Here is a 121,896-nt window from a genome sequence, read left to right as displayed (position 1 = left end):
ACTACGTTCGATTCTTAAACACTCAGCCTTTGAGTAGAAATATTTAGTGTTTTGAAGGAGACATCCTTTTGTTAGTGAGTCTCAGACCTACATATGCACCAGAAACCTGTGAAAAAAATGTTTTTGAATGCAATCGGGTAGCAAATGTGTTTCCAGTTTTCATGAGCTGATGCACTTTGGGTCCAAAAGTGAGAACTGCTACTTTAACACCTACTTATCGAATGCAGTTTATTTATTTTTTTTAATGGATGGTTATGCTTCCTACAGTGGTGTAGGATTTATATTCATCCCTGCTGAACCTAGCAGATTTGAGTACTTGCCCACAGTAAAAGCATGAAAGGCTCAAGAGGATTTTGATGCCCCTTATTTGATGTGATTTCTCCCCATCTCAATGCAGCACATTTTACACTAGACTAACATTTGTCCCCGTGCAACAAACTACTTATTGGAACCAGTCACTGGTTTCTGACTTATGTAGTGCAAACCGTGGACCAAGGTGAAGCTGTCCTTTCTCATGCTGTGACCTCTGCCTGTGCAAATGGACTGAAATGTGAGAAGCCAGCCTTGCCCGCCAGATTCTAGCTGAGTTGCTGTGTCCCATTTACCAGCAACCCGAATCCCTCACTTAATTTAGCTCATGCATAAATTCATGGAGTTGTGTTTTGCAGAAGGTCTGTGTTTCATGTAAAAGGCCACTGTTAAAGTCCCAGACTAACAGAATTGTCTTGGAAGTTTTAAAACCTTTAAAACCCCAGTTTTAAAACCTTCAACATCTTCTGGTGCAGGTTGCATGGTATGTCAAATATTCCCCCTTGCTCTTGCTCTCTGGCTGTTCAAAACTGAGTTCCTACTGGGACAGGCCCTTCAAGCTGCTGCTGAGTGCATTATTCTTTATGGCCTGTATTTTAACAAGTCACAAGGAGCTCAAAGTCCATTTGCAGTACGTGAAGAGCTGGTCTCTGTACCAAGAGGTGGCATCAGGTATAGCAGATAAGGTGTTCTGGCTTTAGGGTGAGACTGGTTTTATCACCAGAATGTTGAAAGGAAAGCTGTGAAGTTGCTTTGGCAATTCAGCTGTTTTTAATATGCTAACAACCACAGAAGCTCCATTATCTGCTACTTAGAACCTAATGACTCCAGAACATTTACACTGTCACGTAAGGTTGCTCTCCTTGCTCTTTTTTGAGCCCAGGTGAGAAGTTAAATTGTAGAGTGAACTGCTGCAGCTGAAGGGTTGTCAGGTGATCACTGCTATCCTTGCAGTTTAGCTCCTCATAGATGCTGTCCTGGACGGTCTGTATTGGGGCCCAAGGACACTGTCCTGAGATACATCCTTTCATGTTCTGCCTTCTAGCAGCCTAGGATTCTCTGAAATGGTGATTATTTTCATGTATGGGTAAGCACTGGTGTAGTATACAGGTCAGTATTGTCTGCTGTTGGTCACAGACTTAAATAATGGAAATGATACCTGCAAATTCAAATATATTTTAAAACAGTATCTGCTTCACAGCAAGAATTAACGGCCCTCTGGTGCTACATGGTGCATCTTTAACTGACTTTGAAGTGTTTGATGCAACATCTGAAGCATGTCTCAATATGTTATCCAGACATGTCCTTGCAGTTGAGGACTGTTTTTTTCAGACCAGCATAAATTCCTCTTTAGATAAGTGAATCTGGCTGCTGGAGGGAGGTGCATGTGTTGGAGGAATGTGTGGGAGGAGGTGCTGAACAGTATTAAAATGGAAAAGGGCAGTGTGTTACCCTCCTGTGGAGAACATGTCAAGCCAGAGCATGCTGTGAAGTAAATAGATCTTCTGTGGAAAAAACTGTGAAATCATCTCTTTATCTCTTAAATTCACAACCTATTGCATCCAATCTTTGTTTAAATGTAAAATATTATGAACTTTATCAGCAAATATACTCCTTTTGTATTTACAATACCTCTGCTTAACTGTTTCACTGTTGTTTTGTTTCTGCTCTTTTTTTTTTTTTTGCTTGCTTTGATTTATCACTCTGTTGTGCTAATCTCTGAGTCAGTTTTCTGCCTGGAAATTCATTTAGATTGCCATTTGCAAGGCAGTTTAAAAGAACAGTTACTTCGTGATGCAAGATACATAACTCCATTTTCTACAGATTAAAATTTTGCTTACAGTATCACATATAGTTTTTAAATCCCTATTGTATCAGAAAGTTTTCTAAACTTTGGTGGTTTTATTAGTAGTTGTGTGTGGCTTGTGTTCTCCATATGGGTAAAAAAATTTGTGTAGCCCAATCTTTTTTTGTTTTGGTTGGACTTGGATGTGTAGGAGTCAGGTGATTATGTATGGGTCTGTGCTGGGATTTATTTGGCATGAAAGACAAAACTAAAGCGTTCTTTCCATCTGGCATGGAAAACTGTAACGTGTGTGCTAAGTCTTAGCTCCCAAAGGGTTTCAGATTTTCATTCAGTCCTTTCTTCTGAGGAAGAGGAATGACTCCCACAGAGTTGTCACTGGTTTATCTCAGAGCTAGGGCGACATCCTAGTCCTGGCCTTTTGTGCCGTATAGTCAAGAAGTTCTCAAACTTACCAGGGTCAGGTGTGGGCATAAACACTCCAGCTGAATGACACAAAGTATGTGGTACAGAGTTTATGCTAGCTGTGGGGAAACATGCAAAAGTGAAATCTTTTGGAGCAAAATTAAGCCATGGGAAAAACCTGAATGATCTTGATGGCTTGTCATGGGGACACGGCATGCTGGGTATGGTAGTAGGAGTTTAAAAGCCAGTTTCATCATGTCCTTGAACAGTGGTCCTGGATGCATAGCTATCAGGTGAACACATTGAAGATAAAAGCTGAAGTCTTGAAATATTGGCATTTTTTACAGGAAACTGCTTGGTGACAGAACATATTAGCTGAATTGCTGTGGAGGAAGAGCTGTCTTATGTGGCATGGTGGTGCATGTGTGAATTTAGCTGCAACTGGAGTGTCATTACTCAGTTAGGTTTAAGGCTGAACCCTTGCATGATAAGAATTTTTTAAAAAAAGCCTGTTCAGGGAAATGAGTCAAACCAGACTGCAGATGTGTCTCCTTGTACTGCAGTCTATCAGATACCTTGTATTTTTTATGTACACCAACATCTTGGTTTATATAGTTCTACTGTTTAGCTCCCGTGGGCTTCTGCTGCATGTCCCAGTTAAAACTAGTACCAGTTACCTTTTGTTAAACCCTTACTGTTGTGTTTCTGTAACTGGCATGGCTGGTGTACCCTGACATGCTTGGGGCTTTGCTTCCATGCATTCATTTGAACTGGAAGAGGATTTAAATTGAGAAGGCAGAAACATATACCTGATGATGAATACCTGTTGCAAGATGCATACTTTCTTTTCAGGGTGCTTAACCAAAATATTGCTCGTGCGTTTCACCTTTGAAGCAAAAACTGAGGTAGCCTTTCATATTTCTAGTTGTTGGTAATTTCATTATTGTTTAGCAGCATGGCTTTACATCAGCAGTTTTAAGCATGTGATGATATATTGCCCAACATGTACAATGACTAATTAGTGCTTTTTTATTTCTCTTCTTTTAGGATGACTCAAATGCTGAAGCATTGAACTAGCTGAAATTTCTGCAGTATTTCTGATCTTTTAAAAAGGCCTAAAGGAAAGCCTAGGACTGGCACTACTGTTACATGCTTTAAGGTAAGTTGTAACTTCTTTTTCAAGGGGCAGCTGGAAGAGAATAGCCGTGGATGCATGGAGTGTCCCAACCCCAGGTGTTTCTTTGTAATAAACCATACTAATGCAAAGTCTTAGGCTGGACTGACTACGAGTATCTGTTAGTTAAATTCACTGACTTCAGTAAGGTAAAAATCAATACAGTAAAGGAACAACTTGGTTTCTTTTCCTGAATCACAGATTCTCCGCTCTTAAGTGCTTGTATACCTTTCTTTTGGAATGCTTTAGTCATCCATCTCTATGTTAATAAAGCTTTATTAGTAAAGAGATTTAGTCTTCAGTGCCTATTAGGTATCAGGCTGAAGCAAGTTCTTCACCAGGAAAATATAATGGGTAAGAAAATGAGGACTGTAGAAATTAAATGTACTTGTAGATAGAAAAGTGACCCTTCTGCTTTGACTAGAGCAGCTGCCACCATCATTTTCATTAGTTAATTACCCATATTTTGTACCCATCTCTTGGATTCAAAGCCCAGTTGTCCACCGTACTGTAGTGCTGCTACTTCCTTCTGTCTCCAAGTTGTAGAGAAGCAATGCCCACTGCACAGCATCACCTCCTCTTGCTGCAAAATCATTTTGGTGACCAGGCTGGGTGTAAGTGTGCTGACAGAACAGGGCTGTGCAGAAATGTTCCTGTACGAAGATACAAGTTGGGTTAGGAGCAACACTAAAGGGAGTGTGTGAATTACATCCGTAATAAACCAAATCCAGGTGGATAGTCCCCATGTAAACGTTCTCTTTGCTACTGGCTTTTGGACTACACTAGGTTTGAAGTGGCAGCAGGCTGCTGGAAGTGGCAGCAGGCTCCTGGTTTTTTTTCCTTTTATTAGTTGTCACTACCCACCTTATGTAGACTGCAGTATACTGCGAGTATAGGTGAGAGATATGACACACATAAAACTTCACTCCTGTTGAAGAGCAAAGATTTAGTTTTTTGGCCATTCCCACTATATAGGGAAGCTTACTGCAGATTAACTCTTGTCTCGTGCTTCTTCTGCTGCTTTAATGGAAGTGCAACCAAGCAGTGGGAGACAATTTGTTTAGATTTTGTGTGGAGTAAGTCTTGTGGTTACAGATGTGGCCTTGAATTGCTGACAGCTGTTGGGACAGGTAGAGGACTACTGGGTCTCGTGAGCCAAAAGATTCAGGGACACTAACTGTTCCTCCCAAACCATGAAATGCAGCAAGCGTGGTAAAGAAGATCTCCCTTTCTTCATTACTCACTGAACTTGCCATTTAAGTGAGTTGTGTGTGTGTATGTGCACACAACCAGACTCCGCTGACTGTCCTTTGGCTCTCGTGCAAAACTCAGTTCAGAGAGGGGGCACAGGGTGGTGCAATGCACCTGCGGCAAGCTGCTGTGACTGGGGAGCCTCTCTGCACTTCCACTGCAGACCTCATGCTAGCACTCTTCAAATCAGCCCTGGGCTTTTACTCCTAGGAGTGGTTCCTGGTTTCACAGACTGTCCCAGCCCCACCTCTTGCTCTGCAAGAGTTACACAGAACAGTGCAGGATGCTCTTCTTTACTCAGGTGTACCAGGGCTTCTGCTTTTCTGGAACTCCTTCTTTACACCAGGAAGAGCATTTGTGGGTGAATTTAGTCTTTTCTGGTGGCAAAGTGCTTTGTACAGGATTTGGGAGGAAAGCAGCCATGACTGGTTCTGGGCCCTGAGGCTAGGCTGTACCTGGCAGGGAGAAGAAATGCCTAGAAAAGGCTAAATAAGGAAACTTATCACTGGGGCTAGGCTTGTCCCAGTTTGTGTGTGGCTGTGTGCCAGGGCCATGACCTGGCTGTAGAAATGTGCCCCCTCAGCCAAGCATGGGCTTTTAAGCAAAGGTGACATGGATATGTGTATAGAGTGACTCTCGGGTTGCTCATGCAGGTTCCTAGACCTGACTGCCTGGTGTACTGCAGCAGGTGTCAGTAAATGTGTATTCACAGTCTGCATATCTGGTGGAGTGCATGGGTCTCTGTGCAGGGTATGAGATGAAGAAGATTGGAGGAGGTTATAACGAAACCCATGTAGACAGTGGAAGAGCATGAGTACAATAAGACTGGAAAACAGAGCAGACTTGTATCTGCTGTCTAGGAGGCAAAGCAGTGACAATTGCCAGCTACCTAGGCCCTCTGCAGAAAGCATGGAAGCACCATGTACAATTGCCAAGAATTGGACAGTAAAGGCAGCTCCTGTGTCAGCTCTTGTTACAAGGCTGTGACTACAGAGAAGAGCAGGATGAAGGGGTAAGTTTCTTAGGTGTTCTGAATTTAACTATATCCCATGTTGTATACATACATACATACCTTTTTTGCATGCCCTTACACTGAGTGGTGTAGCAAAGCGTTCCACTGTACATATGAGTAGTGCTGGGTTGTAACTTGGTGTTGCAAAGGAGAGGAGAATATAGGCATTAATGGCAATAGCTGTCCCTGAATAGAGGTACTGCAAATTAAACCTCAGTGTGCTGGGGCTATTAATTAGCAGGTCGTTGGAGAAGTAGACCAAATTTCTTTTAATAAAAATACAGTGTTTGAAGATTGTATGTCTATTATTGTATGTAGTATAGTAAAGCTTTGTTGTGCTCAAGGCATCCCATTTTACATTTATACAGACAACCACTACTTTGAAATACTAATGTGACCACCTCAGTACTTAGCATGTGAGTTGCAAAGCCAACATTCTACTGGAGCGATGTGCTCTGTGAAGAGGGCCTGAGAACATTTTGTGCATCTCTGAACTTCACTGAATGTGATCCCTGTGCAGGTAATTAAAGCAGTCCGCTTCTAATTGGAGTGCAGGCTTTCACAACATGAAATGAACAGCATGCTTATTAAAATTAATTTCTAGGTATAAAGTCAAGGTTTCTTCAGTGGGATTGTTCAAGCTTTCTTAAAGCTGTGTCCTGTAGCCTTGATTTAGCCGAGGATTTTACTCAGATATCATCAGAATTCAAAATAGTAGCTTTCTGATTTTCACAGCAGGAAATCAACCTATTAAACCCCAACCAACCCTCCAAAAAAAAAACCTTGCACTTCTGACAGATTAAATACAAATACCCAGCAGTTGCATTTCTTAGCTAAGTCTTAAAATTATGGGGTTTTAGATTTCTGTTCATCTTAAACTTTGAAGATTTTGTAAAAACAACATGACTAAATTCAGTATAACTTAATTTAGGGTAGTTTCTGCCTGTAGGACAGAGAAGACAGATTCAGCTTTCGCAAGGGTGAAGCAACTTCATCAAAGGCTGGGGGTTGATTGCCCTGGCACATAAATGTAGTGAGAAGATTTAGTAACTTCTGGCTCTTCACTTCCTGAATTTTCTGGGCTTGCTGAAGCGTTTAAATCAGACTTTTACGCAGTGAGTAATTGGCTTCAGAGGTAGAGGAGATAGTTGCATCTGCAAAGGGAGTCTGAGAAAGCACATCTATTGTAAGTGAGGTTAAACTTTGCTCTACCGTGTTACAACAATTAGCTAGAAAATTAAAGGTGTCTGCAAATCCACGTACTACTGATAGGTGTTGGGGGGGGTGTTCTCTCCATACCTGTGCAATAAAATCAGTCATGTGTTTTTTTGGGGTTTGTTTTTTTTTTATTTGGCCAGCTATTTCCACTTGACCAACTTATAATGGATGTGGCTTATGTCCTGTCTATTGAATCCTTCCTGCTTTTTGCTGTGATTGTCCTTAAATACACCACAAATTAATCAAGCTGCCCAGTCATGCTGCACTACATCCTCCACCTTTCCACATTGTATGAAAGTAGGTTTTCCATGTAGGGACATCATATTGTCATGCCAGTTAGCAGAGACACCTGAAGGGTCTAACTGCAGTGGTGCTCTGCTTATATACTTGCCAGTATTTTTTGAGGGAAGTAGAGCAGCACAACTGTAAAATAAACAGCAGCAGAAGTTTGCAGCATGACCCAAACGCACCTCCTGGTGGTGCTGCTGCCGATCACATTGTGGCTGGGGATACACCTGACTTCACACCTGAAGCCAAGCTAGTGAGATACCAGGTAGAGGACCGAGGTGGCACACCGGCCACCAGCAAAGCAGAATCTGGCTACAATTCAGATGAGCAGACCTGGTAGCTGCATCCTTTTGCTGGTTACCTGCTCATTTGGTCCAAGTTCCTTGATGCTTCCTTGTGTCTCAGGCATTCCAGTTCTGGGACTGCTCTGGGAGGAAGCAGTGGACTGGCCAAAAGCAGCCAGCTTGTGGCGTACCATCTCTTGGTTAATTTGGCTTGTGGAGGGACCCTACCTCTACCTTGTTTACTGGTCCCATAAATGTTGTTAAGGCAGTTTCATTACGAAACTCAGTTCTTTAACTTGGTGAGAGCCTTGAGCATGCTTTTCTGATTTGTGTGACTTGTGAAGGATTAAAAAATACTGCTATTAATTTTTGGAGCCACCCAAATGTAAACAAAACCGATAAAACTGTCTTTGGTTTTTTAGCAGTTTTGCTGTCACAATGTGACGTGTTCAGCATCTCTCTCAGGATTTTCTGAGACTGACAATCAATTTCAAGTAGGACAGGTAAATTTTATTGCTTTGTATTTTAATCTTAAATTCAGGAGTTAGAGTAGTTGCAGTATATGTAGATTTCCCCCCCCCCATTTTGCTATTTCTCTGCTTTTATGGCACAAGAGTAACTCGTCTCTCCTTCTGCAAATTTACTTTTACTTTTTCAAAGGAGATGGCTTTGTCCACTAGGAACTGTGGCTCAGCATGCTAATAAAACTCACTTTATGCCTTTAAAATATTTATTCAAAGTGGCCTGGCTGGCTTACAGTAGCTGTGTGGGTGGACTGTCCTTGAATTTTGTAGACTTAATTTAGTAGTACACAATACCCAGTGATGGAAAACAGCTATAAATTGTCTGTGCGCAGCCATGCATTATTGATAAAGGGTAGAATAAGCTCCACAATTTCTTTATTTGATGTTGTTAGTGCAACAGCTGGCTGATTTGTTAAGACTTTTTTTCCCCTATTGGCAGTAAAATATCTCTTCATTTTGAACTCTGAACTTCCTCCTGAATTTTGATTTGTGTGAGGGTGAAAGCTTGCTTTTTCTTCAGTGCTACTAAATCTAATGGAAATGTTTCCATGGCGTAGAAACTAACTTAATTTCTAGGAGGACTGAGCAAACAGTATTTTTTACTGTAGGCAGAAAACAGGAATTTTTAAATTGTCACAAATATTTAGAAATGGAAAATGGGCCATAGTGTCATTGTAGATTTTTAAAAAATCCTTTAATATACATAATTTAGCATATGCTTAGAGAAAATGCTTTACAGTGAGTTAGACATGCTTTGTAATTTCAGTGTTCCTTCAAAGTTTATGAAAAATCTCAACAGTCTTAAATTTGTCAAGCTTTTTTTTTCCTGTTGACACTTAGGATGACTAGAGAGTCTACTGAATATTATTTGCATTTAAAACTGTGCTGTAAACTAAACAGTTCTTTCCCTCTCGTTGAACCAAGGCACAATGAGCTGCTGAACACACTGAAAATTAATAAATAAATAAGGAAAATAAAACCCCAACCCTTATCAGCAAAAATAGTAAAGGCTTAGTATTCCTAACAGATGTCCAACACTGAAGGTTCAATTTAAGCTATAATATCTGGAATGGTAGCTTCCTACAGATTGTACATTCCCTTGTCTGTGTTAGAATAACAATTTGTTGCAAAAAGGTTATGTATTTGAATATGGAATTGTTTATTTTCCTGTTTTATATGTGTGCGTATACTTTGGTAGAAGCACTCCAAACTTCTACAGGTAATTTTTTCCTTCCTTTGTAAAAGTGTTAGGGTAGCAAAGAGTACAAATATAGTTGATCTTCACTAGCTGTATGAATGTTTATGGTTTTCTTTATTCCATGAAGAATTGCTGTTGATTAGTTTAGCTTTCCATATATTTATAGCGTTTTAAGTAAGAAGTCATTAAGTAATGAAGCAATTAAACCGGTTGGGTAGTTCTTCTGCCTCCCCATGGAAAGTAGCGGAGAAAGGACTAACATGATGGGCAGAGGCTTGCTGGAGATTTACATTGAAAATAACTCATTCTTCAAAATTTTTACATTTTCTGATGGAAATTGTGGGGTAAATCAAGTATAGTGGTTATGAATTATTAAAATGCTAAGTTATGAATTCTTACTGACCTTGTAAATCTCTAACTCCTTCACTGCTAGTATAAAATTTATCTTAAAGGGGTCTTGAGGCTGTGAGGATTTAAATGAAGGCTTCAGCATCTTGAAGCAGACTATTTTGATATCCAAGATCATGAATTTTGTGACTTGCTTGATGCATAGGCAGCTGTCATGGAAGGGGAACAAAATGTTTTCTGTAGGCTATGCGATAGGTGTATGATAATTCACTTGATTTCATCAAACTGGAAAATTTTCCTGTACTGTAAGTGTTTATGAAATTCAGGTGTAAGACAAGCATCTAAAAACTATGGGCTGGTTGGAGATGATACCTTTGATTTGATCTTAAAGAAAATACAAGCAAGTGGACTTTGAACATGCCTTCATTTTTGGTTTTGGAGAAAATGTCCATCTGTTTGTGATTTTGTACAGAAGGACAGATTAAGCCATAGTACTACAATTCTGGCTTTGTTACAACTTTCTTCTGTTCAGGTGGTCTTGGAGTCCAAGACTGTGTGTATATTTTTTTCTGAAACAAGTATATTGTAATAGTGAAACAGTTTTGAAAATTCTTTGTTTCTGGTGTTTGTTTAAAAGAGCAGCTTTCACTGGCATTGTTAGTGGCAACTGTAATAAGAAACTGTAAGATGAGGAAACATCATGAAGTACGGTAGGGATGCATTCTCCTGTTCTGCGTCCAGATATTCTCTGCAGAAATCTGACCTCTTAATTTACCCCCCTGGAAGTCAATCAGAAGTAGTCTAATGAACGCAAAAGTGCTTTAATACAATTAAATCTATGCAAGTCACCTGAGTGTTGCTTGCTGCTATCCCACATTTTTTACCCTTGAGAAAGCAATGGTGCAGGAGACCTTGAGAGTGGGATGTAAGAGACCGCTTTCAATGGATTGAACTCTGCAGGCTTAACATACATGGAGAGATGCAGCAAAATTTTTCTTATCCCCTGTAAGTATGGCTTTTAAAAATATGAGGAAAAAGCAATGGAATAAAATTAGTCTTTGTCATCCCATACAGCCAGTGCAAGTTTTGCAGAAATGCAAAAGGACTTGAAAGTAGCTGATTTTAAAAACCAAAAAATTTTTAGTTTTCCCAGGGGACGACAGAGAGACTTTTCCTAGGAGTCAATATCAATATCAATGCAAAGTGCAAGGGGAGCAGTGAGGCAAGGCAAAGTGACTTGTGAACAAAAGTTATCTGACAGCCTTCCATTTCTTTCCAGTTTCGTTTAAACTTTTTCAAAACGTAAGATGACACTGGTTGTTTTTTTCCAGTATAGGAATTAAGGTATATGGGGGACAAGGGGAGACCCTTCAACTATTTTTGACAGGTACTGCCTAAAATATTCTCTTCTTGAAAGCATAGGGCAGGAGTGTAAAATGTGTGTGGTCGCATCCATCCCTATCTGGATATAACGCTAAGTGCTTTGTCTATAACAAGTTGAAGCATGACCGGTTATAAGGGAAAGAAAACTCTTCTTTCTCTTCTCCCTTGGTACAAAAAGATACATAAAACTTGTTTGGGTGGTACAAACTTCAGCAGCCTCTTTCAGGTTTGATCAGTGCTGCAAAACCTGTCTCTTGTCACGCAGATCCTTTGTGCCCCCATTACCTTGCTGTTGAAATCTGCAGCACGTTGCCACACAGCCAGCTGAGGTCTTGGGCAGGAGTAGTGCTTATTGCAGAATGGAGTAGTTCATGCTGCCTGCAGTGCTATCGCCTCTTCTGCCAGCTAGGTTGCAAGACATGCTTATCCTGTGCAACACAGGTACGTCATTGTCGACAAAATCTTGTTTCTTCTCCTTTTTGTTTTTACAGAATAGTGCCTGCCACTAATTTGAAAGAGATGATGAGGATAATGAATTACATGCTGGTTTTAGCAAATTACCATTGATAATAATGCTGTTAACTGCTTTGAAGGGTTCTGCAGTGACAGAAACTGATTGTTAATGAGTCAATTTAATGGATTTACTAGATACCCAGCCCAAACTTTCAGCTGTAGAAGTAATGAATTTTCTGCAAAACTTGCTTTAAGTAGAGCTATGTCCTTGCCCAATGTCTGTAACCATGATAACTAATCATGTTTTGTCCTTCTAGAAGCCTCTATTGATTATCTTTCTATAATGAGGTTGGTGAGTCCTTTCTCTTTTGCAGAGGGCAGAACACTTTTAACCATCTTCTTCCAACAACCATTTTGGCTGGCAACGCTCCTGCAGTTTCCATGAAATGCAGTGTGCCAAGGTGTTCACCCACTTGCTATACATAGCACATATAGCCTCAGGATTCTTTCCTGTTCTCCTTCTCTTCCCCATTTCCTCCTGGTTTCTATGCTGTTCTTAATGAAGGTGCTCAGGCATTGTTGCATCAATTTTCCCAATATGCATCAGTGCAAATATAGCTAAGTTGTATGCAGTATAAGTAAATGTGGTTATGTAGCTAGAAATGGCATAAGAATTGCTGGATAGGTAGAAACTGAGCTATGTTTGGGAAAATGGTTGTGCCTCCAACTGACTACAAAATAATTGAATAAGCAGTTATGTGTTGCCTCACTGCAAGCTTAAGTATCTTAAACATGATCTGGTTTTTAGTGCTGAAGTTTGCTTTGAAATGGAAAATGGAGATAATAAAGTTTGGATCCAGCATGATCCTAAGCTGTTTTTCAAGGTTCCCCACCCTTCCTCCCTCTCATTTAACACAAGATCTTGTACACTTGGAATATTGTGCAATAAAAATTCAGAATTTTATTTATATTGTTTTCTGTTTTCTTGATTTTGTGCCCGACAAATTGTGTTCATGAAAGTTTTCTGTAGTGTGCCTGTAAGAAAGGCAATGCTGCAGAATAGCCTGGAGAACTCCATTATAAGGGAGCATCGTGAGTGATAGGGATTAATGTGTCTTAAACCCAATGAACTGTCCCCCACGTAGTTTTGAGGCAAGTACAACTTTTAGGGAGTCACCACTTTTGACATGGAGCCTGTGGTTTACTTTGGAAAGAAATCACAACTGAATTCAGCAGGTTTTGTTGCAGCTTCCTCTGCTTTCTTTGCCTTGGCCTCAAGTGTATTGATGTCTTCTGCTGCCTTACTTCCAGACAGTGGCAGCTGGTGTGGGACTGCAGCTGCCTCTTGAGATAAATCAGTAGGGTTAAGGGCGAAGATGCACACTATTGCTTCCCAAAGATCAGCATGAAGGTTCAGATGCTGGCAGTGTCACTGGTGTGTGAGACAGGTTTAAGCACAGGAGTTTTTCCAGCTGAACGTAGCTGTCAGTCCTCAGAGCGTCAACAGAAAATATGTCATTGACTTGCTGAAAGGCTAATAGCTACTGTGCTTGAAATATTTCTCTAAAATCTCAATGTAAAAGAGTTTCCATGCCAAATTCAAAAGGGTGGCAAGACATCTAATTTTAAATCTCAGAAAACGATGAGTTCTTGCTTGTTCTGGCGAAATTAAAAATTATAGGAAAGAAGGTCACCCCTCACTTGTGAGTACCATCTTAAACTCATTTCTCTGTCACATCGAGTCAACTTAACTTCACTGTGCTCCAAATTCTCTATTATAAAATGAAGCACCAACTTCCTTCTACTTTATAAGGGAAGAAAAAAAAACTTATTTCAGCAGGATTCTTGATGTCTTAAGGAGAAATAGAGAAGCCAGGAGGCTGCCCTTCAAAGTCATAATAATTGATGGGATTTCTGTTCAGGGTGGAGTTTGGCTGGTTTGGTGTAACTTTGCAACAGAAATATGCATCTCATTATTTTTTTGTCTATATGTAGTTAACTTTTGGCTGTGCATTTTAATGTGACTGTAAAATTCATTTAGCTGAAATCAGACTAAGCAGGTAAGCACAGATTTAAATGCATTGTAATGTATCTTGGTTAACTGGGCTTAGCTTTAAATTGAAAATGGATAGGAATAAAACTCAGTAATTTATGTAAAACTTAAAATTCGTTTTGGACAGAGCAAGCAATTTTTATGTTAAAAAGAATGGAGGGTTACTCAGGCATTGTACCTTTTGATAGGCATTCTGAAACAATTTTATGTATCAGTATTCACTTGATTGGACTGTGTTGGAAATCGGTTTTCTCTTTAGACACCTAGGACAAAAAGTGCTCAACTGCAAAAAATTTTGTAGGCCAAAGGAGTCTTACAAAAGAATTTGGGGATGTACATGGGCAATGAACAGTGATCTGAAGAACAGAGAGAGGAAAAGAAGTTTTCTTCTGCTAGTTCACTTTGCAGCCATGAGCATCTCTTCTGTAGCAGGTTTAGTCCTCAGAGGAGTATGTGCTTAACTCATACTAGCCCAACACTAGCTGTGGTGGTAACCTGCCTGCACAGCATTTTTTGAACGTGTGCATTTGACTTAATTTTGTAAACATTTGTGTATGTGCTTTAAAGATGCGTAATTATTTTTTTAAATTTTGAGATAGCTAAAATAATGAGCAACAAAAGCTCTAAAGCCCAGGTTTTGAAAGGAATATTTATAAGCATTATTTCAGCTGTAAAGAGCTTCAGAAGTTGACTTGCATGCTTCCTCTTGTGTTGGCGATTAACAGTTGCCTAATATAAGTACTACAAATTCTTCTGTTCTTGGGTAGAGTACTTCTGGAAAGGCTCTGTGAGAGTGATAATATTGATAATTCATTTATGTCAGATAAGAGCTGATGACAGCAGTTGTTATCTAGAGACTTATGAACTGTGATCTTGCATCTCCAGGTATGTATGCTCTTCCTGTAAGAGTAATGAATATACAGACAGGACCACATAAAAAAGGCAATGTGAGAGCCTTTAAAAAGAGAATATAGGTATGAAGAAAGGATGGATATGCAGGATATAACAGGACTTCAGAGAGGACTGCAAGCCACAATGCTGTTCCACTTGTGAAGACTTTTTTGGTACAGTGTTTGTTGTGATGGTGTGTAGATCATAGTGGAAAACCAGTCTTGTGGAACCATGGGACAGTTTTCTGTTTTTTCTTACAGGATTTGAAAGAGAAGATTGAACATACTGAATGTCTTTGCAGCAACTATCTTGTAAAAAAGCTGAGAAGAAAGAGACTAAATAGTCTGAAAGTTAAAAATATGTAGCGTTTTAATCCAAGTAAACCTGAAATACATCATACTTCATTAATCTCCCATTACAGTAATTTTTTGGGGAAAGAAATAAAGTTAAAAGTAGTTCCCAGTTGTGCAGTGTTACTCTGTGGCTAGGGATGACTTCCCCACTTCTCCCCACATTTTTGATGAAGTTCATTTAATGGTATTTTTCACACTTCTTGCTCTGTGGAACACTTCTTGGTCAAAGCAGGAGAAACAGAAATTTTTTACTGAGGAGGTATGCCGTTCACTAAGTTAGAAAACCTTACTAGCAGCAGGGAGGGTAAACCCTCAGATAGGGAACAACTGCCTCTGGACAGGCCAGGCAGGAATTGGGGAAAAAATGGTTTAAAATTATGAAAGCTGTTTGGTTTGTCAGTAGTTCATAAATGCCAAGTGTGTGTTATGAGAGTTTGTTTGTAGTAATGATGTGGTTGAAAATAGTTTATAGTAGGGAATGTGTTGATATCCAGTTAATCTGTACAGTCTACAGCTGTTTATATATTTGTAAACCTCAATAAATACAATGGTTGGACTAGAGAAATTAATAACTTTGGAAAAGAACAAAGCTTCATTGAGAACATTGGAATTTTGTAGTGGGTTTTATTTGTTGTTTTGTTGCAGATGGCTCCTGCCTCCTTGTGAGAGAAATTAATTGAAAACAAAAAAAGAGGGAATTTTTGAAGGAATTTTAGAAAGAGCAGATTGGAGTGGGGTGGGGCAGTGCACAGGAAAAGGAGTACCAAAAAGTCTTCTTTAGGGAAAATGGAGAAGACAGGGTGTGTGAGTGCATTCTGCATACAGCATGCTCCTTCAGCAGGTGGTTCTTCAGCTGGAAAATCTTCCCAGTCCAAGTCAAGGCTGGATAGTTGTGCCCTGGAGAGGCAAGGAGGGGAGGAGGAATGGCGTGGTTTGGAAAGTGAGCGCTCACTCAGCATGCTGTTCAGCAGAAAATTTCCCCGATGAAAGAGATTTCTACCATGTGAGTGAAGTTAATCAATTGAGTAGGAATCAGAGAGAACCTATGTTAAGGAATGGGCAGAAATGCATGGCACTGGTAATTTATCTTGACTCTTTTCTGCTTTGCTGTTCGCTGTGTGGTGTTCTGCACACAGAGGAATTCAGGGAAATTCTGCATGCTCGGTTTCAGTGTGCAATTGCAAAAAGCATTTTAATCCTTATGCAATGGAGAGTGGAATGTAAAATTACTCAGTTTCATTTTAGGAGACAGAAGTTGTCCATACTTAAGTCTGTAAATGTAGTTTCTTAGAGGGCAGACCTTCAGGCATGTACAAGATCATAGGATAATTTTATTTGTTCATTGTTGTAACCAATCAAAACTGTTTTCATCTGACTACTGGTTAATCTTGGGCACCTATGACCTTTTCTCCTGTGTGATCAGGAGGAGTTAGAATCCCTGCAGAGGTTTTTCATGTGCTTCTATCTGGTACACTAGTAGCTATTCATATACCCTAAATCTGATTGCTTTCCCTCATCTCTTGGGAAGCAAGGATTTATTTTGTTCTTGACTCTAACACTCAGTGCATATAGAAAAGTGCATGTTTAGAAAGAAAATAAACTTTTTGGCAGTGAACTATTGGTATACTTTTCTCGCTTATCTGTGTGAGTTTTTTTCCAAAGTGTCAAATTGTTGTGGAATTCAGGAGAGTTTTGGGGTCAGGGTTCCCAAAGTCACAAACCCTGAGGCAGCTCTGCAGGAGCAGGAACTTATCTTATGTCTGCCTTATAAAGGAGATGTTTATTTGGATGCTAGAACTTGTACTGGGGGTGGGTGTAGCGGGCAGTGTCCATGAGGTGGCTCTCTGTTATGGTACATACAAGACTACGTGAAACATAACTGTAAAAGACATTAGCTCTGTTTGTGTCCTGTCATGCAGTTAGAACAAACCAAGAGGCAATAAATTCAGACTTTCCTAAAAGCCAGGAGCCTTTGGTGTATCCTGAACAGCTCTGCAAGTTCTGCTCTATCTTGGCTTGCTTCCATTGTTTATAAACTGTTGTCTGTTGCAGGCTCTACAAGTGAGATTGTAAGATGATTTGAGATAGCATTATTGTCTATTACAAGCCACTGAAAAACTAATATACTGTCTTGTTATGAAAAACATCCTTTTCATAAGAAGCTAAAAAGGTAGCAAAAACACTGGCAGTTGTGACCTAATTTTGCCACTGCAAAATTAAAACTGCTTTCTTATTTGCTCTTTAAATTAAAATTAGGAACAGAAATGAGGAAGCCCCACTCAAAGCACCAGGTGATATTCATACCTTTGAAGGTGCAGACGGGCTGGAGCAACCATTGAGTGGACTAATCTGTCCCTTTCTGTTCCTTGGGCAATTAATCCTGCAGAATAACGATTACAGCTCAAACAGATGGTTATTACTACATGTGAAGTTACATGCTTTGTCTAACATGCAAAGCAAATACTGTTGAAGTTATATACCACAATGCTATGGGTACTGCTACAGGTGCAGCTGTTAAGATCTGTGGGAGAGGGGAGTAAGATTAAGGCTGTGTGATCGTCTCCCACTCCCCGGGGCTGCAGCATTATGGCACAGCCGTAGTCTTTATGTCTTACTGATACCTGCACAGATTGGATATTGGTGGTAGCTCAAGGAGAAGCATTGGAAATATTGACTTGCCTTGACTGTGTGTTGCAAGTGGGACAAACAAATCCTTTTTGGGGAGGTGGAGGGAGGAGCACAGGTTTCCTGCTGGCTATTTGCTGTCTTCTTGAGAGCTAACAGGCATGAGGAAAAGAGGATGGGAGATCTGGCCATCAAAGAGGGGCACCCTCTTTGTCTCTCTTTGGATTTGGCTTAAACTTTCCCCAGAGAGTACTGCTGCACTACCTCCCCATGTGCCAGCACACCAGCCCACCTGCCTGCATGTGAGCTGGGTCTAAATGGTCATAAACCCAGCACTACAGGGGAAAATCCCGATGTTTTCTAGTGGTTGATCTGTCTGATCAGCCTACAGTAAGGCACCCAGGGAGCAGCTGGCTCCTGGAAGAGTGGTGGGGCTAGAAAGACCTCTCCTTTTAGCAGCTGCTGATGTGATCAGCAGTAGTGTTGCAGGACTTCTAGTTTAAGGGCTACTGCTAGCCCCCTGCCAGCGGAATCTTTGCTGTCCACTCTGCTCTCCTGCTTTGTCCAAGGAGAGGAGATGGTGGTTTTCTGAGCACCTCATATGCCTGTGCAAAGGTCACACTGCTTGAAGGAAGGAGTCGCAGAGGAAACATGGGCTTTTTTCATCTTCAGCCCTTTGTATCAAATGTCTTTCTGAAGGAAAGTAGGGTTGCTAGCTTGGTTTCTGTAAGGGAGGAGATAAGCTTTAGAGAAACTGAGATCCTGAGAGTCACATGTCAGTGGCAAAGTAGACAAACTATACAAGGAATACTGTTATTTATTGTGGGGTTTGGTGCCTTACCAAGAGACAGTGTGCAGATAAACATAACTGATATTTTTATTTCAGTGATCTGGTATGCATGATTCTTCTGGGGCAGTACATACAGATGCATACTTTATTTAGCGCTACTAAAATGGCTTTAACTTCTGAAAGGCAGCTTGCGTACTCTGTCCTTATTTGATACGTTGCATGGGATATATGCAACTATAGTAAGAGTTTGCTCTACAGCTTCAGTCACTGCAGGTTAGTAATCGACAGCTGTTCCACTGGTGGGATACTCTTTTATTATGCGAATTCAGCGTTAATCCCAACAGTATTATATTCTATGCTTGACAGCTTTTCATAAATCTTAGTTACAAGCCTGTTAACTGCTGCATATAATGTATGAGGAAAACAGAACACTTTAGACACACAGTGATCATGGGAAAATTAGTCTAAACTCTGCCTTACAGAGGACAGAAAATTTGGCAGCGTTATTGTGCTTGGGCGAGTTGAAACTCATGGTTTCTGTGTTTACTGCAGACTGTCCTTAAAGAGAATTAACTTGGCACTGCTCTTTGAGGCTTTAGACAACAGAAGTGACAGACATTGGAGAAATCTCCTTATACCATTTTTTTCCCAGTATTAGGTTTTCCATATATTTGTGTTCAGGTTTTGAATAATGAGAAGATTAAAAGGTGCAAGCAGTGTCTCTGAGTGTGTATATTGGCTCCTTGACGAATTCTGGTGGTCTTTGTATTGTCTCCTGGTGTTTATGCATAAAAGCACAACTCACTTCCAAAACAGTAACAAGTGTTGAAACTTGTCTGTAGGGTTTTTAGAAGCACGGTTCACTTCATGCTGAAAGCATTAAAGACAGTGATACATAATGGGACAGTTCCCAGGACTTCTGAGCCATCCATATCAATCCTGCCAAAAACATTCTTGCTAGAGGTGAGAGGGAAGTGGGTGGACCTTGGCATTTATTTATGGACCACTAAGGCTTACCGCCTGGAACTAGAAGGAAGTCAGAGATACGCTCTGGTACTTGCCCTCAGCCCAGGAGCCGCCTGAGCAGGCTGAATCGCATGCCTGGAGTTACACAAAGCCCTCTCTGGCACGCGTGCAATGTAGCGGAGCTGGCGCTGTCATGTGGCTTTAGTACTTCTCCTAATTCCTGGTGCCTTCAGAGCTCCAGACAAAGCCATGCCTCTAATGAGCACAACTGCCATTCACTGGTAGGCACTTTGAATGCTTGCAGTGCAAGTCTGGAAACCCAGCGAGAGGAAGTATGGGTTTTACCACTGTGGAGTACTTTCTGTTAAGTGCTATCTTTATGAATATAGCAGTTCATGGTACCTCCAGAGGCCACACAGCCTCCTCTGGCGGCAGAGGAGCATTGCCTATGCAGTTGCACTCAGCAACATCCTCTCAATGAAGCACTTCCCCAGGGGTACTCCACACACCCTTCCTTCTGTCACACTAGTTTTTCCCACACCTCTTAGCCATGTCTGTTCTACAATGTGGAGTGTTTTTTGTCAGTCTCCCCAAAATGTGCTGAATGAGTTTAGGGAAGGAGTACAGTCCCCAAGAAAGATCAGTTCATGTACAGCCTCTATTAGCTGTCAGATGCACTGTAGGACTGCTGGAGTTTTTTGGCCGATGTGGAAATTGGATTATTCTTGAACTAGTCATATTGAATTGTTTTTTTAAAAAAGGTATTAATATTGCATAGTGTTAATACTGTACAAATAATTCTGCATTAGCTTCATTATCATATGCAATAGAATTAGTCTAAGAATTTGGAAGTGATTCATTGGGGTCTCCTGCTCTCTGTCTCTTAGAACAGAAACTACAAGGGGTGAGCTGGACAGAAAGGTGAGTATAGATGGGTTTCATAGGCTTGTACAACAAGTGCAGTTACTGAAGTCCAGATGTTTGCCCATGGCATTTGTGACAAGGGCACAACTGATATCAGGGTGAGAATCCCACAGTGCATGTCAAAGTCCACTGCCTGATGCCACTCTGCCTGCAGAATTGAACTGTAGGCAGCTGAGCAGCTGCCTCTGGAGGCCCCATGGGAAGTGAGCAGCCCTACATCCCCAAAGGGCTTGCAACAAGTCTCCAGGAAGAGTTGTCCCTGACAACTTTCATAGGTCAAAGGGCTGCAGTACCTCCCTAGCCCAGCCAGCTTTTGCTGTGGGGCCACAAGCGTTTCAGCAGATGGAAGCTGATGCAATCTGGAATTCATGTTTTCTCCTGGTAAACTTGCGTGAACAGTCTTTTAAGAAATAAGTGAAAGCCTTTTCTTTTTGAATGTTCAAATATTCTGGGTAGAAAACCACTCAAGAAGCTAGGCTTTTCTGTGGGGCTCTGCTCTTCCCTCGCTGAAAGACCTGGTGCATGTAGTAGGTAGCTCAACAGAAAATAAAGTGCTGCATGGAATAATCATCAAGATAGACAACTTAACGTGAGGAAGAAAAGCCAAGAATGAACAAAGCAACAACCTTCAGAGGTTCCCAGGAGTCTCTGTAACAGTTGTGAGGGTGAGCAGCCGCAGCAGTTTGGTAGCAGGCATCTGTTTTTCTAAAGAGCAAGGTTGCTTTGTTACTAAGCTATCAGGTAATATCTGTGTAAATCTGCATGAGTATGCCCTGAAGGATGTTCTCTCTCTCTGTTCAACAGGATGGCCTCCTTTGCAAACACTGTTTTTCATAACATGCTGTGTATATAAATAAATCATGCTAATGAGAAAGGTGAGCAGATTTTCCTCTCCACCTGAGAAGAACAAATTTTCAGCACAACACACTGTGGGTGGAAAAATGACCTTTATTTCCTAGTTGGTGCTAATCCCTAGATTTGCCAAGCTTCTGTCAAGAAACATGGATCTTATTAGGCATTCCTTACCAAACTGCCCTATTTGTAGATGAACAACACCCACTGAAACAACCCCCCAACAAGTTCTATCTGCGGGCACCCTCGTACAACCTGATGGAGAGCTAGTCAAATATTTCCATGCCTTTGAAATTTAGTTAGCAATTCTGGATAAGTTTTGGCATGTGCCTGTGGAGACAGGAAACAGAACTTGTGCCTCCTTTGAAATGTCATTCCAAATTGCTTCAAAATGCTACATGCTGATTTTAAAAAACAAAAAAAAAACCCCAAACCCATCCAACCAAACAAAAAAAACCCCAAGAAAACCAGAAACCCAGCTGTCTGGAAAGCTTTAAGTGCAAGCTCACCACACTATCCCTAAGGCTTTTTCTGGAGTGGTGGAGTTTAGCGTGCATTTGTCCATTAAAAGATGAGATTAAATGCTTAAAAATAATACACTAACTTCAAACCACTTCTGTTAATGCTGCTACTAGTGGAAGAAATGATCTGAAGTGGTTCTTTCCCTCTGTCATTTTATTGTCTTATTTATTCAGCTGTGGCTGTACTGGATCAGGTCAAGGTCCACAGGATTCAATGTGTTCTCTGGCAGTGACGAGATAAGAGTGACCTGGGAATATAACATAGGAACAGGGTAGGCATATAATGCATTCCCAGAATATACAACCAACCTCCAAAAATTTGTGTGCCAGAGCTTTCTAGGGCCACAGTTGATTTCTTTGTTTCAATAACCCTGAGTGGATTAATATATTGTATTTTTCTTTTATCAGGTTTTTAAATGTGTAGACTTCTAGCACAATGTCCTGTGGCAAGGATATTAAAGTTTCAATTTTCTTTCAGATATACCAGTAAAAAAAACAAATAATAATTAAAAAATACTGGGGTTTTTTTTATATTAAACATGTCAGGTGTATGTTGATGTTGCATAGAATTTCTTTCTCCTGCCGAATCTTGTGTTGATAGCTGAATGCTGGGAAAAATACCTGTTGTCCTTGCTGTTGGCAGAGGTTTGTTGTTAAACTGGCAAAAATATGATCATGGAACTTTTAAATGCATTTCTTTTGTCTTCCACTTTGAAATCTTCTAAGTATTCCTAGCCCTGAACAAGGAGGAGGGGAGCAGGAATCAAGCAGATCCTGTTCTGTTTGTGCATATATTAGTAGAGATGAGGTTTACATGCTTAACAAAGACTTGCTTCTTTTTTCATAACATTTGATAGTCATTGTTTTAGTGTGAGATAGGAGGAAACATTACTCTCTGCCAGTGAAATTCCTCTCCTTACTTGCTACTCAGGTTTGGTCTCTTAATTGCCATGATATCATCAGTGTCACTGCTCATCAGCTCTGCCTTCAGATGGTGAGACCTGAATTGCAATGTGGTGAGCTGGCCTTGGAGTTGCCAAGTCCTCCTCCCTTCCAGACTTTCTCTCCCTCCCTAGTTTTACGTCTCATCACCTTTACAACAGGACTTGTTGGCAGGCTAAAATGCCACTCAGGAGCATTGTTGGCCCAAGTGACTTAGTACTGTCCCTCTGGGTTATGACCAGGTGGCCACTGATGGGTTGCAGCTAGCCTAGACCCAGGAATGGCAGAGTGGAGCTGCGGATTAAGCTAATGCTTCCTAAATTCATGGTGCTAGCTGATATCTCTGACTTTAAGAGCAGCTGAAAGAGATGACTACTGTGGGCCCTGGAACTGGCAAAATAAGTGGGTGACTGCTTTTGGGAAGCTAATGCTGTCACCTTACTTACCATTGTGTCTTCCAGACTGGGCCATTGGGCTCCTCTCCCCTTAATTTTTTGCTAAGTTGCAAAAGGCGAGTCTTTTCTTTTTTTTCTTTTTTTTTTTTTTTAGATAAAGGCCTAACTCTAAGTAATGGATCTCCTCAGTTTTAGACAAAACTTTTCTGTTGCTGAAAGACAGCAGAAGGGTCAATAGAAGTTAGTGCTGCCTTGTCCACAAGTAGCAAGGTTTGGTCTGCTGGTCACAAAGATGACTGGATTTACCGAGCAGCTGTTTGTACTGTGGATCAGGTTACTATTCCCTGCAGTGACATCCACTCTCCTGAAGCAAATCTTTACTATTACCAAGAAAAAAAGCTTTGTAATTCCACTTGAAAGAAGGGTGCCAGACTGAAACTTGTTTGCTGATTTCCGATCTCTCCTCTCAGGGCCGTTCAGCAGTTTGGGTGAGCTAAATGGCACAGAAAGCAACTACTTTCCATGGTGTACAAGTGTACACAGGCTCCTGGGCTTTTTCCTTCAAAGATTTTTAGGCGCAACACAGGAAACCTCTAGTAATTCATCAAAACGTAGACTCTCCTTCAGGCTATGCTAGAAGTAAAGTATTTGTTCTTTTAAAAAGCTTTAGACTCCACACCTGTATGTTTGTTTTATGTTTGGTTTGGTTTGGGGTTTTTTGGGGGTTTTTTGTTGTTTTTTTGTTGTTTTTTTTTTTTTGTAAATTAGTGGAACCCATCTATTTTTAACAAAACCAAAGAGCTTTCTTACCCTTCTGGGATGCTGCTGAGTGAGCGAGCATCACTGGATCACTACTCTTGAAGTCTCCAGACCTGTAAGATGTAAGGGGAATTCATGCATAAGACTGGCTGTAAGGAGAGTAATCTTTTCCTAGCAGGAAAACTGCTCTGGTTCCTCTCACAGAGATGCTGAGCAAAGTAAGTGTGAGCATTCTGCCTAAAAGCTGCAGGCAGACAGGCTTAGTTGGACACCAGTCTTCTGGTATAATTTTGATGACTAAGCTGTGGCATAATAAACAGTAAAAAAGACAGTGAGCAGGTTGCTGATTTAAGGATTTTTTTCCGACTGTTACAGGTGTATTTTTTCAGATGCTTTACTGCAGGATAGTGTTAAAACTCCATGCACAAACATTCCTGCTTTTCATCTAGAAAAGGTAGATAGTTCCAGGTGTCGTGCACAGGCATTGTTATATCCAAAATGAAATGCAGACCTCATGGCATATTAACATCATGTAACTTGGGCCATTAATTGAAGGGATGGGTTTCATTATTTTACCTTTGAGTTGATGCAGGGGGAAGCAGGCAGACCCCTGCAGTGAGTAAAGTTATGGCATTTACCAGAAGTTTTGACTCCTGCTCTTGAAAGGAGCTCCATCTTCACTTTCTCTGGAAAGAAGCAGGCCTCCACTCTTCACCATGTGAGTGAGGTGGTAAATCTTAGAGCCGTGAAAATCCCTTAGTTAAGTAATAGCTCATAGTAAAGAGCTGTGCTGCTTTTTTATTGGCACTGGACAGTGACACTTGAAACAGCTGGACATGATACCTAGTTGGCAATATTGTTTTCTCACTTGTCCTTCCTGACTGAAAGAAGAACAAATAGCCAGTGTGGACATCTCAGGATCCTCTGATCCCCCAGCACCAAGCTGCACTGGCAGCGTGCAGGACACCAAGTAGCCAGCACTGTGTCCTGCAGCTCTGCCTTGCCAGGTAGTGAGGACAGAGGTCCTGCTCGTTGCCTTGACCACTCATTCCAGTCCCTCTGTCTCCTCACAAACCATTGTGGGAAGTAGCTGTGTAACCCTTATCCTGTGCGGCTTACTTCTGACAGCAACCACAGCCAGCGGTGCTTTGGCTTCAGACGTAGCATAATCATTACTGTTACATGCAAATAATAATTTTGTCGTAACATCTGCCACCCTCTTGGGGTGAGGCTGTGTGTTTTCCCCATAGGCTGACACTTGCTAGATGCATTTCATTAGGTTCCCAGACACACCCTGGTTTCTGTATAATTGGTGTGCTTATTAAAAAGGGAGCAGAAATTCTTCTTCTCTTCCCAATACATGATTTAATAGTGAGTTGTCATTGCTGCCTGTGAACAACTTTCTGCCCAACCTTCACCTCAGATCTTCGGGTATTGTGGTCTACAGTTATAAGACTAGGAGATACCTGTGTTGGCCATTGAAAAGAAAGGACAGTTTTTCAAGTCTTATTTCTGTTTAATGCAGTGCATGGGGGAAACACACTGACAACCTTCCCAGTTAATTAAAACTAACAATTTCTTTTCTTTTCTTTTCTTTTCTTTTCTTTTCTTTTCTTTTCTTTTCTTTTCTTTTCTTTTCTTTTCTTTTCTTTTCTTTTCTTTTCTTTTCTTTTCTTTTCTTTTCTTTTCTTTTCTTTTCTTTTCTTTTCTTTTCTTTTCACAGCTTTTTGCACTAGATGGCAGTATCAATAGTTCTATGGCAAAATTGTTTAATTTGCAAAAATCTTAAGAAAGATGGTAAACAGTATTCAGCATAAAAAGCACTCTGCAGTGATGACAAAAACACTTTTCATTGCTTGTCCACCCCGCTCCATGTTGAGGAGGAATGGGTATTCCAGGTCTGCAAAGCTTTGGTAGAAGTAGCTTGTTCTCAGAGTTGCAAATTATTACCTTTTTTTTTTTACCTGTACATTTCCTTTTCTTACCTCTCAGAAGAGCTAAAGTCCTGCAGGTCTGAGTATTCATTTTCTCACTTTTAAAGATGCACTGCTGCTGTACTGCATGCGTAACCCATGAGGATTCTGCTGAAGCAATAGGACAATTGCTAAATATTAAATATGCTAAAATTACTTGCTATGACTGGAGATACCTGGCCAAGGTTTTAGCAGTGGATAAATAAGTGTACCAAGCACATATATCTTGAAGGAACTATTGAAATTAAACCAGAGTGAAGAAAAATATGACCTCCTTCTCCATGTAAAAAATACTAATCCCAGTAGATAAATTTAATTAAACAAGATGCTTGACCTGTACTTGAGCATCAACTTGAGAGTAAAATCCTGGTGAATGTTGGCAATCTTTTATTGAAATTCGGTAACACTACTTTGCAATGAAAGAATTGAAGAGCAGACCTGAATTGAGATGTGATATCTAAGTTCCCTTCTGAGTAGATGGTCATAAACTTGTTAGACACCGGAAAAAGTGAAGATCCATGTCCTGAGCCGTTCATACCAAAGCATGTCTGTCTGTGAGATGAGGGAGTTTTCTCCTGAGCAAAACCTGCCTGCTAGGGGAGGGAAGGGACTCTCTTGGAAAGGAACCCAAGATAATCAATTGCCAATCCACCTGCATTTTTATTTTGAGGTAAGGAAAAAAAAAAAGAAAAAAGCCACTGTCAAGCATAACAAACTTTCTAATTATGCACAAGAGGTAGCTTGAGTAGAATAAGTACCATGCAGGCACTTCTGAGAAAATTGTAGATACTCAAAAATGTATTTTCACTGGGTATTTTGCGGTATGTCCTTTAGCTTTCATACATAATACAAATAAATTAAAATTAGGGATTTGAGACTGATTATCAGAAAGGTTTTAAGTCAGGTTAATTACACTGGTAGGAGAGAGAATTACAGAGCTTTAAAATGCAAATAGGCAGACAGCATCCAGATGCCTTATACTGAAGTGACAATCTTTTTATGACTTGTGCTAGCTGCATAAGATGAGAGTGTAAAAGGTAGAATAGAAAATTAAGGTAGGCGATCATCAAAAGGAATAGACTTTGACTCGCTGACTATGAAACCTGACATTTATCAAGCAAAAGCTAATTAATACAAGTAGTGCTATGTGTGTCTATATAAAAAAAAACCTTTCAAATAAAAATGCACCTTGGTTTTGTTTTTTTTTTTTTTTTAACAATACTAAAAACAAAGAAAGCCAGTTTGGGAAAAATAGTAATTTTTTTTAATAATATAATTGAAGTTTTGACCTGGTAAATCTATTTAATGCAAAAATGTTTGAATCCTTAAGGCCAGCTAAGTAGAAATGAAATTGTCAGAATGCTTAATTAAACAAGCTTAATTTCCCTATTTGCAGGGTCTGTGTTGTTGCTTGTCTTGTTCAGATGTCTGCTAGTAACACATTGGATTATTCGTTAATTTGACTATAATTAAGAGTTTACCCACAAATGTATGGCATTTAAATGAGAAGTTATTTCTCTGCTGCCCATTGCACTTTGCCTATTTTTTATTACATGTCTTAATACTGACTTTCTTAATGAGGCATAAATTGCGGAGTGATACTGACTGGATCAGATACTCAAATACAGATGAAAATAACGTTTCTTTCAAGTGAAGAGAGCAAATTGGGTGACATTAGCTGACATTCTCTAAGTGATGGAGAGGGGCACTACTGTGAAATGCTCTGGATTTCTGTGTCATGAGTGAAAAGTTATAAAATGTTGATGCTCTGTCACAGCTCTGTTCTTGTCGGTAGTGAGTTAAAGTATACCTGTGGGAAGACATGGCGAGCAAATTAAGAGCACAGACTTTACAAAGGATTTTCTTATGCAATTGCTCTGCTTTGACTGAGTAGCAAAGCTGGAGGGCTATGTAAAACAATTACCACTTGAACGTTAAACTCTTATCTTGCTACTCCAGGGAATTTTTGCGGTTGGAAAAAGGCCCTCTTGTTCCAAGTAGCAGATAACTGGAAACATAGACGGAGATTAGGCTTTTACCAGAGGAGCATGTCACATCTAAGCTCAACTTGTACGTTTGCAGTCTCAGTTAATGTTTCTAGCAGTTCTGTAGGCTGCTATGCAGAGAGTTGGTACCAGTAGTCCTTGGTACCAAACAGATACTAGGCCAGTTTCTCAGCCCTCTCCTTTAGCTCACCCCTTACATGTAACTCTGCCACGACTCACTCATTGTTCTCTATCATGCTGCTAATATAGCCAAGCTTCTAGCTACTTAACGTTATTTTGCTGAACTGTTAAACTAATTAACATGGTGGTTTAGTCAATGGTGCAATTCATTCAGCTGTCATCATGAGAGGAGACTGTGTTATTTCTTTTAAATGGCCAGGATTTTGCCTAATTAAATACAGAATAGAATAATTTCTAATCTTACAGTCTTGTTTTAAGATAGCTGACAAGTTTAGAGCCACAATATATTACGTGGTTGTATTATTGTACATTTATTTAAGTGTCTAAGCTGCCCTTCTGAAGTGAATAAGCTGTGACAGGTTTCATAGAAAAAGTTAGGAAAGGTATTCTGGGTAAAGAAAATGCAGTTGTGTTTGGCATAAACTGCACAGCATGTCCAAGTTTAAAAGAACTATGGAGAAAGGAGGCTTTAGTTTTTACCTCTCATGTTTTCTCTGCCTACCATGTATTGCTTAGTGTGTTTTACTTTTTCTCTTTCCTGTTTTGAGTGAAAAATAAAAAGTCCTCACACATATTTTCTGTTCTGTTTCATTTTCGTGCTTTTCTTCACCAGTACCTTGTACTCTATTTGTACTGCAACCATTATAACCTAGTATTACTGGAAAACTAGTCCCTTAGGGGAGTTTGTTAACAGTCATTGCTATTTGTTGCACATTGTGGTACTAAAGAAACAAACAGAAACCTCAACCCCTCCTCCCAGTTTGGAGTGGCAGATGACCTTAAAGGAGAGCTAGCAGTGCCAATGAAAAGGTTGTGGTCTACCAGAGATAAATAGAAATACATACATGCTATAATATAAAAATTAAAGAAAATTGGGTAATAACTGGGTTACATTATGCCATAACCACTGGGCTGAGCGTGCTTGAAGTCAAGTATACTTTTTGAGTAAGAGAGGAAGAATTTGTTGACGGGAACAATTGTTAAACGCCAGTGCTTTGACCAGGGGTGAAAGGAAGCTTGATTTGTGCAGCTGTCTCTCACTGGTACAATGTCTCCTGCAGAGGTGAAGCCTTTGTAGGAAAGGTTGGGTTATTCCAAAGAAAACTCTGCCCAGAGCTCTCAGCACAGATTTTTAGGAAATTGTCTTGATTTGATACTGATTGAACCTAGTTTCAGGTGAGAGAAGCATACAGTTCCCTGAAAGAGTAGCCACAATGCTAGGAAATGAGATTTCTGATCCTTTTACCTATCTGTTGATTATTCACTATTTTGTGATAAGGAAGACCGATGTTACCATCAATTTCTACACTGCCTTAGCCAGTTTGCCCCAAATAATCAAAATTGTGCTGAAACATTCCTATTTTCCAGGCGGATCAGAGAATACATACATGTGTTTATATCCTCTTTTTTTTTGTAAGTTTTGACACTTGGACTACTCAGTGGAAAATGTGGTCATGTCTTGCAAAATAACAGCAGCATCTGCAGCTGAATGGTTGGCCAGCAATGTGAATGCTTTGCCCAGAGAGGCTGACCAAGCTTAGGAAGGGAGTCACAAAGTTAGGGTTTATAACTTTGAGGACTTTTCCAGCTGAGAGATGGTTTTGCCTCACGTAATAAAGTTCAATCAGTGATTTTTTTTGGTGATAGTTTAAACATTTTCAGTGGGTTACACACTGAGGAACAGGTTCGTAGAAGGCCAGCCACACTGCTCTCGTGGGAGCTCTGATCCCAGCAAAGTGTGTGCACGATTGCTCTGAGCCTGGGCTTGACTTTCCTTGAATTGAATTGAAGCCTGGGCTTGAATTTCCTGAAACAGTTGCTTGTATGTTGGCATGGGTAACTGCCTGCACATTTGTACTGCTAATGCCTGGGAAAGCTGGTGTTTGTGCATCCTGTACTTACCTATTGTTAATATTCCCTATGACATTCTGTGACATAGGTGGGAATAATACCTTGTTGCATGCTGTTAGTTTCTTGTTAATCAGTTCCCAATACCTGCTGTCTTAAGCTAAAAGAAATGGTTTGGACGGAGGGCAAAATGGGATAACCCAGGCTTCAGTTTGGGGTCCTATGCAGAGCACGCACCATGCACGCTGCCTTCCTCAGGTGTGAGTGCTGCAGCCTGGTAGAAGAACTAAATTATTCAATTAGCAGTGTCTTCTTGTGGGTTTTTTTTTTTGCTGTTGTTTTAACTCTCTGAATGGGCCTGCTGTAGTATCTTACGATCTTGCAGAAGTGAAGGCAAGATAGTGCAGGCTAGTGACACTGCAGACCACCAGCACACTGAATGAGAGCGGCCATCTGGGAAGACTGAAAGAGGCTCTGGTCTTGGTGATGACCACTTGTAATGTCCCCTTGCCACCTCCTGTGAAAGTGCCTCTCCTAAAGCCAGGGGAGGCTGACAGATCTTGTAGATATTAGTGTTAAAATCCAGAGGCTTTTACAGGTGTAAAGGTGTAGCATGAGCATCTAGGCTGTTTCTAGCCTAATGCTCCTAAGATCACTTTCTGCATAGGATGCAACTGCTCTAGTGGATTCTTGCCTTTTGAAAAATCAGTGCCCTCATAATTCTTATAAATCTACACCATGTTTCTTAAGGAGTCTTTATATTCATGTCGAAAATGTTCCTGGCAAATACAGCATGTGTCTTGGATTGCAACACATCTCCCTTTTCTGTTTTACTTTGAACTGCACTGGTTGGGAGTATTAGGCAATCTAATGCAGCACCTGTAGTGCAGGGGCAGGAGCTACATTCTTGTCCACAGCAGAGGTATTTGCCTGATTACACCTGTAGAGACTCAGAAATTTTCTGAAGAAAATTTGCTAAAACTAGCACAAGTCTGCCACAAGTCAAAGTAATGCACTTTGATTTTGTAATATACAATAATAACCTTCATTTAATCAGCAGATCTGGTAAGGTCAGGAATAGGACTGATATGACATAAAGAATAAAAACAATAAATCAATAAATAATCTCATCTATGATTGAAGTTGGTATGAGAGAGTTGGCAGGAAATAATTAAAACACATTCACTGGGAGATTTGGTTATCTTTTATTCCTGTTACTTATTCCTCCCACTTCTAACTAGTGCAAATTTACTATAACTTGAGCTGATGCAAAACAGCTGGCCCTGAGGGATATTGAAGAGTCTGATATCTGTTCCTCCACTGCTCTGTGGAGGTGTACATTGCTGTGTCTACTGATAGATTTCGGCAGATTTGGGAAAAAAATAGGAACGTTCCACCTGATGGTGGTCAGAAACCACGTGGATTGGCACCAGACAGAAGGTGGAAAAAAATATTTTCCTTCCTACTGTCCTGCAAGCAGATTTTAAGTGTTTTGGCTCAAACGTTAAAAGTGAATTTTTATCGCCATTAATCAGTGTTTGGACACTGAAGAGGATGATTCTGTAACCTTTCTAATGAGCTCACTTTCTGGACTTAAGAAAGTTGATGGCCATTGGATGCCTGGATATAACTGTTTTGCTGTTGTGGAAACTATCTTTTTTTTGTTGTTTGTTTGATATATTCTAGTTTTATGTTAATCTGAAATGTTAGTCCGAGATGCTATTTTTCATTATGGTCAGCTTTTTCAAAGTTTGTTTTTACACTGACAAACTGTACAGATACCGCTCAGTGATTCCTTGCAGGATTGTAAATGCATTGTGGAAAGTGAGTCTGCTCCATTTTTGGAGACAGGACGGTGTTTGGTAGCCCTGACTGAATTTTGTTAAGATGAGCTCTATTCAGCACTCAGCTGTGCAGCAATTCACAGAATCACAGAATTGCTAAGGGCAGTGCTTCTCATCGCTGCAGAGGAAGGAGCTTAACTGCCTGTCTTCCTCACAGCGACTGACAACATGGATGAGCACAGTGGCTCATGGATCATGTTTTTCTACAGTATTTCACTCTGCAGTATGAAATGTACAAAACTAGTAATGTTTCTGAAGGAGTGTCCAAGTATCTTTGTGGTTTTTGTTGCCTCTCTGATTTTATCTTGTCCTTCCTTCAGAAACAGGCAAACTGGTTAACATATAATGTCTAATTAACAACAAAACTCAGACTGCAATATTTATTTTTACTGTAACTAAGGCCTTGAAAGTTGTTCACAGGGAGGAATTAATTACACCTTTAGACAAGTAGTTGCCTCTTTCCATCATGAGTCAACATTAACTCGCAGTATTTATCAACACTTTTTAATAAGATGAAATTTGTATTTACAGATAATATTCATATGCACAGAGTAGCTGTGATTCCTAGAGTTGGTTTTTTTTAAAAAAAAAACTGTGTTATCTTCATTGTTGCTTTTGAATGGTATTTTGTTATTGCAGCAATATAAATAACGTACTAATCTCACAGCTCCTGGGAGGAGCTGGCTGGTGTCTTCACATGTCAGAGAGCGCAGGAAGCAATTTCTGCTGATCTGTCCCACCTTGCCTCAGCACTCTGTGTGCTTCTGAGAACTAAATGTTCTCTCTTCTGCTGCTGTTCATTGCTGCAAGTCAATAAAACAAAGTCGAATTTCTTAAAGCTGGTGGGGGTTATTTTTGTCGTTTTGATTTGGGTTTTTTTAACCTTCAGTGCTTTTGCTTTCCCAGCAAAAGTAAATGTTATGCCTCTTAGAGTTTCGCCTTCCCACATTTTTGGCACTTTTGGGAAGGATTGTGTCTGTAGCTTTTTGGGATATATCAGCCACATGCCAAATGCTTTAGAAGGGGACGTGATACAGTGGCATTCACATGCACAGCTGTGTTTGTTTCAATATGAACTAAAAACTGCCCAACTCCAAAATACACTACCATAACTGAGCACCACCAGAGCAACTCTAGGTCACCATATATAGTCAGCGTTTGTGTGCATGTGCTGCAGCAAGGCCAGCTGCCTTGAACTTTCTCCAGAGAAGAGGTAAATGCCATGAGGAGCTGTGCGTTTGTGGGTGTTACTGAGCTCATGGAGAGATGATGGTGGGAAGCACCTTGAAAATATTGATGTATCTTTATTGCTCTTGTGTGAAAGATCACCTCCTACTTGAGACACAAGTGTCATTAGTTATGGAACAAGAAATGTTGCTTTTAAAACTAGTGCTAAGAAATTATTTTGACTGCTTTTTGTGCTAGTCTTCTCCCTGCAAAAGGACCTGGGAGCAGATGAGATCACAGAGAGGGATATTTTCATCGCTTGTGGCTTGGGGATTCCCTGCTGTAACTATCAGCAGTTCTCAGAGTATACTCTGAAAGTCCTCTGCTGCTTCTGAAAATCCTGCATGAACTGCCTAAGGCAAATAAGGTGCCAAATACCTTTGAAGATCTGCAGTCTGCTTTTTGTAGTTAAAGTGTCCACTGGTAAGTTAACCTTTCCTGTTTCTGTCACACTTATTCAAGAATGTATTCTGGTATCTGAGATATAATATAAGGTAGTGGCTGGTGACTTTGTGGGACTATGCAGCATGAAGCTCCAACATATTTTTCTAAAACAAAAAAAAAAAGCCAGCCACTACAAATCTCAGCAGCAATCACAGCCACCTAGATATTAGTCAAAGCACCTCTTGCTGTATGATTTGTGCACAGACAGACGAATACCAGAATTCTCTTAAAGCTAGCTGAGAGCTAGTTTTAGTTGAAAAAACAGAGAGATAAATACAAAGTTTAGAGGTTTTATGCTGTATCTACAGGATTTCAGTTAAGGAACAAAGTTTGCAATCATTCAGTTCTTTATTCACTATCAGCTGTCGGCATAGTTCACAGAGAAGAATGTGGTGTGACTTGACCCAGTGGTTTGCAAGATACCTAGTGCTCAGTGAGGCTTGACCAACAGTTTAGATCTGTCCATGTTTACCATTTGCTTTCCCAGTTTTGGTCGGAGTGGAGATGATGTAAACTTAGGAAGCTCCCTTAGGAGTTTTGTTAGTTAAACACCGTCTACCTTTCTTAAAATTGGTCCTTAAAGAGCATGCCTTACTTGACAGTTGCTGATGAAAATAGTGCTTGTCTCTGTGTCCTTAAAGGCTCATGTGCCTGAGCTATCATATGATTAATTTTAGCTATTCTTAGAATGGGACTAATGCTGGCTTTAAGAATTTTATTTTGATGTGTGACTTAGCTGGCTTTTCTCATTCTTGGTAATGTCCTATTTTCATAGCAATCAATGTTCAGTGCAATGGCAGCAAGTACGGAGCAGACCAAAATCTGTTTATGTCTTCAGGTAACTGAGGATAACTTTCATATATTTTGAGTTCTTTATTTCCAATTCTAAATGTGCTGTAAAATAATTAATATATAGCAAAAAATAAACACTTGGATTATAATATTCAGTTATGTATACTTTACTTCATAAATCAAAGCTTTAAAATAATTCACACACAGTTTTCAACATTTCAATTCTTAATATTTCTCTTCCACAAATTTTGTATTAGCATTGTTTGTCTGGTATGTCTTCTCTCTTCTCTTCATGTTTTTCTGGTGAAGCAGATACCCTTTTACTGTGTTGGAAAAGTTGTTATCCTGTGTAGAAGCTAGTAATTTATACTGGTAGAGGCAAACTGTAGCAGTTTCTGTACTCTATACTTCTGTAGTTTTTGAAAATAGGATAATGTTTTTCTAAAAAAAGTATTTCTGCAGATTAAATGATTGTAGAGAGCTTCCACCTTGGTGGCAGCCTTCCCCACTGGAAGAGGACTGCTTTTTTTGAGTAGGAAAGTGTAGAATATTTCTAAATACTGTGCAGTCTAATTTCTTTGCCTTTTATTTACTGCATTTCTTAATGGAACTATGTGATACATACCCTATGTATACAGATGTATATGAGATATGTAATGGCACTTAGAAATAGGGGATGGAATGTTTGCTTAAGGAAACTTTTACCTTTTCTCCTTTTGAAACTTCACTGCAAGCTAACATCAGCATGCTGGATCTGTTGCTCTGAGGAATGGGAGTGGGTGAAAATCAGGGCTGATTAGCCTCAGGTAAGATGCATGCATCCTTGGTGACAGAAATAGTGAAAATAAATGGCTCCTCCAAATAAGTAAGGTGGTGAGAAAAGAGCTTCAGATTATTTAAGAAGAAAGCCAGGGAGAGAGGTTCTGCTGTAAACCCCTTCTCCTATGAAAACATTTCTGAAGATTTAAAATCAGTTATATATTATCTCTGTCTCTAAAAAAGGGTATTTTTAGGCTTTCTAGGAAAATTACATTGGCTGAAAAAGAGACCCTTAAGTTCTTTTGTGACCTAGAAAACCAGAACCTAAATTTTAAAAACTTTCTTTTCATTTTTATCTGCCTGGGACATGCCTTACCCAAGTTGAGCTGCTTTGTTCTTGATTATGCATGGAGTGAGGGAAAAGAAGGACAGGTATAAGTAAGTTGTATGCTTTCTATTTTGCAGTTTTTCCAATGCAATTGGATCTACTTTTAAGTCTGTATTGGTTTGGTCACTGTGGCTGGGTGTTTCTCAGAAATCCATGGGGACTGAGACTGGGAACATCTTGAAATATCACTTAACTTCTTTGGGAAGCAGGATGTGGATAGGAATAATCCCCCAAAAAGTGCCCCTCTGCTGTCCTTGTTGGTATGGTTTGGGAGGGCATTGATAACACTGCAGCAGCTTATTTTTCTCTCCAGGTAACATAAGTAAACGTGAAAACCACTGTTTGGTTAGTAAGAACATCTGACTTAGTTTTAGTTTTTTATATTTGCCTTATAAAGTGCACTGAAGATGTATTAGTTCATTTGACAGTCCTGCTGCATTGCTCTTCAGAAGATTAAGTTCCTGGTTTGTCTTTTTCAAGAATTTGCTTAGTACACGGTCGTCTATTTGTGCCTGTCTGCTCCTGTGGTGACTCATAAAGATACATCTTATTTTGCTTTTTTTTTTTATTAATGTGCTGCTGTGCAATAATAAATCAACCAAAACAAATTTAAAGGTAACATATTTATGGATCTCTGTAGAAAGGTACAATTCTTGCAGCTTGTGTTTGGCTTGATTCACTGTCTCAGGGTTATAGGAAGGTGGTTTTCAGATCCATACATCATCTGGGGGAACTAAAAAATTTGATCCTAGCTTGATGTGTGCTGTAAGATATAGATGGCCCCTTGTTTGTGGAGCATATCAGCACAAGATGTGGTTTTGGATGACAGACAATTTGAGTAAGAGCTGAGTTTGTAGGGAAGAGTCATTGCTGTGAGTCTTGATGCTGAGCATGGCATGTAGCACTACACATGTCCCAAGAGCTAGATACCTGGTTGCTTATGAGTACTTCTCTGTGCCTCATGCCAGCAACCAGATGTAGGGCTTTAGATTAGGATTTGTAGGTGAGAGACATAATTCATCAAGTTTTAATGCCCAGCTCCCTAAGATGGAAAGTTCTTGTGTAGTTAATCAATCAGCACAATTCTGTGTGCACTGGCACTCTCAGAACTTGCCACCGTACTGCTGTTCAAAAAAGAAGGTGGGCATGAAGGGGCTGGAGAACAAGTCTTACAAGGAGTGGCTGAGGGAAATGGGGTTGTTCAGCCTTGAGAAGAGGAGGCTGAGGGGAGATCATATTCCTCTCTACAACTACCTGAAAGGAGGTTGTGGAGAGGAGGGTGCTGGCCTCTTCTCCCAAGTGACAGGGGACAGGACAAGAGGGAATGGCCTCAAGCTCCGCCAGGGGAGGGTCAGGCTGGACATTAGGAAAAAATATTTCATGGAAAAGGTCATTGGGCACTGGAACAGGCTGCCCAGGGAGGTGGTTGAGTCACCATCCCTGGAGGTGTTTAAAAGATGGGTAGATGAGATACTGAGGGGCATGTTTTAGTGATTGATAGGAATGGTGGAACTTGATGATCCAGTGGGTCCTTTCCAACCTAGCAATTCTGTGATTCTATGAGCATGAAATGGTGTTTGAAATAAGTAATACAAGAGTTCGCTCACCCTCCCACTAAGAGGGAGGAAGACAGGTTATATGAACTCTATGCTGACTTATAAATTACTTATAAATTCAATGACAAAGTCTCCGAGCATTAGGAACAGGTTGGTTTAATGTTGGTTTGACTTGCTGGCAGAGTGGAACACCCCCCTGTGAGGGACAAGGGCCTTGCCTCAACTTGTGGTACCCTCCTTTGGGTGGGTAAATTCTCTGCAGATGGCCACATGCAGCAAGATGTTTTGGTTGCATGCCAGGCAGAGGCAATATGACACTTGCAGAAAGCTGAGAAGTTCTTCTCTGTGAGCTTTTGAGCTGGAAGAGTATGGAGATACCCAGCTAGCCTGGCTCTCTGCACTCCAGTGCAGGTGCTGCCAGATGGTTTCTAGTTAGCTCATGCCAGCTCCAGGTCAAAATGTTAGTTGGGTTTGGTGATTCTTGGCATGCTCAGTAACAAGTGGCAATTTTATGTGTGGTGGGGTGGCTGGTAGCTTTGTTGCTGCCATGAGATCCTGTGTCCCTCCTGCCAGAGTGTGCAGGCTTGAAGTCTACAGGCTGTGGTGTGGAGATGGTGGCTTTGCAGGAAGGACCAGAGAAACTTGCTTATCCCTGGGATGGATTCATAAAGCCTCCTGGAGTTGGCCTGTGGCCAGGGGACAAGGCAAGAAAAATTGTACACACACACACTGGCTATTCCTGGGGGATGCTGTGTGATGGGGGACAGAGGGGAAGGCAGCCTGGAGGATGTCTCAAGTGTGTTCCTTACCCACACTGAAAATTTGTGTTTGTGGCTTCTATGGAAAAGTTGTCAGGGAGTGAGGTACTCATGCCTTTCCAAGGGGCCATAGCAACTTAAAGAGAAATGGTTCCATGTTAATACTGAGATTGTAGATGCAGCACAACATTTAGTGATGGATGTCAGTAGTCTGAGCTGTGGAGTCACATGGAGAACAGGACTTTACAGCGCTGTTGTGAGCTGTGGTAGAGGAAATGGAAGAGCAAATGTGACTGGGATTTGAGTCTTGGTTTTGGGCAGGAAGCAGCATTTAGGGCTAGATAAGGACAAAGCTAATTGGCTGGTGGAACTGTCTCATGTAAAGATACACCTTCAGCTGGGACCACCATGGAATAGCTGTATGGGCAAAGAAGGAAGTCTTTGAACTTAACAGCTGTATCCTAGCATCACGATTGCAATGCACACCACACTTAAGTCATAACAGATTTGTGGTTGTTCTATCTATAGCACCTCAGATCTAAAATCAGAAGAAGAGACAGACTGACATTTGTCTGTCTGCCTCTAAATGTGTTTCATGCCTGTTCCACTGTTTATGAAATGTCACTGAAAGCTAAATTCTTGGGCACTTCGTAAAAGAGTTATATTTGTCTATTTACCAGAGTTTGTGCCTTAAATCTTTGCAGCTCGTCATAGACGCGAAGTCTAAATGAGATCATATTGCATTTCATGAGTTGTTTATAAACATTCTTTATTGGTTTATTCATCTTAACTTTCAATTTTATCTACCTTTAAATTCACTTTTAATAAGCGAATTCAATATAAAGTATTGAGATCTGCAGATATGTTTTTATAACTGTTATTCAAATTTCAGTGTTTAAGCCAAGAGAGGGAAAAGGATGCTGTGTTTCATCCTGCACCAATGAGTGAACAGATGTGATGGATAGTACATATATACAGTATAGAAACGGAACTGCTTCTTGTGCCAGACGCAGCAACTCCAGGCTTGCCAGCCCTGAGAGGCCACAGGTATCTTGTAGCTGGCAATCCACAATATGCATTTATTCCTCCTCTAATATTTAATACCTGTTTTGGAAGCCTTTTCATTTGTTATTCTTGCTGGATTTGAGTCTTTGTTATGGCAGATACAAATGCTGCTTAGCACGCTTGTCATTTCATTTACATCTTGAAGAACGATGAGAATGAACTACTTGAAGCCATGGAAGTCTCAGCCTTCCTGCTTCTCTACAGGAAAAATGTGGATATCCCAATTGCATCCTTTGGGCTCCCTGTCACAGCAAGCATTACAACTCAGCAATATCATACTGTCCTGAATTCATGTACTGTAACATGATTTATTATTCACAGGCATAAACCGAAGGGTGTGTCTTCCAAATCATCCATTAGGAAGTTCAGGTATAAAAAAAAAGATGTTTTTTCTACCCTGGATTGTGTTTGTTTTTCTAGTTTAGTTGTTGGGTTTTTTCTCTAATAATTGGTTTCTGAGTTACAATACTGTACAGACTTCTGCAGGTTGGTTTTGGTTTTTTTTTTTACTTCTGTAATGTAACACGATGACAAAGATGTTGTCAGTAATAATTTCCAGAAGAGATGGCTGGTCTGAGAACATCTTCAGGGTGTGAGGCGACCTTGCAGCACTGTATGGTGGGTGTCATCTGAACATACCTGCCCGTGTTTAGGATCACACCACATAAGCAAAGTTCACACTCTTGCACATTAGACATGAGCCACCAAGTCAGCAGACTAGACAACACAAGAAGATTTTAGCATAGTTCTGTATAGATGGGGTGACCTCTGTGTTGGGAGTGCCAAAAAGCATGTTGCTTATGATGTACAGAATCCATACAATAGCTTCCTTTACCAGTGCACACTGATCCTGATAGTGAGAATATAGCAAAAGCTGCCACTCCTGGCAGACAGTGAGTCTGCTGGATCTTGGAAAACAGGTATGGTTACCTAAAGTCCATTAGGCTAACCTGATGTGTGTTTGGATACTTGGGAGGGCTGTGTCCAACCTCTGGCCTATACTAGGGAAAGCTGCTTGTGCTTCAGGTAAGTTCTGTTTTGTTTTGACTCTTCACTTGCTTGACAAAAAGTACTAAAACCTGAGGTTTTCCTTGCCGTATATTAGCTCGTTGTTGGAACCAAGTTCAGTTATGCTAAAAAAAGTGTTGAATGTATAATACTCTACCCCATTTTGTAAGACCATTCTTGCAGACAATTTTTTATTGTAAGATGCTCTTCCTGGCTAGGGTCTTCCACTTGGTGACTATCCACAAAGAGGTACAAATAGGGTAAGTACAATGATCTGTGGATGGAGTTGCCATATGAGCTGGGACAGAAGATTGATATTTAAAAAATCACAAAGGGCATGGATAAGCTGAATCTGCACTGAGGTTCACCAAGCCCTGCAATGCAAGAATTTGGTGGCACTGAGTAAGATTTGTAGGACAACAGTTTAAATAAAGGAAAAAATATGCAGTGGCTATTGATGGCCTGGGACTTTGGCCCCGTGAGGCTGCAAAGGCAGGCAGCAGAGGCAGGTTCAGAAAGGGGCTAGTGAAATTCATGGGTGACTTACACGGATCTTAAAATGACGCAGTAAAGTTCTTCCTTCAGATATTCCCAATCCAATCATTATTATTGGTGCTGGGAGAGCACAGAAGCATGGACTCACCTTCAGGTACTTTACTCAAATAGTATCTCTTGTTGCCTCTATTGAAAACAAGATACTCTAGATGCAGCATTTGTCTGGCTCTACAGGATGCTTGTTATATTTGTCTGGGTAGTATTTTGAAATCCTTCCCTTGGTGCTTGGTACCAGCAAGTCAAATAATAGCTTGTGTACAACAGCTGATTTCTTTTCTGGATCTTCGAGACCCATGTGGGTTAAGGAAACAAAACCCCAACAGCTGATGGTAGGGCATTACTGTAATTACTAACAAACATGATAAAGCAATATTGAGGAATTTCAGAAAATTGCTGGGTTACTCAGGTTAGCAAGAAGGATCCAGTGCTGTTTAAAGACTTTCACATATCTGTTTTCTGATGTGGTTTTTTTGTACAAAAAGTTGCCCAGTAAAGCCCAGCTCCTGTGCAGTAGGTAGATAGCTTGGGAGAATGAAGTAGAGTCTTCACGGATGTTCAGCTTGGGAGATGAGGAGGAGATTATTTTCAGGTATGCAGAAGAAAATCTCTTATATATTTATTCTCTGCTTGCAGAAGTAACAAAGCAGGCAGGCAGCTTAATTAATGCAAGTGTGTTTAAGACTAAGGGATCGGGGGGAAGACAGTTTGGGACATCCCCATTAAGGTGACTAATGATTAGTTCCAACATAACTTGAGGATTAGAGCCTGGCATTGCAATAGTTGGCAGTTTGTATTTCAAAAGCAGTGAAATTCAGAGTCAGGTCTCTCTTTTTTTCTTGTTGGGTTTTTTTTTTGGCCGAAGAGAAGCACGTGCCTGGTTGGGAGCACTCTGACTCTTCGTTTCTTCAGCTTGCTGACTCAGGTCCCAGTGTTTCTAAGCCTTCCTTCTCCTCTTAACAGAGCTTAGCTCAGCTTTTGCCTGAAGCTGTGCTTTAAAGAGAGACCTTTTGCAAGCCACTTTTATAAGTGGAGGGAGTGAGGAAAGAAGGCAGGTAAATTCATGCTGACCATAGCTGTATCTTATTAATTAACTTGTCTGTTGAAAGGATTTACAAGGCTTCTTTTGCTCCCCTTGTACTGCAGATCCTGCAGAAAAAAAATCCATACTGTAGTGAGAGGTGGGCATTTTTTGTTGCCTGCTTAAACATAGTCCAAAATAAATTGCCTGTCATATTGCATATTGTACAAATTGTCACAGTATCACCTCTGTTGTGGAGGAGGCTGAATCACAACAGACTGTAGCCTAAGACATGCTGCAGGGAATTTTTACTTTCACAGTTTAGGGTGGCCTAGGCAAAGAGTCCGTGCTAGTGATTTATGTTGTTCAGTTAGTGAGACCTAAGGAGCCACTGTATTTGTATAGTTTTGCTTGTGATTTGGGTGCAACATTACGAAGACATTTGCTCTAGAAAGTATATAAATGGGTGAATTGTTACATGATTAAATAATTAGACTGAAATTTAAAATCGTTCACAGTTTACCCATCTCTCAAAATTGACTGCTCTATGTCTCACCTGAAAAAAAACCAAAAAACCTCATGCCTGCATTCTTACTTCATTTTTAACTTTAATTATAAAACGCAAGAAAATATTATTTCTCTCATACAAACTTTGCCTCTCAGTTTAGTGGGCACCTGTTTTGGTAAATATATGGATAAGAAGAGCGCAACCACAGTAGAGATAATACTGAAAAGAAAATATCAGAGATATATACCGTCATTCTCCCAGGGTAGATATCAACCACAGAGCACCTCCCCACATACTTTCTGGTTTGCTGTTGCTGGCTTCACCCTCTTCTTAATTTAAATTGCACTTGGCATATTTGGTTGAGGTTAGGTTGCAGATGTTCCTGTTTCCTGTAAGGCTGCACAAGTTTGGAGAGTTCTTACCCCTCTGGCTGAGCAGGAGGAGGGATTTCCAGTGCCAATTTCTTCTTGCAGCTAGAGAAATTACTATGCACATGTTTAGATAGGTTTTGCATGTATCCTGGCTCTGGTTTACAAATGTTATCAGTAGAAAGAAAGTAGGCCAGTTCTACTGACAGGATGACCCACAAGTGAGAGGGAAGTGTCTGGCTGAAGTCTTCTTGCACTCATGTGTAACAGGAATGGAGCAGCAACAGTTCTTCCCTGAGTGTTATATTTCATGGGTCAACTTGGTTTGTCAAACTCCATCTCAGGCCTTCTTAATCACAGCTTTGCATTTGCTGGACAGGATTGGAGGGCTGGTTTCCCTCCTGGGACCGTTCTCTGATTGCATCCACCTGAACAACTGTGAGCCAGTACCTTTGAATCCTGCATAGCTTTGCCCCACAGCTCTCACTTTTAGTCTAGATCTTAAGCAAAAGCATCTTAGTGTCTCAGCTACGCTCACCCTGTGAGTAGTTCAAGGTATCTGCAGATCTGGAGCTTGTTGAGTGGTTTACGTGACCATTTACTCTTAAACGGTCTGCATGCCATGAGAAAAAAAGAAAAGTTTATGCATATCTACTTAGCCTAAAGCCTTGTTGCCTGGGAAGCCAAGGCCTAGCTTCTTGGATCCCACAAACAAGTGTATGCAGATCAAGATTTCCCATATCTGACTGCGGCCCCTGGACAGGAGGACTTGATAATCACTTTTCTGGGTTAAGAGTTGAATTATATTTCTCTTTCAATTATTATGTTGCCAACATGCCATTTTACAATCACTCTGAGTTCAAACCTCAGCTATTTTCTGTCTTAAGCGTCTCTTGCTTAAGAGACTACTTAAAAGTCCCACTAAAGTGGGAGCCTGGATTTTCTGCAAGATCTCTGCCTCTTGAGTCTACAGCTCTGCTGTGTGCATGTCAGAACTGGTGTATATATACTCAGATATTTCTGGTGCGGAAATGCTAGCATAGGTGTAGGTTACTTGACAAGGTGCAGCACAAAGGAGGAGTAAGAATATTGTCCCTTGTGATTAGGACAGGGTTAGGGCATAGGATTTATGTTCTGCCTAAAGAATCATCGTTCTGGAAAAACCTGTAAAAGCTGGGGTGTCGTGCTAGTTTGTAAAAACTGAGGATCATGTGTGTTTAAGGTTTCTGCTATTGAACCTCAGGGTAGAAGAAGAGTTTGAATATCCATTTCAAAACACTTTGAACAACTGCTTCATTGAGCAATAACAGTTCATATAGCTAGTCCGTGCATGTTTTTGTTTGCCCAAGGGTCTGCAAATCCCAGCATCCACAGGCAGGCTTGGGGTGAGCATGTAAAAACACATGGGCAGAAAGTTGAAGAGTTGGGAATAGGATGTATAAGCTCCTCTACTAATTTTCTTTTGTAAGATGTCTGTACTGGAGAACATGCTTTGCTGTAGAGCAGGCTAAGTTTTTCTTCTCTGTATATTCTAGCTGGGCTGTGGTGTCACCCTGCACCTTGCTCACAAGACAGTTCTGCTGAAGTGCAGCTGTGACAGTTGTGTGTTGCTGGAGAATCACATGCGGTACCTTTCTAAAAATGTTCCATATACGTGCAATTTCAGAAATTCAGTTGCCAATGTATTGTTATGTCTCAAAGCAGTATAAATTCCCTTCCTCCATGACTCTGCTGGGCTAGATCAGACTTTTTGCATACTTTAACAGCTGTTTAATACGCACATTGTCATCTGCAGTTACATTTCATCTAAAAAAAAATAGAATAAATTTTTGCATTCATCTTAGATAGCAAATAAGACCATATGTTTTTATCTTTTTTTTTCTTTTATCCTATCTGTTGGACTGCATTTGCTTCCTAAATTATTTTATTAATCCTCATTTAAGCTCAGAAGCCTCATTGTTTTGACTAAAGGTGAGTATGTTTCTTAATGGACATACGTAAGCCTGCACAGCTTTGAAACCAGTAGAAGAGTACCCAGAACAGAGTTTGTACCAAGTCAATTACACCTCTCTAAGCCTCAACAAAAAGTAGACCTGAAGCTCTGCTGTAAAAAGAGGCCTTTTACAAGTTTTGGCTTTCAGCATTTTCTTTATTAATTTTATGTCAATTCTTACCTGAACTGCATTTGCTTCTTGCTATTAGGAAACTCTCCTCATATGTGCCCATGATGGTAGCTGGTGTCTTTAAAACTAATAGGGTGAAGCATTATAAATTTTACTTTGAAATCCATGATGAGTTTCCAGGCATGCTGCAGCATGGGTTGTAAGTCAGCGCTCACTTTTGTAGTTGACCCACTGTCACTTGGGTCTACATTGTACCTAAAAGAGATGAATCCCCCACAGGGCCCCTTCACACCCATCTGCCTGTTCCACTCCCTGGGTGCACACTTGCATGTCTCCCCTTGTACAAGGGTTAGGAGTGGTGCAGCTGGTGGTGTGAGCTAAGCAAGCTCTGGCAGCATCCATCCCTGCAGAGCATTGGGCCAGATGGATGCTCATGTTTGCTGAGCAGCCTCCCTTAAGCTTTCCTTGATTCTAGTGGGATAGGAAGCTGTAGACTGGCAGAACATGAGTTGCCTGATAAATCAAGCGCAACAGGTTGACAGTGGTGCAAGCCTTCTAGTGCAGCACATACACTGTGAAAACAGGGAAGTGTGCCTCTTGCAGTGCTACTGAGAAGCACAGAGCTGTGCTGAAGAAATTAGAAGTGGGTGAATTAATTCAGCCTCTTTACCCTTGGGTGCACTGCTGGTAGAATCTGATGTCCAGCTAAGTGCAGCCTGCTCTGAGACTGTGGCTGTCCTGAAAAACCTGATGTGGAGACAGATGATGATTTTTTAGTAAGCATTTATTGTGACTCAGTAAAAGTTGCCTTTCTTGAACTTAAAGTATAACTTTATATCCCGATAGCAATGGCAGAGACTGGAGTGATACTTTAGAATTTCTTCTTTGGAAACGAAGTAGTTAATATTGTCCTAAAAGCTCACAGATTTCCCACTTCGGTCCTTGCTGCAAACTCAGCCAGCAACATGCTTTTCTGTTTTTTTCTCACCATGCTTCATTGTTTCAGAAATCTGATAATTATTGTTATGCCTGGAATCTTGTGATGGGGCTCTTTGTGTCATGATCCATGCTGGATGCCTGCTTTATTTTGTTGTTTGTAGCCGTTTGCTTCTACAGTCTTTGAAGACAGCTTCATGTCCTGCCCTCCTTTCAACGGGAGACTGTAAATATAGGAGTATATGGCAGAGCTGGGGGAGGAGGAGTTGCAATGGAGGTCTTTCTGCATTCTTGGAAAATTGATGCCAGGATTGTGCTAAAAATGAAGTGATTTGTGCTTGTGTTCCTTGAAGGGGAAAGCTAAGCTATATTAGCCTGTGTGATGGAGCTCCATCAATTTTAGGAGACAGCTAGCTTCTCTATCAGTCAGTATACCTTTGACTCAGATTCACATTGTGCTTGCACTAATTCATGTCTGGATTTCTTTTCCTTTGCTAGTTTGCGTAGCTTTTAAGTACTTCCATGCACCTACTGTCAGAGCCAAATCAAATGTAATTGGAAAAATGAGACTGGTTTGTTGAAGAGCTGTCAGCGTAAGTCAGACTGGGGTCGGCAAACCAGGGTGTTCTTCATACACCTAAGCTCCACCTATCTGAGTATACAAAATGAAATGCTGTTTGGATTGTAGAAAATGTGAAGTAGAGCCAAGAGGAGGTGTCTCTTAAGCCCCAGATGAGTCAAATCTGTTGCTCTGAGGATGAGGGTTGTGATTAGACTGCCCCCGTAGTGGGCAGGGAGGGAGGAGCAGGAGACTCCTTGCAGAGCCAGCAAGGCTGTCTTCGCAGAGCCAACTGGCTAGCCCCAGAACTGCTGCTGGTTTTGCTTCTGTCTCTCACTTAGCTCCTGCTCAGCAGCCACTGCCCCAGGTGACAGTGCCTTTTTGTCTGTACCCGCAACCTGAGCTTGAGGTGGGCACTGCATCTCAGTTGAATTTGCCACATGTGGATTGAAGGAAAACCTCACACCCAGAACACCTGTCACTGCTGTGACCTGCAGGGGACAGTGACCTGCAGGGGACAGTTCTTGCAGTCAGCCATGCACTGTCCCACCTGGGGTTCATGCCAGTTGTGGTCTCGCCACCCTGTAGGTCCATGCAACTTTTGTCAGCCACTGGGTTTGTTAGGCGATGGGGACGCACGTGCTCCTTTGGCTGCATCTGTGGTGGTGTCCTTCTGCCCTCACCTACCTGGGGAACATGAGAGCTCGGAAATTGCAGCTGTTTCCCTGCTTAGTGCTACAGCTCTTCACCAACAAATCCTCTAACCCTGCGTATGTAAACCTTTAAGTAGTATAAAACTTAAAACCACTTACCAAGGCCAACTGCAAATTTGTCTGGTTATGGTCTCACTGAGGGCAGACCCAGGGCAGGGGTCCTTCTTGGAGGTTGTCAGAGAGCCACAATTCAGTGTGATGCCGGGACAGCTATGGAGGTTATTATAGCTGGGATGCTGATTATGAAGAATGTCAGTTATTGCTGTGGTGAAGTTTGTTCTGAAGATGCGACTTTAGACACTCAGAAATGCCCGCTGCTTCATTTACCCAACTTCTTAAAACTGCACATTTTTAACCACCTTCTTGTCTGTTCCAGGTTGCATGTCTGGTTGGACTTGATGCATGACATTTGCATGACATCTAACAGCCTAGCTCTGGATGTGTCATTGAGAAAACATGGCCTACCCAGCAAATACTAACGGCAGTTCTACAGGTAACTCACCGGGAACACTTACCCCCTTTGGATTATTAATTTATTTGTTAAAAACTTTTTTCTTAAGTTGTGAAAGTAGCAGAAAAGAGAAGTAGCAGCAGCTAAAACTAAATACTGAAAACTAATTTCCTGATAGATCAGAACCTGTCTGTTCCCCTACCACCACCCCAATAATCTTTTAAACGTGTAAAGTTGTTTGCAAAGATGTAAGGGCTGGCACTCAGTTTTTCAGCATGCAGCACACACTGCTTTCAAGGACCTGCACTGGCTTACGCCAGACTCTGAGAGGCCTAGGGGTTTGCTGCAGAAAGTCATGTGGCTGTTACACTCTGCCTGTAATTAACTTGTTAGATTAACCAGCTGTTGTGCATCAAATCCCCAGCCCTTCCTGATCAACTGTACTGGTTAGGCAGTTTTTTTTCTTGCTTTGCAGCAAAACTTAAAAGCATTTCTCAAACATCAAGAGGATGTGTTCAGTTCATTTCACTTTCTCATTATTTTAGAAGCTCCAGAGATACCTGTTTTGTTTGGGTGACACTCTTTGAAATAGATCACTTGGCATGTTCAAAGGTTGCTGAGGGGAACTGACAGGTCAGGAGGGAGCAGAGATTGCAGAACGATTGATAACAGTGCTGCAGCAGCAGCTTTCCTCCTGTGGTTGTGTCAATATTTTCCTGTTCTCCTGATCACTGCACAAACACAGCTTTAGCCCACTAAAGCTAAGGCTGCTATAGTGGGATTATATGGAAAATTTCACGTGCACAACAGGAGCTTGTGGATGCTCTTTTGAGACCTTCTAACGTAGGTATGATGGGAAATGGATTTACCAATGAAGGCTGGGGTGGCTGAGAGCATTTTGAATATCCTGGGAAGGAACATTAAATATCTTTTTTGTTATGCATGTAAATAGAGAATTCAGCCTTTTTTCCCCACTAAGGCTCATATGATCAAATGCTACTTGCTAGATCGTGGCAAACGGGTACTGTGAGTGGGCTTACCTGGTGGCACCAACCTCCTTTGAAAGTATGTTCTGGTATGGAAACAAATCCCAAATTACTCACTATGCTTGCTGTATAATTGTTCTAAATAGTGCAAGGCATTAAAGCATTTTGTATGCAGGAAATTAGAAATATGGAGTGTCATTATCTGCAATTTATGCAAAAGAAGTAGCCTTTTTTTAAAGGCTAGTTGAAGGTACACGGAGTTACTTTTACCTGTCAATGATTTAAGGCTAAATTTACCAATGTTTTTAAATCCTGAAATGTTTAATTTCCTGAAGTGTTACCAGTGTTGTTAAACTGCTGAAAAAGGATATTCCTACCTCATTTTTATACAAATAAAAGTATGTTCTTTAAGATAGACACTATATATTTTTGTAACCTCTTGTAATACTTGTGAGAAGGTGAACTTCAAAACCTATTCTGTATGGCTTAACTGTCACTGTTTACTGCCTAAACTCCCCATGTAACTTGACTTTTTTTACTAATATGCTTTTAACTTAAGTCATGCAGAACAATTCCCTCTGCTTACAAGGAAAGAAAAATTGTTCATGGACTGTTACTGATTGGTGTACTTATTCCTCCCCTCCACAGTCGAATTGTCTATTGAAAAAGTTGAGAAGCTGACATGTAAGTCTAAAAGAAGCTAAATGCTTTACTGGAGATGTGTTAGTGCAATATGAAGTTTTAGTTTCAGAATTGTTACGCAAACAAGGCTTCGTGCAGGGCAGAGGCTGTTTGTTCTCTTATTTGTTGAAAGTCACTATAGTGAATTGCAAGTATTTAATTCAAAACTAAATTAGACAACATTTTGCAGAGACTGTCAGGACTTGTTTTGTTCACAAACCCTTGAGGCCAGAGTTCTAACATGCAGCTGTGTACACCTGTATCTCCACATCCTCAGCAGTTTATAGTGGATAGAGTACTGGGCTGCGAATACCTGTGATTTGCTATCCTGCCATGCTGCCTGGGAGAGAATGCCTTTGGGTGAGCAGGAACTGATTTGGGCGTTGGAGGTATTGAAGCAAGTTTCTTAATTACATAGAACACTAAGAGTGGAAAGAAACTTAAGGGGTGGTGTTTCTGCAGCCTCTGAATCAATCAGCAACAGGAAAAGAACTAGAAAGACTTGTTAGGGACTACTAAGCTGCATTTATGTTACTTGACTATTTTGGCAAGTTTGACCACATGTTCAGCTGCATTCAACTACGAGGTGACTAGCAGTGGTTTGCTTTGGCTAACTTGAGAATGTGAGTACTTGCACTATTAAATGATTATGCCTCTGTGCCATTTCAGTCAGTTTTTTCAGTATACAAGCCTATATGGACTGCTGCTGCTGTAGATAAAATCTGGAGAGTAATGCCCGGATTTGGAACTTTTTTACAGGAAAGGATCAAGCTATTTTACATTTGTATAGAGATTATTTTTTTAAAGATGTTTATGGGAAGTAAATTTGCTGTAAATATTTTCAGTGAGTATGTATGTGAGAAGCTACAAAGCAAGTGATGGCTTTATCATGAAACCACCTGCCATAAATTTCTCTCTGCCTCTTGCATATCAGTGTAAAGACATGAACTTTAAATGTGGCAGATAAATAACTGGCTGTGATTTAGACTTCAGTTCTGTTTGTCAGTAGTTTTGCTTGCTGCTGACTTAATGTTTGGTTTTATCACTGTTTCTGTTCGTTGCAGAAGTCTTGTAATAAGCTATTTCTGTGAGCTGGAAGCTTATTTGTTCATCAGTACATTTTTGAAGTTTATTTAGAGACTCAGTACTGATTTTTGGACTAGGCTTTGTCAAAGAGGTGCCACCTGCTCAGGAAATAGCTGAAGTCTTTCTAACACTAGTGACAAACTTGGTTTTGCAGTAAAAATTTCTTTGTTTTATCACTTGGGTCATGGGTAGTCACAATCATTGGCTGCTTTTAATCTGCCCTTCTGGCATGTGAGTTTACTGCTCAGACCAGCTAGTTCAGCAGGGCTAAAGAGTACAGTGGAAGTCCAGAGTGTGTCATGCACTCACCCCAGGAGCTGCAGCAGGAGCTGGGAAATACTCTGTGTCTGTGGCATCTGTGGAGAGCTGTTGGGAGGCTGGACTTGTTTTGGTGCATGATACAATTAATTTCTCCTTGCATAGTACAAGAAAAAAAATGAGGTGATTGTTTCTCAAAATAGTATTTGTGTGTTCATTAACTGCTGGGTGAAACTTCCAGTAATTGTTAGCTTCTGTACTTGCTCGACTGATGAATAAATCATCTATTTAATGAGGCTCTGCAGCCATTTCTGTAGAAAGGTCCTCCAGTTACCTACAAAAGCCACAGTGCAGCCTAAAACTCACCAGGCAGTTTGGCTGGATTTTGATTCCTTTCACTAGTACCTGATTAGCTGAAACTTTGTTTTCAAAACACATGTTCTCAAAGGCACTAAATGGTGTGAAATTCCAGTCCAATTCCATTTATTCTGATGTAGAAAACAAAGAAGCAGCAAAACAAACATAGGTGACCGATTAAAAAAGATAAAGGATCAAAAACTGTATTTGTTTCTATCCATAATGAAAACATCTGTTTTACTTGACTTCCCTAAACACCTCATGCTCTATCCAGAGACTACAGAATTCTCATTCGACTCTTCAACAGAGACATAAAACAGCTGTTTTTTTTAACAGAAGAAAACCTTTTCCAGTTTTCCTGTTTAGGGCGGACTGCAGGGGTCAGTATAGCGAGGTGGTTACACAAACCTTTGCTTTACTGTAAAGCAAATGCATACGATTTTCTTTACAGTATGCCTGAGATTTCCCTGATCCTTTCTCTTTTATCCTGTCTATGCCTTCCCTCTCACTCTTGTTTAAGGATTTCTGTTTCAGTGCATTTCCATACCGCTTTTAATATGCTTCTACTTACAGAACTTCTACATTTTACATGGATTTATTCAAACTATTTCTCCACGTGTTTAACTAAGCTGTATGTTTTACCTCTTTCAGATTCCTACCTAGTTCTTAAAGCAGTGACATTGTAGGAATTCACCACCATTTTTACTGTTGATTTCTTTGTACCTATAAAGCAAGGAACTGCTCTTCTGATAGCCAGTGTGCAGGCATTAAGTGTCTTTGCTCCCAGTTTACTCCTTTTACCTTCAGCCTGTAGAGGATGGAGAGGTGCCACCCCCAGTACACCTAGGCACCCACCTCCGCTCTGGAGATTGCACCAGGGGCTTCAGGACCACAGGTGGTTTGGTGGCAGGTATAAGCTATGTTGGAGTGCTGGTTCCCCCACAGCAGCCTGGTGCCCTTCTGATTCCTTTATATATGCACAGTAACTCTGCAGCACCCTGTGGGCCTCTGATTGGATTTTCTTTGTATCTGAGCTGTTTTCTAGACTCCTAAGTGAATTTATAATTATGCACCATTCAGCTGGAGAATGAGGATATTATAAGAGGTTGTTGCCTGAATTAATGTTGTTTGAGATATTAATGTCAGTGTGCCTCAAAGACCAAATATTTAGTAAATGTATTTCTTCTGTTAGTATATAAATGCTTAAGCAACTGTTGTAAAGTATTATGGAACCCCTTGCTGACAAATTAACCCTTTTTATTGGTGCCATTAAATAAAACACACCTTGGCTTAGAGCAAATGTTTTTGTCATACACGTAATCTGCATTGATTTGTAACTGCTCTTACCAATCATCTGAAGACATGCTTTCCTTTCAGTTGCTAGATTATTGGAGTTAGAATCTTGCCTATGATTTAGTTTTTCTGGTGGGTATAATCTTTGGCAGTATGCATGGAGTTTTGCATGATTTCCAGCCTAATGATCAGAAATGTAGGCTAGTTAGGAAGTGTTGTACACCAGAACATTACTACTATTACTCATTTTAGCAAAATATCCACTAGTTTTCATTACAGACCCTCAGTCAATAAACGGGAACTTACAGACATGAAGAAGTTGGTAATTGAAAGTGTTTGATTGCTGTGTAGTAGTCAGTCTGATAGATCCTTTAGTGCTGAGTACTGCAGGTGCCTGCCACAGAGGCCAAACAGCCACTCTCCACTGCTTTCCTGCAGGATAGGTGTCATCAAGGTATCACTGTGATGCTACTGACACCTTGAGCTGAGCAGCCTTAAATACACTGAGTTTGCTTAGCTTAGCAGATGCGAATGACCAGGTTTCAGGTGAGTTTGTATTTTTATCAAACCAGCTGTGCAAGCAATAGTAAATTTTGTTGAGTCAGGGCTGTGTGATGAAAGGCTATTTAAGCCTGGGCTTGCTCCACTATCATGCTCACTGTTCTGAGCCTATATCTGATAGCCATCAGAGTTAATGGGGACAGGTGTATAGTAAAGGTGTGCTTTGGTGGCTGGTGGGATACTCTTGCCAGCAGGAAAGCCTGCTGAATTGCCATGTAGTCTTTTTGCTTTCTGGATGGCCAGACAGCATTCAAAGCTGTCACTGGGATCCTGCTCCTGCCCCACCCATGAGTGGTCTATTGCCTCATTCTGTTGGTAGCCAGTATTTGAAAACAAGTTGGGGTGGGACCCTGAAATCTGTGGGGTGAAGAGTAAGTGAGCCTTCAGTGATTTCACATCAGTCCTATTACATAGGTTATCGAAATTTCCATCAGTGTGCTGTAATACAATCATTGATGTCAGATCTGTGATAAGTGCAGATGGCTGGAGATGGAGTGTACAATCTCACAGCCAGAGCTAACTTTCTACTTGAATTAACACTTCTTCAATTACTAGGTGATACCTATAGCGCAAGTGTGCATTTGCTGCTGCCACAGAAATTGTGAAAACACATTGATTTGCATTTGCACAATGTAGAGGCCATTATCAGACTGAAGAGGATCAAGGATCATGCATCTCTTCACATAGGACTTGTGCCTGAAGAATGCCCTTCAGGCCCAATTTTGGAATCTGCTGTAAAGAGAGGGGGCAGGAAGGAGTTAGAAAGGCTACAGTAAATTCAGTATCATTAGGAGCTGAGGATGGAGCAATCTGGCCCTGATATCATAGTCCTTAGAAATGGAAATTGGATTCGGTGGGAAGCAGATGGCTTAAGACACAAAGCCGTATTAAATGCAGATGCTTTGTAGAAGGATAAAACACTGTAAGAAATGGAACACATTTAATTGGTCTGTGTTTTGTTTTGTTAAGGGATTACTGCAGCTGTGTCTTGTTCTGGATTTTCTTCTGCAGCCACATCTCACCTAGATAGAGGAACTGTGTTCATTCCTGTGTGATGCAGGCTTCCTCGTGGAGTAGTGCATGCTTTCTGTGTTTGAGCTGTTGAGATGCACTTGCATGGGCAGCACCTGGACGTTCTCATGTGGTCTGCTGCTGCTCCCTGTGGAAATACATGCCCTCCACACTGGAGGCAGCCAAGGGTGCTGATCTGCTGTTTTAAAGCCAATAATGTGCTAGAGAATAAACAGATGTACCTTGCTGTCTATGGTATGCTGCAACCTCACTGAACTGGTGACAGTTAATCGTGATTAGGTTTTGTGATGAAAATCACTGCTTTGCACTGATCTGGTGGAGGCTGGGAAAGGGATACCTGTGTGGAGGAGTAGCCCATGGGGCTGGGTGAGGGTAGCAGGACAGGCATTTGTCAAGGAAAAAACACCAAAAAGACCTTTCCCCAGATCTGAAAAACTGTTCTATTTGCATCTTATTCCTTACCCCTGCTCTCAAGATACACAAGCTAGCAAATCTTCCTGCAGTCACTTAATGCAAAAGAGTTTATTTTTCCCCAAAACTATTCTGCAGTATTTCTGAGTCTCTTCCTGGATTCTCCTGCAGAAGACAATTCATGAATAATGCATATGAATCTCCTCCCTGTAGGAAGGGAGGGAATTTTATTGCCTTTAAATAATGGATAGTGTCCCCCAGGGAAACTGCTTGAATGGAAATAGCCTGATTACAGCTGGTAGTCTTCTGTTTGTGAGCACCAAGTGTCTGCGTTTAGAAATGTCCCTTGCAGAAGTGTAAGTGCTGGTGCAGAAGTCCTTGGGAATCATCTTGTAATGGCCACCTGTCTCCTCCCCCCACTTCATGCCATTTGTACAGCTTTGGATAAGAGATGACAGAAGGGCAGCCCTTCCCGTATCATGTTTTCACAGCGGCTTTAAGGGCTGAGGGAGGGCTCAAGCTGCCCATGCTGGCATTGCTGCTGTATCTCCATTTCCTTCCTCTGGAAACACAACTCCTCTTGGTGGCAGAGTACAGACTCCTCCCGGCATGTCCCTGTGTGACCAGCTTAGCAACAGAAGTGTGCTTGAGACCATCCACCCCTTCTTGCTTCCATTACTTCCTCTGATTTCATCTGTAAATTGTACTTGCCATATTGGCTGAAAGTGATGATTGACCATCCACTGTGGGACACACATTGCAGCTTGCAGTGTCTGGGGTTTGGCAGATCAACCAGGTCCAAATAGGGCACTCTCTTTCCTCCATTTTATAGCATATACTTGGTCTGTGTTAGATACAGTTTCCTGAGACTTTTCTTCACCAGACTTCACATAGACTTGGACAAAACAAACTTCTCAGATGCTTGGTGAGGCAAGTGAACATGAGACTCTATCACATTATTTCATGTTTTTGGTCCATCCTTCCCTGCTTACAAAATCATCTTGCCTGTATAAGTAGGTGATGTGACCCTTACCGCATCTCACAGGCCATCCTTTTTTCTTACTCAGTTTCTCTACCCTATCTGACACTGTAATGAGTGTTATATAAGTGTCTTCCTCTTTTTTATTAATATATTCCTATATGTTTTTTCTTCATAACAATATATTGCTTTCCTTCAACGTACAGGTCTTGTCTGTGATATTTCTATATAGCTCTTCAGTATTTGCCTGAAGTAGGACAGGGAGGGGTGGAGGGTGGAGGCGGAAACTTCTTAATAGCGGGGTTTGAAGGTTTGGTCAGATTAGGGTGAGGATCAAATTAACTGATAATTGGAAACAGATTGTTCTCTCTATGTAAATGAGACATCTCTGTCTGGAGTCCTCTCTTATTGCTAAGGGGCATGTTTGTTGATGTACTTCTAGCCCCTTCCTTATACTTTCTTCACAAAACTAACCTCTCTGCTTGGAACACAGTTGCATGGGTTGCAGAAGATCTAATAATAAAAGTAAAACGCTTGTGTAACTTAGCTTCTGTTATTGGATTGTCAGGTCTAATCCTGGTAAATAAGTTTTAACACTTCATGTACACTGCTTACCAAATCTAAAGTGTGCCATTTTCAAAACCAAAAAGGTACAGGTACAGTGCAGGAAAATACAATAAAATGCATGGTTGTGGTTTAAAAGTGGACTGATATTTGCTAAGGGATTATGAAGATCAACAGTATATTTTCACTTCAAGAAGTCTTTTAAGCTTGCCAGTACTTGAATTTGCTCACAAGGCTGCACATCCACTGCATTGCCTTTTAGACCTTCCCTGTTCTCCATTGCCATCTTTAGTTACAGCCCTCTTCCCTTCCTCCCCTGACAGACAGTGTGCCTGGCATCCAGGATGCTCATGGCTTTCCTTTCTGTTCCCTGGTATTCCTCTTGGCCCCTTTCCCCAGTGCTTTGTCCCACCCTGACTCTCCCTGGGGAGTGCAGCCTGTGCCTTAATATCCAACACTCCTATGCCCCCACTCTGTCTTTAATGGTCAGAGGCTTCCTTGCAACCTGTCTTCAATGCTGTGGAAAATGCACTGTTGACTGAGTCTGAAAAAATTACTTCCTTCTCCCTTTGCAGAGAAAAGTCATTAAGGTTACAGCTTTAAAAAGAACATGCGTGGCCATGTCAACCTATATTTCTGTGGGACAAAACACCAGGTACAGTGAAGACCACAGCAGCAGGAGAAACATCTCTGTTGGAAACTGAGTGTAGGATCTCCTGCTCCATTCCAGCTTCACTGTCCTTCTCTGTTCTTGCTGCTGCATGATGTACTGCACACAGTGTTTACCAGTTACATGGCACATTAATAATGAACATGCATAGTCTTGACCACGGGTTCTCATTATTTCTGTGTGACAGTTGCTTTTCTCCCCAGTTTGTGCTGCAAGTTTCCTTGTCTCAGCCTTTTGTATAATCAGTATGTTAGTGTGAGTAGAAGTCCATTATTTCTGGATTAGTAATTGCTAATAGAAATCCATGGTGTTTGACAGCAGAATCTCGAACCAAGTGGGAAATAGGTGCCTAACACTGTAGCCTGTACGGTCTCCCATGGAAAGCCATGAGTTCTTTCCTGCACCCCCTTCCTCTGCTAAGCTGGGGAGGGGGGGGGTGATGACTGATGCCTTCCAAGCTGGCAGGATCCACCTCCTGACCACACATGACTCCATCTGCTTTTTTCAAGTGCCCTAGGAGACAGTGCTAGGCTGACACCTCCACTTGAGATCCAACAGGCTGAAGTTGTATCCTTGTCTGTGGCATAAGAAGCCAGTGTATGTATTTCCAAATTTGAGAATGTGTACCTTTTACAGCCACAGATTTTTCCTTTCTCTTCTGTTCATGTTCAGTGTCATTCACTTTTTATCACTGCAAAACAGGAAAGCAAAGCTGATCTGTAAAACCCTGCTGGGAGCTACAAGCTGAGTTGCATAACAGTTCTAACACCTCGGTAGAAACAAGCAAGTATGCCTGATGTTCTGTACAAAAAGAAAGGCTTTTCAAGGCTTGAAGTCTCCTTGCTCCTACAGCAAGACTTCTTACCACAAGCTTTTCCAAAGAGACATACTGGAAGAGGAGTAGAGATCATGAATTGCCTCATGGCACACAAAATAGCAAGCAGCTGAAGTTTGCTCTGTGTGAAGCTAAACCAGGGGGACACATAATGAAGATAAGGCTCATTTTTCAGTTGCACCTTCTCTTTGGGTAGATGCTGATTAGTGAGGGACCCAGCTGTAGCCTGCAATTTCTCATACGGAAATTTAGAGTGTCATGTAATTATTAGGTCATATTAATTATCCATAACTGTATCTTCAGGTATTTGACCTGTGGATCTCCTTACAGTACTACCACGTCAGCTGCAGTCTGACATTTTGAATCCAGTGATTGAATACATCCTAGCTATCCTGAAAATAAACATTTGACACCATCACTTAAAATCCATACTGGACCACCCCTGGCTCAGGAAGTCTCTGGGTCACAGGTTTCTGGAAGTTAAGAGGAGAAATGTTAAATGTTTCCTTTGTTATTATGCCCTTCCAGAGGCATGTGCTAAGGAGATCATGAGTAGGCAGATCAGTCTCAGGTCTGACCTAAATGGCTAGCAAGTTTGAAATTATTCAGTGGAAACCAGCTGCCAAATTCTGAAAGGCTGTAAAGACAAAACCCCAGACTCACGGCAATGCCATCCCTCTCTCCCAAGACAAAATCCACCAAAATAAAACTGAGAAGAATCCCATATCCAGCCTTCACCAAAATGCAACAGCTATGGTTTTGGAGGTGGGAACATAAACGTGACTGTGGTGGGTCAGGCCATGCTCTTCACTGCCCTGGATCAGATGGTTGTAGCCAGGCAGATTATTTCATGTTTTCCAAGCAGAGCCACTCCACTCTGTTGGTGGCAAGTGTAATAAAGAGCTGTGTTTCATCCATGCCTTTCACAGATTGATTGTGCCCTCCTCTGCCTTTTGTTTTCAAAAGAGGTGTGAAATAACCTGCTCTTCAGATAAGAATTCACCAGCTGGATGTCTGCCCATATACTAAATCCTATGTTCACTCTGCTGCAGACTAAGTCAGGTTTTCTGGTCACTAAGAAGCTGTGCTCTGACCTCAGTTTTGTTTCTACTGTAAACAGTAGTTGAATGAGTATATTTGGCACCATAATGGTCTCAAAAGCCAAGAGAATAAATACACATGTGCTCTTAGCATTTAGGTTTTACTGGTGCCAACTCAGATATGTGCCTCCGTATCTGACTTGCTGGACTAGAGACAAAGTGCTGATATGCTTTACTGCTTATCGCTTGCACTTGTGGCAGGTCTTTTTCAGCCTGCTGAGTTGACCAAGCTTTGATAGCAGTTCATTGAAGGTGCGTGACTTTATGCAGGGCTCATGCAGATGTCAAGCCCTTGAAGCCACAGAGTAATGATGAACAGATGGAGCATGTGGAGACAGCTGCTAAAATTTGTTTTCTAAACAGGATGTCATGGTGTCTCTTTTTTTTTTTTTTTTTAGAAAAATGAAATCGTACAGTGCTAGGTGTTTGAGGGTTTTTTATATCTCTGAGCAGAATTCTAACTGAAGGATGTTTTGGCCATGCCTTCTATTCTTATAGTTTATCCTGGATGTCACTGTTTTTTCACAACAGGAAACTAGATGACTGTTCTTATGTTTTGCCCCTCCTGGTGTGAAGAACCTGCTGAGGTAGCTACAGATGTGCACCAGTAACATCCAGTGCTTCTGTGTGCTGCTTTGCCTCACCTAGCTGGCCACTCACTTTGCAGGCTGGAAGATGGGGCTTGAAAGGCAGCAAGTGCAAAGTGGAGGCTGCAGGCTCCACGCATTGTTCCAAGGGCTGAATTTTTGCTTTGTTTCCCTGAACAGAAAGTGTGGGCCAGCTTTCAGCTGCCTTAGAGTTTTTCTGTCTTGTAGGAGAAACTTCAAAACATGGTTAGAAGCTGTTCACAATGAATTGTTTATGAAGACCTGCTTTGCTTTATGGATCGGGCAGTTCAAGCAGAGAGCAAACCAAACCAAGTTCACTTAAAATTCAGTACATTTGTCTTCTGTGGATGTAACAAATTGGCTACATATAGAGACCATCCTCGAACTTTTCTTTGGGAGCTCAGATTTTATAGTGTATGCATCAATGACTTGTAATTTAAGGAAATAAATGTAAAGTTACATAGAGGGCAGGGCCTAGTTTGTAGTCCAAATACTGATGTCTGTAAGTATTAAATATTACTTTGCTTCATATTAAATGTCAATGCAGCCGCTAGACATGTTCAGGAAACACTTTTATTTTAAGGCTGTGCAATTTTAATTGAAAACACTGGGGAGGTCTTTAACGTCTCTCCTGTCATTTCAGTAGAAGATACCACTTCTATTTGAAGCATGACTCTTCCAATCATCAGTGATCCTAGGAATTGTTTCAACAATTCATGCAGCTTTTTTTCTTTCTTTTAAACTGTTCTGGGAAATCTGGATGGAAGGCATGGTATAATAATAAAAGTCATTTCCTTTAGTCCTGTGAAGTCTCAGGACCATTATCAAAGTGCTTGTATTAACATGAAGGGTATCTTGTACATTTTGGCCACGTTTCAGAAAAAAAGAAGACTGTGTCTGTAACTGTATACTGAACGTTTTTATTTTTATCCCTCAAATTATAAGCTGCATTTGAGAAGCATAAACAAAATGAGATTGAATATAACACAGGCAGACTTGGAAGCGGTCGTGGTTACAAAAGAGGTGGGTTTTTGGCCCAAATTATATCAATGAACCTTTTTGTGCTCTCAGTCCACATGTGGGAGTGAGAAATGAGGGGGAATAGGGGTAAAGAGCTTGGGGACAAAGGGAAAGAGCATGGAAGAGAAGTCATCTGAACTTTTAATTCCTTCGTGGTAATTAAATCTGTCTTCATCAGAGAAAAGGTATATGAATTTATATTTTTTTAGTAGTACATTTGGTACACTTCCTTTTGTCCTGCTCCCCGCTAACTGCATTTTAACCCTTGGGGAGCCAGAAGCATTGCACAGCATCTGCAGTGTTGTGAAGGAAACCACTGGCGCTGTGCTGGGCTGGCTGCCGGACTGGGACTGTTTCAGGAAATTCCAAATGAATATAAATAAATGCTCTGTAGCAGCCTTTGGGCTCCCTGCCTGCCGATGTGTCAGGAATACACACTCCCTTTAAGGCAAAGGAAAGTGTGCTTCAGACTGTAGTTCCTGAAAAACTAAAGGCAGCAACGTCCCAGTGTTTGCTTCTGGGTTTGCTTCTGGGTGGATCGGTGAGTGAGACCCTTGAATGGGGTGGGGGTAGATGGGAGATGCGAGTGGCTAGCTCTCCTAGTGTTGCAGGCAAGCTGAGAAAAGGGATGAGGGGCACCCTGGGGTAGCACAGCTTAAATGTTCCAGCCCTCAGTCTTCCTACAGCATGTTTTTTTCCCATTTTTTTAACAGTGCCTGGTTAGCTGGGTTGTCTCACAAGTGCTGTCATATGAAGGGAGTTTGCATTTGCAGTTTTGCACACCTCTGATAGCCTCTATGTTTTTGTTGTTACATACGGTGTAGTTTATTTCCTTGAACAAATGCAGATTTTCCATAGAGAGACTGGTGTGGTTAGCACTCAAGTGAAGGGACTGCGACACCCAATTAACTTAACACATCCTTTCAATGGCAGAAAGATAGCTGTTACCCTTCAAGTTGCTAATTTTGCTGTTCACAGACTTTCAGTTACAAGCCACTATTTTTAGCTATTTAGAATGTGCATAAAGAATTACTTCTAATAATGACTTTTTCCATATGTTCTCTAATGGCTTTAACTTCTTGGAGAAAATCAGTTCATCAGTCTGAACTATTTTAAGTACAGAGAAAAAACTTTTAAGTGTTTTTGGAAAATACAAATTGCTTATGCTTTTCAGGTTTGGAAGGCAACACACATGTTATCTCACACAACAAATCAGCAGTAGATTAATATAAAAACAGGCAGGAGGGAACAATTCCTGGTATTTGAAATATCATACTGATTATACAGCTTATGGAGTTAAGCATGTGACAAAGTAATCTCCTTCTAGGACTCATAAATACAAATATTTTGTGGAACCATTCTTGCAGAAGACAATTCTTCCATTTTTTCTACTCTGTGCACAGCTGTAAGACCTGAAGCTGTAAATCAGTTTTAATGTTCCATTGCAGATTTATATCCCAGGAGACCAGGTTTTTTTCCTGATGGTTACTCCTGTTACAACAGCCCTGTGTATCTATTCTCCACTTCTCACCTCCTCAGAGATATATAGGCACAGAAGGGTAATGATATTATGAATCTAAATATTTTGGTTTGAGGATTCATTTCTTCTTGGCCAGAAAGCAAACACAGCTTTCTTTGCTTGGGTTTCAGTAGGTAACGCTGATGTACAGTTGTGTTAAAAGTCATTTTCAGGCAAATACCTGGCCCATGACTCCTTTGGCCCCCATGCAGGGAAGATGATCTGGATGAGTGAACAAAGGAGATATCTGGGGGTTTACTCTTCCTCTGCTTTGCCAGTTCTCTATCGGGGTTTTGTGAAAACTATCCTACTATATGGGTGCCAGCCTTGGTCTTCATAATGTAAGAGAAGGGCAAGTATGGCATCTTTTCAAGGGCTGACAAGGGAAGTGGAGGAGCTTCAGGGTTTGTTCTGTGCAGCTAAGGACAGCAAGCTGGCTCACCAACACTGGGACTCAACCTCACATTCATCAGCATCACTCGCTGAACCCACATCTATTGGGATATATTTTTGGAAAGGAGGGTCTATAGTTGTCTCAAACTGACCTGCTCTTGTATTGTGTTTGGTAGAGCACATAGTGCAGCTTTCTCCCAGGCTGCAAGGAGTTTCTGATTGGTATCTACTCTTTGCTATAACTCACATTATTTTGCCAGGCCTGAGTGAGTCTGATTTGGAAACTGACTTAAATCGAATGGTCTTCTTTGTCACAGTTGTGCTTGGAGCCAATACATGTGTGCACAGTAGAAAATGAATGAAATAAATACTTCAGGGAATGGTGAAGGGCAATGCTCAAATAGACAAATTCTGCAAGATATAAAAAATGTGCATGGAATCAGGTGCTTGGAAAGAATAAATTCATGCTGGTTCAGACTTGTCTTGTTGGCATCTGGTTTTCAGACATAGGTAAATAGGAGTGCCCCCCATTTGAAGCCCAAAAGTAAAGGATGACTGTCGAGACCTCATCACTCTTCCCAGTGATGTCTGAGAGAGCATGAGGCTAACTTTACTGTCAGCATCTCCAAAGGAAGAGCATTTTCTGTGGCTCAGCCAACTAAATTCCCATTGCCAGTTCAGTGGTTTGCTTTCAATGTAAGGTAAGTTCTTTCTTGACACAACACATGGGTCAAACTGGTGTTTGCAGAGGTAAATGCATCAGTGCAATGCAGCTAAGGCTGCCACTTGCTTCTGACTTGCTTGGTGGACCTGCAGGTCACGCTCAAAGCCACAATGCACCCACACCTAATTTGTGATAGCAGTTTGTCCACGTGGCCATTGTTTATTTAAAGAACTTTCTAACTAGAGGTGGCAGTGCTGTTGACAACAGCAGCAGCATGTCCCACCATGGTTTCTGCCCTGCTCTTCCTTGCTGCTGGTGGGGCAGTTAGCAGAATACACTAATGACTATACTCCTTCCCACCCATGCCCAGCTTCCTGTCAGCCATAGTTTCATATTCCCTGGGAACTATGAGTCAGAAACTGGATGGAGGTAAAACAGACTAGCTTCTTAGTTTTGAGTTTCTGTGGTCAGCAGCCTTGAGGTGGTGCACATACAAGATGTCCCACCGCAGAAGTGCCAGACCTAGAGCTATTTCCAGAAGGGGAGGGAACTGAAAAGGAGACTTAGTATCAGCCTCAAATAACAGAGATGTCAAGAACATAAAGCAGATTTTGTTGATGTTAATAAAGGGGCATATCACAATCACTCACAGGGCAGTTAATTATAGGTTTTTTTGTCCCCAAGTAATAGATTTCTCATATGCAAGATGCTTTATTGTGGGTTAATTAATTTGCACAACTTTCTTATAGCCTGTACTTTATATTTTAAACGAACTTCTGTTTGAGGTGCAAGTTTTCAATTCAGACATTCTAGAAGTAAAAGTTTTAGTCATTAAAAAGACTAGAAAAAGCTAGTAGGTGTGGTTTTTGAAAGATGGTTTTTACTTTCAGCTCACAGAAATAATTTTTAGTTGTGGTTAAATGATAATAACATATAAACTCTGTAGGTAACTCTTTTACCCATGTGAAAGAAAATCTTTAAGGATGAAGAAAAAAAAAAAAGTAGTATTACCTTGAAAGACCCCCTCCTGATACCAAAAGGCTATTCACTATATATACATATATATATATATATATGCACTTTTGGGTAGCAGGCTGGTGAGCATTCTGAGAATTTTCTATGTAATACCAAAATGCTCTGGTTCATAGCTCTGAACAGTAGTCAGGACATAGTTGGCAAACATGCTGCAAAGACAGAAGAATAAGAAAAGCCAGAGGCTCTTCTCCAAGGTTAAGACATGATTCTGCAGTTTAAGAATTGACCCTTGAGGAGGTTGTGACAGTCCGTCACTAGTCCAGACTAGTGCATCCATCTGATCACTGATACCAAGGTGAGACCTGAATTGTTGTTTTTACTATAATGCTAAACAATAACAATTTTTCTTATGTTTTTATTATAATGATAATCCTCTGCAATACTAAGCAACTAAGAATTTCAGGTTCAGAGGAACATAGCTGCTTGAGAAACTGTTTTTGCTGTGGGTTGATCAAGGTAATGGCAAAGCCTAGTTATGTCAATGGAAAAAGTTTTGCTGCTTTAGTGGCCTTTGCATTGTAGCTGTGATTGTTTTGAATTTTTATGTTACTGTCTTAATGCTCTTCTAGAGCTCTTCTAGAGCTCTTCTATTGTCTTATTGCTCTTCTAGAAAAAGCATGGTATTAAGACTGCAGATCCATTGGTAAAATGTCTTCTTTTATCAGTGTTGTGTGGTAAATGTGGCATCATAGCCCAGTGCCCTCATATTTGCTTTCACAGTGTCATGAAAACACAGCAGCCCTCTGAACCATTTTTCTTCAACATTGCTGCTGCTTGTGTTCGTTGACTTAGGTTGATGTCCTTAATTTAGTCTGCCACTACAAATATCTGAGCTGGAGCTTCTACATCTTTAAATAAAAACCTATTTATTACACACTGTTGTTGCTTCAGCCTTTCTCTGTTACTATTATCAGAGAAGTAGCTACCTCCCATTTTTTGATTGCAACTCCCAACCTAAAGTACCATTTAGATGTCAGATTTAAAAGCCAGCTCCCCAGTTGCCATATTGACACATACATTTTAAAAAGTAATCTATAAATGTTATAAAAATATTTTACCGTTTTTCTGCTCATTTTTCTTTGAGATTAAATTTGCAGCAAACATTTTGCATTGGAGATTTATTTCTTCAGTAAATGTGCAGTAAATTGAATTCCTCTGTAACAGAAGAATCCTCCCCATCTGCGACTGTGGTGTTGGTAGCAGGTTGGTCTTCCCTCTCTGGCTGGTGGATTTTGGTTTGGACTGTAGTACTCCATACCCCACAGCCTCAGTTGCATCAGGAGTTGAATCCCATTTGCTCCAGGCATACCTGTTGCTGAGGAATAGCAAAACAGATTACCTTTCTTACAAGGTAGTACTTATTGGTTGGTTTTCCATAGCAGAAAAAGAGAGGAAGGTGTTATCAGCCTCCTCTACACTATAGCGTAGTGTGCTGGCCAACTGTGCCATTGCTTATACAAACTGAACTGGGTCATGTAGGCACTCCAGTATAGCTCTTCAGGGAGGGCTGCTGAGGCCAGCACTGGGGTACTGTCCTGGGCAGCTTTGTGAATTGACTCCACTGTGCTGCAGTATCTGTCCTCCTTGAAGGAGATGAGCAGCCAGCTAAAGCAGCCTGTGCTCTAAACCTGCAGTGTGCTTCACGCTAGCACTGGGTTCTTTCACTTCAGCGGGAAAACTAAACCACTCGATGCTCCTGCTGTGTCTGGCAAAGTACAGACACCCTCTAAGTTTTCCCCTTCTCAGTTCTTGGAATAAAATAAAATCTAAAATATGAGATATAATATAAAATAAAATATAAAAAATAAAATTAATCTGATGGGTTGATTGGGCTTGGGGCTTCACACCCTCACCCCATAGTTGAGTTAGCTAGGCTGAATTGTTGCAGAGCTAGTAATTTCATGGCATCTTCTGTATATTGCCAGCCAAAAGAAAGGTAATCAAATGATTGTGCTGTAAGGCTAAACTGTATTTTCCCAGTGGTTTTGTTGTTGTTGGTTTTTTTTAACTTACATTCAAACCCCAACATCTGGAAAGGAAAATGAAAGAAAAACTGTTAATGATTCCATTCTGCTTTTTCTTTTAAACAAGTTCTCAGCTGCAGGTATTGTGGTTCTTTTCAGAAGGCAAGGCTGATACTGAACAAAAGTAGTATTGGGGTGGGAGAAAAGGAAAAGCATCCATTTCTTCTTTGTTGCATTAAAGAATCAAATGGTCAGAACTCTTTTTTTATTTTGTTTACCTCCTCTTCTCCTGACCTAAATAACAATTCAAAATGAAGTTGAGCATATACTGACTTGACTCAGTTTATACCAGCTATTGCCTCTGTATTTTTCCTTTGCAGCTTTCTTTATGAATTGTCTTATACCATGATGCTGGAAGGAGACTCTTATACATAACATTATTTCAATGGAAGAGACTTTTTTAATAGAAGTCAGATCCAAGATAAAAATGCCTTAGAGCGGATAATCATAACCATACAGGGAGAGAAGGCTCTAGATGTGATGTCTGTATTTTTCAAGGCACCTTATACTTCTAGCTTCAGAAATACATCTTCAGTTGCTTCTCTTTGCTCTTCCTGGACCCTCCATGGGGACTCTACAATAGTTTTCCTCGCTTGCAGAACCAAGACTCATGTCTGCCCACATTTTCTCTGTTTTTCTCTCTCAGTAGTCTTGAAGCACATCAAGTAAATGTCCTATTTTTTCCCAGTTCTCCTGGTCCGGGAGCAGACATGATTAGTGTAGACTCGGGTAGGGCTGACTCAATATTTTAATATACTGATGTTCTTGTGTAGTGCATTGGATAGGATATAATTTAATAGAACTTGGCAAGACTGGAATGTTTGGACAGAGCCAGTCCCAGCAGTGCAAGAGGTGAGAACTGAAGTGTGCTTTTTTTAAATGCTGCTTATGTCCTGCCCATGGTTATCCTGCAGCAGGGAGAGGGAAATGAAGTCTTTGCATACTTCTGGAGAAATGCATTAATAATGACAGTACCACAACGGGGCCTCTGTGCTTCACAGTGTTTTACTTAACAGGTACTAGCCTAAAAGCACGATGTGTTTGTGTCTCATTGCATTTAAAGACATTTCAGAAGGAAATGGGAGTTTGCTGTGTTTTCACATACAAAAGTGTCTGTGTTTGTGTGTCTGCGCATACTTTTTCTCTGTAACACAATGATGTGATTAAACTTTGTCTGAGCTACTGTGGAGACTGGGGAATAGTTCTAATTTTAGCTGTACCCATGATCAGCTGGCCAAGGATGAGACAAGACAGCTAACAAGAGTGTTTATACAGCCCAGTATATGCTGCAATACTTCAGTATGTGTTGTGGTTAATGGGGTAGGAATCTTCTTGTTCACTCAACATTTCTGTGCATGAAGGCTGAAGAGCAAATAGATGCAGCTTCCTCTGACGTTAATCTGAGGAACATCACTTGTTAGTTGCACACCAAAGCCTGGGAATAAGGGCCTCCATGGTTCATGCAGTACCTAAGGGCTGAAAGGAAGAAGGGCTGCACTCTTATCAGTTATTAATTTCCTTTTTATTAGGTTTTTTTTTTCTTTTGGAATCAACAAAACTACTTTTATTGCTTGAAAACAGCCATCCATTTTGCTTTGTTCCATGCTTAATAGGCACACCCATTTTGGCCCTTTCTCTTGAGACAGCAAAATGCACAAAGGCTTGGCACAGCTCTTGCATGCTGCATCAGTGTTGTGTTGTTGTCGGTAAATTGGAAGCCTGATCCTTATTTTTCTTAACATCTCAAGATACATCTCCAGAGACCAACTCATAATACTGGTATTGTGTTGGTGGATGGCTCACTGTATTGTTCTAAGAAGTAATAGGCAGTCAGCTCCACACAGTCTCATGCTTGTGGAGTGGCAGATATGAACTGTGTCCTGGTAGTGCTGTCAGCATAACCTGAAGACAAAAGGGATTTAATTGTGAAGACAGTGAGCTGCCTGCAGGTGCTGTGGAGAGGTTTACTGAGGGAATCAGTGTCAGTGTGATTACTTTATTATTTTTATTTATTTTTTATAAGTTTCTATTGAACAATCTTAATTCTATTGAATTAAGAAGAAAAAAATTCTGAGATTCCATTTCAGCACTCATGACTTAACATGAGATTTGCATGTCTTTTTAGAGGTTTTATGAATATTTTTCCAAAGATGCATTAAGTCTTAAGTCCTGGGACTTCCAAAGAGTCCCTCCCTACCCTATCCAACACTTATGCGTTGTGCCCAAGGACAGCTTAAGGAATTGCTTGACTTCACTGGTGTAGTGATGGGAGAACTGGAGATGTTGTAGGGTTGGAAGACAACAACTGAGACAAGCAGAGGAAAGGAACTAGGAAAAAAGGGATAACAGGTAAAACACATGGAGTTTGAATTTACACAGGCTGAGTAAAGAGACTAGAATGAAGCCTGGGATGAGGAGCAAGAGTGTAACCAGACGTTGGGTTTGAATTGGTGGAGCAAGCAAATGGATGTAAGTAGAGAAAGCAGGTAAGAAATCCAAAGTGTGGGGTAGTGGCAGAAAGAGACTAGAAGACTACAAGGCCAGTGTGAGAGTGGGGACAAACCAAGGGTGCAGGCTGGAAGGAAGAATGACCAGCCTAGGGTGAGGTGTGAGGTGTGGAGAGGAGAGTTGCCTGTCTGGGGGCGATGGAGCCAGGATGAGAACGTGGTACAAGAACATTGAACATGGAGAGGAAGAGGAGTAATTTGAAGAGTATGCGCTATCTTGTTCCCTCCCTCAGTGGGAGTCCTGGATACTTTTTCCCTGCCTGACGCTGAAGCAGTCCTGCTGGAAGGCGCAGTGTGTGCTTATGTGCTTTAAGTATGTGTGTATGCCGGTACTTTTCCTTCCACTCTGGCATTTAGATGGCTATTTTGGGTGCGTCTGTGAGTAAATACTGCAGCATACTGAGCCTTTGGTCTTTCAGCAGAAACATGGGGGCGTGGAGGTGCTTGTATCTCTACTGAGCAGCCTGTGCGCACTGCAGGACCGAGACACCAACGCACTCGATGTTCAGCCCCACTTCTGTGCATCCTCGTCTTTTACCGTTCTCAGTTTTTCCCTGAGCAGCATCCTCCTTCCATCTACTGCTCGGACTGTCCCGCGGTAGCCAGAAGCATTAAAGATCGCCATGAAAGGGCAGTTGTACTGTCTGCAGACAAAGCTGTTCTTAAGCCTGCTAAGGAAACTGGAAAAACAGGAGCTTCCCCACCACCACCTTTTCGGTACAACTAAGTCACTTCCTGTAACTGCAGCAAATTGAGAGTTGTTGTTATTGTTCGCGTCCCGTCCGCGCTCATATTCCTTTAAGAGGACGCAGCTTGCAAGCTTCGCCTTTTAGAAGCGCAGGGGAGCTCTCGGCCGGCAGGGAGCGGGGTGCGGGCGGGGCCGGACCCGCCGGGCTCTTCCTTATGGGGTGAAGAAGGAGAAGCCGGGGCGGGGGCAGGGCTGGCGGGAGACCTGGCTGGAGAGCTTGCACTGCGGGGACACAGGCATGTGGATAATCCAGGTAACCGGAAAGCTGCCTTCCCATATCCCTCCAGCTCATAACGCGCAACAATTGTTTTTCCCTTTATTTTTGGAGAGGGAGGGGGGAGCGGGTCGTATAGCAGCGCAGGGTATAAGTACTCAGTTCAAGGAAGCCCAGCGAGTGAGGCGAAGTTTTATTTAGATTGGTTTGGGGACAGAGCAGTCCTGCCTCTGGAAGATGGACTCGGGGGCAGCGACATTCGGGACCCTGCTGGAAGGGGGCTCCGCGTCCCGCCGCGGCGCTGGGGGCTTCAAGCAGTTCCAAACGCAAGAGGCGGAGGCGCTGGTGCAAGTAATGTGAACTGAGGTGAGGGCAAACTGGTATTTCTGCTCTGGTGGCAGCCGTGAAACAGCTGCAGGTCTGTGTAAAATCGAATGGCATCGGTTGCATAAGAAGTGGCGTTGGAGTTCCCGTCGCCTGCTCACACGCACCCTCTAGAGAAGCTGGTGTCCAGATGATTTTTGCAGCACGTTGTAATCCTGTTGTCTTTACGTGGCGGGTTAGCGTGTGTAAAAGCTCGACGTGACGTGCGAAGACAGGATTCAGGGAAAGACAGCTTTGAGCTAGTAGTGCCACTTCTGTGTCCCTTTGTTAATAGATGTTATCGTGTGTGCACGTGTGCACATTTGTGTGGGTATGCACTTCTCAGCATTTGAAAACCTACTGATTAACTTTGAAAAAGTTAATCAGGACTTAGTGTTGAGGGTCAGTCAGCAGAAAGCTGGTCTGCTTGCTGAGCTGCAGCAGCAGTTTCTGCCTCCAGCAGAACACCCATCTTTCTGGGCTCGTGTTTCAGCCCTAGTTTTCTGAGACGTAGTTTCTTTTCCAATGCTGATTTTGTGTCTTCTTTTCTAGAAAAAGAGGAAGTTATTATAAATGGAGAAGATGAAAAAGAGCGGAAAGATCCATATTTTGTGGAAACACCTTATGGCTACCAGCTAGACTTGGATTTTCTGAAGTATGTGGATGATATACAAAAGGGGAATACCATCAAGAAACTAAACATCCAAAAAAAGAGGAAAGCCATACCAGTCTTTGTGGGTACCAAGAACTCTGGTGGCCAGTGCGGTGGCTGGACCTCCACAGAGTCTCTCTCTTCATCAAACAGCGATGAGAACAAACAGTCTTGTCTGGCAGTAAGGAGTCAAGTAACCTCATCCATCACTGCAAGACCCTCCGTTTCTTTTGAAGCATCTCCCTCCTACTTATCTGTCCCTGAGAGTAGGCAGCTTCCTCCTCCCTCTCCACAGCTTCCTCGACACAACCTCCATGTAACAAAAACACTCATGGAAACACGGAGGCGACTTGAGCAGGAGAGGATGATGCAGGTCACGCCTGGAGATGTCCGCAGGCCCCGGCTTTCTAGCTTTGGAGGCATGGGCTCCACAAGTTCCCTCCCCTCTTTCGTGGGATCCAGTGGGTACAGTCACATGTCTCAGCAGCTGCAGAATGGATATCAGGGGAATGGCGACTATGGTGCCTGTTTCAGCTCCTCCTTGGGTAGTTCGATTCGTCACAGCCCCATGAGTTCAGGAATATCCACGCCGGTCACCAATGTGAGCCCAGTGCACCTGCAGCACATCAGAGAGCAAATGGCGGTTGCCCTCAAGCGTCTCAAGGAGCTTGAGGAGCAAGTCAAGACCATTCCTGTGCTGCAGGTAAAAATTTCAGTGTTACAGGAAGAGAAGAGACACATGATGGCTGAGCTCAAAAACCAGAGGAAAGCCACCCAAAATGACACTTACGGTTTCAGAAAGCGATCCTACAGTGCAGGAAATGCAGAGCAGTGGGAACACTTGTCTCAGGTCAGAAGAGGTGGAGAACTGTATATAGATTGTGAGGAGGAGGTGGAGAGCATGGAACAGAGCTCTCAGAGGATAGAGGAGTTCAGGCAGCTGACTGCTGAGATGCAAACCCTGGAGAAAAAAATCCAGGATGGCAGCTACGAAAGTCCAGTAAACCTAAGGGTAAACAGAGAAATCCTGACAAAAGAAACCCGATCTGTTGCTGTAGGTGCTGATGAGAACATGAACGATGTAGTTATATACAACAGATCTGCAAGGCAACACAGAGAAGTAGCTGTGGGGACAGAGAAAAAAGTGAGGGAGTCTGGGGTTGGTGTGACAGAGGCTATGCTTGGCTTATCTACAGAGGTTGAGAAAGAAATAGAGCTTCAGCAGCAGACCATTGAAGCCCTTAAGGAGAAGATTTACAGACTAGAGGTTCAGTTAAAGGAAACAACCCATGACAGGGAAATGACCAAATTAAAACAGCAGCTGCAAGTGGCTGGGTCTAGGAAGAAAGTAGATAAAGCCGTGATGGCTCAGCCCCGTGTCATCAGCACAATGGTTGAGGCCATTGTACAAATGAGAGACCAAATGGTGGGAGATCACGTGGACGTTTCTGATTCATCAGTGGGAAACCACCTGCAGACAAGCAGCGTTGGCACCTCATGTAGGCCTGCCACCCGGAGCATGGCTACAGGCCCAGAGCTGCTCATGAGCCGGTGGCTGGTGAGGGAGAGGGCAGAGGTGCGAGACCAGGGCACAGGAAGGTCTGTTGAGATGCACAATAAGGCAGTGGGTGCAGAGATGAGCGTATGTGAAACAGGTATCAACACAGAGGAGCTGGTGGGTGTGCCAGGCCCCCACTGGACAGAACAGGTGGGTGGAGCGGTGAGGTCTGTGGGCTGTGGGGATTGTTCAGTGGACGTGGTGGTTTGCATCCCGAAGGAGCACACGTCCCGCGAAACAGCCACAGAGGCTGTGCGCAGGACAGAGGCAACGGTAATGGCTGTGCCTTCTATGACTAGCCAGGAAACCAGCACTGCTTTGGAGATGGTGAGCCAGTGCACCGGCACGGAGACAGCCTCCCTGGCAGACTGTGGGACAAACACCTCTCTGATCAGTTGTGATAAACAGACCAACACAGATAGCGTGGAGACAAGGAGCGTGGCAGTAGGAGATGGCCGGGTGAAGGATGTTCACTCATCTGCTAAAACACGTTCAGTTGGAGTGGGCACCTTGCTCTCTAGCCACCCTGGCTTTGAAAAGCCCTCTGCAATAAAAACCAAAGACTGTGGTGTTGGGCAGATAAATATTCATGAGAACTATCTGGTTGGTCTAAAAATGAGGAGCATTGCTTGTGGGCCCCCTCCATTGCCAGTTGTGCCATCTGGCACCAGGAGCATTGGTGTTGGGGAAGAGTCTGTGTATGAGCCAGTGAGCAGTCTATTGGAAAGCCCTCTGCCTCCGCCTGAGCTGAGGGCAGGCTTGGATCACTACATCGAACGTGTGCAGAAGCTGCTGCAGGAACAGCAGATGCTGCTTGCTGAAAATTACAGTGAATTGGCAGAAGCCTTTGGGGAGCCCCACTCCCAGATTGGATCTCTCAATTCGCAGCTCATCAGCACCCTCACCTCCATTAATTCTGTCATGAAATACGCCAGCACAGAGGAGCTGCGGAACCTGGATCTTCAGAAGCAGTGCATGGAGAGAAGTGCCATGTCAGGTAAGCCCAGCATCCAGGCATGAATTTGGTCCACTCCTTGCCAGTGCTGCAGGTCAGTTACCTGCTAGGCTCTGGATTAGTTTAGAGGAAAGTGTGTAATCCTCCCTGATTAAATATGGAACTTAACTCTGTTGCTGGACGTGCCCATTGGGTATTCTATAACACACTACTGGGAACTGAAAAAAGAGAGGTGGGTCCCAGTGCAGCAGACTCTGAAAGACCTGACCATGATGATGACCGTGCGGGAGAGGTATCTGGAAGTATGCAGGTTTTGGCCACTGTGCAAGGTGTTGACTCCATTTGATAACTTCGAGAGTATTCAAGGTTAATGCCTGTGGGTTTGGAATTTTGTTCTTCCTTTATACTTGACATATGCTTTTTAAAACCGTGGTGTCAGATTCAACAGGGAATGTTGAATTCAAAAGCGGCTGAAACTCACATTCAGTGCCTGTGTCAAACTGACTTGTTTCCACAAACATTCCCCTGGATTTTGTAGTTTCTTCCATTGCCTTACTCCTTGTGCCTCTCATCCAGAGAGCTGTGAGGTGCTTTCCCCATTCCAGAAGGGCTGATGACTTTGTAATAGGCAACTCCAGAACACTTCACAGAAACCACATCTTGCATCTTCTCTGTTCTGATAATTGTTTGTCCTAATCCCTAATTACAGCCTCATGTTTGAAAGGTATAAGCTGTAATTACTGCTGGAGGATTTGGTGACACTCAGGAAAGGCAAAAATTGAGATTTAAATACTTGCATTTTATTTATTAACTTTAATATCCATACAATTAATTTGAGGGATTTCTTTATTCCCTCGGGCAAACTTGCTCCTTTGTTTTTATTATTATTTATGGGTGTCTAATAGTCTAGTTTAAAACATAGATATTTTTTCTGACTTATTTGTGAATCCAGCCACATCACTATTAAATTTATACACATTGGCTTGCTGAAAACTAATACGTAATTGCTAGCAATGACTGTTGGATACTGTCTTCTTGGTCCTGCCGTGCAGTGGCTGAAACAAGAGATTAAGAAAATGGGAAAAACTTGGGCAAGTTCATCTGTATCATGGGTGCTGAATTGGAAAAAATACCCCAAATAAATACCATTTAATGTTAGCATAATATTATCAGCTAATGCACTGCTATGTGAAGGTCTTGTAGCTTATTTACTGTCTTAAAATTTACCTATTTTTGTTAAAAGGCAGCTTGGGAAATCTGATTCTTTTCAATATTCATGCATTAAATTGAACCATCCATTAAATGAGTTGAAGTAAAAATTACAGCTTCCCACCATAAAGTGACCAGCAACATTTAAGCAGTGGTAAAGAAAACATGTGATGTCCTGTCTGCATACATGCAATGCAATACTATACATGCAATATTATCTTTCTGTTATGCACTTTATATTTTGGGCTTCTTACAAGTAATGATACTATAATAAGTATAATAATAGTAAGAGTGAACCAGAATTTTTAATAGCTGTAAATCCTTAATCCCTTCCTCTGCTTTTACTGCACAGTATCAAATGTGTAGTCTGGAGACTTGAAAGTATTTAGATGCAGATGGAGCAATGGATCTTATATTGCTAAAGATGTTCTTACTCGGATTCAGATTTCACATTCTTGATAAAAATATTCTGGAATACTTTTATTGTAACTTGTAGTGACTTTAGCTGTGGGTGCTTAGTGTAAAATCTTTCTTAGTCCCTGGTGAGAACTGCATGCTAGGACTGCCTGCATAAATCAGACTCTGGGCTGTAACAGATAAAACCTATGAAGAATCAGAGTGGGAAGGGAGTTATAAGTTTGAAATATTTCCCTTAATTTTGAAAATACTGTCTTTACTATTTTTCTCTGCTGGTCCTGCTGCTTATTTCTGTGGTTTTACAAATCAGGCATTAATTTTTCTGTAAAAGGCTTTTTGCTGAATGAAGCACTAACTTTAATAATTCTGCAAGCGCTGGAACTAATAAATCCTTTGTATTTTTCTGTGTATCTGTATCTCATGATAGCTTGTGAGCTCTTCGTGTCTTTCCTCACATTTAGGCCTCTTGGATGTAGCTTTGTGGGTGTCTTGTGTGTGAAGACAGCCAGTACCCTTTTCTCCATGCCTGGCATCTCAGCTTGATTTCAGTGGAGCTTGTATAAATACAAAAATCCTTCAGAGTCTCTAGTCTGGCTTGGTTAATATGAGCAATCAGGTTTAGATTATTGAAAGAAACATGACCTTGCAAGCCTCATTTTCTTAGAAAAACAGTCTGAAAATAGAGGCAGGAGTATCTGCTTTCAGATTAGCCGCAGTGTTGTTGTCTTTAATATTTTATTCAAAGAGCATCTTTAGTAAGCATCTCTTAAAGGCCAGGTCCTTTCAGGGCAAAAATACCTGACCTGGCATTGAAGCATGTGATTTGGGTACCAGTTTGCCATGTTAAAGGGGTTTTGGTCCATATTGCTTCTGATGCCTGAGGTTGCACATCAGTCAGATTCTCAATTTTACTGGTTTTTCTCCCTGCTAGTTCCCACGTGGGCCTTTGCAGTGATCTCTGAACCAGGTCTATTAGTAATTAGTATATTTCTTATTGCAAAGTAAACACCTTAACTTCTGTAGCTAAGCAACTCCTGATTACATATGTACTGTCTTTCAGAAGCCCTAATGGTGTCAGGGAAATAAAACCCGCTGGACAGACAAGCCCATTTCCAATTCACAAAGTCATATTAACAAGCATTGGCATCCTGTCTGTGTCCAGCTGCATTGTGTAGATGTTGGTGACAAACCTAGATGCTAACTGATCTTTATTAGACCAGACAGCATATAGCAGGACTGAGAGAAGTGAGCACCTTCAGGTTCTCCACTTATTGTCACGTAATTTTTTAGAAGTTTCATAAAGTTACATTTGAGTGCACGTGTGATGCATTTTGCAAAATATCAGCCAGATGCCTAATGCTGTTTGTAGGGTTTATAATTATATGGAATTCTAAGAAATCTTGTAGATGGACATCTCTCACAGCCAAGGAGTTTGCAAGGGTGGTGTTTAAAAACAACTGCTTTACTGTTGCCCTGAAAAATTACCTGAGCATATTTGACCTGAAAGTGCATGCTTATTTTGCCCCAGTGATCTTTGGAGTCTCAGTTATATGGTTGCTTTTTGGAGCAATCCTGACTGAGCACCCCAGTGGAAGCATTACGCTAACCATTGTGAGGAAGGAGGAAGCTTCTTGACTTAAGACTGGAGGGAGTGAAAGGAAGTGGGAAGCAAGCGTTGTCAGAAAATCTCAGGGGTCAGGAAGACAAGATGTGCTCTCTAGTGAAAACGTGCTTCAAGTTTTTCTGCTGTAACTTTCATTCAGACCTGGGAAGGCAAGCTGAGGGACAACAGAAGGAATGAAGGAATCATGGTGGTGTGAGAAGCCTCTGGTTGCCCAAAGATGGTGTGTAGGACTAAGGAGGTATTGTGGCCATGATTGTCTCTCTCTCTCTGTATCATTATTTGTAATGCAAAACCAGCAGGGAATTAGAGAAGGCTGTTTTGTCTTTACATCTCTTCTGTTTGACAAAGTTTGTAGCTTTTTCTCTCCAGCTCTGTAAAGCTTGATGGGTTGATAGCACGCTCTTGGAAGCATGGACCACACTAGTATAGTTGAAGACTAGAGGCATGCCTGAGGATCAGAAATCTGTGCTGTTTGAGGCACAGGCGTGCCAGAGGACCAAGCTGAGCTGTGGGCTGCTACAAATCAGACTGGTTGTCTGTATCTAGGGATGTCAGTGAAGCCCCTAGTTTCAGGTCTGACACAGATGCATGCTTTAGTCACCAGGTGAAGTTTCTGTACAGATGTGCTTGTTACTTCAACAAGCAGGATGCATCCATCTCTTAGCAGGAGAAGGTGACTGATGTACATGAAGCATTTCTGATATTCCTTGGAAGGCAGAGCATGGTGCAGAATGGTCATACAGATAGTTCCAGCTGTGTGCCAGATGAGTAGTCTTTGTTCACATGTGTCTGGCTGGCATCTCCAAGAATACAACGCCTCTTGTGCATTTTTTGTATGGCACATGATACCGGTTGACGTGCTGGCTGTGATAACTTATAAAGCTCAAATGCTTATGTCATTTGAAAATTGTAGTGAACTCTGTTTTAGGAAGTGAGGCATTTGGCTGGGGTTTTTTTCTGTTTTAGATACCCATCTAGCTATATAAAAAGAGAAGCAGAGATGTGGTCAGTAATTGTCCTGTAGAGATATTATTCAAGTGAATCTCCATAAACTTCTTTAGAGAGGTTTAATGTACTTTCCTTGGTCATGTGTTAGCATGAGCCTATTAGTCTTATTACCACTAGAATGTTTGCTTTTTCACGCTTTGGCAGGACTACCTGAAATGTTTGAATCTGAAGACTGCTCTATCTCCTCATTTCTGTTTCAGTCAGTAAGAAGTATAATTTGCCAAAGTATAAATAATTTTTTCTTTCAAATCTGTTGTTGCTTAGAGAGTGGCAAGTTTCAGCCTACTGGCTTGTCTGTTAGAGTGAAAAAAAAGATTAAAACCCCAGTTTCCTCCCTGTGCTGTGGCACAGGGACATGATGTTCAGGCATTGAACTTTGTTCAGAATTCAGCTCCCATGGTAACAGGCACATCTATGAATATTTAATAGCAGGAGATTCCCTTTTTTCCAATGAAGTGTTGTCGTGTTTCGGCAACAGTAAAGTATCAGCTGAGAAAACCAGCTCCTCATAAATGAGAAGAGTTCTGAGACAACAGAGATGCTTTGATCCACCATTCATCAGAAAAATTAAGGACTGACTTTCACCAAGATTCACATGTCATTGTCTTTGAAAAGAGAGATTTCATAAATAAGATGATAAACTGCTTCACAGACATGTCACTTTAGTGCTTAGTCTCATTCAATTAAAGGAGTCAGTTTTGACTTTAAACAAACTGGCTTCTTAAGCTAGCTTGAGGATGTAAACCAGCTTCTCAACACAAAAAAAATGGTTAAAGTGAGAATGAAAATGAAATTGAGATTGGTCTTGCAATCCCTATTAAAGGAGATGCCCTGTTAAAGGAGCATTTTCCCTAGAGCCAAGTGGTAGTTGCAACATTTACGTATGCCTGGGCCCCTAGTGAATCTGGCTTCTGTTGGCTTTTCATATAAAAAGTTCGTATGTGGCATTTTTTTGGTCTGAAATTTTAAATTCACTGACTTTTAACTCAAAATAGTTCAAAAGTAGCTTTTAAAATGAAACTGTGCTTAGTCTTAAAGTAACACATTTATCAGGTGGATGACTTAATGTCAGTCGTTGTAAATGTTTAAACATATTGTTTGTTCATCACTGCCTTTTTATTTACCTTAGTAGAGTGGGATTTCATTCTTTTATAGTTCCAATGCATAGATCAAATGAAAAGTGGATTAAAAATTATTGAGATTTAAAAAAAATTGAAGATAAAGCAACTTAATAAGATTGAAGACCACTGGGAAGGTTTTTTATGTTTTTCAGTTACAGTGATTTCATAGGGAGCTTATTGCTACCATGAAGAAATCATGCAGTATGAAAGAGAAGTATTTCCTTGCTGCATATGCTCCAGACAACATTTATGCACTGTCGTTAATAGGGAGTCTATAGCTTGTATCATGGTCTGTCCTAAACATGCTGTGCAGATAAATGCTTGCACTGATGAACAGATTAAAAATAAAATCTTGCAGCTACCACCCAAGCAGCAAGCTCATGCCGTTGTTTTAGCTAGAAGCCTGTGATGTTCCAGCCTAAATGCTAAGTTATCTTCTCTTGATCTCTAGTGGGATAAAAGTATTGTCAAGTTAAAGTGTTTTTATAGTAATACTTCAGTTTGCCTCTGTCAGGCTAAATGGAATTCTTCAAAAGCAGGTAAAGGCCAGGCTTATGTTGTCATGAGTTCAGCACAAATGCAGGGGAAACAATACTATTTAAAACTCACCCAGCGAGTTCCCTGAAGCAGCTTACTACATGAATACTCATGCACTCCTAAATGGGAGGGAAGGTCTGCAGTTGGGAAGGAAAATACTGTCTTGATAACAAAAACATATTTTATAGGTGCCAGAAATGTCATCTGGTAGTGATGTACAGTAGTTTAGCTGTCACCCTGGTTTAAATTGGTGAGATTTTCAAAAAGAGTACAAATGATTTAGGAAAGGAGGTTCCTTCAAAAAAAATAAAAATAAGGACTCTCATTCCTGCAAACCACTGGGGCTAAACTACTGAAGATGCTAGAGCACCTTCTTGCCCTCTGCAGCTGATGAGATATACTTTTGGCATAAGTGTTTATGAACAGTTGAATGTTAATTTTTTGTTTTGTCTTATCGTATTTCTGCTTCTAGATTATTCAGGAATTTTTCCAAGATCCTGTACTGTAGTACAAAATACATTTAGAAAATTCCTGACAGCTCCATGCTGAGGTTAGCTGCACTACGCCAATATTAGAAACTTACATCAGATTTTCTTCATTTGCCCGTTGTAGTGAACTAAGAAAAATGAGCAAGGTGAATCTACCCAAGGCAGTGGCTGGCTAGGTGTGGAACCTGTTGACTGATTTACTGTCAGCGTTGTACACTGTGACGTGGTGTCAGCGAGAAGGATTCCATGCAAGCATACTCGATGTCTGTGTGAGGCAAGATGAAGAGTTTGTTTTAAGGTCTGTGTAGACTGGTAGTGATCTTCAGCCAGGGTTTCATTTCCACACTTGAGATGTGTGCCTCTGGCCCTGGCAACAACTCTGCAGCTGTGTTGAAGGAAGAGCTCATTCAGCTTCTTGGTTTGGGCAGCAGTTGGTTAATCTGTTAAAAAGCATTGACCATAGTGTTGGGTAGCGCAACTGCTTCTTTCATCCATTTTCCCCAGAGATTTGCACTAGGTTGCTGTTCTCCAGGCATCTTTAAGTTGTATGCCTTGTAAAGGGGAGGGCCTGAGAGCTGATGTTAAATGCTAATTAATACCTTGCAACATTAATGCTTGTGTTGGGCCCAAAGCTGTCTTTCCTTGAACCTTGGGTTCTTTTAGTTGCAGTAAGTGTAGGCATTCAACAGCTGAGTTGGGAGAATGAGTGCACTGGCCAGTTTTACTAGTGCACACGTATATGTTGTGTGCTTTCCTCAAGCCTTGTTGTCATCTTCTTTTGTCAGGTGCTGGGGCCAATCAGGACCTTTTCTTCTGTGTTTGAAGGCATGGGCCACGTGCCCCAGATCCTGAACATGGTGTGGTGCTTCTGGGAACCTACTGAGATCTAGCTGCATCAGTGGCAGGTTTAGCTAGGAGAGTGACTGTGAGGTAGGGGAGAGAAGTCTGCTACTGTCCTTCTGCTTTCTTGCTGTCCTACCCTATAGCTCCTTTCCCAGCTTTGTCCCAGGGCAGAAGGAAGTTCGGGTTCTGGCTCTGGTGGTCTCAGTATTGCTGACACGGGGTGACAGGGGACACTGGGGCGCTGTCTGTTCAGGTCAGACGGGACTCCCGCTGTGCCCTGACAGAGCCTCCTGGCTGCCCTCAGCTCCAAGCACTTACAAGTTCACCTATGTCCTTCTCTTCGTTGGAGGACTGTGAAGCCTGATGGAGAAGAGAGAGACCAGCTGATGGTAAGGCTGGGCAGCTTTGGAAGCTTTGCATATTTCTGCTGCTTCAGAGCAAGTTTCCTCCACTCCCTCCTTGTGTCCTCGATGGTGAGACTGGAGCAGAAGGGATGACCTGGTAAAACCAGCCAAGGCAGCTGCCACCAGCTGCAGCTGGAAGCTGTTACTCTGTTTGGTGCTCTCTAATTGCTGCTGTCACTGCTCCAGGGAAGCAGAGGGAGAGGTAGTTTCTTTGTTTTTCAGCTGAGAGAGTTAAAAATCATTGGGTTTGGCTCAGCCTCGGCAGCCCTCTTCTCCTTGGCTGATGGATGAGGGATGGTCCTGGCTTTTGTGAAGAGACTTGACAGAAGTCAGTCACTGCTGTGAAGCAAGGAAAGAGTGGGGGGTGAGGGCAAGACTTCCCTATTGATCTCCATGGGTGCCCTTTCTGTCCTGAGGGGTTGTTCCTGCATAGGGGGCACCGTAATAGCTGCCGCCTTCACCCTGTGCTTCCCTGAGAGGGCAGAAGCTTTTTCGCTCTACCTGAAGTGATGTGTCTGCCAATAGCCTGCCATGTACCTTTACTGGCACACAGCTTCCCCTTGTAGCTTGGAGGAGCCATAAGCAGTGTATGGTGAGTCTTACTGCTGGATAAGTCACTTTGGAAATGTATGTGGGGTGGGACAGTTGGGAACTGAGAGACCTGGGTGGGAACAAGAGCAAAGTGGAGGAAGCTGCTGGGACGTGACAGTGTTTGGAAAAATTAGCTTCATTATGAGCTGTTATAGGAAAAAAAAGAATATTGACGTGAAGCAGGGAGGGGGAAGGGCAGTCTAACCAGAGCAGTAAAGATGTCAGCTGTGTTTCTAAAAGTGAATATTTGGAATTTCATACAATCATAGAATAACCAGGTTGGAAGAGACCCACCGGATCATCGAGTCCAACCATTCCTACCAAACACTAAACCATGCCCCTTAGCACCTCGTCCACCTGTGCTGTAAACACCTCCAGGGAAGGTGAATCAACCACCTCCCTAGGCAGCCTGTTCCAGTGCCCAATGACCCTTTGTGTGAAGAATTTTTTCCTAATGTCCAGCCTAAAAATTTACCTTACTACAATGTATTAGCATCCTGTGGAGTGCCACTCATCTGTTTGAATGAGGTTGCAGTGGCTTAGTTATTGATGAATACAAAGAATAGAACTGCAGAGAAGTGATTGAAGTAACCTTCGAAAGAAAGAAGTGACAGTGTTTGAAGTAAATTAAACATTATCTTTTTTTCCCCTTGAAATGCTAGCAGGATTACTTAAGGAAGAATGTGCATATAAAAAAAAGTGTGTTCCACAAACAGAAGCATTTGTGCTGATTTTTAGAGCCATCATAATAGCACAGCTGGAGGAATTCCAGGGGAATTTGTGAAAGTGTGTGCGTAATTAGTACTGCCTTTGAAACACACAGAGGGGAAAAAGTAGTGGATGCCAGCAAATCAGGAGAAAAAAAGTGTTACCCAAGCATTTGGAATTTGATTTAACTACAGTTACTAGCTCAGTACAATCCTGTTAAAAAAACGGCGGGGGGGGGGGCTGGGGCAAATATATAAATAAATAAATGCAGTTGGTGGGAAGTTTATAGGGGTAGTCTCAGTAACTGGGTAAAGTATATAACTTTCATTATTACTGGAATGCTGCCAAAAAGGAAAGTTTCCTGAAAAGTTTCTGCTTTCATGAGAGTGACATTTCTCAAAAAATTCTAAGATAAAAGGGCACTGCTGTTGCAGAAGTCATATGCAGAGTCTGTGAAGGAACTCTTCAGGCATGTCAATGAGGAGCAACTCAGTGAGTCTACCGTGAGCCAGGGTGGCAGGAGCTGGGGTCACGACACCTACCAAAAGAGAAGGAAAAGGAAGGAACACTCCCTTCATCCATTTTAAAGCAAATATCTTTATAGCCTTTTTTTGTATTGTGTGTTTTCATGGAAAGGAAAACTCAAAGCTGTTTTTCTTGTATTTTCTACAAGCAGTCACACCCTTTTCCTATTGGATCTTCAGAAAAGGGTATTGTAGAGCACAAGTGTTGCCCTCCACCTTTTTTTTTTTCCCAGTTTGTTTTTTTCCACCCAGTTTATCACAGTGTTGATGGAAATGTTTTGGTCTGAGTTGTCCATAATGCCTACTGTGTTCTCTGGCAGGTGCTCCATTGGAGTACATCCCTCACGGCCAATTTGCAAATACCCACTTAACTTCAAATTTGCGAACGCTGAAATTGGAGCAGGACGTTGTGCCTGCTCAGGAGGAGAGGAAGAGTCCACTGGTGGAAGCTGTTCGGGGAAGGAAGTCCTTTTCTTGTCAGGACAAAACTCTCACTCCAATTAACCTGACAGATGATCAGCTTGCTTCTGGCCTCTATGGTAATAACTGGCTCGCATTCACCTTTCATCATGCTGATGGAGTTTGAATATGAAATACAGTTAAGGGAGATTTTCAGGGTTCTCAAAATTGTGAAAGCAGAAGTTGCAGCTATGGGGAAAGTTACAGCCTGAGTCGCTGTGTCTGCAGATAGTAGCTGGGTTTTAAATGATGGATCGTAGTGCTATTCAGTGTGTTCATAAGGAACGTGTAGCAAGAGAGAAAGGGTCAATATTTTTCCTTTAAACTAAGATTTGTATGAGTATTTTACCTGTCTCATGCTTAGAGATTGGTTTAAAAGTTATTCAGTGAATACTAAAATCTAAAAGACCGGCCTTGATTAACTTCCCCACTTGGTTGAATAGGTTATTGTTGTGCTATCTGTACTAATGTGTTAGTTCTGGCAATGAGCCACTGTCATCTGACACCAAGAATTAAGATTTTCTTAACAGAACAGAGTAACCCATTTCAGGGTTAGGAGTATTTCACAAATAGCAAAGAAAAGAGAAGTGTCTTTTCTTAAGAAGTATTTTAAAGAATCGTGGAGGTTAGCAGCATATTGGAAGATGGGAAGGTTAGGCTAAACTAGTTTTCTGTTTTCAGATGGTTTTGGAAGTGCTACTCTATTTCCAGTGTGTGAAAAAGATTAGAAAGCTGACCTTCAGTTGGTAAATTAAATAGAAAGCTATTTGCTTTGGAAAATTGTCTAAACTACTGCAGTCAAAGCCAGCTACAGATTTGTACTAATTCATGTTTTTTGTCTCCCTTTTCAACAGTATGCACTAATAATGAAAATACACTCAAATCTATCATGAAGAAAAGGGATGGGAAAAAGGATTTGACCAACACTAAGAAGAACCTCCAGTTTGTTGGCATTAATGGCGGGTAGGAGACCTGTGTCCAAGAAATCTGTAGCTTTCACACTGGAAGGAAAGAAGGAACCCATCAGCTTTTGCCTTTCTCTTAGGTTGGGATGCATTTGCTGAGTTTAAGGTTGGAGGAAAGAATGAAACAGCTGAGCTCATCTTCATCCTCTGTGAACCTTATGTGCTTGCAAGTCACACGTGACATCAGTCTCAAGTACCTCTAGATTAGATTGCTGCCCAATCTAACACTGGGAAAATTAAACAAACTTAAAACAGCCATGGGAACGTTTCTCAGGCAATATTTTAGTAAGGAAAACTTAAATATGTCTTTGGCAGCAGGCAAGTACAGCAACAATGCAGCAAGAGATGGCACTGGCTAAGAATTAATTTTTCTGGTTTTGCACTAGATTAAATTCTTCTACACAAATGCAGAAAACACGGGGGAAAATTATCTTCGTTTAAAAATATTACTTAACCCTTGCAGAATGTCGCAAAGAACTTTAAAATAGTTTCACCAAATTATTTTTATATAGCTTTTCTAGCCCCTTCCTCAGATTAGTTTTAATTTAATACAAATGCCTTGTGCAGTTTATATCCTAAATACTGCAGTTACTTCATTTGACACATATTGGCTAAACACGTTGTAACTTGCAGTGGTGAAATGTTATCACTGGTAAATGATTTATGTACACTAGAAGAATAGACTTAGCACATTAATTCGTCGGCTGTTGAAGTTGGTGAGGTAAGACAGTTCATTAGAATCAGCATTATAATTGTCCAAACCACATGTATTTAGCTAAAATATCAAAAGTTTTTTGGTTGTCAGAGGAAGAAATGTTAAAATTGTGGCTGTTGTCTTTAGATACGTTTGTTATCTTCCCTGCTTTTATCTGCCTATTGAAGTAATGACACAATTTAGCCTGAACAACATAATTTCATTTTGGAGCTAAGGCAAGGTCTGATGGTATGTTAAGACTTCTGTTTAAAATAGGTTGCTGTTTCGTTACACACTGTGCACGTAATCACAGTGTCACTTGGCAGTGACACTGAATTCAGTGAGTAACAAAGGTCTCTGTGTAGAAAACGAGGGCTAAGTCTTTGCAAGATGTTTTTCACCTTGGCACAAGAGCAGGTGGGTTCTGACTGCTGCTGAATGGTGCTGTGCAAGCACCCTTGCCTGTTCTCCCCCCAGGTATGAGACAACTTCCAGTGATGACTCCAGCTCTGAGGAAAGCTCCTCCTCGGATTCAGAGGAGGAGTGTGAGGACCACGAGTACCCCTGCGACCGGCACATAGTGGAGGGACAGTCCGTGCCCTGTGCCTCTGAGGTCTGTGCTGTGGGGGCAGATAAGGACAGCATCCCTGCAGAATGTGAGGCTGAGGAGGTGGAAATCAGAGAGAGGTAGGTTGCTGACTGTCTCCTGAGCACTCCCCATTGCTGCTCGGCTGCTGCTGCTTCTCCTCCTGAGGCAGTTTCATGGGAAAACAACCTTGTGTGAATGGGGAGAAGGTCTCGTAGGATGTTTTTTCCAGTGGCTGACCCCAGCAGCTTTAAGTAGTCCATTTATAGTTTGCCCCCCACCCCTAGTAGAGCCTCTACCAGGTCACAAATGGCACTTGTAAGCAGCTTGCTCTGTAAAACAGTAAATTAGCAAGCAAATGAGTCTTGAGCCACACACATTGGGTCAGCAGCCTGCTGGGAGTGCATCTGCAATTTGCGCCTTCCACAGCATCTCAACTGTGGGTGGTACTTCTCGGTGAGATAATGGCGTACTGCAGCAAGGAGGTTGTCCAACCCTGAGGTTGTATACTTCATATGGATCATATGTTGTCATATACTTAAAGGCTACCATCACTCACTTGTTCAGAATTTCATGTCTAAGTTAAGTTTCAAATTGCTGCTAATGCGCTGTGTAAAGTATCATTTGACTGGCAAGGCTTTCTTTTTGGCACATGGAAAGCAGTAATGTGGTGAGTTTTACTGATTCTTGATTTCTTGGGACAAAATGAAGTACAAACATAGATAGTAAAGGGGTATTTTATAGATAGTAAATTTGGCAGATGTTTACAAGTGTGCTAGCTTCGAAAATTCTCTGTGTGGAATAGTAGTAAAAGAGCTAAGACAAAACTAGCGTCATGTTTCTCTGGAGATACAGCTTAGCATCAAACTTAGTTCTAATTATCACCTGCTGAATAAGAGATGCAGAAATTTGTAATTTAGGGATATTCATAGGCCTTGGAGCTGTAAGTTTTAAAGTGCCTTGAGCTGTATTTATACGGTACTGTAGCCTGTTATTTTACAGGTCACACAAAAAGATGGGCAGTTTTCTCAAAGGAGCTCTCAGTTTAAACCTACCGTAGCAAGAGGTGGTGGTGAAGGGCAGCTGGGCAGCTTAGATAGCCTCATGTACTTGAGGAGCCTGTTCTTTGCAAGCTGATTCCCCTGGCAGTGTGCCTTCAATGGGAAGAGGCAGGATGCATGGCCATGTGGGACCAAGTGTGGTCCATTCAGTGGTGGAGCACTTAATTGTTCTGGAAGCACTAGCAGATGGCTTGTAACCCGGAGGGGCTAAAATGCCAACATTACACGCATGAGGGTGTTAGCCTTTCCACTTGTGGGGAGTATTTTTCTGGAAAATTGCCACTACCCTTTGTGGCAGGTTGTAGGCAGAGGCATTAGCCATAGCATGGTGTGCCACGTGGCACAGTGATGGGCATTCTTATTTTCACCTGTTCCCTGAGTTTTGAAATTTGTGATGTAAAGGAGGCAGAAGTAAAAATACAAAGGTGGACTGGAGAAAGAGTCTAAATTTCCATAGTGGATGGGATGAGGAACACTGGTTCCAGTGAACCAGGGAAACGCCACATGTGCCCTTTCCTACCATTTAATTCCATTTCAGTCAGAACAGTTGGCATTTCCCCTTGTTAATCAAGTAATCAAAGCGGAGAGTATATAATACATGCTGGTAGTAGAGCAGTAGGTGAGAATTTCCACTAGAAGAGTTGCCAAGTCTAAAGCACAGAAGCGATGGGTTGCCTGATCTCTGTTCCCACTGCTCCTCCCATATACATCTGGGAAAAACATGTTTCCTCTTTGTGGACATCCACAGCCCTGCCAGCGGCTCCACTCGCCATGGAGGGAATCCTTGCAGAGAAGAGCTGTCAGAGCAGCTTCTGCATTGCAGGAGCTGATGGCTTGATGGAAACATGCGTTCCTACACAACTTTCAGGAAGGTAAATGTTTCTATAATGGAACATCAAGAGAAAAATTGAAACATGCCATGTATTCTGCTGTCTCTCTCAGGTACGAACTAAGTGAAAAGATGCTTTCTGCCTGTCACCTGCTGAGAAACAACATTGATGACCCTAAGGCACTGACCAACAAAGATGTGGTAAGCAATGGATGGCAAAATTATCTCTGAGCTGTAACAAAAAAGCTTCAGGGAGAGATACGTTTTGGGTTTGCAGAACCAGCACTGCAGTGGCTAGGCAGAAGAGGATTTTGTGTTTCCTGAAAGAGTCATGAAGTTCTTTTTCTATCAGGAGTCTTTTGTCCAGAGAATGTACTTGTGCTTTGTGTGCTGGGGTTTTGTTTCCCGAGACACACACATGAAAATAGTAACATGAAAGTGCAGTTTCAACACAACCCTACATTCCCATGTTATTTTTGTAAGCATTGATTTAGAACTGCTGTGGGTGGCTTTTGGGCCTCACATTAAGAGATTGCAGGGGTGAGAGGCCTATTTCTTCCTCTAACAAAAGCTCAGAGTCTATTCTGAAACTGCACGTGCTCTGCCTCCTTCTAAGTGCAGGGGTACTGTTTCTGTCTTGCTTGCTGCACTGGCAGCTTTTATCAGTGCAGTAGGAAGTAAGCAGGATTCATTGTTAATACTCTGTCTTAAGAAATTAAGTTGTGTTTGCTTTATATAGGAATTGGCTATATGCCTCGTATAGGAATTGCCTATGCTACTCTGTGAGGGCAATCTGAAAGCAAAGGAGCACTGCTTAGTGATATGAAATTGAATTTTGCAGTTGTTGCAGTTGTTACCTTTTACATTACCACACAATCCAGTGCCAGTCTCCTTTATGATAGAGCATCTGCAGCTTCTTGAAGACAGTAATATTACCTGTAAGACACAGGCACAAGTATTGTCCGTGTCCAGTTCTGACATTGGTGAGCAGGGAAATGTTTAATACAGTTGTGATGGGTAGTTTTTAACTCCATGTTAGGCCTTCAGGAGTAGTTTAGGCATTCGAACAACAAATGCTTCAGGAGCTGAAAGTGTCAAAAATGGCATAACCTGGTGATAATCTCTGCCTTGGAAGCATAATTGGAATTTATGTGTTTCTTGCTGTACTTAAAGTGTTCGCCAGCTCAAGTGAGCTTTAAAGCTGGAAAATGCAGCCTAATCAGCTCTTGTTCTCTGTCTGCAGATAAAGAGGTCTTGTCCAAAAAGGGTAAACTTTAGTACAGCTAGGGATCCAAATGAATCATCCCAATCTCTTCCAACACCCTCAGCACTTGCAGCTGCTGTTTACACCAGGAAGAGCTGCAGACTGCCCCTTTTGGGATGCGATTGGTTACTGAAATTGAAAGAAGTGTACCAGTTACTTAGTAGTATCTGTAGTACTGTGACTGTAAAAATAATTTCCTAGTGATATTTTGCACTCAGTAGTGCCTAAAATAATAAAAAAAATATTGTATGACTTTATGACCACTTCATGTTTTAACTCTGTATGTTCATAATACACGTGGTCTTTTGACTCAAGTGGCTGGACTTTTAAGTTTTTATTATAATAGTACTGATATAGAATATTCTGTATGAATGCATGTATGTGTAGTACAGATATATATGTAGTGCAGACGTGTAGAATATTTTCCCTTTGCCAGACAGGGGCCCACTCTAGAGCTATTGATACAGGTCCTCAGTGTTTTCCCTAGAGGCTGGAAAAGCTTGCTGGGTGTCTTCTGTGCAAAATTGTCCTTGAACTTGCCCTTGTAGGTGGGGATTTTTGAGAAGAGAAGGACATGATGGTCCTTCTAGGTTAGAGAAATTGTCTTAGAAAGTCAGAGCTGATGGTGATTGCAGGAGCCCCTTTGGCTCACAGCTAGATGAGCTCTACCTGTGTTGTTCCCAACAGACAGTTATTTGGCCTAAGAGTCTCCAACCCCTGCACCCTGAGTCCATATTAATGGGAAAGTTTATCCTGAATAGCTAACCTGTATCTTCTCATTGCTGTTGAAATCCCTAACTACTAGAGCTAGCCATCCTGCAGGTGAGGAACAGGCTCACACCTTTCTCACTGCAACAGCTTTTTGCCCTGTGAAAATGTTACAGTGCTCCTTTCCCCATTTGTTTTTTCAGCACAGCATCTTAAGTTCTTGTCTGTCCTGTAGGTTAGATTTCCGTGGCTTCTAATGGTTCTCACTGCTCATTTATATCATTTAGTGACTGGACCAGACAAGGCAGCCTAGCTGTCTCTTCCACAATGCTAGGCAGAGAGAAGGGACTGCATCACACATGATGCAATGTATATATCTGTTTATTTACCCCAAAACAGTATTTGCCATTCTCGTTAGTGTGATGTTGTTGGCTCAGGTTCAGTTAGTCGTCCTCTGTAATGCCCAGCTCTTCTTTGTTTTGTGCATTTGATAACTCATGCTTTGGAATTGGGCTTAGTTCACTTAGCATACTGTGGTTTTAAGTCCCTGAGAAATGTGTGTTCCCACTGCTCTTAGTCTTAGGTTCATCAATGTTTTATAAACTTAGTTAAGCATTTAACAGAAACTGTTAGTCCAAGTCATTTTTCTCTTCACTAATGTTTAATATCCATAAATTCTGTGAGTAATCTCATCCTAAAATTCTGTGCCTTCACAGGAGAACCATTGCTGAGAATTGGGTAAAATGAGAGGAAGTAAACAATCTGTGCTTTTAAGAGGAGTTTAGTCAGAGGGGAAGCTTCAGTCCTTACAGCTTGTTTGTGAGCTGAATACTTTATTCCTGCATTTGACTAAAAAAAGCCTGACCTCCTGCAATACTGACTTGTGGGATGGAAAATCCTTTAAATGGATTACCCATATGTAAGTTTTTCTGTCTTGGTTTTGGCAGAGGTTTTGTTTAAATACCATCCAGCATGAGTGGTTTCGTGTCTCAAGTCAGAAGTCGGCTGTCCCTGAAATGGTTGGAGACTACATAACTGCTTTTGAAGAGATTTCTCCTGCTGTCCTCAGACATATCATCAATATGGCAGATGGAAACGGAAACACAGCTCTGCATTACAGCGTCTCACATTCTAACTTTGAAATTGTAAAGCTTCTTCTGGATGCAAGTAGGTTGACTTCTTGGCATATTTTTTCAAATCATTTTTGTTCTTTACAGTCTTCAGGGGTAGAATTCTTGATGAGCAGGAGATCAAGTTTGGGCCTCCTGTAGCAGCTGTTTTAACTGTTAACAGTTACATCATGGCTAACTTGGGTAGTCTGGAATCCTTGTTTCTATTGCTAGCTTTGGAAGTGATGGTGATGGCTCATGAAGAAGTTACAGAAACACCCAAGTAAATTTTATACAGAGTTGATTAGTGTTTCAAACAGGTAGAGCCCTGATTCTTGGACTGTATTCCAAGTGCAGCAGCACAAGAACTGTAGAATGATTTGAGTTGGAAGGAACTTTAAAATTTAACCATCTATTTCCAACCCACTGCCATGGGCAGGGACAGGTCCCACTAGACCAGTCTGCTCAAGGCCCCATCCAGCCTGGCCTTCAGTGCTTCCAGAGAGGGGGAATCTAGAACTTCCATGGGCAACCTCTTCCAGTATCTCACCACCATCATCATGAAGAATTTCTTTGTAATGTCTAGTCTAAATCTTCCCCCTTCCAATTTAAAGCCATTCTCCCTCATCCTATCACTACCTGCCCTTTTAAAAAGTCCCTCCCCAACTTTCATGTAGGCCCCTTCAGGTACTGGAAGGTCTCTATAAGGTCTTCCTGGAGCCTTCTCTTCTCCAGGCTGAATAAACAACTCTCTCAGCATGTCCTCACTGCAGAGATGCACCAGCCCTCTGGTCATCTTCATGGCCACACCTATTTGAATAGTTCATATCCCGAGGCGGCACAGCTGCTGCTTAGCCAAAGGTAGGATGGAGGAAGATGCATTCAGATATAAATGTCTGTGTTAAACACTTAGACCAGTCTAGCTTAATTTTACTGGAACAGTACAGAAGCTTTTTCTAGCCACCACCTTGGCATTATACTGCTCCTTTGGGAAATGAGCAGTATGGCATTCTGCCACGTAGGAGCATTTATCTGATCTATGAGCAATGTCATAATGCTTCGTATAGTTGCTTTTGTTTTGCTTTCTTCTCTCAATTCCCTTTCCACGCACATGTAGAGAAGATAGTGGCACAGGGGAAACTCCAGAGTATCTGCTCCTTACATGCTTTAAGCTAGAAAGGAGTCAGCAGAAAGTGTCACATGTTAGAACTGGTCCCATGCAGGATTCAATCTGTTTAAGCCAGCTTCTGACATTTCTTTCCTCAAAGTAGTTACAAAACCTATCACAGTTGGTTGTGAAGCTTAACTAGGCCAGTGGCATGGTTGGAGTGTCAGCCTAGCAACATTTACGAAACAAGACGGGTAACATCAGATAAACAAGGATATTAATGATACAAATCTCTCTTTGATAAGCCAGCACTTCTGTCAGTGTAAAGCCTTCCTTGGCAGGAAAGAGCACTTTGAAATCTCTGGTCCTGTTTGAAGGCAGCCTGTTCGGAAGAGTGAGTCATGGCTGGGGAATGTGGGGAATGTCAGGAGCACAGTGTAATGCATCAGGCTGGCTCTGTGGCCCAGCGGTGGGAGGAAACTGCCCCTCGGTGTATCTCAGGATAGCACTAGCATACTTATCTGTTGCTGGATGTCAGGACTCCTGTAGTTTACAGCAGCTTGTGTATTCCTATGAAGACAGTGGGTTTTAACTGGAAAATCAAAAAAAAAAAAGGTGACTTGAGCAAGGTGTGCAGAAGCACACTGCATTTGCACTTGGAAAATATTTGTGAACAGGAAAACTTCAGGTTTCAACAAGTCGTCCTCTGGACCATGTCTAAATCTTGCGGTGTGGTTATAGCATGGGCAGATTCTTGGTTCAAGAATTCCATGTCTGTGTGTTTGGTGGGAAGAGCAGATGAGATAAGAGATTCCTCTGTATCACTGTGCAGTGTTAGCAGAAAGACAAATAGGAAAATACCTCCACTTATTAGACACATAGGAAAGGAGATGAAACGTGACCTCAGAAAATGCACCTCTACTGAAATAGTCTAATCAGGTGTAGGAGAGCATCATCACTTCCACTAATTATTTATTAGTTATAGCAGTGTGTCATATTCTGTGGCTTCAGTGGTTTCATAGAAGTGACTTCTGAAAGTAAGGTTGAGCTACTGATTATAAGGTAGCACAGGAACGTGAAAAAATGTCCTTTTTCTTACATCTGCACTTGTATTGCTTCTGTGATATTCTTTTCACTTTAAGAAAGAAAAGAAAGGGAAAAAAATCCTTTGTCAATAAACGTGAAGAATTTCCTGAAACATTTTTGCTTGTTAAGATATCTGTGGATAACCTCAAGGCTAGAGCTATTGCTTATGTCTGAGTCCTTGCTTTCCAACACTATGGGCACACTGAAAGCCCTGCTCCCTGGTTAACTAACAAGCCCTGCTGGATTTCTGCACAATGTAAGGAACAGAGAGAGATTGGAGGTTAAACTTGAAGAAAAAAGAGAACTCTTATTAGCTGCTGGTGTTAGTCAGGGGACTTGACTGTATTTGTTCCCAGTGTACTTTTGTTCGCATTTAAGTATGCTGTGGAGCTGGAAACAGTCTATAATTGAACGTTCCTTTTCCACAGCTCTAAACATGTCAATGTACACTTACAGATCTTTGAAATAACAGCAGTTAAAGGAAAATTTTTCTGCTGAGGAGAAGCAGCTTTTCAGCTGACCGTGTTGCTGGGCCGTTTTTGGTTTATAGTGTGGATTCCCTCAGGAAAGGAGCTTAAAGACTCTCCTGATAGTATTCCTGGGGTTCAGGCCCATGATGCCAATGGTCATGTCAAATTTCAGACCCCTTACTTTTACAAAAGAAAACAAAAACGGAAAGAAATCCCAAAATGATGACATATGAAATGGCTTTATGCTCTCTCTTGTGTTGCACATGTAGTAGAAGAAAATCCTTTTCTTTCTCAGGCTCAAGAATACCCCTTTTTATTTTTTTCTTCACTTTCCCTTGAATTGCTTCCATTATGAGAGCAATTGGTGCTTTTTATGGGCTGCTCTGCTAACAGTTTATTCAGTTCATTAGTACAATTGGTGCTTTTTGGTTTCCTGCTTTCCAAAGAAATTATCTCATCCCTCTGCAGATGTCTGTAATGTAAATCATCAGAACAAGGCCGGCTATACCCCCATCATGCTTGCAGCACTTGCAGCTGTGGAAGCGGAGAAGGATATGAGGATAGTGGAGGAGCTATTCAGCTGTGGGGATGTGAATGCTAAAGCCAGCCAGGTTAGTCAAATGGTTCATGAGACACCATTCGCACTCTTATGTGTTCTTATTTTTCCTTCCATGCTCCCATCCCTGCTCCATCATTCAGCTTTTTTGGTCATTACTGTTACCCTCTGCAGTCTTTGATGTTTGTGTTTGTTTTTGAGAGCCATGAAAGAACAGTTGAGCCTCAAGTCTGGATCTCTTCTAAAAATGAAGATTGAGTATTATATAAAAGAGCCATTACTGAATTTTAGGAGGCATTTACAAATTCTTTACCATCTAGCTCCTTCCAAGGAACTCCAGATGGTTGGAAGTAGATCTGATATCTTCTATTAATTTAATAAAAAGCTATGTGAATATGGGGTATGTTAAGCATAAAAGGTGTTTAAATAATAGCAAGCAGAACCTTGAGAGTTCTGTACAAAATAACAGTCTTTTTCCCGTCAGAAGAAGGACAGTGCCAAAAAAGTAAGTGTGCATGCTTTGTTACCAATTGTGTAATTATTTGCATTTTCCTCTTCTTTCTATGCAGGCTGGTCAGACCGCACTGATGCTAGCTGTGAGTCATGGGCGGATAGACATGGTTAAAGCTTTACTAGCCTGTGGTGCAGATGTCAATATCCAGGATGACGAGGGCTCTACAGCTCTGATGTGTGCTAGTGAACATGGACATGTAGAGATTGTAAAACTTCTGCTGGCACAGCCTGGGTGTAATGGCACCCTAGAGGACAATGTGAGTTCCCTTTCCAACGTGTTTCATCAGATAGCTTCTTCACTCTGAAATGTTTTTCTAATTCCATTTTTTTCAATGCAGTGGAAGGCTGCTGAGATCTACTTACATCAATCTCTGACTCACCAAAATACTAAATGCATGAATCCTGCGCTTAGTGGTAGCAAGTGCTGTGATTACTTGGCTAGTATCTTTGCTTTCTTAACAGACCTACCTAGCAGCAATTCTTGTGGTTAGCTGTAGGTGTGCTGTGGCCACAACAGAAAAAAACATTCACTAGCTTATGATGAAACATCTTCCCAATTCACATTCCTTCTTCCTTTCCCAGGAATCTTCCAGTTTTCAGTTAGGACCTTATCTGGTGACATAACAGCCTTGCTGTGTTGCTTTTCTGTGTCTGTGGCAAACATCAAGTCTACAGTTCTCTTCACAGGCTGTTCATGCAGTATCTACGCCATGACTTCTGAGATTACAGGTTTGGTCTCAGTCATGAACCTATATTGTCCTGACAATAAACAGATACAGGCTGTGACTTCAGTGCCAAGTAAGACACTTGGGTGTTTCTTGTCAGCAAGGATCATTGCAGTCTACGCTGTCAGCAGACGAAAATGTTGATTCAGCTCGTTTCTTGCCAGAACTGTGTAGTTGTTAACTTCACTTCTTGGGTACATTTCCATTTTTCCTATTCCTTTTACCCACTGAGCACTTAAGTGGAGCCTGGGTTTGAGATCTGGGAGGGTAATGTGTGGTTACTTGATGAAGCTTTTCCAGAGAGGCAGAGACGTCATTTCTGTTCATTCACTGACCTACTGCAAGAGCTGGCTCAGTTGCACAATGGTGCCAGTGGTAACAACTGCCCTGAGAGGAAAATATAAGAAAGCCTCAGTGTAACAAATACTTTTAGGGGCAGTCTGGGCTACTGCAGCCTGGATGCTGTCAGTACTATTAATCGCCAAGTCAATAATTAGAGTCTTTATGGAGACATGACACTTAGTATCCAGCTGCCTGCAGGAGTAGTTGTTTCCCAAGCACAGTCTGCTGCTTACGCATTTTATAATGGGTTTGTCAGTGCTGTGAGATTATGAAATTTTTAGCATTCCCATAGCTATTCAGAATGTGACAGTGATGCTTTTCCAGTCAGAATGATCAGGAGTAAGCTGAGCTTCATCCTTCCAATGTTTGTCACTCTGGTAGTGATTCAGCATCTCTTTAAGAATGTGGCTTTTCTTGATGTTGAGCATGGAGTATATGTAGTGTGTTACATTGCAGTGTAATGGACAGCTCTTCTAGCTCCCAGTCTGCTCAGAACAATTAGATTAAAAGGGTTTACGTTTTCCTTAAATTGGCGCTGATCTCTCTAATACCAGTGCTAATGTAAGAGGTGATCCCTATGAAAGGATGGTTCAGATACTGGCATTATTGTGGAGACCTCTGTGCACAAGAGCTAAAAGTCAGGCAGTGGACCAGCAGGCCACTGTGAGATGTGTGCTGAAGTTGTAGCTGCCTGCCTTATAATTTAAACACCACCAGAGAGCAGAGGGTTGTAGCCACATGATGCACCAATTTCAGGAGGGGGAGAAAAAGAGGAAGGCAGAGTTGGGATGTGGCAGCTTTGTACAAGTGTGCCCACTCAGATGTTCACATCACACGTCATCTGACATTTCCTTGTTCCTGGAGCAAACATGGACTAAGGGAAGACAGAAGGTCAATGGAATTATCCTTCCAGCAAAAGCACTTCTTGTTTCTAAGGCTGAACAATCGTGGTTTCTGAAAGCAGTAGTATCTCCTAAGAATATGAGATGGAAGTATTTAACCAGGAAAGTTCATTTCTTTGTAGCAACCTTCCATCAAAGAGCATTTGGAATTATGAATGCAACTGCTCTTAGTCCTAATGGGAGCTGTAACGTAACAATTTCTTTGTAACACAGCATGATATTTGATTAGTGTTTATCCCTCCCTTATAGTCATTCCACTCCTCACTGACATTGCAGTTTTTCTGAGTCAACCCAATCTTCTGAAATCACTGGCATTACACAGCACTACATGTAACTTTACTGTGATAGCAGCATACTCATTCTTCCTCAGCGATAATTGTGACTCCTCCTTGAGAGAAGTTATGAGGCCTCTGACAGTTGTGACTGTTTCATAAAACAGCAATACAAGGCTTATTGTCAGTTAATTATAATAAAAGAAATTAAATGAGACTTGAAATTAACCCCACTATCTGTCTGAGCAGTAGGGCCTCTGCTTTGTAACTTCCATTCTCTCTGGGCTGGTAGGGCTCTTAAGATACCTGTTTATCCACACAAGCACTAATTCTCTTATTTCTTCCTTTGCTCTTGTAGGATGGCAGCACAGCACTTTCAATAGCCTTGGAAGCTGGACATAAGGACATAGCGGTTCTCCTTTATGCCCATGTCAACTTTTCCAAAACGCAGTCACCGGTTAGTACACAAGGTCCTGCAGTTTATGTTTTAGTTTGCTGCTCCAGAACATAACAGTAAAACATAAACAAAAAGTTAATACCTTGGCAGCTGTACAGCAGCTTGAAATTTCAAGTTTATTCATAGGATAATCTTTATGCTGTTAGTGGAATGTACATTTTTAAATACAGGTTGACTGCAGGAAGCTGAACCCTGGCTGAAGGATACCTCCTCCCTTTTATCTAGGGGTACCGATAGCTCACTAGCAGGGTTCACTCATGCTGGCTAGTGTGCAGAGGTGCTGTTTCATATTTGTAAAGCTCATTATTGACCTGGTCACCAAAACACAGCTGATTGTGGAGTTACAGCTGTCCTAGGTGTTCTGGTAACTATTCCCATGCTCTTTGAGTCCTGGCTTACTCTCCGGATAAACTACTGCTGAACATTTCACTGTCTAAACATGCACTTTCAGTTAGTAGGCTGTAGGACACAGGCACTGTTCTGCCTAAAGTTGGCGGGGGGGGAGAGAGGGAAAAGAAGGAAAATTAGTCTGTGCAATTAAAGGCAAGGGATCGAACGGTGCTTGTGAGTGTGGTGTTTTCATTCAGCTGGCTGGAATAGTTTTCTTTTGATTAATTGTTCTTTCTTGTTTTCTAGGGCACTCCTAGGCTTAGCAGAAAGACATCTCCTGGTCCTACCCACAGAGCCACAATTGAGTAGTGGTGCATGAATATCTGTAAGAATCTCTATGCCATCTTTAAGCTGCTAATGTTACTCTTTTACTGAGACAGATACTGAATGTAATTGTCTTGTGCCTGAACTCACCAGCAAAGTGAAAGCAGAGATCTAGTGCTAAAGATAGAAAACTGTAAACTTGAAGCAAGCATAGTTAAGTAGTGCTAAACTGAGAACCTTAGCAAGAACTGTTCTTTTGTGCAACTACTTGTCTCTCTGTAAGGTGTAAATCCTGTTTTTCTTTGCTGTAGGTTATCATTTCCAATGTTATATGCAGCCTAAGACTTATAAGCAATCCATGCAGTGGTGTCTTGGTGGCTTGTTTTTAATCATTCTAAAACATACTCATATTTACTGTGCCTAGACTTCATCACAGTAACCTTTTCAAAGATTTCATTCCAACATGATTTTGATGTTTTTAATTACTTTGAAATGCAGAAGTTGCAATTGCTTATAAAGTCAGCTCCATGGATCTTGAGCTGGTGGGTGAGTGGGTAGGTATTGGGGATAGAACCTCATGTCAGGTCTGAAGTTCACTACATAAGTTGTTGCTAATTGGGGATAATGTATAACTTTTTATATGAAAGATACTATAAAATTAACTCGCACAGTATTTTCAACGTTTTATATTCCTTAATAATTAAAACCTCCACAAAGAATTACGTATCCTGTTACCGTCTTTTTATTAACAGTCAGTCTATAAGCTCCATACATGTTTGTTGGAGAGTAAAATTAGAGGTACCAGCTGTATATTCCCCTTGAGCGAGATTGAGCATAGTTCTTGGTGCATATTTATGGAATGCTATTACCATGTCACATTCACTTTAGTCATGTGTATTGAAATGTTTGAAGTGCCTTAGACTCTTGCCATATTTTCAGAATAAAATTTCATTACGCTGTTTTACTCCTCTCCTGTTTTATGTGTGATTTGTCATCATCCAGAAATGCTGCATATTACAATTGCAGCAGCAAAACAGCAAGGCAGGGAGGATTGGATAGTTCAGCCCTTGAGGGGGCCAGGTAAACAGCATTAATGCCTAACCTAGTTTTTGTCTGCTAACTGGCTGAGCATTTTAAGCTTTCTGCAAGTAGATCTTTCTTTGCTAGTCTTGCACGTGCTGCAAAGGAAGGACCCTTTGCTGTTTGGGAGAGAAGTGGCCCATCTTGGCCACATAAAGCCTCGTGGGGAAACACAGAACTGCTCGAACTGCAAACTAGTTGGCAACTGAAATAAAAGCCTTATAGCTTTATCTTCCAAACAGTCCTGGCACCTTGGTGAAGGGCAAGATGGCATTGGAGCAAATCCTAAGTTAATGCCTCTGTATTCTTGTCAGTTCTGACCTTCCTGATGAGACAGAGGAACCCATCCCAGTGCCTCCTTTAAGGAACCTGTACGCTTAGAATCATAGGATCAAAGAGTGGTTTGCATTGGAAGGGACCTTAAAGATGATCTAATTCCAAACCCCCTGCCATGGGCAGGGACAATTCCCACTAGATCAGGCTTCTCAAGGCCCCATCCAACCTGGCCTTGAACACTTCCAGGGCTGTGGCATCCATTACTTCCCTGGGCAACCCATTCCAGTGCCTCGCCACTCTTTCTGAAGAATTTCCTCCTTATGTCTTATCTAGATCTGACCTTCTCCAATTTAAAGGCATTCACTTTTGTCCTATTACTACAAACCTTTGTGCCATGACTTTTCAAATATTGTGGAGAGTGGCTTGGCAACCACATTAGCCAATTTCCTCAGGACTCTGGGATGCATCTCATCAGGCCTCACAGACTTCTGTATGTTCAGGCTCCTCCATGTTGTCTTCTGCTTTTCTGTGTCACTCTTTCCTCACCAAGTCCTTACCAAATAGTGTTTCCTACAGAGTCCCTTTGAAATAAGGACCCACCGATGGGTCCTACTTGGCTTCCTCCTTCATCCTACTTGGCTTACATGAACTTGGTTGCTTGGACTATATAACATTTTTGTAAGCTCTGTCAGGAGTGGTTTGTTCCAGCTCTAGAGGTTCTACATGAAAACAGCGCTAGCCTGGTACCCCAGTGCTTGGGAGTGTTCTCTGGGCAAAGGACAGGTGAAATGTGCCTGCTAGAGCCAGACATAGAATCATAGAATAACCATGTCTTAAAATAATGTCTTAGAATAACATGTCTTAAAACAGGCCCAAACAAGCCCCCTCTTCCTGCTGAGGTAAATTAGGTTTTACTATTATACCCCTCTGGCCAAATTTTCTTCTCTTCACCTAGTATCTAATATTCTGTGGATTCTGCCTTATCTGGGTCCTACCTGCTAGTTAAAAAGGCATGTCACCAAATTGCCAAATTACTGTGAAAATAACAGTAATTCCTACTGACACCAGACTGGCAGCATATGGCAGCAGCAGCTGTAAAAATTAAACAGAAAAAATGCCCCTTACTTTGCCAGCTGCGTTCAGTCACAGATGGTAGGTACAGGCTGCCCTGTGTTGCAAGGAGCTGAGCTGTGCCCAATGTGTGCGTCCACGTGATGACCTGAGATTTGATCACACACAGCACATGACACCAGCACAGACTTCCCAATAAATTCCTCATTTACTTGGGAGCTGGTGGTTTTCTCATTCAGCAGAATTAGTGCAATTTGGACCTCCCTGCCTTGGGCATGGCAGATGTGGTTTCTGTTTCATTTCAGATCTGCTGATCTGCCACCTCTTGCCACAGAACAACTGCCTGGAAAGCAGAGTCAAGATAATTTGTTCTTGTCTTCGTGAGTTTAAAACACACATGGTCCTGGAGTTAAACAAATCAAGCTGATGAAGTGGAGAAACAGGGTGACTGCTTTAATCTTTCTCCAGACTTCTAATTATACCAAAAATTCAGTTCACTTATTTATACATGCTTGCCTGTATCATTCTTTTCTAGAGGAAAAGACATTATATTGCCAGGACAGAATTTGGACCAGAGACAAGCTTCTACTTTCATTTTTACCGAGAATATATTTTTTTATTTAACACTGGTTTACCAAAAATATCTAGTTTTGCTTTCTAAAGGAAGTTAGTAATCATACCCTTAAGTCTGTCTTATATCTCACTACAGTAGTTGTAGGTAGTCCCGCAAGGAGCGGGGGGTCAGATCTGATGTTCCTTATTGTGTCCCCCCCCAACTCAAGACACTCTATGCTTCTGTATTTCCACAACAGCAGTTGTAAAGCCTGTAAATAGTGCTCCAAAGTCTGACTTTATTAAAGGGTATGCTGAGCTGTCTGCTAGTGTCCTCTTCAGTAGTGCCATGTTATTGTTGTAGGAAATATCTTAATTAGTTACATGTCCAATAGATCTTTGCCCCAAAAATAGCTTTTGAAACAATGATCTTTGTTGCTGCACTACTGCCTTGCTACTGTGCTTCATCTGCACATACACATATTTGTGCGTGCTGTAGCCTGAGGCTAAAAAAACCAAAATTTGAAATGCCTGTGAATTTAGCTTTTCAGAGCAGAGCATTACTTTCTGGTTGGCATAGCTCCTTGTCTCTCTCTCCATAAATCAATGGGAGTCACGGGCATGCGACTGTCATAGAAGGGTTTAAAAACCCAGTCCGGTAGTTTAGGTGACATAGCAAGGGTCACCAAATACCTTTTTTTTTTTGCCTGGAAAAAAAGTAAAAAGACAGAGGAATGCAGAAATAAACATTCCTTCCTTTCCCTTACCCACTTAAAGAATTGGTGTATCAGAAACCAACACACTAGAGGTTAAAGTTTTGTAAGTGATTTTGTTGTTTTCTAATAGCATTGATGGGAAGAAGTCTGAGGAGGAATCTGACCATTCCAACAGCAGGCAAGAGTCACGTTATGCAGCTCCAAGTTCCTGGATCTATTTAGTTGCCATTTTCCTGGTAACCGAAAGGATTGACCCAGAATTGACCTCACAGAGGTTTGAAAAACATTGGATGAAGCTGGGGACTGTATTTCTGTGCAATGTTCAGTTTCTTCATTAAAAGTTTTGGAAAGCAAAATGCCCTTAGTTTTAGCTCTATGGTAAAGTAGGACATTGTGGTATACCACGTCAGGAAGATTGCCAAGAATTTGCAAACAAAAATTTGGACGTGTCAGTGAATATAGGTAAAAAATATGGAATAAACTTCAAGCCTCAGGCCTGAAATCCTAAAATCTTTTTAGGGGAGACTTAATGGATTGAGCAGTTAAAACAAAAAAAAAAACCAAAAAAGAATAATTACTTCCCTTAGCACTTTGTTCTCTTGGATGGCCCCTCTGTCTCCGAGATGCTAACACCTGAAGTAGTCAGACCCCTTCCCAAGAAACAGTTAAGAGGTTCCCAAGAGCATTTTTATACTCCAGTGCCCTCTTCAAGCTGAGTTTAATTCCACCTGCTAATGCTGGATAGCATTTATCACAGGTGCAGGGATTTAGGGGTTTACCATGCATAGGAGCTCTGCACTGAGCTTCCTCTACACATGCTCTTCAGTATTTGGGGGTTTTGTTTGATGTTATCACCATCTTTGAACTCCAACTGTCAGTGAATACATAAAAGCTCTGGTGCTCTTTCAATCCTGCAAAATCCATCAGTGTCTTTTTCCAGTTATACTGTCATTTATGAAGTGAAGCTGCTGCTTATAATCACTATAGGAGATAAAAGGTGAGTGTTACTCCTACTGAGTTATAAAATGATAGAAATTAGCCAATGCAATGTTAATCTAAATGCAATGACTGAAAAAGGCATTTTTGCAAGGCATGCTTTCAGAGGTTTTATCTTTTTGATACAGCTGGAAAAACTCAAGTTATTCTAGAAATACCTTTCATGTCTGTTTCTCCTGGTATCTCCTACTTGTGGCTGAGAAGTCTGGCTGCTCTGGGTCCAGTTCAGCCATAATGTGAATAATACAAGCCTTGGTGTTCATTCCTGACACACAGGACTGGCTCTGTTTGCTGGGATGGAAGCAGCCCAAAGGCTACAGCCATCCTCCTGCCTCTGAAAGGCAGCAGCAGAGCTGGCTGAAACAGTACTCATGCTCTTAGTGCAGCTGCAACCAGCCCTCTTCAGTGGGCTCTGTGTCTTCACACAGATCTGTAAATTGTTTGCATGGGCCTGCCTCTGACCGCCTGATGTGGGACAAGAGACAGAGGCAGGAGGTAGAGGAGCAATGCTGGAAGAAGGAGGATTTTGTATTAAACACTCTTAGAAATGGCCACTATGAGATTAGATCAAAGGGGTACCTAGATTCAGGTTAGTTTCATGTTTGAGTTGTGAACTGTGAAACACCCTAACACAGTGCCTCGGAAAGTCAGTTTAGAAGTTCCTGCCTGTTTCACTTTGGCTGTTGTTCCTTTGTGCAAGCATACACTGGACAGAAATGCCTGGTTAGAGCTGATCTTCCTGGTTGCCGTCTTTTTCCATTACTTGCTCCATTTTCTGTTTGGTTGGTATGACATCATCCAATATCTTAATATCTCATCTTTTCTCAACAAGTACCACTAGACAGCAAAGTGTGGTTAGGGAGATGTAGAATTGCACGCTACCAGCCAGAATATTTGAGAAACTGCATAAGATACTATGCAGGAAATACTATAACAATTATATGTATTTATTTATTTAGTGGAGAGGATTGTAACAACTTCTTAAAGTTGTTTGTAAAACGTCACCTCTATTTTCCTGCCAGGTTTTCAGGCAATGGGAACAAAGCACGTGGGTAAATCATGCTGAAGTAGTACTGCCTTATGGCTGTATACGTTTGTGGTGAGCTGACCCTGGCTGGATGCCTGGTGTCCACCAATCTGCTCCATCACTCCCATCCTCAAGTGGACAGGGGAGATAAAATATAACAAAAGCCTTGTGGGTTGAGATAAGTACAGAGAGAAATCAGTCACCAATTACTGTCACAGGCAAAACAGACTTGATTGGTGGAAACCAGTTTAATTTGTTACTTATCAGAATTAGAGCAGGACAATAAGAAAATAAATCTTAAAACATCTTCCCTCCACCTGTCCCTTCTTCCCAGGCTTAGCTTTAGTCACAATTTCCTTTACCTCCTCTCCTACAGCAATGCAGGGGGACTGGGAGTGTCATTAGTCAGTTCATCACATGTTGTCTCTGCTGCTCCTTCCTCCTCATAGGGAGGACTCCTCAACCTCTTTCCCTGCTCCAGCACTGACTCCCTCCCATAGGATGCAGTCCTCCATGAACTTCTCCAATGTGAGTACTTCTCACGGACTGCAGTTCTTCATTAATTGCTCCAGTGTGGGTCCTTTCCATGCGGTGCAGTCCTTCAGGAACAGATTGATCCAGTGTGGGTCACCCACACAGTCACAAGTCCTGCCAGCGAACCTACTCCAGCATGGACTCCTCTCTTCATGGGTTCACATGTCCTGCCAGTTCACATGCCCACTGCTCTAGTGTGGGCTTCCTGCAGGGCCACAGCCTCCTTTGGACATCCACCTACTCTAGTACAGGGTCCTCCATGGGCTGCAGGTGAATATCTGCTCCACCGTAGACCTTCATGGGCTACAGGGGGCAGCCTGCCTCACCATGGTATTCACCTCGGGCTGCAGAGGAATCTGCTCCAACATCTGGAGCATATCCTACACCTTCTTCACTGACCTTGGTGTCTGCACAGTTGTTTTTCTCACATAGTCTCACTTCTCTCTCTGGATTCTATTCTCACTCCCGACTCTGGCGGCAGTTGCTGTTGTGCAGCAGGTTTTTCTCCCTTCTTAAACAGATTATCCCAGAGGCACTACCACCATTTCTCATGGGCTCAGCCTTGGCCAGCAGTGGGTTTGTCTTGGAACAGGCTGGCACTGGCTCTATCAGACATGCTAGCAGATTCTCAGAGAAGCCAGCTCTGTAGTGCTGCCAAAACCTTGCCATGCAAGCCCAATGTAACAGAAATATATCAGATGAGTTCTTTATTATAGGCAATAAATTAATTCAATGCCTCAAAGCCTCTGATGTAAGTGTTCTGCTTCCTTAATGAGATGCAGTTTTAGCTTTTCCTGTTAAAAAGATAAGCAGGTTTACACACACCCACACTCCATGCATGATCCCTGAAGAGATCTCAGGAATGAGAAGTTCACAAAGGAAAACAGAAGCCTTCAGGCAGGCAATCCTGTGAGTGCTTTGGTAGGTGCCTTACAGTGCGTGGTATTGTGCACAGGAGACAAACTTCGGATTTTATTTTTTTTTTACCCACTCTCATGTTTAGCCCCAGTCCCCCCTGGTTCAGCAGCAGGAGGGAGGTGGACTGAAGAACTAGATTCAGAAATGCATAGATCTGGGAGGTCCTCACTGGACACTGGCCATCTAAGTAGAGATCTTGTGGCCCCAGACTGACCAACAGAGTATACCATATGTGACAGATGCAGTATAAAACAGAGGGATCATACGGGTCAGGGTCTCTTCTTTGATGGGCAGCATCCAATACAGTCCTTGGCTGCCTATCAGGCTGTGCTGGGCTGATGCTAAACTGTGACATCTACCTGTGCTTTGTTCCTTTGCACTGTGTGGGTGGTAGTCTTTCCCCTTGGCCACTCCTCACTGGGAACCATGTCTGTTCATTTTCTGTTTGGTTAGCCAATACGGCCACAATAAATTACCTTTTAAATAATTGTTATAATACTAAATAGTCCTTTGAGGACCTCTACATTACAGACCTGTAAATAAGGGCATCGTTATACTCTTAAGCAGAATCAGCCATGAATGAATCTCTATGTCCTCTGAACGCCACTAGGGCCTTTTGCAGGATTAATATTTAGATAACATAAGAGGTAACATCTTTTTTCAAAGCATTGCTTGTGCTTCTTGGTGAACTGTGACTGCTGATCTGAATGTAAGTAGAAACAAGATATTTCTGGGAAGTATGCTGGTAATTTTTTCTTCAGCTTTTCACTTAATGGCTTTAGCCACTCTTGCAGAAACAGCCATTGCTACATTCTCCTTAAGAGCTGTGGCTAGCTGCAGTTGAAAGGGTAGCTCATGCTCCCTCAGTAATACTGTCGTTCCTCAGTCAGCCACAGTAACTTCATGGAGATGAAGACATGCCATTTCATTCACATTCCACAGCAAAGAGGCAGATTAAAAAGATCCTTCTCTACTTCCTGGCCGTAGTCTCATACCTTTCTTTGAGGCACGAAAAAACACCTGCTGTCTCTGGCAGTCATCCTGCAATGCCCCTGCATTGCTTTTGGGCATTTTCTGGAGCCAGAAAAGCAACTTTTCTCCAGTCTCAGGGGTGAGTGAGACTTAGAACCACCCAAGTACAACCCTTTGGTACTGGGGAGGTGTGAGCAGGCAGAGGCCAGCCCATGAAATGTCTTCCCCATCACCATGCACTCATTCTTGCAAATTTATCATGAGAATTTTCCAGACAAAACACATACATCTTCTCAGAGGCTCTTTATTGTGGTGGCTTAATCTGCATTGCTAGCCTAGCAGGAAGAGCAAGAAGTATGTTAATGCCTTCTGCAATGGATGCTGATTTGGGAGGAGTGTGAGCAGAACAGCTGTACCAAAGAGATTGAGAGAGCTCAGAAACACAATATGATAATAAAATGAGATTTGGTTTGTGGGAATGCGAGAAAGCTAGAAATCTGCTGGAAAAGAACTTGACAGAGAGTTGGCAGGGCAGTGAGAGCAAAAAACGGCCCATGCATTTTTTTGTCCACTTCAGATGGAGCACACAGGCACCTGACGCTGGAAGATGTAATGCAATTTCACACTATTTACCATCAGTGTGTTCCCAGGCAAACAGCTCCAAAGGCTGCCACCACCAGCCCGACAAATGACAGCTAGTAACAAGTCGGAAATTGACAATAAAGAAGATGTTTAAAAGTATAGGGATTTTTTTGCTGAGACAAATCCTGCAAATAAGAGGTTTAAAATACCCTACAGTGTATTACTGCTAAAATAATAAGTCATACAGATGATTTGCAAAGGGGCAGCAAAGCAACCAGATGCCCCTAAAGGTGAGAAAGTGCTCTAAGTTAGTTCTGCAAAAATCAGGTTTTAGTTCTTTGGAAGACTGAGTGAGTTTTCAAACAAACATGAGCTTGTCTGTTGTGTCACAGGATAATTGCTTATTCTAGTCTTCATATAACAATTTGTATGTGGTCAGAATTAGTTCAAGCATTGGAGACAAAGGAGATACATGTAGGTATAAGAGGTCCGACACACACACACACACACAAAAAGACAGAAAGATTGTGCCTGTAACTCCTTTTATTTAACAAATTAAGAAAGTCAAGCATAATCACCTAAAGAATAGTTCCTTTCTGAGTTGACACAGAGCAATTCTGCAGATCATACTCTGAAAGGCAGCTGAGGATCTCCATCATTTTTCCTTTCACAACTTCTGTCAATGAAAATGTTAATTCCTTTGAACACCACTTAAAAAATTTGTGCACAAGGCATGCACTCTTACCGGAAGCCTCAGTTAATAATTGAAAGGCTTCTGTTGTGTATTTCTTTAGTTTCACAAGAAACTTGATGTTAACTTGCTTCACTCTTGCTCACTGACATTTTCTGACTGAGGGTAAGAAAACGTATACATGAGAACACGTGTCTGCTCATACTGAGTGAAGTGATGGAGTTGAGCCTTATCTCACTGTGACAGGTTAGAACACATTCTATGACCATCCCTTTGTCTCTTCTCTCCCACTCTTGGTTCCTGAACTATAGGGTTAGTCTTAGGGGGGTTCTTGTGTCAGACCTCATATGAAAATGTGTAAGCGTGTGTGTGAGTTTCTAAAAACATGCTGCAGTTAAGACTGTAAATCCCCACATCACCCTGACTCCCGGGAAGCTTCTCTGCGGAGCAGGGAGACCTCTACAGACGGGATAAATTCAGCACTGCAACCATCCCGAGGAAAATAACAAGCCCGACAAGAGCAGTTAGATACTAGGATTTTGTTGGGTTTTGGTTTGGATTTGGCTGCTATTTGGTTTTGTCTTTTTAGTATTCTGGTGTTTCATTCATTTTCTCCCTCTTTTAAAAAAACCCTTTCAACTGCTGACCCATCAGTGCCTGCATCTATGGGCTGACATATACAAGACTTAGTCTTCGATAATTATTTTCTCTGATTAACTTAACACTGAATTAGTAGCCCACTGCTTTATACCCAAGTTTTGTGCTTACACAGCGGCCCAGCAGTATTTTCCTGAGATCTGGGATCAGGAGCTAGAAAAATGCTTTGGCTCATGCCCTAGCGTTGCCTTTGGTAGAAATAACAAGCACTGTGAAACCACTTCGAAGAGAAATCCCAGTTTTGTAGACAGAGAAAAGAACTTCACCATATAGCCTTGTGCTAAACTGCAAAATTTGTATGGCTTTTTTACCTAGTCAGCATGGAAAAATTTAGGAGCCTGACATTGTCTTATAGGAAATCTCTACAGATGGTATTTTTTGGCTTGTAAAGAACTGGTCTACCCAAGAGCAAAAAGTATTAGGGCTGCTATCCAGGGTCTGAGATCTACCTCTGATCCAGGAATTAAAGTTTCCGTCAAATTACAGGATTATTTTCTTGAGGATGCTAACAAAACCACCTGGTGCAGGGGACATGTTTCTGGTGTCCAAGTGTGCCTTTTCTAGCTGGAGTGCCATAAACACACAAACTGCATGTGTTTCTCCTCACCCCTGACCAGCAGACATATCAAAAGGCACACCTGTCCTAATTCACAGAAGCTGATGATAAAGGCTAAAAATCTCTTCCAACTGCACAAAGATTTGTGTAGTCAAGCCTGAAAGAAAAAGGTTCTTCAATGGTAGATGCAAACCTGGGAAACAGGCTGTCATCTACCATGGGTCTGCCCAGGGGACCCCACAGTCCGTTGCTCATACACATGATTACTGGGGGACATGAAAACGAGCTGGGCTGGACATGCTGCTCTGATACAGAAATACTTGAGCTGAGGAACTAGCTGTCCTGAAGACTTTCAACTGGAACATAATACAGACAGCCTGAAAGCACGTGAAAGTGCCTAAAAGAGCTGACTGCCTCCCACAGGCAGAAAACTTGATCGTCTTCTGTGGCTGAGCAGAGCTGAGTGTGTCAATCCCAATGTCAAACAAAAACACAAGCACAAGGATGCCATCCTGAATTGTTATGTGTCTTCTCCTTGTGATGCATGTGGAAAAGAGGCTGCATGTGGATATTTAGCCCTGGCTTTAAACAAACTATGAGGGGAAAACATAAGCCCAGAATTGCAAGGAAAACTTGCAACTCTCCTGTCCCTGCCCCCCATACTTCTCTCCACCATTGTCAGTTGTGACTAAACGAATGAGTACCTCATCATAATTAGGTTGCTTTTCCTGTTGCTTCGATTGCATCAAAATACAACAAAGTGTGAGGAAGTTATTCCTCCTGTCCCCTGCCTGAAGGAGAGTTGTATTAAACAGCATTTTGAGGCCAGGGCACTCATGAATTCCAGTGCCAGAGCTAACACTGTCTCCCTCTACCACCACCACCTTCACCATCCACTTATAAGCTATGATTAGCAGTGCAATCTGATATGGTTTGGTCTGAGACATCAGTTGTTTTGACGATCTTTCATGAGTGGTCACGTGATGCTCCATAGAACTTGATAACAGCAATTATTTTAGAGACCATGCTTGAACATGAACCAGAATTGTAACAACATTATTGTGCTCCATAACAGCTCCTGTTTTAACAGCTTTTTGAAAAACAACTGTATGTTGTATTTTTCCTCTTATTCCTCCTATTTGCTTTCAAAAAATGACAGGAAGAATCTCATTGAGCACATAAGAATAAACAGCTTCCAAAAGTCGGTTAAGGTATGCAGTCTTCACCCAGTGGACCAGAACATCATCAGGCTGATGGGCAAAGTAAACATCCAGGCAAGTATTTAAGGTACATATAATTCATCTAGCAGAACAGAGGAATGAGTTATGGGCTATTCTGTCACTAGACACTTGGTGAATTTTACAGAGGCACCCTACTTACCTTTAGGTGCCTCATGAACAATCTTCTAAGATGTCTTTATTTTGAATTCACAGAAGCTGTCTTCCAGTAGTGAAAAGACAATCTCCATGTCTTAGTTTATTAAAATCAGGTAAGAGAAAATAATATTAATAGATTAAACAACCATGCAGCAAAGCTATTCTTTGTTCTCAAATTTATTCTGTGTTGTCTGTCAAAAATTCCAAACGCTGGGGGTGTTTTAAAACATTTTACTCGTCTTCCTTAGCACCTTCTAGCTGAAAGAACTGGAGAAATTCGATTACTGCTATTTAGCCAATGTGCAGATAGAAAGCACAGAGAGCATCAACCCACACACTGCTGACCAACATGTAAGTGACAGAAAAAAACTATTACCGAAGGAAGCCAACTAAGTGATCTGATTACCTGTGTCTTGACAGTACTAAGCAAAGCCTTACTTGAGAACCGTAGGTCTCCAGGGATCCGGATCTCCCAGGTCCTTCCTCTGAATGGGATTCCTGGCATGGAGGAGGGATGAGCCCATGAGCCATTGAACATGGGGAGACCCAGCACTCTGTTTGCAGCATTTGGGGACCACCCCTGAACTGCCCAATTGCTCTGGGGGCTCTGAGGCCTCGAAGGGAGACAGGAGAGGCTGCAGGGGAAGACAGTCATGCCAAGAGATGGAAGAAACCCTTTTTCTCAAACTAGGAGATGTGAAAGGTCAGCAAGTCATTTCACAACATGGCTGGTTAAGTAACAGTCATTTGACTCCGATTAAAATACTTGGAAGAGCTCAGCTGTGGCTGGAGGCAACTCCAATACTCCTGCCCACCCCTTGCCCTGCACCTCTTCAGTGGATTTGAAAGATGTCACATGGGAAGGGGGAAGAAATGGGAAAAGGGCAGCACAAAACTTTGCTTTTAGACACATGTTCTACACTTACTGATTTTAAAGGGAGGTCCCACAGAATGAAACCTGCTCCCCCAGAGCAGAATAATATTTTAAAAAGATACTTTATTTATCTAGGCTTAAAGAAAAAAAGAACAAAAATTCAGAAGGTACTATTGTAACAGTAGTTTTTCTTCTATCCAGCCTTGGAAGTGGAATTAGGATCAACAAACAATAATGCACAAATAATTAAATGAAATGGACAGCAAATAAATGGACAAAGCAAAAACTGCCCCTTCAGTTGCCTCAGTCGAAAGCAACCCTAACAATTGTGGAGCTGCAGCAGTTTTACATTACTGAAGATTGAAAATGTAAAATAATAAAACTTGCACAATTCAAAAGAAAGCATAGGTAATAAAGCAAGCGCTTTATAATTTGAAATGATCTATTTGTTCCTTTAAATACCAATGGGCTTGCTCAATGAAGTGGGAATTGAACTGTATCCATTAAAAGATTAAAGACCATAAATAAAAAAGTAGCAATTAATTGTCTTGCCTATTTTTAAGAGGCTGGAGCTTAGTTTGTCACACTCTGGCAGTCTATCAAACTCAGCTCCATTACAGATGTCTTAGAGCTGAATTGATGATGATATTCAAAACTAAGGGCACTCTCTGCAGTAGTCCTATTCTGATGAAATGTACAGATGGCTTATGTGATTCTATCATTCTTACAGTGTGAATTACAAATGTTAGAAATGTCAGCTTAATGAGTCATGCAAGAGTCTTCAATGTTCTAAGTCACTGGATCCAATTAATTTTTAAGTGTGCCTAAAATAAACAATGAAGACTGAGAAGAAACAATCCAGTGGTTTCCCCATACTCACATTTTACTTGTATTTTATAAGTTGGACCCAATAATGCTTTCAAATAGCTACCCAAGTCAATTATTAACAATGATTGAGATTTCCAAGGAGCTGACAGCATGTTCTCTTCAGGCTTTCAATCTGCAATGAAATTAATTCCAACTTGCATGAAAAAATGAGGAAACACAGAATGTAGGCATCAGTGGAAAAAAAAATTGGTAATTTTTTCTCTTTTCTTTGTCCCTGTCGCTAGTAAAACTAGTCACAGTGGTGACATGACAAAACATACACATTTTTAAAATCTCTCTCTTGTATTTGCTTCATTGTACTTGAATACTGCCTTGGTTTTGTGCTGTATCTGTACCATGTAGCAGAGTGAATTTTGTTGCCAGTGAATCATGTATTTATTGAGCACTGTGGGCCAGCATCGATCTCTGGGCTCACAACTATGAAGGGGAAGAGACAGCCATTGTTACAGATTTTCTTGATTTTTACATAAATGATTTTCATTATAACCCAGAGATCTGGACCATTAAACTCTAGATTCTGACTGGTGTGTATCTTGCTAAGAAACACACATTTGCTCAGGCAAGAATCTCTGGTGGCTTTTCTCAGGGGTAGCTCATCTGAGGTTTCTGATATGGAGGCTCACTTTCCACATGTCAGAAGAAAACAGGGTTCGAATGAAAGTCCCACTTCAAGGGCCATTAAGGTACATTACCTGCTGTGGCAGCCCTGTTCTCTAATCTGGGATACAGCTGATGCTACTCCATGCTCCCTGGCAACATCTCTTCTTGCACTCTTTGGAGAAGCCTTCCCCTGGATGGGTGTCACACCTTATCTTCCCAGTAGGTCTGGATTTGCTCAAAGAGAACATGAACAAAGGCTGCTGAGGAGCATGCACTTTCTGACACATCTTGCCAACAACCACTGGCCTTCGCAGGAGAAGCTGGGCACAGCAGCTTTTCAGGCTGACACAGCAAGATGTCCCTGAGCTCACTGGTGAGAGACTGTGGACCCCATCTCCAGGCACCCTCCTAACTCTCACTGAGGAAAAACACTGAATAGTGGAGTGGTGGCTGCACTGTAAACCACTTCAGTTGTTCACTCAGTGAACATGAACCCCTCAGACCAAGATGGCAAAGGAAAAAGGAGTTTGAGAAGAAGAGGACCGAGTAGCACATTGGGGATCTCTACACCTAAAGGCCCCATGCCCTAGAAACATTATTTAGAGCACAGAAGACGGTAGCACTTGAAATCTTACATCTGAATGAAAGATACAGCTTGATTGAATGGACTTCTGGCAAAAGGCATCAGTAGCTTATCAGATTTCACTGATCTTGAGAAGCGTCTGAAATGGCAATTCTACAGCTGATTTTAAACTCCTTTAAATACTTGACATGTTGATGTAAAGTTTGGGTTTGGATCTGCCTGTCCTAGGAAGAAACCCTTACCTGTTGTTCTGATGCTGAGAGTTTTAGAGGTATAATCTGAAAACAGAAATATCAAAACACTGATACAGGAAAGACAAAAAAAACCCCAAAACAACACCAGAAAAAGCTATATGCTTCCACAAAGTGTCAAGAAAATTCTTCACCAGGAATGCAAAACTTTGCCTGTGGTGTTGTGATTTAAGAACCAAGGGACAAAACTCCAGCTTTCCTGTAAGTTAAAGGAGGTTTGAATAAGTAATAAATGAAAGGGTACTGCACAAGTTTGCAAGTGAAACCGCAAAAAAAAATCATGGCTTATTTATGCCACCTACTGGACTTTTCCTGAAGTATCTTTTCAAATATTTTAGTTGTCACGACTGTGTCTGTCACTCCAGCAAATCCCTACGTTTCCGTGGGAGGCTACTCACACAAGTAACCCAGTTGGTATCAGGCCAATGACTCACTTGAGTAAATGACATGTGTGGACTAACATAGCTCCAGGAGGGAGACACGGGTAGCTCTACACCTATGTATTCTGCTAACTTGATGGCTGAGACACCCAATAGCACAGGCTAGCACTGAAATGCACCACTGAGAAGTTTCCCAGCCCCTGCTAGTGCTTCAGCAAAATGTTCTGGCACTGTTTCCCTCCTTTGCTCCCTTTGGCTGTCTTTGACATTTGGTTCCAAATATCCAGAGTGATTATAGACATATTTATGTTTTCAAACAATGTGGACCAGCAGTGTGAATGCCTTATCTTCTGTCCCTCATCACTCCTGCAGCTGAGGCTCTCTTGGAAATCCACAACCAGCTCTGGTGATATGGCCTGCAAAATGACCTGGGAGAGTCAAAATGATCTGATGTGAACAGAGAAGTCAAAACCCCTCAAGCCTGACCCCTTAACCCACTAGTAGAGAAAAAGAAAAAAAACTCGAAAGATCTAGCAGATTTCTAAAATTGACTTCGTAAATGCACTGAACCCCACTAACTTCTGTGAAAGTAAAGGCCTTCGCTTTTGAGGCAGTGGTGTCAGAATCAAGTCCTGCTTAAACTGTGACCTCTCTACTGAGTTGTTCAATCACATCAGATGTGGTTGTGGGGACAGGGCTTGTTCATATCTGTCCCTCAAAATTACGATCTTGTTAGCAAATACAATATTTTTGCAAGGTTGAAGGGATCAAAGACACGCACTGTTAAAAGACAGGTTGTCACTGACAGATGACATTTTGTCCTTTGAAGACTTGTGCAATAAAGTTAAAGCTGAAGGATAACTATCAGCTACCTAGATAAAAGGTCAAAATGTCATTTGATTTTTCCTTCTGTGGTTTTTTTCACCTGAAACATGAATTACAGTTATTTCCAAGGATGCTAGCAAACTGAAGTAATGTTTAGTTGCTGACATCATTGGTGGATTCAAATTAGAGATGCCAGACTCACGTTAAATGAATTACAGCAATTTCCTGAAGATGTGCAGTGAGATTGCTCTGTTTCGTGTTAAAACTGCTGGCAGTTTATAATCTTCTCCTGTTCCTCCATGACAGATGTCAAATCCAGTAATGTGCCTTTATCCTTACCAAACAGCCATTAAAAAATTAGAGACAAACATTACAAACTAAAACTAAACTTGGAGTGCAACTTGAGCTAGCAAAGCCAAAGCAATGCACCATTAAAGGACTGACTGCCTACTTGTATTCATCAGGCATCTAGGTATTTCGATGGTATTCATCCAGAACACAAAATACTAGATAGGTAATAACAACATTAATATTTTGTTCCTCACCGATATGTTCTGTAACATTAGAGATAAAAGAAATCTGCACAGTTACCCTGAAAAGCAGGAGCAGAAAATACTAGTTATGTGAAAGACAGCTGAATTAATGTTCTTAGAACTGTTGCGTGTTTTGCATCGTCATTCATGTCTGCACTTGGCTGTCCCACTTAGTTCCTAGTGAAAAGTCATATATAAGGAGCTGGTGACTGCTATTTTTCTCCTTTGTCTGCTTTATGCACTGTTCTTCTCTTTTTTCACTCCTTCCAGTTTTTCAGTTGACTTCAATACATTTTGCATCTGAGCACCTGAAAACAACCCTGTGCATGTGCTGAACCACGCATTTCAGAAATCAGAGTTTCACTTTCACGACACTCTCTTAGACAAAAACTTCGGAACCTGATCGATGTCTCTAAGAGTTGAGAAGATCTCGAGTGGTTTCACTCAGGGAGGGATTTTATGTTTTGATATAGAAAGCTAAACGTGCCTGCCTGCATTGTACACCTCCTTAAAATACTGGTGACATGCCCCACTAGGTGGATAGGCATACCATATTTTTGTTCCACTAAACATTGTATTAATCTCCTCTTCTGAAGGAAAATATTACAGTTACTGATGTCAGAAATATCAATCCCAGCAAAGTGATGCAAGGGAAAAGGTTCAGTTTCACCAAGTGAAATGACTGTCATATTCCTACATCAAGCCCACCCTGATTCTGCTGGCACCTCACATTCCAATTGCTTGAGACTGGGGCTTAACAGAAAATGCTCTAATGCAGTCTCTCTGGAGGACGGGAAGCGCCATAAATGTCTCCCATGTTATACCACGGAGGAGAAAGTTCCTTAAATGTAATTCACTGAATGTTAACTCAAAACATCAAGCAACAGGGATGTGGGGCTTTCTTCGGGCTGGGCTAGGCACTGATTATTTCTGGCAGGGAGGCTCAGTCTGAGCAGAATTAGCTGGGAGATAGCTGATCCCGAAGACAGAGAAGCTTTCCTTGGCTTCTTCTAGCAGAAATAAATTTCTACCTACTGTAACTTATTACCATCTGATATGCTGAGTCATGAAGCTGGGGTTATAGAAATCTTTATGCAATCTTTATAAATCAGCCTCACATAATCTCAGGCGCTTTCTGCTTCATCTCTGTTGAGTCACTCATCTGACAGTTGTCATTCATCTTAGATTGAGATGTAATTTAATAGTTTCATTTCAGCATGAAGATAGCGTCATCTAAAGTTGAGCCCAGAAAGATTTAATGGTGTAACAGAGGAAATATTAATACTGTAAATATTATCTGTAGAGCAGCACAGGTCTATAAATCACACCGTGCCACGTTGGAAGAGGAGGCTATGTAAAAGAAAAAGAAAAAGCATCTTTCTTGGTCTTACTTCACAGAGCGTTCCTGCTCCAGCCACCCACAGCTGCTCCAGAGGCGCTGTTAACCACGTTGCCACCACAGTCCCACTGTCTCTATTTGTCAGGACACCTGCCAGCTCACAGATATTGATTGCAAAGGGTCTGGAACTGGATGATCTCTGAGGTCTTTTCCAATCCAAAGTATTCTATGATTCTATGTTTCTATGATTCTATGGTTCTATGATTCTGTGGTTCTATGATTCCACAATTTTATGGTTCTATGACTATGATTCTACAATTCTAGGAGTCTATGGGTGTATGATTCTATGACTATATGGTTCTGATTCTATGATTCTGTGATTCAATGGCACTACGATTCTATGACTCTGTGGTTCTATGTTTCCATAATTCTATGGTTCCATTGTCCTACAATTTTATGATTCTGTGATTCTACAGTTCTATAAATCTATGGTTCCGTGGTTCTATGATTCTATAACTCTACGATTCTACAATTCTATGATTCTATGGTTCTATGACACTTATGATTCTATGATTCTACAATTCTATAATTCTATGAGTCTGCGATTCTATAGTTTTATGATTCTATGGTTCTGTGGTTCTGCAGTTCTATGACTCCATGATTCTATGGTTCTTTGGTTCCACAATTCTACAATTCTATGATTCCATGATTCTAAGGTTCTGTGGTTCTATGATTCTACAACTCTCTGGTTCGATGACTCCATGACTCTATGATTCTGTGGTTTTATGATTCTACAATTCTATGATTCTATGACTCTACGGTTCTACGTTTCCATGATTCTATGGTTCTGTGGTTCTACGATTCTATGATTCTACAATTCTTCGATTCTATGACTCTGTGTTTCTGCGGTTCGATAGCTCCATGCCTTTAGGGTTCTACGATTCTACGAAGCGCGTTCACACGGGTTCCGGGGTCCCGAGCGCGATCCCCCCGCCGGGCCGCGGAGCCGCCGTGCCCGCCCGTCCCCCGGCTCGGCCCCCGCGGCCCCCGGGCCCTGCGGGTGTCGCGGGGCGGGGCGGGCGCTGCCCCTGCGCCGCGGGGGAGCGAGGGGCCGCGGCCCGGCCGGGGCGGGAGGGGCGCCCGCCAAAACGCGCGGGGCGGCGGGACGGGACGGGGAGGGCAGAGTCGCGCCGACCCCCCTCGCCCCGCCGCGATGCCCAGCGACTCCCCGGCGTTCAGCAAGCCCCCGGACGCGGCGGGCGGCATCGGGAAGGCGGCGGCGGTCGCGGCGGGGAAGAAGACGCCGCGCCTGCCCAAGTGCGCCCGCTGCCGCAACCACGGCTACTCCTCGCTGCTGAAGGGCCACAAGCGGTTCTGCATGTGGCGAGAGTGCCAGTGCAAGAAGTGCAGCCTCATCGCCGAGCGGCAGCGGGTGATGGCAGCGCAGGTGAGCCCCGCGGGGCGCCCGCACCGACAGCTCCGCCCGAGTGGGCGGCGGGGCCCCGCGAGGGCTCGGTGCTCAAAGGGGCTCAGAGCCTGCGGACGCCGGGGCCCCGCAGGGCTCGGTGCCCGTAGGGAATCGATGCCTGCAAGGGTTCTGTGCCTGTAGGGGCTCGGTGCTCTCAGGGAATCGATGCCTGCAAGGGCTCCGTGCCCGTGGGGGCTCGGTGCCCGTGACTGTTCGGTGGCCGCAGGGGCTCTGCCCGCAGGGCTCGGTGCCCGCGAGAGCCGGGACCCCGCTGGGCTCGGTGGCCGTAAGGGTTCGGTGGGCTCTGTGTTCGCAAGGGCTCGATGCCCGCAGGACTTGGTGCCCGCAGGTTCTTGGTCCCCGCAGGGCTCGGTGCCCGCAGGTTCCCGATCCGCGGGCGCCGCTGAGACCGCGCGGCCGCCGGGAGCGTCGCCCCGCGCTGGGGCTGCGCCTCCGACCTCCTGGCTTAATCGAGCTCTTCGCTCTCTTATAAATTAATTCTTTTTTTTTTTTCCCCTCGCATAAAAAGAGGCGATGCCCGAAGGCCGGGTGCGGGATCCGCTGTCGGCGCTGCCGGGGCGGGTCGCGGCGCCCGCCGCGAGTGCGGATCCGCTCTGAAACCTGCGGGGGCCAACTTATAAACCTCCAGTTGTCCGTTTTGTTAACTCGTTTTTAACTCGATAACGAATAATCTGGCCAACTAATTGGCTACCGAGCGTATTTTCCAGTGGTGGTTTAAGATTCTGTGTTTCACCCTTTCCTGATGGCTGAGTGGCTTTAGTTGCGTTCATTCTAAAAAACGCTTTTTTTTTTTTTTGGCTTTGTTTTGGGGTTTTTATGTTTTCTTTTAACGGCGTTGTTCTAGATTTTGCTTAGGGCGGCTCAGTAAACAGCTGCGTGGTTAGGTCGTCTTCTGTCTAAACGAGGACTGCGTGGTACTCGCTGAGAAACCAAACTGCGTCTAGTTCTGTCTAGGAATTAACTTTTTCTTCAGGTAGTCGCGCTGAAGCCACGACTCCTTAGCAGTGTAAGTGACCGGTGGATTGCTCCTTGCGATCCTTATCTGCAGAACGCCACTAAGAGGACTGCTGGGTGTGTAGTGACTACCAGCTGCCTGAGCTCTGTGAGTGGGGCTGCACCTTCTCCTGGGATCCTGCGGATAGTCCCATGCGGACAATCAGCGGGAAGGCGTTAGGGCTGCTGGTGCAAGTAAAGGCAGTGATACCAGACCTGCCGACCCCGTTTGCAGCTAATGCGTGCTCAGAACTTTGTGATCCCCTGTGAAAAGAGCGTCCCTCTGGCAAATTTTAAAAAGCGTAGCAGCTCTGCGTTAAATCCTTTCCCGATTATTTGTTTAATTATTCAGTACAGGTATTTTAGATGTCATCTGAACCCACTGGGAGCTTTCGTTCATTTAAATAATTCCTCCGCATCAGTGGTCTGGCAGTCCAGAGGTTATTATGCCCAAATTACATGGGTTTCTCTGCCTGGTGCAATAAACATGGATCCCTTTGCTGCCTGCCCCCGGGCAGGGAGCATGAAATGGGGTGTTCCCGCTGCAAGTGTGCCCTTCTGTACAGAGTGTTCTCCTGCTGTATAGCGGTTTCTGTCAGGTGCTGAATGCCTCCTAGTGGGTTCTGGCAGTGGCCCTCCTAGGGGGTTTCACTTTCCTGTCTTAATATTTGCAAGAGACTTTGAAAGCCTCCCTAAGTAAAACTTATCTGTGTGGGAGTTACCCATTGAAAGTCTAACTTTCCTCCTTTTGATATACTTGTGCAATAACCCCCTTGGTGCTGGTGGAATTTCACAAGTCAAGGTTATTGGCTTGTGAAGTCAGAGTTACCCATGGTGTTTGCAAGTCTACATCTCCTGTTTAGGTTGTCTCTATTGCAAAAGATACCATTAATTTCACTAACAGTATTATGTATACTAGAAAAATGTTGCTTATGAACAGGGAAATGGAGGGAAGTCCTATGCAAGTCACCTGGGAGAGTTTCCAGCAAGAAAACCCATCTTTTCAAACAGGGATTTTATAATCTGGGACGGATTTTCAAGGTTCAAACACATGCAAGTCAGTTACCTGGCAAGTTGCAGGGTTGGAAGCTGTTAGGCCCCCAGTGTCATATATGCTGCCTGGACATGCATCACGACTTGGCATGAGTGTACAGCTGTGCAAAACCAATCTGCCAGATCAGATGAGACACAAGTAAGCAGTGAATATGCCCTATTTGCACCAGTGTCCAGGCTATGCAGTGCTTGTCTTGGCCAGTGTCAGCTAAGCTTTGGAACGTAATCAGTATTGGGAAAGAAATGGGGAGCTCCTGCTGCTCCAGGCCTGACCAGCTACCTGAAGTGGTGTGTGACTTTAGCTAAGACACTCGCAGGATGCTTCCCCACATTTGCCACAGGTCTTCCATGATGGCTGTCTGTGTACAGTGTGCTGTGCGCTGAAACTGCCTTGAAGAGCTGGACTTCCATCAAAGAGCCAGCAAGGGAGCCCAGCAGGCTTGGTCACAGCAGCACGTTGCAGGTATAATTCCTCATAAAAAGCTGTGTTATGTTGATGAAGAAGCAGAGCAAAGCCCTGCAGCTGTGTATTAGCTGAGGGGAGGGTAGTGACTACATTTCCCACAGTTTACTTTGCCCAAAGGCAGCTGTGTCGGGTGAGTGCACTCACCATTAATACATTTTCATGTAGCCCTGTTGGAGGAAGATGTGTATGGCAGCAGCAATTCATAGGTTTGTTCGTAGATGTCTGAATGCAAAAAGGGCTTGGTTTTAAATAGCTTTATAACCTCCATTATGTCCTCTATTCACTGGCTGGATAGTGACATCAACACTGTAGAGAATACCAAGAGGAAAAAACAGTCTTGAGTTTGAGTCTTTTGTTGTTGCCATTAAAAATTGTGCTTAAGCCAGAGAGCGTGCCCTATGCCCGTTTTCTTGTTCACAGGTTGCGCTGAGAAGGCAGCAAGCTCAGGAAGAGGAGCTGGGGATCAGCCTGCCTGTGCCCCTGCCCAGTGCCCCTGAGACGTTCGTTAAGAAGAATAGTGGTGGCAGCTCCTCTCTCTTGTTGGAAAGCAGCAGCAGCCCTACACGCTCAAAGAGTACAGCCACGACAGCAACTAGCACACTGTCAGGTAAGATGCTGGGAGAGTGATGCTTACTGCTTTGGGCCAGGATGGTGCCTGCTCTTGCACCTCTCCCTCTCTCTGCAGCGGCAGGGTTATAGAGAGTCCCCTTTTCAAAAAACACATTGCACTGTCACTATGGTTAGTAAAAGGCAGGAACCCAGGATCAGTTTTTCGTATTGTAATTGGTTATTTTTACTTGACAGTCAAAATTAGTTTGGTATAGACTGGTGCTGTAATTTAATTCAGTAGGGTGCAGGTTTATGAGTAGCTTTTCTCATTTCCTCCAGAATGCATGCTCCTGCCACAGTCCTGGCAACTGCATGTTGACTGGCTGTGTATCTTAAAACTGGAAGGTTTTTAGTATTGTGTGGGAGCCAAGTATATAGGTAACATCATTGAACTCGGCAGCAGAGAGCTGCCCACCATACATGACTCCATGTGATGGTACATCAGTTCTCTAAGGCCAGGTGTGATGAAGTATGAGAGGCTGATGCAGTCCAGCTATTCTATTACACCTTACTGTATTGCATATAACCCTTGAAAACAAAACACAGAACAACCCCCTCTCCCCCTAAAAAAAGCTAACAATATTTGTCTGTAGATGATTCAGTGAAACCATAGCTAAGCATAACTAGGACTTGAAGGCTCTGAAGTGAAGAACCTAGGCAAAATGCTTTTTCCTATTCAGAGCTCACGTCTGACAGATGCAGCAACTCAATCTGTATAAGAATGAAACTGATTAAATTGACTAATACTGCATAGACTGAAAACAAAAAAGAAAAAAACAGAGGAAAGGAAAAGAAAATTTCATTTTTAATTGTCTGCACTGACGTCAGTAATACAGGTGAATATACTTGCTGATTAAAAGATGCTTCTGAAGTGGACTGTGCCTTGCATTAACTAATAAAAGAACAATGCGTACGTGTGTCTGTCAAACAACATCATTCTGTTTTGCAGGCCATTTAAAGACTTGTCAGATGGATTTGTTGCATCCATTGCAGACAGGCAGTTTGTGGGGGAATTTCTTTGGGAAGCTTTTCGAAGAACTGGTTGATAAAACAATAAATAGCATTTATTAGCTTTTTTGTTTTCATTGCTGCAGTCATGTTAGTGTCACCTTTGAATCAATGCAATTACTCCTTTCATATTTAGATTACTGCATGCTTTGTCTATAGACATGTAAAAAGCTGGCTAAAGATTAAAGTAGTATATTCAGTATTGTATAGAGATTGTGTGTAACTCAGGAGAACAAGAAAACCCTTGCTTATCGAGAAAGTCCCCAAAAAAGAAATTGTCTTACTGTCAACAAAATCTACGTGAATTTTTCATCTCAATGTTTTTAAAACGTCAGTGGAGGTATTTACAAATCCCATTTCAATAATTTCTACTAATTTAATTAAATTATTGTATTTTAATTAAAAATGTTCATTAAGCAAGCTTAAGACAATTTGCAAGCTTGAATAAAAACTTGAAAATAATTTTAAAGTAATCTGATTTGTTTGAAAATTTTTGGTCAAAGCAATTGTAAATGGTTTGTAGTCATCTTTCTTAGAGTGGATTTTTCTTTGTAAGCAATTCAAATACATTACTTCTTAGGCATTTTACTGAATAACTCTGTGCATGTGACAACATTTAAAACACACAGCTTCATCTCCAGAGAGAAGATGTGATTCCAGCTAAGAATCAAGCCAGGGTCAGCTTTGTTCACCAGAAATGGAAGAATCTGGGAATGAATAGGAAATTTGGTTTGTAATTTTGTTTTAGCAGCAAAAAGTCACATTTAGCTTCAAAGTGACTACATTGGATTAAGTTCTGTCCCAAACCTTTTGGTAGGTTCATCTGTTGAAAACAGTGTAAGTACTTGTGGGTATGGATTTAATGCCACCAGTGACAGGGGCTGTGAAGCTGCAGAAGATGGTCTGCATTCAGCTATACCTGTAGACCTGTAGAGTGGCTTCATTGAATGTCAAGAGTACAGGCTTCACCCTGGAAAGCTTGATTTTTCAGTGAGAAAAACTGCTTAAATATTCTGATGCTTAGGGTTTTTTTGTTCTTGTTTTTTTTTTAATGTATAAACATCTTTTAATTAGGTAAGAAACTCCCAGGTGTGATGTGACATGAAGTTCTTGTTTCAGCTGTCAGGCTGTTTCGTGCCCGAGTGCTCAAAGGGTTCATGCATGCCTGTTCTGTCATTTTGCTAGTGGCTTTCAGTGCAGACAAAATGAGAGACACTGTTGGAGCAAGCCTCAGAGTGTGCCTGTTTGGTAGGCTGAGATGCTGATTTTGCAAGAATTTACAGTAGTCATTAAGGCAATCAGAGAGTGAAACCCTTCATGGTAGGGGAAGTCAGCAGCTCCTTGTGAGCCCCAAGGGAACCAGTGGTTCCTGGGAGTGCAGTGTGCCCTGTACAACGTGCATTAGGCTGGGCAAGAGATAGTCTAGACAGTGGTAGTTCTGTTCCTCCTCTAAGTTTTGGCTTCACAAGAGCAGTTTTTCTTTTGGACTCCCATCACATGGAGCTTTGTTTGCCAGCAGAGGAGTAGTGTGTGAAGGAGTCAAACAAATCAGACACAGTGCCAGAGAGAGAATCTTTCCTTGCTGTACCCATTTTATCGACAGATCAGAAATAACTGTGACTTCTGGAGAGACCAGAGAGAATTTTTCAGATCCATTTGTCGTGCCGTTTTTGAAAAGGGGAAAAGGAGTTATCATGATCATAGCGTAGGGGTTTATGCCTTTATCATCTGGAGTAAACCCGTATTTACTTTGAATGGATTGTATCTTCCCTACTCAAAAGCAAACTGGGAGTTTGCAGGGTAGTTGGAAGGGAGCAGACTATGATTGTAGGGTATTAGCAGTGCCTGTTATAAACAGATTTCTAGTTTCTGTGCGTTTTCCCTTAAAGAGTT

At 41.9% G+C, this 121,896-nt stretch overlaps 2 protein-coding genes across 4 annotated transcripts in view; both read left to right on the top strand.

The window, feature by feature from the left end:
- Positions 1-3,571: 3,571 nt before the first annotated feature.
- Positions 3,572-97,078, top strand: KANK1 (KN motif and ankyrin repeat domains 1). Of its 3 annotated transcripts, none has more exons than XM_069881046.1 (12): positions 3,572-3,677; positions 46,727-46,843; positions 69,262-71,916; positions 81,669-81,887; positions 82,662-82,770; positions 83,944-84,153; positions 86,056-86,143; positions 88,862-89,081; positions 92,156-92,298; positions 92,813-93,013; positions 95,356-95,454; positions 96,091-97,078. In XM_069881046.1, the coding sequence occupies exons 2-12, from the start codon at positions 46,807-46,809 to the stop codon at positions 96,151-96,153; spliced, it is 4,044 nt and encodes a 1,347-aa protein (XP_069737147.1). In that variant the 5' UTR covers positions 3,572-3,677; positions 46,727-46,806; the 3' UTR covers positions 96,154-97,078. The 3 variants fall into 3 exon arrangements, with proteins under 3 accessions (XP_069737147.1, XP_069737149.1, XP_069737150.1); XM_069881048.1 differs by having other exon boundaries at positions 95,356-95,467; XM_069881049.1 differs by lacking the exons at positions 3,572-3,677; positions 46,727-46,843 and adding an exon at positions 59,770-59,783.
- An 18,450-nt stretch (positions 97,079-115,528) lies between these two features.
- The window catches only part of DMRT1 (doublesex and mab-3 related transcription factor 1), a 61,616-nt gene continuing 55,248 nt past the window's right edge, over positions 115,529-121,896 (top strand). The window contains exons 1-2 of the mRNA XM_069880386.1: positions 115,529-115,832; positions 118,807-118,993. Coding sequence (XP_069736487.1) covers positions 115,599-115,832; positions 118,807-118,993 — 421 coding nt within the window. The 5' untranslated portion in view covers positions 115,529-115,598. The remainder of the gene's footprint in view (positions 115,833-118,806; positions 118,994-121,896) is intronic.

This window comes from Phaenicophaeus curvirostris, chromosome Z (genome assembly GCF_032191515.1).
Source record: "Phaenicophaeus curvirostris isolate KB17595 chromosome Z, BPBGC_Pcur_1.0, whole genome shotgun sequence".
Classification (NCBI taxonomy): domain Eukaryota; kingdom Metazoa; phylum Chordata; class Aves; order Cuculiformes; family Cuculidae; genus Phaenicophaeus; species Phaenicophaeus curvirostris.
This window is presented reverse-complemented; position numbering and strand designations above follow the sequence as displayed.

Coding starts and splice junctions, on each gene's coding strand:
- KANK1 (XM_069881046.1), top strand. CDS start 46,807: ATGGCCTACCCAGCAAATACTAACGGCAGTTCTACAG. Junction 81,888..82,661: donor GCTTGCTTCTGGCCTCTATG/GTAATAACTGGC, acceptor CCTTTTCAACAG/TATGCACTAATAATGAAAAT. Junction 89,082..92,155: donor AAAGCTTCTTCTGGATGCAA/GTAGGTTGACTT, acceptor ATCCCTCTGCAG/ATGTCTGTAATGTAAATCAT.